The sequence below is a fragment of the Agelaius tricolor genome, unplaced genomic scaffold (genome assembly GCF_023055355.1).
Source record: "Agelaius tricolor isolate 1412-34295 unplaced genomic scaffold, bAgeTri1.0.p SCAF_1, whole genome shotgun sequence".
Lineage (NCBI taxonomy): Eukaryota > Metazoa > Chordata > Aves > Passeriformes > Icteridae > Agelaius > Agelaius tricolor.
In genome coordinates, this window is record NW_027269261.1 from 58,614,346 (window position 1) to 58,730,416 (window position 116,071).

A 116,071-nucleotide genomic window follows, 5' to 3' on the forward strand; every position below is an offset into this window, starting at 1 on the left:
GCTAAGCTAATAGAGATGAAAATTAGAGCCTGGATCCCTGCAGCTTTGCACTCTGGTCTTGCATGCCTCTGCATCCAAGATAGCCCCTCAGAGTTGCTGTAACTCATCTGTAAGGCCAAGAAACAGGTGCTCCCAGGATGTGACCTCGCTTAGCCCCAAGCAAAAGGCTGCAGTGGGACGAGAAGTTGACAGCAGCTGCTCAGTTATCCCTATCCCACCCTTGTAGAGGCCCTGGCAGGGCAGCAGGAGCACATGAGCTCAGCCCCTTGACAAATTCTAGCCACTAACTGTCCCTGTATTATAGTAGCAGCAGAGACCAGGTTTTTACGATGGGCACCAGTTCCCAAGCTGGTTCATGGGGCAGAACTCATTTGCCTCCCTGTTCTCTTCCCACCACCACCCATCACTGGCTGATCCCATGCTCCCCCCTGTCCCTGCCATGGGGATGCTGGGGTCACCAGAATGCCATCACCAAGGCAGCTGGCACTGGCACTGGAAGAGGCCAGACACCCAGCTGGGCTTCCTGCTATGTGCCCATGTGGAATGCAGCCCTATGGCCTTTCTGAGAGGCCAGCAGTTCCTCCCAGACCCCTTGGGAGGCAGGAAGCCCTGGCAGCCTCAAGCCACTGCTCATACCCCTCACCCAAACACTTCCTTTTGATAGCTGATGAAGTGGAATTCCAGCTAAAATCGGGGTGGCCAGAGGCAGGGATAAACTCAGGAGCAAGTGACTGAGACCAGCAAACACAGCCAGAGTGGCAGCACTCCAGGACCAGTCATCCTACAAGGAGCTCTTTGTACTCGGCCAGGCAGCACCATCAACAGCCCTGACATGTGCCACACTCTGAAAAACAAACCTCTGCCCAGGCATCACAGTTCAGGGTTTTATTGGAGCGTGCTGGTGCTGCCATGGGGGTTTCCCTTCCCTCCCCCCTCCCATTTCTCTGCGTCTGTCCCTCTCCTGCACTGCACACTCTGGATCAGCACAGCAGCCCCAGAAGCCCCACCAACCAGTCCAATTGACTTCCCAGGCTGTTTGCAGCTGATCAGCAGCATGGCTCCTCACTTTTGATAATTTCCAGCCATTCAGCATTGCAACATTACAAGCTGAGTCTGCCAGAGAGGCTGGTGATCAGTAAAAGGGACAGCTTTTATTGCATTTCTTTGTCCTTTACTCATAAAAACACTGCCTTTTCATCTTCTTGATGCACTGCTTGTCAAGTTGCTGGTCAGGGAGCAAAGGAAATGCCTACTTAGATGTCAGAGAAGGTGACATGGCTGTCAAATATGCAGTCAATTCAACATCACTGGGAATGCAGCCTGGCTGCAAAGACAGAGGGAAGTGTGGATTCATTGTGCCAAAGGTAACATTTCATCAGTTTGGAGGGAAATATTAAATTGATTTAAATTATAGTGAGCTGTGAAGGGGCTGTACTGCCACTTGTACCCATCTTTCCTCACACTTGGTCCCAATCCTTACTTCTTGCTGCAACACTGAGGATCTCTGGTGAGGTCAGTGACTTCCCAGACAGGAACACAGCTTTGCAAAGCATCTGTGCAGAGCCTGATCCATCTGCTGGGTTTGCTTACTTGCTCTGTGTAGAATCATAGAATGGTTTGGTTGGAAGGGAACTTAAAGATCACCTAGTCCTAAACCCCTTCCACTAGACCTGGTTGCTCTGAACTCCAGCTCTCCAGCCTGGTCTTCAAAATTTCCAGGAACGGGCCATCTGCAATTTTGCTGGGAAACCTGTTCTAGTGCCACATCACCTCAACTGTAAAGTATTATTTCCTAATATCTAATCTGAACCTACTCTCTTGTAGTTTGAATCCACTTCCCCTCATCCTGTAACTACGTGCTGCTCTTGTAAAAAGGTTCTTGTGTCCTTCCTTGTAGGCTCCCTTATATCCAAATCAGTAGGTTAAAATAATCACATAGCCCATGAAGTATGGAGGGATCCAGGGGAGGAAATATGAGAAAACTGTACGTGGTTTAAGGCTCCTTTTCTCTTCTTTGACAGTGTATAAAGTCATTAGTGTAAACACAAACCAGGCCAACAGAAATTTCCTCAGCACAAGTCTAATAGAACACTTCAATCAGACACAGAGCTACTCCTGAGCAGTGGCTTCATGCCTTAGCTGCCATGTGGCACTGAGCTAATGCAAGGCATGCAATTACCCTCCAAATGGTTGTCACTGAACTGAGGGATTGTACAGTGGTAGCTTTCATGGCTAATAACTGAAAATAGAATCAAACCTCACATGAGCTGTGTAAATGTGCACTGTTTAAAATTAACTTCTATTACATGGTAGGATGGGTTATATTTATACCACAGAAGCAGACACCAAACATAATTATTACGATAATTATTTAGATTGCATTGCCTGGAAAACAAAGTTTTAATTCTTTCTTCTTCTAAGTCTTTTTGAAATACATAAGGGCACAGAAAAAATGAATAAAACCAAGAAATGTGCCTTTTTAAATGACTGCACGTTGACCATCATGAATGCTCAATAAGATTGTCACCCTGTAATGTTGGACATGAAAGTTAGTTATCAATTTGCAGCCTCTTAAATGTGTCTGTAATATTCAGAACAGCCAGGATACAGTGATCTCTATGTATGATAGCACAGTGCAGATGATCCTCTCCCATGTCTTTCCACATGCTGATCAAATGATGTTCTCTGTCCTGGAACTGGATTTCACTGACATGTTCTGTCCATCCTTACCCACTCTTTCCAAGAAAAACAACAGAGAGCTCTGCATGGCTATGGTAACAGTGAGAAAGTGATGACTGGCTACATGAGTCTGGACTTGCTCTGGCTCACAGCTGGCCAAACAAACCTCCCTGCATGCTGTGGCCCGCTCTTCTATTGATGAATCACAAGCAGAAGTTGAAGCACTTAAAACCAATAAACCAGTTTCTACTAGCCTGCATTTCAACCTGCCATTTTAAGGGGAATAATTCAGAGTAGGTAAAGTAGCTTGAGCCCTCCTTCTCCTTTCATTAACTCTGGCTGGTATCAGGTGGTTTGTTCATGGCTTCAGGGCTGACAAGCTTTCCTATTTCTGCCTGAACTGCACCCTGAATATATTTTCCCCTTCAGTAGTCACAAAACTCGTTGGCTGATTTGAATGAAATTTGACAACCTTTGGATATATTGTACCTGCGAAGCTCCTGCAAGGGTCACAAGAACAGACAGCTAGTGGAGGGGCCTATGAGTGAGGCTCAGACCTTCAGAAACTCTGAGTATTAGCTGCAGAAAGAAAGAGAAAGTCAGAGAAGAGCAACGAGTACAGAACACCAAGTCAGTCTTCTTACAGAGATGAATCTCTTGGCTGATTTAACAGAACAAAATTAAGATTTTCTGTCCCCTCTCCTTGTACATTGTCACCTTTCAGTTCTCCTCCAGAATAATGTTTTACCAGTAAAAACCTTTGAGGGTTTCATCCATGTCTTGAATTCACTTCAAATCAAGGAGTAGGTTCAAAAGCTATGGAGAAACATATACATACAGCTCACTTAGATGCAGCCCATTAAAAAAAAAAGAAGGCTAAAAATATGACTGACAGAAACATGCCAGTAATTCTTGGATAACTCCTAAGGTTTTGGGTTGATTTTTTTTTTTTTTCTTCTCACTGAATAATTTAATTTGCAATTTTGACTAAACCCAGGTATTTCTCATGGGCAGCTTATAGAAGTGACCATATACATAATGGTTTGTGTATAATATAATTTTAGGTTTCTCCTTCTGGCATGGCCTTTCTCTGTTTCTTTCTTATCCAGCTGTAAATTTCTGAAAACTTTAATCTCCAAGTTCACAGAAGGGCTACCATGCACAAACTCATAGCTGTTTGCTAGTCCTGGGACAGGCTCCTCACAGGGTGCAATGGGGAGACCTGCAAGCAACAGTGGACAGCAGCAGAAGGGAAGACAAACCGATGGAGCGCTATCACAACCAAGCCAGAACTCCTGTATTCCAAATCTACTTACAGACAGGTATCTGAGTACTTTCACTTAGTATTCCCAGGTTTTAATTTACATTAGAAAGGCTGTGTTAGTGCTCTTCCTTCAAACGCACTGAGTGGACATTAAACTTTTCTTCAGTGCCATGACTGATGTTGGCATTTATGTGGTTGTAAAATGTTCTTTTAACTAGTACTCAGAGGACTGCCTGAAGCAAAGATTTTTCCTCTGAAGTTTAAATTCCCCCAGGCAAAGAAAGGACGGTTGAACCTGTGTCAACTGACCACAACTCAGTTGGACATTTTAACCCTTTACCAGAAACATAAAGATGTTTTTCTTGTCCAGATGTTTTAAATTACATTTTGAATGCAGTGTGGTCACATTGGGATATTCTTGGAATTCCAGGTGGATTAAGTTATTAAAGGGAGATGAGCAGAAAGAGTTCCATTTTCTTGATTCTGATAGGAAATAGATATGAGACGGGCTTCAAGTTGCTCATCTCTACCAGGGGGCTAGCATGAGGAGTTTGGGCATTGTCAGGTGGGCTAATGGCTGAGAATGACTTTGTGTGACCTTGTTTTAAAAGTTTACTTGGTTAGTGATGTTCTCTTCATGGCCAAGAGAATTGTTTGAATTCCTGCATGACCCAAAGACTACAGTTATACTAAGTGTTGGTTATAATAAGTGTTTCAGATTTTTGGAGAAAAAGCTCTGTACCAGGTATAAAAAAAACCCCACCAAGTAATGAACCTTGAAGACCCCTGACAATGAGGAATTCCAGCCTGCAAACTACAGTCCTTGATGAAGATAAAGGAGAAAAAAAACAAAAAAAACCAAAAAACCCTCAAGATCCTGTTTGACTATCTTTAGGAGAAAAACACTTTTCCCACCCCAAATCTGGTTATTGCTGTGACCCTGAGCACCAGGGGAAGATACACAGAGCAGATTGCTGAGAATATCTAGCACCTTCTGCCAGTGGTCTACCCTGTCATTGTCCTGCTTCTAACTGGTGACCAGGTTCTGAGACTTCAGAAAGTGGTAGGTGGCTAGGGAACTAATCAAAACATATCTTGGAGGCAGGGAGAAGGAATCCTTTCATAGCCTGAAGGCAGTCATGAGAGGTACTCACTACTGATTGCAGGCTGTGATTTAGTTTCTTCCACCAAAGGACATTTATCAGTGATTGGATCTTGTCACGTCTTTGTCAGTAAAAGCTTGAAAGCTCTCTACTCTCAGATATTCATCCTGTGTGCTAACACTTGTACAAAACACCCAAACCACTTCATGTTTCTTTTTTTGGAATAAATTGTGGTCTTCATGTCTCCCTTCCTACAGTCTGCTTGGCATCCCACAATCCAACTTTGTGGCTCCCCTTTGAAACCTCTGCAGCCTTTCCCCAGCCTCCCTTGACAGCAGGGACCAGAAGGGCCACCCAGCACACAGCAGTGGCTAACTAATGCCATACCCCTATGCTTCTGATTTCTAAATAGCTGTCAAACACTTCTGACAGAACACTTAAAGCACTCACTAAAGGCAGCAGTGATAGTGTTCCTGAAGGTAAAACTCCACTCCAAGTTACTCGCTCAGAATTCGGGAGGCACCGAGGTTCAAACACTGTGTTTGGCACAGGCCAATCTTAAGAAATTAATTCGACTTTCCTATGCTGCCGTCATTGTACTTCATTCCCATTTCTGTGGGACATGTGCAATTCTTGCACTGCGCCTTTCCCACCTGGTGTATCTGCAGGCACATCTGCCCAGGTAGCTCTGCCTTCCCTCTGAGTCAGACCAGTGAAAGCCTTCCCCAGGCTGGAAGCTGTTAGGACGTGTTACTGAGGGCTCTGCCCATGCTAGTTTTTCCTGCTTCCCCATGGAGAAAAGAGGCATGTCAAGGAGTTGAATTTCCTGTTGTGAATACGGAATCCTAGTGCTGAAGCAGTCTCAAGTCTCACATTTCTCCTGTCCAGTATCTGATTCTGTCCCAGCTACAGTGAGACACCAAACCTCTCATAACCATCCCTTGCCCTGCACTGCAAGCTTTTAGCTTGCAGTGAGTTTAGTCTGAAGTACTGTGTGCAGTGAGACTTTAAACTTACCATTAAATGTATGATCCACTGGTAGTGTTGTGGATTTTTTACAGCTGGGTAATAAAATTATTATCGCCAGATGGAAAATCCTAAAGCCTTTGTCTTTACTAAAAATAATAAATAATTATATAGTGAGCTACAAGTCTCCTTTCTCTCTATCCCCATTAATGGTGGAGCACTACTAAATTTATGTCTGCAACTTCACAAATGTTAAAATGATAGCCAGCCCTCTTGACACGTGATATAAATTAGCCATATGAGATTCACAATATTCTTTCAAAGCATGGGCATATCCAAGCACTTTTACTGCACAGAAGCAGGAATCATGTAATGCTTCCTATGGCTTGCTGTGACTTCTCTACACTCTTGCTGTGTGGGCTTCTGTGGTAACATTACTGCAGGGTTGCATCCCTACAGCAGAGGGGATGATAATTAAAATGGTAAACTGGTGAAGGAATGTGTAAACTAGTAAAATTCTAGGGTGAAGGTTTCGGTTTTGTTCCTGAAGCAGGACCTAAACTCGTTTATTCCTTTGTTTATCATTTTAACCATTTATTTTTTTAAGGTTTAAGCCAGGGATTTTCTTGTTTAATTCCTCTGAACAGTCAGCCACCAAACAGTCTCTGTGATGCTTGTTCTTGCAAATATATGTCTAGACATAATTTAGATTAATTCTCCATAATGAAGCTGTCAGTTTGAATATATTACAATGCAAGTGTATAATGTGCAGCTGAAATGAGAACTCCAAACAAGCTTTGCTCTGGCTTACCTGGTGTGTCTTAATATACTGCAATTATTCTAGTAGGACAAAAATCAGGGAACATGCCTCTTCCTCAGTTAAAAGGGGAAGTTTTACAATGCTGTGTGGAATTTAATGAATTCAGATTACATATATTCAGAGGCTGATCCTACAGTGTTCCTACAGGTTTCCTCTTTAATGGCTACCCATCCTGTTTGAGCCTTCTTTTTGAAAGGGTTATGGAAATTTTAATGGCTTTTTGATGCTTGTGTCAAACTTATTGTTACAGAACATGACAAGGTATTATAGTCTATTAAGTATGGGCAAATTCCCCTCTGAAGACAATTTCATTGCCATACAACTAGAGACTGTGTTCCTCCCTGCCACATGTGCAACACACATTTATGGAAGAGACAATGACAGCCCTGTGTAGGAAGACAAAATGGGACTTTCTAGAACTTGCTGCCCCAGGCAATTCATCACGTGGCAAACACTGTCCACAACAAAGGTTCATGGTCCTTCCACCTCTTGAAAGCTGTGAAAGAAGTAAACAGATAGTAAGAAGAGCATAGTCACCTTCAACTGGGATGGAAAGTCAGACCTTCTTATTGCAAGAGCTCTGGAAAAGCTGTCCTGGAAATGGAGGACAGGGAAATGGCTGGCTGGAAATGGAGGGCAAGGAAAGGGCTTGCTGCTCTTTACTTCTACTGTACTTAAGAGGATAAACTCCATATACCTTCTCTGACAGTGGCTGGAGTTGCAAAGGGAAATGTCTGATTTGCATAGCAATTTTAACCCATAGCTAAAACCATCCTGCCCTAATTTTATATTATAGAATCACAGAATGATTTAGGCTTATCAGGCTAATTGACTGATATCTATGCATAGATATGCATATATGTATGTGTGCATGTGCATCTACACCGACTCTGCTCTAATATATGATTTAATTCTCTGGGCTTTCATAGGAGATTTTCAGTTCTCTCTACTGGCACCCCAGCTACTGGAATATGTGGCTTGGCAGCTCCCAGAGCTGTGTCCATCTCAAGCTACACCTTAGGAACTGATAATTTGAAAGTGTGATAGAAGCAGAGATGAAGTGAAACTTCCAGCCACCTCTTATCCATACTATATGTCATGTCCTAGAGTAAAAATTAGTTTTAATATCAGCTACCTATTTGGGAGATGGACAAATTTCACAATTTCAGAGAAAATTAATTCAAGGCACATAAAAAATGGGATTACAAGCTCCAGGCCCCACAGATGTCTGTGCTGTTTACAAAGAATCTAGGACTTAGGAATCTGGTCTTACACTTTGACCAAAGTCCTTCAATGTCCTTATATCATCCTCCTCAGAAGCATACGGTGCAAAAGGTGTGAAGGTCAAAGAAAGAACAAGTATTACTTGCACCAGGAGGGCTTCTCAAAAATTATCTTTCTTGGAAAAAGCAATGAATTCTGTTCCAAATTCATTCTGATGGCATGAAATCACTACCGGCTTTGCAGGTATGAATCTAAATAAGCAGTGCATGCCAACCCTGCAGTACTGCAGACTTGTCACCTGCCTGACTGCCTAAAACCCTGCAGGTAAAAGAGCTACATTACCCAGAACATTTTGTAAACCATTAATCTAACTTATCCTTGCAAGAGAGGTTAGTCTTACAAATGCTCTTCCCCTCAGCTTCCAACAATGAAAAAATCACCCTGTTAAGTAGCTGCTCTCAGGTTTTCATAGACTCCTTAAACATTTTAATTGAACGTCTCAAAAATAATGCCTGGTGTTTGATCAGTAGTCTTCAACTTTTTGCTCCAAGTATTCCAGTAATTCTGGAACCACAGTAACATGAGTGTATTAGAAATTCTACAGGAAATTAAAGAGCTGTGTTATATTACGCATAAAGTGAAGGTCTAATCAGATTACCACAGAGACATTTAGTTATAAGTTTTTTGCTTTTTTTCTTTGAGACATAGAGCACTATCACTGTCTAAATCATTCAGAATACTTCAGAGCAGTCTAAATACTTCTGAGAAAGTGATCTTCAGGATTAGAAAGAAATTATTTTAGTTAAATATATTTTAACATGAAATGTCATAAAAGCCTTCTTTGGTTCAAAATGAGAAATAGGGAATTTTTTGGGGGTGCTAACTGACATGAGGAGGTACAGGGATCCAGGGGGTCCAGTGATGGATCTCTAATCAACTAATGCATTATGTAAATGTGCCACCCTGTCTTATTAAATTCAAGTTTGCAGAGAAAAAAAAAAGGGGGAATAAATGACATTAAAAGAATTTTGGGAATTTTTAGGCTATTCTTTTTAAGTTCTCAGATACCTGGCAAGCAGCATCAGAAGTAAAATTTTCTCATAATTTCTTTTCTAGACATTTCCTTCACCAGGCCAATTCTACACTCAAAATGAAATATGTCATATTAGCTCTGGTCCTTTCGACAGCTATGCAATTACTGAACAACAAGCTCAAAGATATTTGCAAGAACAACAGTCCTTGCCTGGCTTTCCACAGCTGTTTCTGCTCTCGCCTCCCATAGGACACTTGACAGAATAATTACCAAGCATGGCAGTATATCAGCTTCATATTCAGACCTGACTTTTACATCTCTTGGCATGCCAATCCGACACAAGATGCAGTGGCAGCCAGAATGGGAGCTCCCACTGACAGAGTTTGTCCCAGGACACTGAAAGAGTTAAAAACCACATGGCAATCTTTCCACGCTATCACAGGCAGTTAATCTCACTTGAAGGAACACATTTTGCCTGTAGACATCATAGCCCCGGGGTGTGAGCAGGAGAGGGGCGAGCGGGGCAGAACAGGAGTGGCCGAAGGGCACAGGGGAAATGGCTGGGAGAGAGCTGCCAGCTGCCTCCCCAGGGACCCAGCCCACGGGTCACCTCCTTAGCCAGGGACGCAAAGGAGCACCTGACTGTCCCCGCATACCCCACCCCTGCGCAATGCAAATGAAGCCATTCCCCGAGCTGCATTGCTGCGGGAGCAGCTGCCAAAATGCCCAGCGGCTTCGGTGAGACCAGTATTCACCAGTATTTCTCAAAGAGGAGAGATGTGTCTACTGCACGGAAACCGTGTTGATGCCTCCTGGCAACGCTTTAAAGCCCCCTCCCCCGGTTCTGCCCTGCAACCTTTCTTCTGCTGATACAAGAACCATGTATGCTTCGATGCCTTCAAAGCCCACACGAGTGTTACAGAGAGATTTAATTCTCTAGAAGGTGATTGTGAAGTACTCGCTAATTATAGGAACTGCATTAAAGTGTTCCCAAAGAATATATCAGCCTGAGGGCAGAAAGAACTATTCCCAAGAAATAACATATTAGGCTACTGGGCTTTTTTTTTTTCCTGCTTGGTGAGCATCCTCCAGCAATGTGCATTTACTTTAAAATTATTTATCTGAATGCATTTGAATTGATTATTGTCACTATCCCTCTATCGCAGGGAATTATGCTGCATAATTGTAACTGAAGCTGTGCTGTCTGGTTGGAAGCGATCACACAAGATGCAGATTTTATTCCCTGAGTGAAGAATGCAAGTATTTCCATAGCAAAGTATTCATGTTTAAAGTGAAGTCTCCTTGAGTGTAGGTGTTTATAATTCCAGATTCCTTTAGAGCAAATATTTGTGTCTATAAAATTCATTTGCAAAGGATTTGACAGGATGTGTGGATGTGTACAGAAAATAAAGGTCAAAACCATAAAAGTGTACTGAAAAGGATAAAAGTAAAGTCCTTGAAGTATGGTGTGTGAGTGTTGGCATGCATGTGCTACAGGTAAGAGCCATTTTAAACAAAATATCTGTACCTGTGTAGATGTAAATGTGCAGTTTTCTCTACCCCACAGAGAGAGATATTGTGTGTGTGTGTGTGTGGATGTGCACGTGTGCACGAAGGAGAGGGAGAAAGAAAATGAGGGGGAGAGTGGGAGGAAGATAGCTACAGAGCCAGAATTCCTTTTTTTATTTTTCCTCCCATCAAGATGATTATAGTGTCCTTAGAAATGAGAGGGCTCTACCAAAGATTTTCAATTTCAAAGAAAAGTTCTCGGTGAAAGCTCATCCTCTCCATCTCTCATTAGTAGTGAGAAAAGCCTTTAACATAATCTAGCATAGAAAAGCAGAAGAGTGTATTTCCCTCCCAAGTCAAGCAAAACATTTCACAGGCATATGATCGTATAAAGAAGAAAAAGAAGCAGCAAGACTTTTAGACGACTATGAATACAAATTTAAAAATATTAATGCAGCTTGGAGCTATTTAGGGGTAACCTTTGATATAAAACTCCTGTGGTAGCTTCATTTCTGGTGTCCGTGTCCTATTTTTTCTATAAATTTGGGTTGGATTTTTTTTAATATCTGCATTTTATGTCCCCAAATAGACTCTGTGTGTGTGCAGGAGGGAAAAATCTCTCTTGCTTGCCTGTGTCTAGATGTGGACAATGGCTCCATGTGTTCTGTCATGCCCTAGAAGCTCCCAGCCATCTGCTGAGCATGCCTGCAGCTTTGGCACAAAGTCTGCAGTTGCAGGTGTGCACTGAGGCAGATCTCATGGCTGCCCACTGTTATCTGTGCAATCTGGGTTGAATCCATCCTGTGCACCCAGTGTGCAGTGAGGAGGAGGATGAATGTCTGAGCAGATGAAAAGAAACACAAAAATCACTGAGCTCCAGCTTATCAAATCACATCCAGCAGCTCTCACTTCACAGCACTTATGAATGGGTCCTGTTTCAAATTAAATTAATCATGTTGAATAATATTATCATAGTTTAAAAATTCCTATGCATTTAGGGCCAAACCACAACTTAAGAAGTTTACTTTGTTCAGTACATCAGATCCTAGAGAATTTCCATGGCATCTTGAATCATAGAAGAGCTTTGGTTGGTAGAGACTTTTAAAGGTTACCTAGTTCCAACTCCCATGCAATGTGCAGGGACATCTTCAGCTGGATCAGGTTGTTCTATGCCCCATCCAGTCTGGCTTTGAACCAGGTGTGAGTCATCCACATCTTCTCTCCATATCACATGTTCCAGTGTGCCACCACCCTCTCCTAGTGAAGAATTTGTTCCTACTCTCTAACCTAAGCTTACCGTCTTGGAGTTTAAAGCCATTTCCCCTAGTTCTGTCACTTCATGTCCTTGTGAAAAGTCCCCATCCAGCCTTCTTGTAGGCCCTCTTTAGGTACACAATGAGAAGGCCATAATGAGGTCTTGTTGGAGGCTTTTCTTCTCCAGGCTGAACAAACCCACCTCTCTCCTTTCCTCAAAGGAGAGCTACTCCATCCCCCAATCATCTTCATGGCCCTCCTTTGGTCCTGCTTCAACAAATCCATGTTCTTGTTACATTGGTGGCTCCAGTTGGTGTGGGCTCCAATTGTGGGGTCTCACCAGAGTGTGCAGAATCCCCTCCCTCACCCTGCTGCCCACGCTGCTCTCAAAGCACCCCAGGACAGGGCTGCCTTGCTGGACTAAAAGTGCACATTACCAGCTCATGTGCAGCTTTTCAACCACCAGTACTTCTAATCCTTTTCATCAGGGCTGCTCTCAATCTCTTCACCCCCAACCTGAACCATTTCCAGGGCCCTTACTTGGCTTTGTTGAGCTTCATGAGGTCCATGTGGACCCACTTCTCAAGAGTCTTCTCTAAGAGATTCCACTGGTCAAGTTTTATTAATTTCTCCAGTTGTACTTTTTTTGTTTTCTTTCCATATGCTGTGCGAACGGATTTTGTGGCACCTTTCTTTTTGGCACTGAATATTTTACAATCCTTTGATTAAATTACCTGCATTTCCATGTTATTTTCTGGAGGTAGAAGCTACTATTTAGTGACAACAAAAATAAAGACTAAAGGAAGTAAGAAAAAAAAAACCCTTCCATTTTCTTCTCTTCCTTCAAGGAAGACTCATGTAGCACAAATGGAAGTTGCAGGTTCATTTGCTGCCAGAGCCAAAAGCACAAATCAGACACTGATGCTGACATAATGAGCAATTCTGTATGCCTGGGAAACTATCATCTAGCTAGTTTGCATTACAGAAGATTCAAAGATATTTAATGGACAAATATGTGTCTAGAGATGCTAGGTCTAAGGCACTACTAATCTGTGTCAAGTATCAAATCAACTGTCTAATATTAGATGGCAAGTCTCCTGGCTTAAAGCAGTGTGCATATGAAAAGGTTCTTTTCCCTGTTTTTTAGTATCATCCCTGTGATTGCCAAAATATATAGGAACTGTAGAAATTTTATGTGCCAGAAAAAAAAGAATGAGGAGTGGCAGGCTGATATACTGCTTGTAGTAAGTTAGCAGATCTATAGAATAAATTTTTATGAAATATAACCAGAAAATACATGACATAATCTTTACAAAGACATGTGCCTTGTAAACATGCTGGGACTCCCAGCCTATACTGCCCCAGCTTTTCCAGCACTTTTGCCTGTTACCTCACAAATATAAGCTGCATAATTTTAGTAGTTAGTATCTGAAACATTATGAGAGCAGAACAGTAGCAATTTACATATTTTTTAGCTCAAATACAAAGCCATAAGGACCCCAAAAAACCCAAAACAAGCCCTATGAACTGAACACCTTAAATACTATAGAAGACCTTTACTACACTTACAGTTTGTATAAAAATGCAACTTTATGTTGTAAGGCCATAAAGAAGCAGTATTTTCTTTGATTTCACTGTGGCGCATGAGAACTCCTCAGTGTCGGTGATACATACCCAGAGTGAGCTTGTCCATAGGCAAACTCCTGAGTATTCTGTCACTCACCATTAGCAATTATCTCAATATGTTTACAGTGTAGTAATACAGGAATTCTGCTGTAGGCTAGAAGAGATAAATGATACCTCTGCTCAGCCAACAGCTCCTTCTTGTAATAAATTACAGGCACTTATCAGTTCCCAAAATATTCCTTAAAGACTTATGAAATAAATTTAAAAAAAAATATAAGTAACCCTAATTCTTCAGAAGTCACTCCAGACTGATAGAACACTATACATCTATTTAATTTCAAGTCTACAAATTGAATAGTGGGGCTGGCAGAATGAAAAAGGATTTCTTTGAAAAACATTCCATCACAAAAGTATTCATTTGAAATGAATCAATTACTGCAGCACTGCGATGTCCTCTTTCATTTGTTACCATTAGGCAACTTTTCAAAAAACAGTGGAAAAATTTAAAGTTATGGTGTAGAAAGCCAAAAAGAAAATGCAATATAATACAAACAAGCCTTTTTTTTTTTTTAATCTGTACTTTTTTATTTCACTTGGTGTTAAATGATGATAACATAAAATAGAAGGAGGAGAGGCATTAAGTTCTCTCCTGCCAAAATAATTCAATATGACACAAGCATTGAAATTAGGATTTTTTAAAATTACAACCAAAGATCCCTCAAAAAAGGTAACCCTAGCCTAAACTTTTCAAAAGCTGGGCAGTGGTGAGGGGAGGGGATCCTGGAGGTAAGCTCCTTCATTCACTCTTGTGAGTGTGACCTTCTCAGGGTTCAGCTCACGATTGCTCGCATTGAATTTCCATAGAGATGGGCAATGATGAAGAACTTTATTTTTCATGTAGCTCCAGGGGGAGTGCCTAAAATTGACATTGAAGCTAAGTACACTAGATTAAAAGAAACAGCTGTATGTAATAAGTCCCGAGTCACATTGTTGTATCATCAGAAGAACATTCTGAAAACAAGAAATCTCTTCTGAACTCTGAAGAGGTTTATGGTTCAGTATTTATCATCATTAAGTGGAATTTCCATGCATAATGACAGGACGCAGTCAAACTTCTGCATATTTCACCCAGTCACAGATAGAATTTGGATTCTACTAAACATAATGCAGCATAACATAATTTCTGTTTTGAACGAAGCTTGAAGAGGTGCTGATATTTTCTGCTATTACTTTTGTGATCTTTATGGTTTCTGCTTGTCCTCACATCTAGATCTGTATCAGGTGGAAAACTCCTTTTTAATTTCAAAGTTGATCTGGCTTTAATTGATCCAAAATTTGCATGCATGGCCCTGAGGTTGATGTGATTAAGGTTTCACCTTTTAACAGTGAGCACCGTCTAATGCTAGAGGGTCATACAGCTTTGACCTCAAATACACCAAACCTTCTTACCTCTGTATCTCAGAGGAGGCAGTACTGAGAAAAGGTCAGACCAATCTGTGTCAAAATTGAGGGGTAAAAGGTGAATGACAACTTCCACTCAGAATTCACTGTCTCTGCTTTAACATGTTTCAAGTGGGCAGTCTTGGATAGTGATGCACAGGTGTGCATGCTGGGCCTCTAACACGCTATGCCTCCTGTCATGCTGCATGTTTGATACAATTTTCTCATATTTAATGTAACCTCAAGGGCATGGCAAAACCTGTGTAAGAGAGGCATCTGTGCTGAGAGCAACTTGAGTGTAAGGGTGCAAAATCTCATCTCCTGTAATAGCAGGGTGGCAGGCTGCAGGTGAGCCATGGTATATGCTAAGGCTACAAAGCTGAAGACATCTGCCTTTGGATTTGGCTGTTAATGTGTTGCTGCTGACTGAGCTGCTAAATTATTGTTGTCTTTAACTCTGTCATGAAGACGCCTCTGTGACTGTGTGTTCTTCTTTGCATGCAGTTCCATACCATTAAGATGTTTTAATAAGGTAAATATCAATGTATTTTGATTTTATTTTTTTGCCTGATTTCCCAGCTGGTCAGACAGGGTATATTAAAAGCAGCAATTGTGGAGATGAAGAAGGCATTAGAATGTTTTTGGCCACAGACTGGATGCTTGCAGTCTGAAGGAGGCTGTTGTGCTGCCCCTCTCTAGGAACAGTAGACTGAAAGCATGAGTCTTTTTAGATAGAGCCATTTCTTTTCTAAGAAATTGAGAATATTGTGCATTAGGAGTCCAGGTGGTATTCAGGACACTTCAGGGTCCCTCTACAGGCTATCAGGTAATGAAGTGGATAGTTGCTCTTTTAATGACAGGTTAAGCAGCTGTTCAATTTCCTTTTTGCATATGCTACACAATCTATGGGTTGCAGCTGACTTATTTCTAGTTTATTTCTCAGAAAAGTGAAGCAAGATAGGGACTGACTGGGCTTTGGTTTATCCTGTGTGCCAGCTGCCAGGGTCTGAGCACCTACATTAACTTGGACATGAACATCCCCCACAACTACAGCTCATCCTACGTCCTCCCTGCCCTTCACTTGTCCATCTGCACTCAGAAGAGATGAAGGTCACCAGTAACTGATTTTGCTAATAGTTCTCATCAGCTCTCACAGTGCCCAGAGAGCATTTCTCTCCCTCAGAAGAGCCTCACAGGGAGATTTGAAAGGTTATTTAGTATAGAGGAGTATTTTCTATGTAGCCCCAAGTCAAGCCTGCCCAGATCCTGCAGAAAACTGCATCAATATGCTTGCTTGGAGATCAAGTCCAAAGTTTCCTATATGGGCCATAGACATGGAGACCTTGGTCCATGTCAAAGTTAGGTTAATTCAGCCAAGTGCAGAATTTGTCAGCAACAGACAAGGTGACCCTAATTGGTTCCTTGATGATTTGAAGTTATTGTTCCTTTCCTTGCTAGATGCCTGAGAGGATCAGAGTCTGCCCTAAAAGCATTATTGTGTGGCATTGTGACCTCTTAGCTGTGCTGTTGAACATGCATAAGACAGTCAGTCTGTTAACTAGTGATAGATATGTATCAGTATGTAAATGATTCCTGGCTCCGAATGGCATCTGCTCTGAGCCTTGCCACTCACCAAAAGGAGTGACATGGTGCCTGCACAGATTCACTGACACTCCTGCCAGCAGTAATTAGCTGGTGAACAGATAAAGAATGAGTTACATTACAACAACTGTCAAGAGTTTCACTGTGCCACTGTCCCAGAGGCACCAGCCACTTGCATTTGGTTCTCTTGTACTTGTGAGGACCTTTCCATCTCTAGCTGGTGAAAGAGGTACAAGCCTTCCTTGCAGTCACTTTGGATAGGTCTGCATGGCATACAGGGAGACTGCTTTGTCAAACTTTGAGTGACACAAACGTGGAACAGCCATCACTCATGGAGCTCCAAGCCAAGATGCAGCACTGGATAGCAGTGCTGGCTCAGGGCCTCCAGACATCTGCCAGCCAGGAACCCTGGCCATGGCTGTGTCTTGCCTCAACACACAGCACAGGTGTTGCCTCACTCTTGATCAAAAGTCTTAGCCACTTTGGGAACAGGCAGCTCTCCTGCTCATGACAAAATCCTGCAAAATTGAAGCTGATACAGCAGAGGATTCAAGTCTCAGCTGTGCGTTGAACTCCTGCTTTTATGCTTAGGTTTGGTTCATGATAAGGATCTGTGTGAAGGTCAGAGTTTTGTTTTATCATGTAGTCCCTGCACTGACTTCAGAGCTGCTACTGAAGAGGCAGTTTCTTTTTGTCCATGACAACCCTGTAGTCTTAACTAAAAACATCCAGTTAAGCAGTGAGTAGAAGAGAAGCTGAGATTTGTTATTCTGCTAAACATGATATGAATTTTAATGTTCCTCTTAGCATGTGAGAGAGAAGAGGTCAAAAAGTAATATATTAAATGCTTTTTTTGTAGGAAAATCAGTCAATTACTTGTGGTTCCAAATTAATTTATTTAAGATCAAAGGAACGACATTTTAAAAAATCATGGAACCAGCAGCGGAATTGTGTAACAGAAAATCAAAGGATTTGCACATGAAATACACACTGATGGATCAACTGTCTACTGCTGGATGATAGAGAGAGGCCTAGCATCACATAATAACTGGTTTTGTAATGTAATAAGGTCTAGGGAGGAAAAAAAAGGGCGAAATGTTAACCATTTTAAACTCACATCTGTCTGAAAAGAAATGCTAAAAAAATATGCCCTCAAATAAACAATTTGTAAGTTTGGATAGGTTTGACAACACTGACATTGCCTCAGGACTCCTAACTAAAACCAATGGTACAGTATGCTGAGACAATCTAATGTTGACATCTGTGCAAGAGCTGAATGCAAAGCAGGTCTCTGATCTACAGGAATTTTTGAGATTTCTAAGCTCACTCAGGACAAAAAGAAAAGGAAAAGAAATTCTGTGTGATGTTATAACAATAAAAAAGACTGTTTTAGTCAAAACATTAATTTTTTTTCCTGATAACTGATTTTTATTTTTTAAACCTTTTCATGATACAGTAATGAAAATTGCTGCAGGAAAAAAATAATGTGTCAGAAAAGAAGACTTTTGCTTTAAAGAACCAAAAAGAGGTATTTTGACAATTTCAATTTAAATTACCATGGGACTTACTAAAACCAACCGCCTTCTGTGAATATCTTCTGTTTTGACATATGGAACTTTGTAATGAAAAGTGCTTTTTACTGGAAATGCTCTAATTAGTTTTACCTTTCTTTCTTTTCATGGCACTGCCTGACATATGACATTGTAATATAATAGGAATTCTCTTTAGGTTCCTAAAGTATTATCTGAATAATTTTCCATATGTTAATTTTGTTTATGATATATTAAAATAAAATTTGCTAATTATATTTTTCCAGCATCATCAGATGTCTCCATGTTTGATCAAGAATACAGTTGGACATAATCCATTATGGTAGGTATCTCAGCACTAATGTTATTTGTTAATGGATATTTTCAACATTATCTGAACCAAGACATTTATTGTAACTGATCAAAGGATTTCCTTAGCCTACCTGGTACTTGGAGACATACTGAAAGATGCAGATGTATTTACTATAAATTCAGCCTCTGCATATGCTGAATTACTGAAATTTCAATGAGGCAAATGTAAGACTAACAAAGAACCTTCAGAATAAAACACAAATCACAAGAAGAAATTTGAAGACAGATTTTTAATGGCATCAGACTTCCATCATTGAGATTTTCAGAAGATTGTAAATCCTATGTAGGGATGAACAGACTTTTAGAAGTACCAGTTTCTCTAGTTGAGAGCACTGAGATCTAAAACAGTGACATATTTTGTTCAGCACAGAACTCAAATATTTAGAAGTGTATGCCTGTGTCACATGGACAATTTATAACATGAGGAGTAGAACATGTCATTAGTATCTATCAAATGGAAGCATAGGAAAAGCCTCTACATAATCCAGGTTAAAATGGTTCCATTTTTCAATGGTTCATATAGTAGCTTTCTCACCCAGAGGTATGTCACACATAAAAATTCATTAGTAATGCCAGCTAAGTGCTAAAGGACATTACTGCTGAGGCCCACAACTGTTACTCAGAAGAATTCAAGTCTTATTGTGGAAGAGTGTTTAATATGAAAAGGCTGAAATCATCTGGCGAAACAGCTTTATCTAGGGTGTTAATTTTCTCATATCTTGAAAACCTGTTTCATTTTCAGAAAAGGATGCCCAGAAAGTGGCCTGACACATTTTCTTCACACTTTCAGGCTACAGAGAGTTTATCTTGAGGAAATTGAATACTTCTCACTCTAGTGATGTGAATATTCACTTCACAGTTCAGTCCTGGTATCAGTGACACAGAAATAACACCCTTGGTCTCAGCTGCGAGTCCCCCTGCTTTGGCCCACAATTGCACATTGTTGTCAGTCACTTTCATGCCCATGTCTATTGACATCAATTAGAAATACGTCTTCCTTCACTGTAAAATGTGTAATTGCCCTTGGGTTTCTAAGGAACTAAAAGGGGTTCCCCTCCTGTGCCACCTGATAGCTACAATATTCCTCTGAAATAGGAGAGGACATTGGAAAGGCTGTAAAGGAAGCAGAAGTGATAAACATCAGCTTATTACTATGTATTATTCTGTGAAGCTCTCAGACTTGTAGGCACTGGACAGAGAAATCCAAGAAAATTGGATCCCTTCTACAAACAGTTCAGAGTCCTAAACCGCTCTTTCACCAGTGCAAACATATAGGAGAAATACCAACAACTGTAACATTCAAAGTTATGCCAATAACCACCTGGAGGTGATCTTTATGGATGAGCGTGAAGCAGAACATATTACAGTGGGGAGAAGGTCACAAGGAACGTCATTCATGTATTTAGTTACCTTGGGAACAAGCTTGTGAAGGTCTTTTCAATGATGCCTTCTCATTCCAGATGTTCAGTGCAGGCACGCTCACATTTTGTAGGCAATTACTAAGTAAACTCTGGTAGGAAGTCAAGGAAGCACCTTCTGGAAGGGGAGAGTGGCTTTCTGTTACAGGAAAAGCACTAGAGGACATGTCAAGTGCAGAATACTTTCAAGTAAAGTAAAAAGCATGAGTTGGTATTTCCTCTGGGATTCTGCACAGAATGTTATGGACTTACCAGGCTATCCAAAACACTGCATTTCTGTTCGTTTTTCCCACTAAAGAGGAGTGTTTCCATTGAGTTTTTTCAGAATTTCAAAATCAGGCAATATGAACCACAGTTCTGGGGAAGCCTGAAGATGTGTGATTACACAATGCTAGTCAAGAAATATAAAAATTACTGCAGACACAGACAGAGTCTGAAAACACAGCAGAAAATTCAGAAAATAGAAATTTTTTTCTGCTAGAACAATTACAGTGTAATCAAAGTTTCATTATAAATGAAACTGCAATTCCCACATTGAACATATGAAACAATTAGTGACTTTAATTTGCCTTGCTATAAAGGGAGTTTTGCTATAGCAGAGTTTACTGTGAAAATAGAATTGAGTGATTCAGTCGTAAAGTTACCTGGATGTTTTCAAATGGCCTGTACAAAAATATTTTCTGATACAAGCCTCTTTTGTCTTCTAACCACCAAAAGCACAGTCTTCTGGACAGGCAACTTATCCCCCTTTCCTCCTGAGAATGTGTCACACGCTCTTTTTGACCCCACCACTGTCTAGCCCAGGTCTTACAAGCAGGCAGAGATTGTTTGGCAGCTCTGGAACTAAAATGCAAAAATCAGCTATCCTCAGTTGCCCTTTTGCAGGGATGGATGATGATGTGGCTTATCAGAATGTGTCAGTGTTACACTGCCTTGGAGAAATACCACTTGCAAACACTCCTACACAGACAGCTCATACCTTGGCTCTGACTGTGATGGGAAATGGTGGAGCTGCAAGTTTGGGAGAGAAGCAATGGAGACTGAGTGGATCTTGGCTCTGTCTCCCCTGCATGACAGCTACTGTAACTGTACCGCACGTGGGTTGTTGAAATTGTTAGGTATTATGAGCCAGCATTAATAAGCTATTTCTCTGAGTCCCTTTCCCCAGCCAGCTGAAGGAGAGAATGAGTAATTGTGACTCATCTGATACTTTTGAGAGATCAGGTTTCTTCAGAATATTTCTAAGTTGATGTTGGTAACATCAGAATCTTTTTCTCAGCCCTGTGCCAGAGAGTCATAAGCCAGACCATTTTAGATGGACTACATACCATTGTCTACAAAATGTTGATTTTGTACCATCGTGTCTTTCTTCTGCTTCTACATGGCAAGGCAGAGTGAAACAAAGGAATTTCAGGTGCCAAATTAAATGTAGTTATTTACTTGACTGAAGTAGCTGGAAAACTTCCATTCTACTGAATTGCTTTTTTAAAGAAACAGAGGGAAATTTCTATAGTTTAGGGAGTGTGGAGGCCCTGACCTAGAATAGGTGAAGAGGAATCAAAAAGGGGACATCTAGAGGTACTCCCACAAGGGCCATCTGGCTAGGGAGAGGGAGCTAAAGCTGAGGGTGGCAATCACTGGGTTTGGTTAGGAAATCCAGTACAATTTGTGTCTAATGGCTCTGTGATATGACTGAAAAAGGCAGCTGGGATAAAACAACACCCTGGAAAGTAAGTAGATAGTAATAGTAGCTGATCTGCAGACAAAAAGAATTCCTCCAAAAGTGAAGGACAATGAGAGCTCACACCTAACTGCTGTGACAACCAATAGATTTTTTTTTGCCTGGAGGGATGGTAGCTGTAATTCATTTCCCCACCTGCTAGTCAGAGTGAGCAGATTTCCACAGCATGAGAACTCAAGCATGCATGCTGAGCCTGCTGAGGAAAATGAACAGTATCTCCACCCTGACAGCAGTGGCAAATGTCCTAGAGAAGTGTGTGTCCTAGATGTGATTGTTTTTTCTTTTTTAAACAAAATGCATGTATTTGAATGAACCTGCAGTAGGAAGCTTAGACTACCAAATCCTTACAAAATGACAACATCCTCCACAAAGCATGTTTATTTGTAATGTCATCTAAATCCAGTAATGGTTCCACATTTCAGTTGTCAGTGGTGGAGGATTGAGTCGAAGTCTTCAGTGGGTAGCTAGGTATTACTAGTGATTTTCAGTCCTGGATTTCGATCCACAGCAGCTGCTAACTCACTCTCAAAACACCATGGATTTGTTTAAATCTGTCCCAGCTTGGACCTTTACCAATTTCTGCCCACTCGCCGTATGGTTCATAATCCCTATCCCTGTAAATGTTATGACACAGCCCTATCCTGGTGGACAGCAAGGGCCGTAAGTGAAATATTCTCATGGTGAGACCTTTATTTTAGTTTTAATGGGTTTCTTATTTGTCATTTGTGAAAGTATTTTGCAGGGGCTTTTCTTCACTGCAGGTTTCCTTCTACCTGACAAGCTCTATCTGTTGCCTGGGATAACACACCCAGAAGCAGCTTGCAGGCAGCTGGGAAAATCCCAGTGCTGCTGGGCTGTGGCAGGGCCAGCAGTGGCCTGGGTGCCGTGGGTGAAGCAGGGAGAGCTCAGGGACAGTGGCACAGAGAGCTCATTCAGCCCTGGCTCCAACTCTGGCATGTGCTGCTGTGAAGGCACTGCTGGGCTTGGAGGGAGGTTTTGCTTTGTGAATGGCTTCAAGGACTGAAAAAAGAAGCCAGGGAAAATTATTGACTCAGTAGGGTTTCCATAAAATTTGATTTCCCTCCCCCCCAATGCTTTTTGGCTCCCTATCTCTAAAAACCTTACAGATCAATCAAGATACAGTTAGGAAATCTAATTAAGGGCCTACAGTAATAATGATGACCTTCCTCTATCCTGTTTTCTTTTTTTTTTTTTCTATATTGGACTTCTCTGGGAAAAACAGAGTCCTGGCACAAACAAAGCATTACTGTCTATTCCAGTGAAATTTTGCTTGCTTTAGAACCAGATCTCCCCTCTCTCTCTTTTGTGAATGTCAGTTTTACTTCATTTCATGGTTTCATGTATCATTTTATTTTCATTCCTCCTCTAAGTAATACTCGAGGAAATGAGATGCCTGAAATAATCAAACAGTGAAAGTCAAGTATGCAAAAATTAAACTCACTTAGGCACTTTAGCTAAGCTGACTGATCTTGGACATGGAAATTTTTGCAGTTTGAATTCTGCTCAGGTCAGCAGCAAGCAAAGTTCATTATTTTCTGGTGATTGTTTTGTGGCGTATAGGATATAGATTGATGTTTTCTTCCTTTAGAATAGGTTTTATATCCCCTGCTCTCTGTAGGCTAGAAATGGGAACTACATACAGCTGGACAGAAGGGGATTTCAGCTCCCCTATGAAATATGGAACAATTGCTTCCAGGCCTGGAAGGATTTCAGACCATCAGACCTTCAAATTGCTTCTGATATTGTGTATGAATAGAAAGTGTTGTAAGCCATTTTTAAGAAGTTTGAAGTGCTAGGGGAGGAGCTAGATTTCCTTTTCTATTCAACCAGCACAAGCTGTGAAAGACTGGGTATAATCAAGTGGGTCAGGTGAAGGAAAGGCTGGAGTGCTCTGGCAGGGCCCAGCTCTAGCTGTGCCATATTTCTGGACAGCACTGTGCAGAAGGATCTTCATCCTTCCTTTCTCCCAGCTGAGGAAACACCTCTACCCACTTTCTTCTGTCTTCCTACAATACTGTGTTATCTTACTTCAGGAAAGTACCATAACTTCTCTAGGATCCTAATCCTAGTTTTCCCCTAAAAAACTAGTGCTAGTTCTGAGCAATCTTCCAAAGTGCTAAAATGCTTTTCTTTCTTCCCAACAATTTTATCAATGTCAGTCTTTTATTGCTAGGCATTGTATCTCCAGCTTTAACTCCTGATGTGTGAATGTGGTGGTCGTTTGTTGGGGTTGTTGCCGTGTAACTTAGTGCCCCCCATTCCTCACAGTGACTGGGAGAGAACAGAGCAAGCACAGAGGAAGAACTGTGGGGAAATTTGGCTGACAAGCTGCACCATGCAGTCCATGAGGTCTTGAGCTGCATATGATCAGGGCAGGGTTGGCAAATACAAGTAGAAACTGGGGAACAAGTGATGCTTGTGAGCAATACAAGATGAAGAACATGAGAGCTGGCCCAAGGGTAGTGTCCACACAACAGGATTCCAAGGAAGATGTTGACAAGGCCAAAGCTAGAGGAGCAACCACAGAAGTGTCAAGAACTGCTCTAAGGCAGTGCTGAGATGAAAGCCATACAGACACTCAACTAGACATTTCTGGACATAGAAAATGTTCAAACACCCATTCTGCTCTCTTCAGTTATTGTTCTTACTTTCTGAGCTGGTCCTGAGGTACTCTGGTAAACAAGCTGTGCCTTTCTTCATCACTGGATACCAAGGTGAAATACCAGTCATGGGTGTTGGACGCTATCCACCTTTCCCTGCCCACAAAGGAAGTGAGGGAAGCAGCACTCACAGACTGAGCAGCTGTGTAAGAACCCATAACATTCTAGAAGTGATTTGTCACATGTGGTTTTGGCCCCTGCCAGAGATGTAAGGAACTTTGAAAGCACAGCGGAGGGAACCACAAAAAAGGCTGTGATACTAAAAACTGTGACTGTGATACTAAAAACTGTGACTTCATACTGAGCATTCATCTTAGTCAGTGGGAGAAAAAGTTTTAGTCTGTTAAGGTCGCAGCTAATTAAACTCGTCAATGTAATCTACTTGTTCCATGATAAACCCTGGATTGATTTACCACCTGCCATCTGTGACATTACACTTGTAAGCATTTAAAAGCAAGGCAAATTATTGGTATGCTGTGTTCATAAGAGGCATAATAAGAGAATGAGAATTCTGGTCCAGGCTTAGTGTCCTTTGCATATTATGTCAGTCAAAGGTTATATTATTTATTCAAGAAGATCTTCAAGAAAACCACCTTCATGCTCTCCCTGTAGGGCTGCCTCACAGGGATTCAAATGCTACCATGTGTTTTGCAGTTCTCCAAAATTCTGTAGCTGGAATATATGTGTATTTCTCTCCTGACTGCCCTAATAAAAAACTCATTTTATCACTGGGGGAGTATATGCAATTTAATGGGAATGGTAAAGGCTGTTAAAGCATGAAGTACCTGCAGGACTTGTTTAAAGTGTTTGGTATATCTGGCAGTCCACCAAGCTGATGAAAGCCCTTGATGTTTCGTGACAATCACAATAAAACACAGCTGAGTGGGTTGTCTTGGCTGAAATCCTTATTTTCCTACTCAATTTTTATGCCTTTTTATTAAAGTTTAATGCAGTGAACATGGAGTTTTATGCTCATTTAAGGTTTAATTATGAAGCCATGCTTTTTGCATCATAAAAAAAGTAAAACACATTTTCTTGTAAAAATATCTCTGGCTTTAAATCTTTGGATTCTGGTGTAAAAACAAATATGTGGTATTCCCCTTTTCCTCCTCTTTTAGATTTTTGATCTCCTATGCTAGACACAAGCTCTGCAGACACTGCGTTGCACTCTGATACCTGTAGTAAAAAAAAAATGTTTGCAAATAAACTCCTTGGAGGCCACAGAGCCAACAGGATTTCCACTGAGAAGAATTCTAATCAAAATATAGATATCCTGAAGAGGCCAAGAAGGGCTCTCTGTGATTCAGGAATAGTGTCCTAGGTCATTCCCCTTGCAGCAATACACCTGCATTGAAAAATAACTCCTACAGTACTTTGAAACTTTCAGGCTACTTTAAAAGCAGCTGGAGGTTTTTCTCTCTAATGGAAATTAACATAAGTGCATAGTTTGTTCAGCTGAAAAGAGGCAAACACCCAACGAAAATAAACAGAAAAAAAGGTCTGGTGGTCAAGGCCCTGGCACCAGGACTCATGAGATATCCTCACAGGGGCAGTCCCCACCCCCAGCAGCCTGCAGGGTGCCGGGTTTGGGAGGCTGGAAGGAGAATGGCGTTTCAGTCAGCAGCCTGGAAATCTTATGGAGGAGGTAGAGACAACACAAATGCTTTTGTGAAAGAGAAGGCAGTGCCTGCAGGAGACATATCTGTGGCTGAGAGACAGATCAAAGCTGTGGCTGAATAGATCAAAGATCTCAAAAATAAATGTACGTGCATAGCAAGCTTCCTGGTTTGCCTGAATGAAAGTCATTCTTTTGACAATCATTTTCTTGCATTTCAGATTAGCCAACAAAGCACATGGTGCTCAGAATAGTGAGAGACACCACCAGTAGAAATTGGGCACTCGCCATTGTCTACATTTCTATGTGTAAGCACCAGAATATAGCTCTGGCAGCTCTAAAGCACAGCAGAGGATTAATGAGAGATCAGTGAGACTGAGGGATTGGCTGCAAGGTGGAGGAGGGTGGTGCTCACTTCAGGGAAGCCTGGCAGAGGCATATTGAGAATTCCATATTTTCTAAAAATCTCCTCAATGCCCCTCTAGCTGGGCACTCTGAATTGCTGATTGGTTTTCAAGGGCTGGGCTGAATTGCTTCTTGGCAAAATCCATTAGTCCCAGACAGAGGAGCAGAGTGGAAAATTCCCTCTGTCCTTGCTCCAGTGACAATTAGTTATATAAAGTGAAACAATTCTGATGAGATATTGCCTTTTCAGCCCCTTGCTTCAGACAGTCCTGTAAGAACATCCAAAATCAAGATTATGTCTTTTGTGCTGCTTGGACAAAAACTGTAGCTTCCCAATGAGTGTCTTCATTTGTGACCTGGGATCAGGCTGTACTTTCCCCTCATAATTTTAACCAGAATTTTTAACCCGAGCCCAAGAAATATTTCTCAGACTATTATGGGACTGCTGTGACTACTGCAATTAAAGACAAGGGGGAAAGACAGAAAAGGACAGGAAAGGACAGAAAAAGGATGGAAAAGGAAGGGGGGAAAAAAGGGAAAAATGCAGAAATAGGTATGAGGAAAAGAGGTTTTGAATGAATGCTGTGATACTATGTCCTTAAGAAATTCCAAGTCTAAGATGAGTGCAGCCAAATTGTTTATAAACAGTGATGGAGAGCTAAAGGTACAGAGTTGGGAAATACATGTGGTTGACTTGTAAAAAGGTTATAGCCTACAGTCTGCTCTGGCTGGGGTCTCCAGTGAGTTGCACAGGTCCAAAGACCTGTGAAATACTCTGGGGAACAGCCATGGTAGTAGATGTATGTTCATAGTTTCACCTCTCTACATGCAATAAGGGGAACCTTGCACTGGGATAGGATACACAGCTCTTATTGTTAAAGGATCTTCAAAAGAGGAGATAAAAGGGACAGGGAAGAGTGACACAATATCTTCAAAGACTACTGAAAATGGCTTCCACTGAAAAATGTGAAATGCTCAGTCTATTTACCTGAATATAGAGATGATTTACATTAGAGCAGTATCCTCTCATATATATATATACATATATATATATATATAAAATATTCTTTATATTACTGGGCTGACCAGTCTTGGAAGTTATGGCTTGAATGAGAAGCCAGATCAATATTAGAAATTAGGTGCTTTCTTGAAACTGATTTTCATTAACCTGGAACATAGGCTGATAGGAGGTCATGAAAACCCTATTTTATTTTCCAAACCTTTCTAGAAAATGTAGCTTAATTAAAATATACTTCACAGTTTAGTTAAACACATATTATTGGATTCACTGGACTTGGTGACATTTAACTCAATTGAATTTAATAAAAAGAAAGCTAAAAATGGTGCCTTTTCAAGATTCTTTCAGTCCTATTTCAAATGAAAAAACTCTTTGGGTTTTAAAAGCTATATATCCATGTTTCTACGGAAATATCTGGACAAATGTGTCTGTGTCTGCTTGGTTCACATTTATCTGCACCATATATAAAAAATGTACTTTATAGGAACTGTGGGTTTCCTTTAAGCTCATTGAACTCTCTACAGCATGTCCTGTCACATAACCCAGTATGGCATTGATCATTGGATGGGCTTTTTTCCAAAGTACCACTGTTTAAATCAGAACAACATAGGAAAAACATTTTTTTAAATTGACCTGTGTTTCTTTTTGTCTTACTCAAAGACTGTTCACATATAAAATGACAGCTACCCCTGTCACCCTCCCAGGGGAAAGATATTGCCTTTCAGCACTTCTTTCCCTGAGCGCCTTCCTACTATCCTTTGTATGGTTATTTGTGTTCGGCTGCTCTGCCTGTGCATCTCTCCCTCTCTCTCTCCCTCTCTCTCTCTCTCTCTCCTTCCCCCCCGCTTCCCCTCCCTCTCTCTCTCTCTCTCTCTCTCTCTCTCTCTGTGCTGTTGCTGAACTGCAGCTCCCACTGAAATTTGCACAATCAAAACCAGCTCTCATCTCAAGCAGCAGTGACTCGCACCACCTGAAGAAGGAGAATAGCAAATTGAGCACGGTGTCCTCTGTGCTTGTACAGCATGTGGCACCAGTAACTCTCACAGGATGGATGGACCCGGGTTTATGTGAGCCCCACTTAGCCTGAGCTCTGCTGCCTCTGATCTGAGAGCTGTCAAGCGATTTTACAGGAGTATATGTATTTAGGGGATGGTTTTAAGAAGCTAATAGAGAGCTGCATCTGAAAGCTGGGAAAGGCTGCTGCTGCTGCCACTGCTGCTGCTGCTGCTGCAGTAGCTGGTACAGGAGGATGAATGTGTAAAGGACAGCTGCCTGAGCCGTGCCGGTGAGCCTCCTGCCCTGCTCTCCTTCATCAGCTGAAAGAATACAGAGGAAAACAGATGCACTGAGCAAGTGCCACACTGGCACACTGGATCTATCACTGTGTACCCTTCACTGTGGAAAATGGTCAACAAAGACATGAATGGATTTCCAGTCAAGAAGTGCTCAGCCTTTCAGTTTTTTAAAAAGAGGGTAAGATTTTCCTTTAATCCTTTCTTTTCTTTTTTTTTTTTTTCTATTTCTTTTATTATTGCTGCAGTTCTTACTTAGAGCAGAGAGAAAGTCATTGAAGAAGGAAAGTGCTTTACATTGGTCTCCTACTTTACGGAGCCCATGGCATGGGCAGTTCTACTGAAGAGCAAGGGCAATAGCAGTGTAGGTGAAGAGGAGCAGGGCAGGGGGACGAGGCTGGGGGCTCCAAAGGCATTACATCAGCACTCTTTGCTGTGGAATGTGTGTCTCTGTCACAGCTGACCCCGGGGCTTGACGCAATACAGGCAGCTATTCAGGCTGGGATGATGCACTCCAAAGCAGAGTGCAGGGATGTTGCAGCTTGTCTCTGACTCGCTCCTCTACATCCACCTAGGGTTATGACTCCCTCCACACCTTCCATTTACTTTCCTGAAGTGTAGCATTACCCTCATCCATTCATCATCTCACAAAGTAGGGGGGAAAAGAGAACAAAGAAGCATTTGTGAGCTCAGGAAAATACTTCACAGCTTGTAATTTGCCTGTAATCAGAATTCATGCAGGAGGGAAGAGTAAGACTGAGCTACACCTGAATTTGATTTTCTTTTATAATCTTTAACTTAGATATATCAGGATTTAGAAAATATTTGCTATGCCTTTTATTTGATGATTTCCTCGAAGAAATGCAGGTGTAACTCTGTCTCATCACTTTAGCTAAGTCCTTTCTGTTTCTTTGACTCTTTTCTGGTGACAATACTGCACACTCTTTATTTAACTTGAGAAACAAAGTCATTTCCATGTGGCAGCAGGACAGGTATTCTGGATAAATCTGAGTAGACCCAGACAGCAGAAGCAAAGCATCAGAAAGAGATTGTTAGCAGGGACTGCACAGTGGAAAGGATTTCCTGAGTGATTAAAAGGACAACCCTCTCTTTAAACAGACTGGAGTAGGAGCAGATAAGCTGCTCCATTCACTCATTAGTTCATTCATTCATTCATCCCCATTCATTCTCTCTCTCTCTCCATTATGCCAAGAATATGGTCAGTCCTTTTAACCCTTCAGGTAAAAAAAAAAATGAAGCCTATGCCAGTATCTAAATGTAAGCTGGGGTCAAACCCTTTCAGGCACCAAGATGCCACATTTAAGGGCAGATGTAGAAAATACTAGCTGGGTCACTCAGAGGAAAAAAGGTGCAGTGTTAGCCAACAATTGTTGTTTCCAAGGTGGTTTGTAGAAGCCTCAGACTGATAACTCAAACAGCACATAAATTCAACCCATAAAAATGGTTCTCATCCCAACATGCTTCTCATTTAAGTACATTACTATTGGCACATGTATGTCTGATGTTCAGCTTACCAGCAAGGTTATCTGTTTGTTTTTTTTATAACTGCTTGAAGGTTTTACTATAATTGTATTATTAAAGAGGAAAGTAACTGGCTTACAATTCCTGTATAAGGTTCCTGTATTGGTAACTGTCTTCTATCTGTTTAGAGCCACTGAGAAGTTATCATTGGAAACCTCTACCTAATTTTGTTCTAGAAGAAGGGAATATTTTCATTTGTGGTTTTTTCCCAGACCTACACTGATAATCAGTGAATTTTCTGTTGAAAGAGATTGTTAATTGAAGAAACTGGCATACTGATACAGTCCTGGACAGTGGAACAGGACAAATAGCTGCCTTTAGTTTCTGAAGGTTTTCGTATTAACAGATGTTTCCTTTTTGCTGCTGTGATGAAGATAGCCAAAATCAGTAAAACCAATTTAGATAAATGAAGAAGGGAATTCTCTCCCTATACTTTTCTGATAAGAGATGTATGTGTTCATTGATGTTTCTCTTACCTCTCTTACCTTCCTCGCAGAAAATCTCCATTGTCCAATACCAGTGTTTGAAACACACACAAACAAAAAAAGCTACATGCTCATAACGTGTTGCTGGCTCCCAGAAATATTTCTTGTATTTTCTGTACTGGTGACATGTCACATGTTAACTGCTGGGAGAACAGGGAGAGATGGTTCAAGAGTTGATTTGGTCCTCTGCCAGTGATCTGGACGCTCTGGCTGAACAACCACCAGAATTTTGCATGTACAGAAGCACACTTGCAAGGTTTCTTGGTCTGAGTGTAGTGTGTGGTGGAGCTATTTGATGGTTTGCATCCCCACAGCACCAGTGCTCCCTAAGCAGCACCCCAGTGGATGCATCCTCCATCCATCCAGAGTGGGAGGCAGCCCTTGCACTGCAGAGCCCAGCAGCCCTGGCTGCTGGGTGAGGTGCTGCTATCCCTCCTTACTGACAGATGCCTGAAACCCAGAGAAGGAGATTTGTTATCTGGGTACTGCGAAGGCTTCTCCCAGATCACCAGATCACAGGGTCTGTGATGAAACAAGGAATGGGGCTCGGATCTCTCCAGTTTGAAATCACTGTGTCTGTCTCCTCAAAAGTACACACTCCTAGTAGAGGTGCTTTCCAAGTCTAATTCTAAAAAATCCAAATCAACCTAGAGTAAATTTTGGGAAATGCTGCTGTTTTTTCAACTCAGTTAGATTTTTTTTGGAAGAAAGTGCCAGATGTATCTTCATTGGTGTCATTTCCCATTGAGCCTTATGCTCTCATTAAATTGAAATCCTGTTTGTTGCTGTGTCCAAGAGTGCAGAAAGGACTGGCAGAACTGTGTGGATTTAGACTAGGCTGAAAGTGCATTCAAATGTTGATTTGAATTTGAGGAACAGATTTTTTTTTTAAGCCTGGCTTATTCTCTGATTACAAAGTACTGCCCCTCTGGGATGCTACCTGCTGTGTCAGATGATTGAGGGTATGGACTAATCATGTCCAGAGGTCAGAGAACAGGAAGGAAAGACTGAAATTAAAGAGCAGCACACTTAATTAAAATAAAAAGGGAAATAGAAACTATTTGTTTTGCAGAATGGCCTGTAGCACTCACTTCTGGTGGGGTTGGAACAACAAAATAGGGACTTCAACCACTTAAAATGGGTGCAGCTTGGAGAAAACCAATGGATTTACAATGCCTGTCTTTTATTCATTGCAAGAGGTGTAACAAGTAATTGTGCCAAGAATCAGAAGTTTTAATGGTTAAATATTGGGTTTTAATTAAAGATAGCACAAATTGAAAAAGAGAAGGGGAGAGAAGAAGATGGGCCATATATAAGTACAAGGGGGAAATCTGAAGTTAATCCAATGAAGATTAACTATAAACACCATTGTTCAAATAATATTGGGCCATGGCATAAAAGGATTACCTCCTGACAAGGTTGGGAGGTTAAAAGACATTGTCATCTGATGGCACACAATTACCTTCATTTTTACTACCATCCTTTTCCTTGTCCACTGACATTGCATTCTGGATAGCCATATTTATAACCCTTAAACATCTTTGACTATAAATGGCTGGAAAATCTCTTTTTTTTCCGTATACCAGCAGCAGCCTGACTTTCCGAAAGTTAAATAAAAATGGTTTGTTAATTGGCAGAAGTCACATCCTTCTGTTGTGAGGGGCTTGCAGGTCTCATCCTTCAGAGCTGTGCAGGATTGCCCACACAGCAGGATGCTCCCAGTTCAAAAGATCACTGAATGAGGTAAACCTACAAATATGCTAATTCCTCTTTGACCAAGGGATATCCCAGGGCAGAGGGGCCTTTCATTTTCACCTACTGCCATCCCTGCCAGATGTTTTTTGGCAAGTGGGTGTTTGTGGTATTTGCACTGCCTCTTCTGTTGCATTGGCCCCCTTATGAAGATCTTGGATAGTATTTTACAATACACAACCTCCTTCATATCAAAACAACATGCCGTGTCATATATCACAACCCAAAACAACATGGTTATACCAGGGTGGGTGATGAGGAACCGTCCCTGCCACTTAAATACTGTGCTCATGATATGGTAACCTCAGTGAATATGGAAATTCTTTATCCTCTTAGGTATGGACCAAGACCAAATACAAATTTATTCAGAATGTGAAGAAGATAAATGACTGATAAATGGGAAAAGAAATAGCTGTCTTCCATAAAAGGAAAAAAAAAAGAAACGGCATGTCTTAGAGAAGAAGTTTATTGCAGGGATTAAGGATTTGCTAGTCTGAAACCTGATAAGAAAAAGAATATCCATAAATCCTTTTTCACTGAGAAAATTTACATTAATTAGCAATTTAGGTCAAGCCAAAGTGAACACTCAAGAATGAAGAGAAAATAGCAACCTTTGTTTCTATGCAGTTTTTCCAAACAAGCAGTTTGTGGAAGCCATGTCCTGCTCCTCTCTCTGTTGATATTTTATGGCACTACATACCAGCAGCTTTCCCCATACACAAGCTGAAAAGACCAAGCTGTAAACATCATCGTGCATGAAGATGACAGCCCAGACTGCACTGGAGCCCAAGGCAACACATGGCTGAGGGGACTGCAGAATTACCTGAGTGCCATTTTTAGGGCGACAGTAATTTAGTGATACAGAAAGCCCTTGAATGAAGTGCTTCCAGCTGAGTTCCTACAGATTATGGTCCCTCTGGTAGATTGTGCTGTGGGGGGATTGCCTTCTGCAGTACTTGTTTTCAATTAAAAAAAATGTTTTGTTCTGTCTTCCCATTAAACCAAGGTGAGCTTTGGGTTGGGATCACATAGCTAATATTTTGGTTTTCAGCTAGCATACAGGAAAAGACTTATGAGACAAAACTAGCAACATCTGGAAAAGAAAGTATCTGTGAGTCCCTTGTTCAAAACTAAAATATGAAAGTGCTGTTAAAACTAAAGTATAATAGCTTGGAATAAAATTAATAAATTCAAAAGGTAAAGGGAAGGAAAAGGAAAAAGAAATAGGGAAGAATAGAGGAAGGACAGCAGAATGAGAGAAAAGGAAAGCAAGAAAACATATCAAGAGAGAGGAAAATGTTATTTCTTATTCATTTCTCCTTCCTTTAACCTCTTCCATTCTCTCTCATAAAAAATGTAATACTAGAAAGCACATCCATACTCCTTAAACTTAAGCTTGATCTTCTTTCCTAAACACATCTCCTGTAATTCCTATCACAGATTTGTCAAGCTAATGCTTGAAGCTGCCCAGTTCTCTTCCAGTTTTAAAAAAAACTGCTCTGCTTGAAAATTTAGAAATTCTCCTTTCATTTTCAGCCTAGTTTTACACATTACCAATTTATTCCCATTTGCTTTTTTACTAACACAAAGCAATAATTTATATAGATCGTGCCCTTCCCTCATCTATACAACCAGTGCTGTATTTATAGAGAGCAGTCATTTCTTCTTTCAGCTTTATTTGTCTAGGCTAAAGAAGACAACTTCCTTTAGACAACAACTTCCTTTCCCTTGCCCAGTAACACTAGCAGACAGAGGCAGCTGTCATATTTGCTGGCCAAGAGATCTCTTTGGGGTTACCAAAGCATCCAAACAGTCCTCTTTCAAAGTTCTTTCTCATGGGATCTCAACCTCCCTCCCACTCTTTTCCCCCCACTCTAGTCCTCTTTTGCTATGCAGATCTATGTGTCACTGGCAAATTTTCTGAGCACAAGCCTAGGTTCTGTATCAAATCCATCACCAGTAGTAATGTTCCTCTTGACAATACACTTTTTGCTTGCTCCTTTAGCCCATGATTATATTTGTAAGACTATTCTTATTCTCCATTTTAACTTATTTCCCCTGGGTTATCACTGTTACTGTGCTACCAAAGACCATATGGATTAAATTATCCACATTTGCCTCATCAAAGGAAGACATCAGGCAAGTTTGGCATACTGGTAAATTCATGTTGCATGTTATCTCATTTTCTACTGAACTTTTTAAAATTTGCTCTCCCTTCAGATGTGATAGTTTTGTTTCTGTTCACACAGTCCCATAAGTTTTTTTCTTCTATGCTGTACATCATTGTCCTCCTGGAAAACTCAGAGCACAGAATTCATTTAAAGATTTACTCTTTATCTTACCTCACTCTTTCTGAAAAATGGACTTCTTTTTTTTTTTTTTTTAATTTCAGATTCTGACTAGATTTTTCCAAACATGCTCTCAGCTCTTTTACTGCTTTCAGGTCCTCATTATCCACCATCACTAAAATCAAATAGCGATGGGGGTAGGTTCCTTTGAGAGCCTGCTCTGGCTCATTCCTTTCAAGATCAGATTAGATATTGCTTGAACCTGAAGAGTGCTTTGGTCTGCCTTCGTTACATGCCTTCAGAACTGATCATGGCTTCTTTTTGGGGAAGGGCCAGCTGTGAGATCTCCCAGTCTTCTGCCAAGTGCATATTGACAGTGTTTTAAATGCCACAGAGTGTGGAGTCAAATTCTTAGAGCAATTCTGCCCCAGACACAATGTTGTCACTGCTCTCATAACTCAGCTCAGCAGCCTCAGTATCATTTACCCTTAGTCTAAACATCCAAATTGTCTGAAAAACATTGTGATGCAAGAAAACGTCAGCAAGAAGAACAGCACAGAGGGTTTTGGACACCCTTAGCTGTGTGGTAACTGGTGATGCAAACTGAGATCCTAAGAAAGGAGACAGCTGTGTCTGATGAAAAATCAATGTGATTCCTCTGCCAAATGGGGAGATTGATAAATATGAGCTGCAGGGACTGGGAAGGACTATGAGTTTGGAGCAACTCTGTGTATATGTTACTCTATCTGCTAATTAAAGACATGGCTTTGATGAGGGTTACAAGCTCAGGGGAGGTCAAGGGTTGTGTCCATAGAGAAAGTAATCAGAGAATTGAAAGCAAGGGGAAAGCTTATATCTTTCTAACAAATTGGCTGATGTAAAGAAGAAGAAAACAGGAGGACAGGAACCATCTCTGCAGAAAAATATGTAAATGGAGATGCTAAGGCAGTGGAAAGCCAAGCAAAACCTAAAACAACAAAACTGTGTTGCAAAATCAAATCAATAACACAGAACGTTTTGTTTGGTTTTTTTTTTTTTAATAGCACGTTATCACAAAATAATTGCTAGTGGTTGTTATTTACAACAGTTGCTTTTATGGCAAGACTATTAAATATAGGGAGTAAGAAAACAATAGCTCCAAAAGCAATAAATCTTAATGTTTATTGAAGACTGTACTGAGAGATTTCCAGATCAGCTCACAAGCAATTAACCAAGACTCAAAATATCCTTACAAGGTAGAATAATCATACCCATTTCACAGATAGGTGCACAAAGAGAAAATAGGCAACTCAGTCAGTTAGACAAACTCATATACAAGACAGCAGTTATATATAAGACAACAGTTATTCTTTCTTTCCTGACCTTTACTCTAAGTTTTCACCACTAAAATAATAATTTCCTTTCCTTGAAAGAGCAGCAGCAAACATCTGTGTGGCTGAAATTTATGCAAGCATTTTAAGCAGCTTAACAGCAGCAGCACCAAAATATTTTTTTTTTCAAGTAGTCAGACGTGTTTAATACAGTCTTGCTGACATGGCAGTGGCATCAGAAGATGCTAGATACTGTGTTAAGTTGACAAGCTATTATTTCCAGTCTACTCAGCTCATTAAAAGATTGCAAAAGGAAAAAGCATCACAAATTGAGATTCTGCCTGCCCTGCAAAGTCAAGAGTGCCAAGGGGCACGTTTGTCTTATAAGTGTCTTGCAGCATGACCAAGCCTGTTCTCATACTGTGGCCCATCAGAAATGGCTGGAGAGGGGACAGCCTGAGACTGGAGCCTGCTGTGCTCCATAATCCAGCACTTATTTCACTGCTTTTTTGTCTCTCACAAGAAAACCCTAATAACCAAGTTTCTGCATAACATCAGTAGCATGGATGGTGAGCTGTGCAAGGCATGGGGACAGCCTCTTTTTGCTGTAGGTGTGCACTGATGTTGGTTTGGTGTCCACCACCAGCAGCAGCAAATTGTTTAATGTCCGAGCTCCAGTGAAGGAGGAGCTGTGTGTAAATGCTGCAGCTCAGTAGTCAAGGGGCTGCTTTTTCAGATGCCAACAACCTGTCTGCTTGTGCTCTTCAGGGCCACACATATATTTGTACACTGTGCAAACCATGCCATGGGCGTTCAGTTGTCTTCTGAAAAGATCCAGAGGACTACACAAGGTAAAAATCCCTGTCAGTCAGGCAGTGCACATTAGGACTTTTCTGAAAACACTCAATATTCAAAAGGAGGAATGGGAACCCTGCTTCCACTGCCCCACTGCCAGCTGACTACAGGTGTGATATGGGGATGGAACATGACCCTGGGGCTCCTACTCTGGAAAGGCTCAATTTGCACCTACCCAGATCAGCACTCTTTCAGCATCCCTGTGGGCTGGGACTTTTCCAGGAGGAATTTTAAAGGAGATTCCTCACACCAGTACTGGGTGCTAAAAGAGTACGCAGGAAAACAAACTCATTGCAACTCAGGCTCCTGTGTAACATATGACCCTGGGAATCTACCTCAACTAGATCAAGAAGCATCATTTCACCAGCTGTCTAGATTGCAAGCTCCTCAGGGTAGAGAAAAGGACACTGACAGCACCTAAATACTTCAAATCTCAATTGAGACTTCATGGACACAAATAAGATAGTCAAAATCACTGACTACTGTTGCCATCAAAATTATTTTTATATGACTGATTGGGGAATAGCTGGGGGCTTTTGTACTTCTAATGGGAAAGACATATTTTATTTTATTTTGTGCTGTTTTTATTAGATATTTGTCTTGCTTCAGTCAGTTCACATGTATGCTTTTAACTGGGACTGTTAAAAGTTTGCAAGTGTGTAGCACAAATAAGTGAAAAAGGTTATTAAGAAAAATGCTTGAACTGCAGGTCAACAATACAAATCTAGATGTATTGCAAAAATTTACCAAAGAATAGGTCCATAAAATGGCTTGAAATTCTTTCCAAGCTAATTCATTAAGATTAGTGAAAAAAATATACAGTTCTTTCAGTATCTTTTGTTTTCTGAAAAGATCCCTGCATTATTCTAATGAAAGACTGTTAAGCTTTAATGGCCTAAACTGTAGGTAGGTTGGAATTTGAATAATGATAATTTATTTCTAGCTTTAAAATTAATGACATTTTGAAGCACATTGACATTGTTTGACACACTCTGATTCATGCAAAACTTTCGATCCTGCAATCCTTAAGGGTCCCAAAGGAGGGCTCCTTGCAAGGACAACCATTGTAGTATCAACTTTTCTGGTTAGAGTGTTGGACTAAACCTCTATCCTGTAGGAACAAAGTGACTGTGGGAATCCTCTGTGTAAAACCTTTCTGACTGTTAGGCTGTGATATAAAGAAAACTCATGTGAAGAGAAGATAATGGAAGGTAATGTTGGAGGAGGACAGCCCGTGAAATACAAACCAAAGCAACCTTTAGCTCTGTAGTGTGACCTTTTCTTCTTATGCCAGCAGACTGGAGGTTTGATTAAAACCACAGCTGCTGTGCCTCCAGGTTTTGTGCTCAGTTTGCATTCTGGCTCCATGTCATCTTCTCTCCTGCTCCATGGACACCCTAACCCTTTATACAGTGATATCACTGACTTCACACTGATTTCTTGTTCATCTCAGACACTGGCATACAAAGTTAATTAATTACCAAGCCTTTTTATTTAGCACTACTAGTCAGGGGTCTTGAACTCCCAAAAAACAGATGAACATGAATGCTGCTCAATGCTTAGCAACTCTAGATGGGCATCCTAAAGATCCAGCTATCATCCAAAGACATCTTTAATACTACCAAGACCTTTAGAGAGGTGGAGAGACAAGAAGAAACACAGTCATCAGGATGGAATCTAGAGTCTCTATTCATTATCTTGGCCCTGAAACTTCTCTTTTAGCTTCTGCATTTCAGTTTGACAGCGTCTCCCCAATGCCTAACATCAGGAGTTACAATGCACGTGGTGGAGATGGGAGATGTGTTTTTTTGATAAGAAGATTGTGATATTTGATTCACCCTGTCAGAAAGAAGCATTCATTAGTGTCCATTCTCTCCTAAGCCTATGGTGTCCATGCATGCACCTTCCATCAGCTCCCTGTGAGAGAAAGAGGTCTCATTTCAGATTCAAAAGTTCCTTTATTTTTTTATGTCTCTTCTTCTGTACTGCATTTTTTTCTTTTGTACAGTGATAAGAGAGCAAAGGTCTGGGATATCTTGCTTGGACAAAATAAATTATTTCCTTCTCTATTTAAGATTAATTAAGAACTGTTGAAGGGAAAAAAGGTCAGAGCTACTCTGAGATTGTTCATTCCATTCCCCAATTACTCCATATATACTAAGCCTGAAAGAGCTGTAATTAGATATGAGACAAGCCTCATGAGGTTCTCTTTCTGTGCAGTTCCAAGCACACTGGCAGTGGTCCAGAAGTTAAATATGTAAATAAATCATCTTCTTTTCAACAAATTTCTTCTGTTCATCATACTTCTCCCTTTTTTCTCTCCAAGGGCAAACCAACCTGGACCTTTCCCACATAGTAGCCTGTGTACTGAATAGGCCCATACAGAGCTGAAAGGAGAGATTGCTGCTTCTCATTGCAAGCTGCTAGAGAGCCCAGCCTAGCAGTGTGCTTTGTGAAGCCCTTGGAGTAACTTGTGTGAGCCCTGGAAAACCCCAGCAGCTTCTGCACCTAAATATCTTTGCACATTTGTGTGTTTATATGGGATCCAGACAACCACACGGGGTTTCTCCATTGTAGGTATGCCACCTAAAAATTGGTTCACCTGCCCTACCAAGTGAATCAAAAGCAGGTGTGCCACATGCCCAGGTGCTCTGCCAATGAGAGAAATGATTTGCAAGGATGGAAAGGAGCTGAGATTGGTGCATTTGCTGCTTTTCCAAAAACTGTCTTTAGTGAAGAAGTAACCAGCCAAGTCCACAATGCTAGGCTGAAATCTGATTTCCTTTATTTCATGGTCACAATACTAGGAAAAGTATTCAGTCCATTTAAAAACCTGTCTCAGGTATTATCTCCTTCTATGTGTCTTCTTCAATTTCTATTTGCTTTCTCCATTTCACTTATTCTTTGACACAGTAATTTATATTGGTGACTAGCAGTCCTCTAAAAGGATTTGCACACCAAATTGAAACCATGTAAATTATCCTATTTGCAGGATATTTTTAATATTTTCTCTGATGTCATAATTATTGTTTAACCTGCTTGGCATTGAACCCTCAAAAAATGTTGGCATTCTCAGAGGAAAAATGTGCTAGCTTTCAGTAGCTTTTGCCCAAAATGACTTCAGAAAATTTATCTTTTATTTGCAAGAGTTAAGCAAAAGAAAATCTACACATAACAAAGCATATGGAATAAGAGACTTAAAACAATCTGCTTCAGTCACAATCTTCCCAAAACTAACAACCTACACATGTGGGAGACTCCAACCCACAAGCGGATAAGTCAGCATTGGTGACTTACACTTCAGCTTGTGTTTCTAAAACAAAGCTCTTTATTGCCTTCATCTTGTAAATAAAGTGAAGACCACAAGGAATAAATGCTGGATAATATGTTTCTTGCGTGTGTGAATGTGCCCTTGGAAAAATACTAAGCTAAGAAAGGAAATAATGTAAAGGGCAGAAAGAAGGCCTCCCTTGTTTCATACTTTTTGAGTGCGTCTGGTTTGCATCTGTTACTATGTTTTTCACTTAAGAACACTTATTTCTTTAATACATATGAATGACTGGTTTTGACTGGCAGTTTGAAAATGTGGTTTTACTCCGATTAACTGTACTTTTTGTCTGTACTTAGCCCTTCTTAAAACCATATTTCTCCAGCTATTTTAAAGCAGGAGCAAAAACAACACATGGAAAAATTTATTGAAATGCCAGGCAGGTTTGACAGGTGCAGGAGAAACTGCTTAGCTTCACAAATTGAAACAGCTGCAGTTTTATAGGTGATGAAATTGCATTGGGATGGGGTTTCAGATTTGTTAGTTCATCTTGTGTTTGCTGTTTTGTTTTTGAAGCACTGAGTCATTTCCCCCTCTCCAAGGAGGACTTGTAAGACCTATTTCTCAAATGGAGGAGGCATCTAGTCACCACAGAGTGATGGGAAACTTGGTGAAATTCAAGCAGATTTCAGAGTAGATTGAAATGTATCTAGAAAATAATAGTTTTCTCCTCATGGGATTATAAATAAATGTTGCTGGCAGCTTTTGGAGCAGGAAATGCTATAAACATTTGGTCCATCTTTCAGATAGCCTGAGCTAAGATTTTATTACATATATCTAAAGAATATCATGCACAGAAAATTTTGAATCATTAACCAACAGATTTTAACCTCAAAAGAGTCTCTTTTATCAAGGACGTTTACTTTCAGTCTGTGCAATTGCTAGACAACGATGTATGTTTTATTTTCAAATTATTCAGGACCATATGTTCTCCTACAGTGACAGAGTATGTATCAAGTGGTCTGCTTTCCATAAGTTCAATTTATCATCCTAGTGGAGAAAAAATCAGTGATGAAAATCAGTGAATGATCTTATAAGAATTGGTCACATTTGGCAATGAATTAATTTGTCAAAACACTTGAACTATAAATCCTCCTCCTAGCTTAAGTCCCTGCTGATGATGGTTTTTTAAGTCTTAAGTTCTTGTATGGTTTGGAATAAAACAATCTTTTAGATCCTGATAGAAATTTATTGGTGTTTTGCACACTGCATCTCAGCTGGGATGCCATTTAGAAATGGCTAATTTGAGTGGCATGGGACTTTAAGCAACCTAGTCAAGTGTAAGGTGTCCCTGCCCATGGCAGAGGGCTGAGAACTGCAGGATCTTTAAGGTTTGTTCCAACCCAAACCTATTCTGTGATTCTATTACTCAGTATCTCCTTTGACTTGGAAAAGAAGAGTAAGGACATTTGCCTGCCTGTGTTACCCAGTCTGATAGATGACAGGACCACCCCAGAGTGCTCAAGTGGGGCTTGACCAAGGCTGTGGCAAGTCCCCCATGGCACTGCCATGCCATTCTACACATGGGCTTGCACAGCAAAGGTCCCTGCTGCCAGATCCCAGGGACCTGTCAAAGGCTGATCTGTAAAAAATTACTGCCATCTTTCACTGGGAACCCCTCTGGGAATACTGCAGCTTTCTAAGGTGTATGGTCTGTCTCACAGCTCTGTGAATATTTTGGCATGTCTCTCTCACAGGGCCAGAAGGACCAGGCATCCTAAATCAGCTCATCTAGTGGTCCTGGTTGCTTTGAAGATTGACAAAAAATTAGGATGCTGTGCAAAGTTATATAATAAATTAGAAAGGTCACCTTCTGCCAGATCTAAAGGAGATTAGTGAAGTGTAGAGTTAGGCTCAAATTTGAAATAGGGAAGTTATTAATTTCAGGCCACACAAAATATGCTTCCCTGCTCTGACAGTATGAAGCTTTTGAATAGTTAAGGATGACTACTGAATGGGACTTGGTGCTGTAACCAGTCATCCATAATGTTCTGCCACTGCAGTCATTATTCTTGCACTACAGTTAAACTTTATAATGCTGGGCTATTTCAGCCCAGATTACTGAAGGATGCAAAATAACCATTGCATCAGGAAACTGAGATGGAGAAAATGTACACTGAGGTATCTTTGTTTTGCCTGGAATTTTTTCATTCACCTACCTTTGCTGCCATTCACATCCAAGCATGCATTCCTGTGCCCAGATCAGATTCTCACAGTACCCTGCAGACTGATTTGAGGCTTTGACTAATAGATGTGGGATGGGGTGTTTATCAAAGCAGGAGTTAAAATAAATGTTGCCTAGGCTTACTGACAATTGGCATTGCTCACATAAAACATAGACTAGAGAAGGGAAGGTACCAGCGAGCAGCCTCAGACTGGATAGGATTTCGGGTTGTATTGTTTGTGTTGTTTTTATTTGATCTAGATGAAAAGCACTTTTAACTTGGTAGCCTGGAAAGATTACACTTGCACATACACAATAAACCCCATTTTGTTTTGTTTTGCTCTTTGACATAATACGCAGAGGGTGTTTATACACCAGAAGGGACAATGAATCTATTGTCCCATCTCGTGTAGTAACAAGTGCCATCAGTGCTTGCAATTGATCCAAGAGCTCTTACCTGATTCCAACACATCAGTTATTTATTTATTCACAGAGAGAAGAATCCCATGACACTAACAATTGTTATAAGGACAACATGGGAGGAAGCAAAAGAGGAAAATCCTAAAAGTGGTGCCTATTCAGTTGTTTAGAATTTTTTGGTGCCACATTACCAAAAAATCAGTGTAAGGGCACAGCAAAAGTTAATTTAGGTATTAATGTGAGACGTGGGTTTTACAAACTTTCTCCTGCACTACTGGAGCTGGCAAGAGCTTTCCCATTTACTGGAACAGGAAAATCAACGAGGCAGTTTGCACTGTGCCCATTAACAGTAGTTATTTGCAATACTGGTGTGCCTAACTTTTCTGCTGCTCTTCATGCCTTGAACTACATGATTTACAACTTGCTCAGCAGAAATATTTGGACCCATATTTAGAGGATTCCAGATTTCTTGAGTCGTTTTGGTACCCATCAACTTTTGGGATTAGTGCCTGAATGCAGTCACATGTTGACATATATTTTTTTAAGAATCTTGCCTTTGCTGACTTTCTTCTGTGGCCCAGAGACATGTCATTCACACTTAAGATCATGAAAATCTGCCTTATTCACTTGATGTGTTAACATTGCAAGTGATGACAACAACAAGTACTTAAATATTTGCTGTGCCTTCCCTTGGATAGATCTGATTTCTGCCAGATGCTGTATATTCCCCTGCAATACTGAAGTGTGCTGGGGCTCCTGTGAAGAACATGGTGATTCCCTGCACTTCTCTACCCTGAGCTGTGGCAAATTTGTCCTTCCCCAGATCCCCCTCACATGCAGGTAACCTTTTTCCTGGCACAGCTGGAGGACTAAACTCTCCTTGAATCCAGGGCATGTACATCCAGCCTTGGACAGAAACAAAGTGCTCTGCTATTTGGCCTCTGTCTGCTTTTTAGCGAGCGACTTCTTGGCTTTGCAGGGAAAGCCGCAAATGATGACTGTGCAGCGAGTTGCCCTTCACTTTCCCTTTTAAAATAAAATGTGATTATTAATCAACAAAGTTGTGTGTTTCAGGGATCTGCAGGGAAAAAAAATAGCTCGAGGTGATTTGACAAACTGATTGTTTTGCTGTGCCGCATTTCCCATGGGACATGACAAATTAAATGTCAGAGTCAGCTAGAGAGTAGTGCTAGATCTCAGTCGGGGCATTAATCAGCCTGCCTCTCGTTTACCACTTTCCACTCAAGTAGATGACTGTATACAGTTTGAACAATGGAGCTTTTCATTCCCTTAATCTACCTAATTGTAATTTAAATAGGTTTCCTGACAGTCGCCTTCAAGACTTCGGGGGAGATGATTCCAAGAGCTCTGTGTCCACCTCGCGTTTACATAATGGATGAAAATTCAAATCCTTGTCCAGGGTGCAATTAGATAACGTCAGGAAAAGGAAAGAAGGGATCAGATGAACAGCAACTGGAGAAGGAGGAATGTACATTTGATATCAGAGGGAGGCAGAACTCAAACACAGGCACATACACTGACCTAGATCACACTCCAGGCGTTTGGTATTGTCGGGCAGGGAAAAGAATATCCAGAGGCTTTGAAATTCAACATGCAGAGTAAAGGAGCTGACCAAGAGCCAAAATAACCCATAACTGATGCAAACAAACTTTCATGAAGAATGGCATTTAAGTACAGAAAAATTCAAGGGCACAGAGTGGTTTATTCCAATTTCCCACAAAAATATGAAAAAAAGTCCATCCAAAGTTTCAGAGGGAGAAAATGCTGCTGCACAGAGCACAGGGTTGCACAGGCTGTCAGATTACATTTGATACTATTGTGTTGATGGGTGTGATGTTTCATTGAGAACTGCCTGATAGTAGTGGACCTCCAAGCAGTTTTTTCCACAGTTTTCCTCAAGCCATTCCATCATCCAGTTTATGCTCAGTCCTCAGCAAATATCTTCAATTTTAAACATCTAATGGCCTATCAAATTTGTCTACAATCTTATGCCATTTTTCTTTCACATAAATATTACTCCAGGATGTGTATCTTCCCACCCTATTGCCAAATCCTTCTAAAATCCACAGTCCCGTATCAGACACTGGGGCAGAGTGACTGCCCCATCCACAAAGGGCCCAATCTTGCAAGACATTATGTCCCTGCATAACCTGCCTTTTCTTTTCTTGTGTATTCATCAGTTCTGAAGGTCAAGTGTTCAGCTGTGAAGCCAGCAAAGGAGCTCATCTTGTCCTTTGAAGCACCAGGTTTTTCAGAGCCTCCAGTGATAGGGAGGATGCTCCAAGATGGTCACTGGTGCCACTGGCATCTTTTTCCTCTGAGCAAGAGCCACATCTGCATTGGTAGAGGCTCCAGGGAACAGGCTGGTGTTTCTCTCATGGAAAACATTCCTCATAATTGCAGTGATGGGGACTGGCTTATGGATAACCAATTAAAGTGTAGAATGTGCTGAGTCGACTGCTGCCATTGACAACTGAGCCATATGAAATTAAAAGCTTTATCTGTTTGCTATTACATAACAGCAAAAACCAGGAGTGAAAAAAACCCCTGGAACTTGGCAAATCTTATTTAATCACATCTGGCAATTTTCAAGTCTAAGATTATCACTGTTGGATATCATGTTTTTAGAAAGTAAAGCAAACAAAGAAACTTGAGAAAACAAGGCTCAGAAAATAAAGAACCTTTAAAAAAAACACTTATGCACCTTTCAGCAATGCTACAGGCCATGCTTGGGAAAAGGGTATTTAGAGCTGCTCTCTAGCAACAGTCACATTTCAATTTAGTTTGGGATTAGTGAAACATGGCTACAGATTAGAGGGGTGCAGAACACTCCCTTGAACTCACTTTTCTTGAAAATTTTCATCAGTTTTGTTTGTTGTCATTGCAAGAAATGCCAGAAATACCAAACAATTTTGACTACTTCCAGAGCTCCTTTGGAGGTCCAACAAAACCACCAATAGAAAAAAAAATTTAAATGTGGCAGGGTGGAGAAGTGTTTACTCCCAGTCATGAAAGTCTGTGAGTGTGAAGTTGACTGCATTTGTTCCAAATAATTTGTTCTGTATCAATAAAAAGAAAGAAAAATGTCATTTGAGTTGAAAATATGAAATTTTTGATTTTGGAAAAGTTAAAATTATTTGCTTTGACAACCTCAAAACTCTTCATTTTAAGAAATTATTCAAATAAGTAGTTATATTAAAGCTGATTATCTCAGACACATTTAGAGTCTGCTGCTTATACTCTATAATGGTGGATGAAATTGCTGGGTCTTGTCTTGGAGACGTAAGTACAGAAGCTGTCAGAGGAAGTTCAGAGGAGGATTGCTTCCTGCAGTTAGGAGCAGGCTCTAGTTTATTTAGTGGTAGTGGATATCTTGATAAGAATAAAAAAAATAATCTATTTGAATAATAAAATACTCCTTACAGTGCCACAAAGAATTATGCACCTAGCACGTTGCTATTGGAGCTCTGGGGAGACCTTGCAGCATCTTCAAGTAGCTGAAGGGGCCCTACAGGAAGTCTAAAGAAAGGCTTTTCACTAGGGCATGTAGTGACAGGAGAAGGACCGAATTCAAACAGAAAGACGTTTAAATTAGGTATTAGCAAGACAATTATCGTTATGACAGTGGTGAAGCTCTGGAAGAGATTGCCCAGAGAAGTTATGAATGCCCCATCCCTGGAAGTGTCCAAGGCCAGGCTGGATGGGGCCTGGAGCAACCTTGTCTTACAGAAGGTGTCCCTGCCCACAGCAGGGTGATTGGAACTAGATGATCTTTAAGGTCCCTTCCAACCCAAATCATTCCATGATTCTATGATCACATAATGCCCTAAATAGCAAACTATCATCTGTTACTTGTTAATCTTAATTTGTCAAATCAGGGAAGAAACTCTGAGAAATTTCTTTTAAATGCTTTTAAATTTGTGCAATCCAGTGTAGGACTTTTTTTAGCGGAAGTGAATTAAAAAGAAATGAAACTTTGCACTTTGAATCCCTTAGTGACATTTAAGATAGCCCAAGTCAAACAGAGCTATAGATCTAAGGCACTTGTCTAATGTAAATGTAAATATTAAAACCTCAAAAAATCTTTGAAGTCTATTAAGGTTAAAGCTAGACAAAAGCCTATAGGGTAGACTTACAATTCAGTGACTAATACATATACATAACATTTCAATAAATTTAACTGAGGCCCTCTGAAAAGTAATATATAATCTACAAGCATCAATAGAAACCCAAGACCTGCATAGCAATGGCCAGGGAAATTGGTTTTCTTCCAAAGTCTGATCTTGACCTTGCTGCTATGAAGTTGCTGCCAGTTCCTACTTTCAAATCAGTATTTTCAATGACTTTGGACATGGATATATGTTGAAAGTCAGGGGTGAATAATTGAATTTTCTACACTCTTCTGTGCATTTTACTCAATGTTATTTCAAAATCAAATGTAAGGTTTGTCTGCAAAGGGATACTGAGGGGCATTAGTCTGAATTAGTTGAAGAAGTGAAATTAGAGGAGTTGAATGTCATTAAAGTCCTCCTGAACCTCTCAATTCAGAATAAAACCTGAAATTTTAACTCCAATAAATGCAGTAAACAGCTGCAGAGCTAATTAACCCCACCATAACTCTGACCCAAGCTGCCCACACAAGGGCTGGATGTGCATTTGTGACTGGAGAGCAGACTTTTGCACATCCATGCAGGCAAGCCCTAGGAGCAGCCCAGCACGCCCGGCGCTGGCAGAGCTCCTTGGCACCGCCGCAGCCCAGCCCCGGCGCGGCTCCCTGCGGGTGCTGCCGGGCAGGTCTGGGCGCGTGGGCAGGCACCCAGGAGTGCCTCACTCAGGGGCAAAGGCTGCACGGGAAAGAAAAACAACTTCCCTGGGCTCAGCTGGGCAGGCCTTGGGTTTCTGTTGGTGTCTGTTGATTGTACATTGCTTTTCAGAGTGACTCAGTTAAGTTTATTGAAATGTTACGCGTGTCTTGCTGAGTCAGCATGGTGTCCTGGACTGGATGTACGTGAACCTGGACTTTGTCCGACCTAATGAAGATAAACTACTTTTAAAGCTCTCCTCTGACAGTGCATTTTTGGGTGTGCTAACCTATTGGAACTTTTTCCAACCATTAAAAAAAAAACCAAATCCAACAATCGTGCTGGTTCATTCAATCTCAAAGCTGGATTCTCATGAAATTTTTTCTCCTTACTTTCTCCAGAACTCTGCTTCATTCAACAGAACAACAATATGACCAGAGTTCATATTGTTGAGCAGTGTTCATGATCATGCTTATTTCTCATCTCTCAGTACAAGCTATAATGTATAAATAATATGGACCTATCATGGGGAAACTTTGGTTTAGCCCAACATTTTTAAACAGCAATAAGTAATCCATAAAAAAAAAAAAAAAGCATATCTGGCTTCAAATCAGGAGTCAGCTTGGAATACATACTAAAGAAAGAAAAATTCTTCAGAATTCAGAGTGAACTCAGGAACCACTTGCTGATGCTAGAGAGAGAAATGCCATCTACATTCTGGTGTGTGCAGCTTCATAAAATGCACTCTGTGTTACTTTCCCTCATCATTAAAGCACCAGTTGTTAATTTTTAATTTATGATCATTTTACTGCAGAATGTATATTTCATTGCCATTAAAAGGTACAGCTACAACATCATTCAATACCAACACATTTTGGTGTATCAGGAGCATCCCAGTCACATTTTGAATGCTTTTTCATACACAGGAAGGCTAAAGATATGTAAATGGAAACACGTGAGGGTGAAAAAACAGGTGACGTTACAATAGAAATTATTGTTTAACTGTATCACTGCAAATGTCATGAATCTGATACCACAAAACCAAACATCATAGGGTCTTAATGAAACCTTAGATCCACATTTACATGTGAATTCCATATGCAATTTAGAACTCTCAAGCAAAAGACTGGCCTATGTTTCCTGAATTTTTAAGGAAGACTGAACCTGCAGCTCATTGCAGCCCCGGTCCTTTTCTGCTGTCAGTTTGGTTCTTTATTCATGCACATTTCTGCACTCTGTGTGCACCAATTGTGAAATGACTGAAATTGCAGGATGTTGAGGAAAAAAGGCAGAACCAGGTCAGAAAATACTTAACTGACCACCAGATATATCTTGAAAAGAACAAATTCAACTCAGAATCAAATTAAATGTTTCCTGTAATAAAACTACACTAGGAAATCAAGCTTTTTTTTTTTTTTTTTTTTTTTTTTTTACCATGAATGTAATAATTATTTCCAACACACCAAAATCTGAAATTAGATCAAGACACATAACCGTGTATTTATTTGGGCAGAATAATATATTTAATGATGTGCTTAACAATCACAGAATCAATTATGCTTGGCAAAAATATATTAAAAAAACCCAAAAAACTGCCTGGGTTAAAAGATCAGTTTCTATATATTTGTTGAAATTAAATTTGAAAAAAATAATCCCTCCCCCTACAACTTCAACCCATCAATCTGAAGCTAAAGCAGTCTGGATATTTTTTGGGGATGCTCCAGAGCATGGAGGTAGAGGGTAATATTATCCACATGAACTGACACTAAAAAATGCAAATGGGGAATGCACAGGAAAGTGTCTCATTTGCCCACAGAAGGAAATCTATTTGCCTGGTTTCCATAGAGAGGAAAGAGAAATTTTCCTAATGTTGAGATTTCCGGCAGGTCAGCAGAGCAGGCGCTTTGCTCATGGAGGAGTCACCAGCAGAAGGCCAGTTAGAGATGTCTCATTCTGTTTGTTTATCATGCATGATCCTGGTTACCAGTTGCTGTGATATAGATTTCCACTGTTAATCAAGCACTTGCCATCCTGCTCATGACTAATGTAAGATAAAATGGGGTTTTTTTCCTGATGTAAAGCATCCCCTAATGGCAAATATCATCTCTTAATGAAGAATGGAGCTGCTGAGGCCAGGGATCCCAGAGGAAACAGATTGCATCCTTTCAATAGGAGGACAGTTGGGCTGTCAGCCCTGGCTGTCTCAGCCTTCCCCCTCCGGGCTGGGAGAGTGTGTCCTGAGACATCCCTATCCATCCTTTGCATTCTAACTACAGAGTTCTGATCAGATTCATTGCATATATACCACAGCTCACGTAGTGGTCTTTTTGCTTTGACAGTGCAAAATAACTTGTAAAAAGAGCTCAGAGAGGTCTCTCCTCACTTAATGCCTCAGAAAGCCCAATACTGTTAATTCACATCAAAGAGACAGTCACAGAAGTGAAAGGAAAAGCAAACAAAGTGCACAAGGCTGACACTGTGCCCTGCCAGCACAGTGCATTATGCTCGTAACCAGTGTCCTTCCTACTGCAGTGCACTGGGTCCTAGCTGGGAAGCTGCAGAGATGAGGAGAAGGCAGGGGACGCCAGGTTAGAGGAGTCAGGATCAAAATTTGGGGCAGGTCAGCAAGAGAAACTGACTCTTGAATGGAGTAATAGGAGGCACAGAAAAGGCTGAGGTAGTTTATGAAGTCAGAGATGATACAGGAGATATTGCTGTTGAAAGAAAGGACTGCAGAAAGCAAGTCTTACAATTCTATTCCTGCAAAACCAGTCTGCTTTTTCTCATGGGGAAACTGAGCTGTTTAGGCTGGAAGTACTTGCTTTGGGCAGTTATCACTCTCTTTTAGCAGTCTACTGCATACTTCAATATATTTATTTATAAAGCCTTTATTTTGTAGATAAACTTACGGCAGAGTTGCGCAAATCAGCAAAAAATTCTCAGCATTAAGAGCCTGGCTATGATGATGTGTGCTCACCCTGACTTCCCTTGGTACTTTTTCCTACAGAAAATTGATCCTGATCCTCATATCTGATTATTTACCCCAATCTGTGCTTCTGTCCTCATTGGAAACCCTGTTGTGCCATCCCAACAGCTGTAGAGCAAAGAGAGTCCATAATCTGCTTCTGTGTTGGCAGGTACGAAGGTGGATTAAGAGCCCGATGGTCAACGTTGAGAAGCATCCACACGCCAGCCTCAAATACCCGGGGCCCACTGTGATGAATTTACCTGCAGGGGATCCAGAGCTGGAGCCTCCCTTCTGCCAGACCTGCCTGAGTGACCACCCTTTCCAGCGAGGGATTGCTCCTCAGGAGGCCGAGTCCTGCTCCTGGGAGAGCCAGAGAAACAGCAAAGTAAGCCACTCTTTCCTCCCCTCAAACTCTGTTTACATGTTTTGTACTGATAACAGGTCTATACTTAAAATGGTCCTGTATTTAAGAGATTGTGTGCCCCTGGAAGAAAAGGGATGTTCCAAAACCTGAAACTCTACTGACCAAGGCTGTTGTGCACATCTGGGCTCTGCTTTCTACCTTGAAATTTGGTGCCCATGGAAAAGAAAAGACTCTTCACTAAAGTGCTATGATGTACTCTCATAGTATTTTAACAGATTAGCAATAATAATAAATATTATTTCCCTGTTTTACAGAAACTGGGGTGAGAATAGGTGATATTATCTTTCCAAGATAGTGAAAAGGACACAGACTTGCTAATTTTTTCCTTTCTGTCCAATAAGTACAAGACCACCCTTCATCCCCTCTACCCCCCAAACCATGTCTAGCTTTCTTTTTAGAAATCAGAATTTGGCTCAGGGAGTTTTCCCAAACAGAAGGTAAACTATTCAGGGGGTCTTCTAGCAGAAGGAAAACCCTGTTTTGCCTCAAGTCATGTTAGTATGTAATAGATGACAATATTCCTCATCTAGTGCTGGGCAGTTACACACAGACGTGAAGATGGCAAAATTGGGAGGGCTGAGATGGAAAGGTCAAGGAGGGGCTTTTCAGAGGCAGACTTTGGACCTTTTTTCATTGTTCAGCTCCACATAATCCCTGTGGAGAAAAGGCAAATGCAGAACAGAAAGTTTTCCGCAGAGTCTGTCATCCCTGACAGAATTATCCCTTGCCTGGAAATGGTGTGCAAAAAAGGAGAGAGTTGTAGAAACATAAAAGCAAACAAATAAGAATCTTTCCAAGTACAAAGCAGAGCAAATGTGACAAGGCATTTATCAGAGCCTTAGCATACAGCTCACAGCAGAAACATTTTTTTCAAACTACATTTGCTGCATTTTTAAACAGGGAATTCCAAGCAGCAGGTAAAAATGGAAGTCCTGTGCACTTCTGAAACCCTGCAAAGGCATTGTGGTTAAACATGTGCAAGTGAAGGAGCTAATTACTCCTCCATTTTACTTCATTAAGAAGATTAGTTTTGCTCAGGCTGAAGCATTAAAAAATGAAAGCACCAAAGACGCAGGATTCTGCAAATCCTTTGCCCTGCTATAAATCACATGTACTCCTGTAGAGCTGTAGGGCCTCACAACTGATTTCCATTAGGTTTCACATGCATGTGGGGCGGATTTGGCTGAATGCAGATTCCCCTGGACCTCTCTCGCTGTCTCCTTTCTGCAGGCAGTGCAGAGGCTGCTTACTCAGCAGCCAGAGTTTGCAGCAAGGGAGATATTTTGCACGCTGCTTTAAAAACATCATTATCTGGCAAAAGACTTCTTGGATAAAGCTTTCCTGCATAAGGAATCTTTTAAGTAAGTTAAAGCATGGAGTCCTTGATGTGATTAAATGTAAGGTCACTGCCTTTTTCTCTACAGTAGAACCAGGAGGAAGCTTTCAATAATAAAGGCTGAAGGAGTTCTGTGTGTGACCTTTTCAAAGTTTAAAGTGAGTTTCTGGGTGAGATTCTGTTCGAGGGTTACAAGTGGCACAAGCTGCATTAAGTGTGAAATAACTCCCCTCACTTTAAACCAATGAACTTGAACAGACAGTTCTGTATTTCAAGGAGAAGAGAACGTGATCTCTGTTAAATCAGCAGGGAGCTTGGATTGTGCCAGTCATCTCTCCTGGATAACTCTTGTTTCTTTTTCTCCACTGCTCTTCCTTCTCTGTTTTTCAGTACTGCAACCAGGTACTGGTATCATGATTATAGTTCCTTTGTGCTGTGCTCAACACCAACCCATACAAGGGTCCTCCTGACCCTGTTCTTTTGCTCAAGGGCAAATTAACTCAAAAACAAATCAGCTGTGAAATATTATTAAAGGCTTATTCTAGGCAACATGTTTTTTCTGACACGCTTCAGGCTAGTCTGATCAGTTTAAAAAAGGCCTTATAAAAACCAACCTGATTAAAACACATCACCCAAGGGGAGACGTGTCTGTATTGCTATTCTTATTTCCAGTACAGAACAAGGGAAAAAATCATTACTGCTTGTTTACTGTGATTGTAATTATGTAGTGGAGTCTTTAAAAATTGACATAGCATAAATAAGATTATTTTGAAACTAAAAGTATTTTAAATAATGATGTTTTTTTCTTAATATATGCTCTCATTTCCACTTCCCCAGGCTTTTCTATTAAGGCATGTGCCAGCTGGAATTTATAAAAATTATTACTGATGTAACATCTATTAAGTCTCCTCTGTTATTTGTACGATAGTGTACAATCTCTGCATTTTTATGAATTTTTTTCTGCTTTGCTTACAGTGGACTAGATAATTATCAAGCATTGCCAGATAATCATGCTAATTTTCACATGACTGGCTTACATAGGTATATTATTGTTTTTTGTAACCGATGTGGATTACTTATATAGGAGCTTATATCTGCTCTACTAGTGTAACAGCTGAAGCCCTAAGAGCTTGGACCACTGCCAGGGTAGTGATTTACAATAACCAAACCTCGCTTTTCCACGTCTATCTGCATAGTTCAGGTTGCACATAACTCACTGGCTTGATGAGGAGGGTAAATTTGCTTTCAAAATAAATTACCATGCTGTGTAATGAATACCTCGTGTTAGTAAGCTGGTTCTGAAAGAGCAGGCAACCCATGTCTTAGAGTTGCATTGCAGTCTGCTAAACAGGGAGAGGCAAACATGGTGAAAATTGGGTGTGATTTAAATCTCTCAGGTGAGGGTTTACCAAGCTGGGTTATAAGAAGCAAATCATACTCACATGCACACACACACACACATATAAAATTCTTTTATGCTCTGCATGACCTGTGTATTCCACTTACACTGTATTGTTATGCCCTTCTTTCAAACCTTTCTCTAAATAAGCAAAAGATAGGACCTTGTTAGTGAGCTCAAAATAGCTTTCTTTTTTTTTTTTTATTTTCTCTCAGCCAAGAGCTAGGTTCAAGGCTTTTTCTGTTCTTTCCTCTTTGTCTAAAAAAACTCCTGCTGCCCTATCCATCAGCTAGCATCTGTCCTGAAGCACCACAGACACATCTCTATCTAGGAGACCAAAGCCTTGAATGACTAGAGCTGTCTTTTCTTTCCATAGCCAAACAAAAGCCCTGAGCAGCCCCTAGCTAAGAGGTGGGAGGAGGGAAAGGGCGAGCTAAGTAAGCCTTTACTCCATTCAGGCAACGTGACTTCAGCTGGCCGGGAGCATGTCCAGCACGGCCATGGCTGTGTGACAGACGGGGCACTCAGGGCTGCTGAGCAGGGTGCTCGGCCCCAGCGACCCCAGGAGGGGCCATCCCCACATCAGGGACCACGTCTGGATCTCTTCACCCTCTCTTATCATGTCTGGGGGGCAGGCAATGGGAAAGAGATGGAGGATACTGAGGCAGTTCCTTGTCTTCTTTCGCCCAGGGCAGTCCATCCATGCCCACTGTCTTCTGTGAAAGAGCACCAGGAGAATCTTAATTAGGGCTGCAGGGAATTCAGTGCTGCCACCTTTTTGGAGAAGTCCTTTGCAGCTTAGTGGAAATTAATTACTCTCATGGACACCTTTGGATCATGTTATTAGATCCATAGCAAGAATTTATTTTTTGCTACTGGAAGTCTTTCAAGGCTCCTGTGTATAGAAGAGCTCTTGAATTCAGTCAGATTTCAGCACTTAACCATATTTCAAGTCTTGCTTCAGAGATGAGGAATGCTGAAAGAAATGTACCCAAGCCAAAGGCTGGACAATTATTCGAGACAGTTTTAATTACAAATCTCTCCCACAAATAACATACAGCTTCTAGAAACTTTCATTTGAGATGGGGTAAGAATATGTTTCAGATGAAACATTTTGCATAAAGGGGCATAATAAAAATTAATGCCTTTTAATGGACTAGGAAAATGTGGAGATGAAAAAAATCTGACTAGCTCTCCATAAAGAAAGAGTTTGGTGACAAATCTGAGTGGGATTTTTAGGGAAATATGGTTTTCTCACACATTTTAGATAAATAACCCTCCTACATTTAATGATCCGCCTTGGTAATGAGGCACCCTGTGATTTACACCCTGGTAAGTGCTAGTTAATACACTAACATATGCACAACAGAGGAAATGAAAATCCTGGAAACCCAGTACGGGACAAAAATACTCCTGGAACCAATACATGTGAGAAGTGCTGCAATAAAAGACAATTTGGAAAAGAAAAGTAGATTTAAAAAGGAAGTTTGGGTAACAGAATTACAGAATTGTTCAGTGAAATCAAGTCTGGAGAGGACTGTGAGAGGCTCCAATAAACCTAGGCAAATTAATAACCTAATGGCACATTACACTTGATAGAGGCAGAAACACAGTAATGCACTTTGATGGAATAATTATAACTACCCAGTACACCCTGTAGGGTCCTGAGTTAAGTGTGATTATTCTAGAAGGTAGCCCAGATGCCACAGAAAGTGGCTTGGCTCAGGTCAGTCCCACACTCAGCAAAGCAGATGCTCTATGCTCACATTTAGGAGTACAGCCTTCCATCCACTGAGTCTGCTTCTGTCCCTTATGGAGTGACATGGGGAAGGATGTGAAATAGATACATCTACTGTGAGTGAGAGCAGCAATACCAGGGCAACACATGCCTCTGAAAGGCCTTGCAGAGCAAGTTTTATCTTTTTTTTTTCTTCATTTATATAATGAAATCCAGTTTGGAGTGTCTGTCAGAGACCCTGGTAAGTAGGATCCTTTGGAAAGATGTTGTCAAGGAGCAAAGGACAGACAAAGAGTCAAATGGTCCCTGAGCCTATAGCACAGACTGACATTGGTGTGACCTTTGTTGTCTTGATGGGATGCCTCATGCAGTGACTTAGGAAAGACTTATGAAGATTATCTCGATGAGTTTAGGCTTCTCTTTTGTCCCTTCTTGTTCTTCTTCCAGGAGAAGGACCTGACAGAAAAAAAATGTTGTTAACATCATTCCAGAAAAATTATGGTGCTTTATTTGCTAGCTCCATGGTAATATTGAAAAGTAGAAATAAGTCTGAAAAGAGAAAATTAAAAACAACTGAAAAAATCCCATTTAAGCAGCGAAACAGTAAGAAAATCTTGTATAAAACATTTGTGGTATAAAAGACTTAACATTACAAGCAGACTTTAAATATAAGAGCTACAGGGATATGCAACTGTGTTCCAAAACAGAAGAGTCAAAGTTAGTGGCATCTGGCTGAAGTCTAATGTATTCATGCGTAGGATGTTCCTGCCCTACAGTGGGTTACTCCAGATTCCAGGGTATGTTTTGCTATGGCCCCTAAGACTGGAAGATGGTGGCTTATCTCACTGAGCTGGGAAACTGCCCCTTGTGTCCATAAAAGTGACGTACAGAGAGATAATCTATCAGATAACCCTTTTCAGTGCTCCCTGTTATAGTGAGAAGGACATTGCAACATAATCCTAAGGAAGAAAATGTTAAAACCAGTAAAGGAAATAGTTCTATACTACATGTGATTTAACTTCAGAATCCACAGCCACTGGAACTCCACAGTTTCTCTCACCATTTTTCATTTACAAGTAAATCCAGATATGATACATTGCTCCAGTAATGTATTGTAGCACTGTCAGAAGATTAAAGAGAGTTTTAGAGAATAAAGTGGTTCAAGATGAGCAATTAGAACAGTAAGGAAGGTATTTTGTACTCCTCTTCATTCTGCAGTTTCTGCTTGTAGAAAGTCTGTCTTTTCTGGATCATCACAACTCAAAGTTGTAGCTTAATCCTGTGAATTCACAGTCTCTAATGAAAAAGCCATTTTTCACCAGCAGAGCTTATAGCTATTTCCTAAATAGTTGTTTCTAACTGACTACACTAAAGCTCTTTCAGCTAATGATATAAATGTGTCACTAATGAGGTTTTGATGGAATTTGGAATCGAGTTCATTTGAATACTTACCTCCCCCCATAACTACGGGCTTATTTACCTGCCAATAGGTCTCTGTGCTTTTGGAATTTGATCATCTGTATATATGAAGACCAGGCACTCAAACATTATTTTATTGCAGATCCTATAGCTTTAGCAAAATGAAACAATCGCAGATTTCTCTGTAGCTCAGATTTCTCTGCAGCTGTGAGTATCAGCTGTGAAAGCATCACACGAGTGAGGTGGGAACAGGCTTTGTTTCAGGGATTCAATCTAAATGCAGTACGTAGTTACATGGGTTTGTAATGGATTGATATAGGGTTATTATGGATAATATTTATTTAGACAAGTCAAAAATGTTTAGCACAAAGGCATTTTCAAATGGAAATGGCAAAGCATAGTTTATAAATGCACAGGCTAAAATTATGTGTAATTTCAGTGAATGGGAAAGACTGAATAGCAGACAATTGCCTGTGGGGGGTTTTACAGTCCCAGCTGACAAAGAGAATGTCTATACAGCACAGAGCATATAAATCAGCTCCATGGCTCAAAGAAATTATGGGATACATCAATCATCTGCTTTACAAATACGCAGTGAGGCACTCAGTCATTTGTACATCCATCACAGGTCTGTTCAAGTGCCACAGACTTAGTAAATTAATTGGACAAGTCAATATCAAAATCTAAAAACATGTTCTCCTTCTTTTTGAATGCTGGTTCAACACGACTGAAGATAATTAAAGTATTTCTTATTTTAAAGAAACTGTCAAGTGTTTTCCCTGGGGATACCTACAGCTGGAAAATGATTTATTATTCTTTCCATGGGGTTTCCACAATACCTGAACTGGAAATGACATTCTTTTCTCTCTCTTTCTTAAGTTATTTTTTTCTTTTAATATGTTTTTTATCTAGCACCTTTTTGAGTCAGAGATTCAAATGACTTTGCTGACAGTCAACAAGATGAGAGAAAAGTATTCCTTCCTCCTCTGGTGGTAGTAACCCAAAAATACACAGCAGAGTGGGTAAGAGGAATCTGGACCAAACACAGTCGACCAAATTTCTGTTTAGTTTTGTTCTTTCATGCAAGATAGACAAAGCTCATTTCTGATTATCAACTGGTCAGCCACATGAGACCAAGAGATTTTTCTCACTAGAATTGAGGAATGTTCTGCATTTCTCCAGAATCCAGCTTCTGGTAATACTTAGTATCTGATATCAAAGAATACAGTGGACAAGACCAGTAAAAAAAGCAGTTAGTTTGAAAGAATTTTTTTCCCCCCCAGTCAGTCAAATGCTGTGCTAGGTTCCTTTGGTCTACAAAGGTTCTATTTAGCAGGAGCAACTGGAGTTGCTCTCCTCAACTAGAGCTTGATTTTAATCTGTTTATTGGCCATCTTGTAATCATTGCTTCAGCTCATTTTGAAGATAATTCCGTGCTTCACAGTAGATAAACAAAGGAGTCTGCTGCATTGTGTGACAAGGTCATAAAAACAATCTGACAGGCAATTGATACTTCTCTCCTAAAGAGTAACAGCACTACAGATAAAACAAACCCTTTCATATATGTGTTGTTAAGACCACGTACAGACAGCTAAAGATTAGATCTGCAAAGTAGCTGAGTGCATCCCCTGGGCAGTTTGTGTCCACCCCTCCCCACCAAAAGACATTGCATGGCCTGCCTAGACTGTGCTTTTGAGTATTGACAAGGGCTGGTCTTGTGTGCCCTTTCTCTCTAAAGAAATTAATCCCCAACCCTGAAATATGTTTCTTAAAGAAAACTTAGTTTCTTCCTCTGGCTCCTCTGTGTGCCCTGGTGTGTCTACCCCTGAAAGTCCCAGACCAGACAAGACACCCAAAATGCTATGGTCAGTGCTAGTAACACAGTGAACAATTTTTTTCTCATCTTAGCACTGGAGATGTTGCATGCCTTTGCAGTTTATAAATAGGCATCACTATTTTTCTGTCTAGAAGTTCCAGATAACCTCTTATGTACAATTTTCCTCTTCGCACAGAGAGGTTATAATTGGCAAAGAACTCCATTGTAAACTCATGTATTCTGTAAATCCTATTATATTAGTCAATACAGTGCCTACAATGCTGCTCATTTAAGGTAATTTAGTGGAATCCACACCCCAGGACTCCTCAGTGTCTCTTCTCTTAATACAGTGTGCTTGCTCTATGTCTAATTATAGAGTTTCCATTTTGTGAAATCTTTTCATCCTTCTGAATAGTTAGCTCAGGATGTTCTAAAAGAGTTTCTATAATGCACTCTCTAGATTTGACAGATGCATGATAAATCAACTTTTTTGACCATTTGCATTAAAGGAAATATAATTATTTCCAAAGCAGCAGTGCAGCTGCACAAAGACTTTGTTTGGCCTATACTGTATGACACAATATTAACATTTACCTTTAAAACAAATAGAAACTCTGCTCAGGCTCAAAACAGTCACACTCTCTCAAAATTATTTTGGAGCCTTCCTAGAAAAGACATTATTGTTTCTAAAATCCTGTGGCAGTTTTGCATAAGTTGGAGAATTAATTTCATAGGGCGAAAAAAAAATCAAATTTTCCTGAGACAGAGCTTAGGAGAATTGTGGGGGTGGGTGTCATCTCATCTGATGTCTATAAAAGTCATATGTGTCTGGAAGAAGAAGGAGTCAGGCCCATGGGAATTCCATAGATTGAAAATACCAATTTAAAGGAACTTGAAATGAATCTAACCCTTTTAATTAAGAAATTCTTAAGTGTGAGCTGTCATGTGAAACCATAAGGGTTTTGCTTTCCTGTGAAACTAAGAATTTTTTTGCGGATAAGTGGGCTTACAGACAGAAGTAAAACCAAAACAACATATAAATGTGTTATTCCAATAAACATTTGACATGTGGTGTGGTAGCACTTGATAACATCTTTGTTCTGGAGCAGAATCTATTGCCTCCGGTTACATGATTAAATTTTGCACACACCTAAGTGCTTCAGAATAGTGCTAAGCAAGCAATTAGAAAAGAAAAAAAGAGGCTGGATTTATTTCTCTAAGCCATGAAGAAGGATTAAGAATGGTCTTGAAGAGGATCTGGTAGGATCCACCCTTGCCCTTGAAAGATAAGACAAGCTGATGGGGCGGGGGTACCTCCCACATATTATTAGGAGAGTGTGAAGTGGAAATCTGAGGACTATGATTTAGATAACTCAAATCTGTTAGGTGGGGAAGACAAACACCTCTATACTCCCAAAGCATCTTTTAACTACTAGTCAGTAATAAGCTTGTCCAGGTGAAATGAAGGATGCTGTGAATGCTGCCTTTTGCAGCTGCATCACTGTTAGAGTACACGCAAAACCTTGTAGCTTGCTTGAACCCTGGGAATCCTGAAACCCCTTATTTGAGTATTAAGGGGTTGTGGGGTGAAGGTGGGAAAGAAAGCTACAGTTCCTGTCTGCTTCCTATAGGTCTCATTCTTGAGAGTGGCCAAGTTTTGCCATCAGTGATCCAGCTCTATTCCAAGCAGACTCATGGAAGGCAGGAGAAACAGATCTGATTTCTATAGGTTGGAAGGACCTGTCAAAACTGGAGCATTTGTTGACAGGCTTGGTCTATTAGATAGAAAGAGAGATTGATGCTCTTGAGAAGCTTTTCAAAAGCCACTCTTAAAAGGCAGGACTTAGATAGCTGATGCTAATATTACTCCCTTGATTGTCAAGATACTGGCTGTTGTTACTGTGAAGCACCTAGTGCTGCTGAAGAGGTAGCTGCAGAGGTTCCTATACACCTAGAGTTACAGATTATACTCTAGAAGGTTGATGTCTAAAAGCTAGCTTTCATTGAGATGATGATGTTTGGTTTTATAAGGATTTTTTTTTAATCTAGCCCGCAGAAATTGAAACTCTTTGAGAGATAAAGATATTTTGGCTTAAAAAGCTGTCCTTTCATCAAAACAATTCCCCAAGCCCCAAGATACATTTACTGAAAGAAAAATATAGCTACATGCAAAGCCAAATGCATACAGAAATGCAACACAATCCTTTTTTCTACATAATAAATGACAGCTACTGAGGGAATGGCTACAGATGAAAAGAACAAACTAGCTTTCTTTTCTAAGCACCAAAGGGAAACACATGGAACAATGAAACTGTTGAGTAAACTCTGTCAAGATAAATATCATATATCTGAAAAGAAAAGTACTTTTACAATCCGATTACTATAACTTGAAGAATTTCAGACATCTGTGTACTTCAATCACCAAGAGGTTTTTTTGGTCAAAATTGGAAGTCCAGAGTTTTTCTGTTTAGTTTTGCTTTCATATGCATCACTGAGATGTTATAAAGTTTTTAGTTCCAGCTGTCTCTGAGGGTGGCTTTTGTTTTTCAAATTCAGCATGTCAGCTAACTATGCTTATTATATTTCTAATGTGTCAAAACCACTATTTAATATCAATATTTGGATTGATTCTGAACATTGATACTGTCGAAGTTCCACCCTGATAAAGCACTGCTTAATACTTTCTACAGTCTATAGTTTTGGGGTGGACTCTGAAGATCAGGATCTGGGAATTCATCCCTAGAAGGCACAGATACCCCGTAAAAGATTTTTATGCACAGGTGGTGGTTCCTCCATCACAATGTGCCTCTTCCAGGGTCCTGTGCATTATAGGCACAACTGGAAGAAAAAACTCAACTGCAAATCTGTCATTTCCTGTGCTAGGTACAGCCACTGCCACTGTTTCAGTCCAAGGCTTTGTCTGCATTTGGTGGGGCATTTCACACCCAATTGAGAAGACAATCTACTCACAAATCTGGCTCCTCCTTGTCCTCTTAGGCTTGCCTGTGGTGGCAATGTTTGCAATATTCGGCCCCTTTGTCCTCTTACAGCTATGGAATTGCTGCAGTGGTCTGTGAATCTGTGTTTTTACTACATTAACACATGTTGAAATCTGTACTGAATCTAGGCTTGCCCCAGTCTATAACTGCAGGAGCTCAGGAAAAAGGCAATTTGGACACTCTCCAAGCTTGTTGCTGCAAAACTCAGATTGTATCACTGCCATGGATGCCATAAGCAGCCTGATTCTTCCTTACATTTCATTCCAGCAATACTGAGAAGAGTGGAAATAAGACCTGTAGGAATATTTACGGATATATAAGCCTATACAGCTTCCTTTATGAACTGTCAGCAGATCTTCAGAGGACGTTGTTCCTTTAAGTTTTGCAAAGAGTTTTCATGGGGGGAAAAAGGTCTGGTGCCTTCATAGAACATTTGTCAATATTATTTTTCTTTCGGTGAAACTGCTGTGTATGCTTAGTTTTGAATTTTCAGTGTCTTGGTAGCAGTCTTGTGGTGAGGCTGATAGTAACAGACTTGCTCAATTCTGTCACAACCTCAAAATCTGTTTGGCTCTAACATGATTGTTGCCAGTTTTGGGTGGGTTGGGATTATATGCTATCATTTCACTAAGAATGCTGCTTCAATTTCTTTGAGGGAGAACCAGAGGCTCTTCTTGGACCAAAGCCACAATTCATAAGTCAATTAATCCTGCTGACAGTCTTAGAGAAAAAGATCGACCACTGCTTATGTTACATCGGCTTTAAAGTTTTGTGGACAGCTGGAAAGGAAAAGACCTACATGCTGAATAAATCTTTTGGAGGAATGGAAAAACTGAATCTCTGACTCTAACCACAAGTGGGAACTTTCTTCAGAGAGATGTGTAGCTATGAACCAGCATTCCCACATCTGATTAGGTAACTGAGTGCAAGCAAATACTTGTACTTTGAAAGCAGGAGCAACTATTTTTCAGAGTTGTAGTGACTGTTGACACTTACAGGTGTGTTAAATATTTTCCTATTTAACAAATCCCATTTTTCTTGATGCTATGACTAGAGATAAAGTGAATTGGAAGAGAAAGTATTAACACATCCAGCAGTCCTGTTTTGGTGCTTTTATGATTTGAAATAAGCAGTGAAATATACCTTGTTTTATCCTTTCTCCTCAAAACACATGGCTAAAGACAGTTCACAGCAGCAGAGGCTAAGGACCAACAACATGCTCAGTGGACATGCAAGCAGTTGGATGTTTAACATTTAACTTTTGGACAGACCTTTTGTACAAGATCAAGTCTTGTTAACGATGACAATATCAAATATTAAACTGTCAAATGTTCAGAACTAACATTGTTTGCAATTGCAAAGCCAGACTGCAAGGACCATGCAGGCCCTATTAATTCCTTCCTTAGAACCTGCATTGTGGATTGCAAAATTTGGTTTAATCTGATTTAAACCAAGTTTCAGCCAAACTGGATATTGCTGAATGGCTGACCAGTGCAAAAAACAACCATCCAGATAAGAATGATGTTCATACAGAACTTTATGGCTTAAGTCCCTTGATTTATTTTCTGGGTAGAATGAAGTTTTAGAGTTTCATTTTACCTAATGAGCTGCATGAGTTATTCAGCCACTTTTGTCTCCTGTCAGGAGAGCCAGAAGAAACCCACTGATAAGAGCTAATCATACCCTTCACATAGCAGTAGCCTATTCATTTAAGTAATTTCAGTGTCTCTACCTGAAATGGTGAATAACAGTCACTGCCCTCATTATCAGGCCAGCATCACTCCACCTCCACCACCTCTTGCAAAATATGGGTGTAGAATAACATGGGCTTGTCATAGTTGCATATGATTCCATTTCAAGTTTTGCACTCACACAGTACACAACAGTGGCATTATTTAGACATCCATTTACATCTCCTATACAGCTTTGCTTCATTTCTTCCTCTGAGCATTTATTTAACAACCATTGCAACTATAAATGAACATAAGTAAAAAGGTACAGTTTTTGCTAATTTACTTTATTTCCCTGCAGATATTTGTAACAGAGGTCTCAGTCCTGAGGGTAGAGTGAGATTTTTCATTGTTTTAAACAGAGAACGAGACTATTTCTTCACTATGTCACTGACTTGTCAGAAATTAATGGAAATATGATTTCAAGTATAGAGCAGGTAGACAATGACTCTCCAAAACCATTTTGCTTTTAACCAGCCTCATTTCCTTTCCATTTTCAGGTCAAATGATTCCTTAGCAGGGAATAAGAAAGGGAGAATGATCAGATACTCTAAAAAGAAAGGGTCAAACCTAAGTACAGTAGACAATCTTTTCTGGTAGTATGTTCTTGACCTTGATATCACAGGACTGAACTGCAGTATTATGAAAATATCAACACTTTCCAGTCAGTAGGACATTGAAGCTGTCCCTAAGCAAGTGACATTTGGCTTCCTCAGGGTATGAACATCTCAGGCAATGGGAATGCAGCAGGGCAGTTGGTGAGTGCACCATGCACTTGCTGCTGGTGGGTCCAGGTACATTTCAGCTCCTCCTGCAGCCTCACCTTCTGTTCTTCAGTCAAGCATATCTGCCCTGTATGAAGAAGTTTGTGTTCCTGACAAGATTAAAGGATGTGCCAGACAGCATCCTTGTACACAGGGACAGAGATGACTGCAGGGAGCTCCCCACCACTGCCTGCATAGACACTGCACAGGGGTAGGGGAACATGAGAGGGATTAGGCTATGGTGGCATATGTGGTGGAAAAAGAAACTTGTGAATACCAGGAAGATTTATAGGTCTCACAGAATCCCTCAGGTAAATTGCTTCTGATTTTCTCAATGGCTGTAAATCTCAGCTGACTCAGTGTGGACCCTGCATACATCAGAACCATTATCCTTTACCTACTCTCACCAAGACCTGGAGCTGTGCTACAACAAAACTAATTATCCAGGAACAAATTTAGCCCTTTCCCTGAGTAATTCACCCCTGTTTCTGAGCAAATCCTATACACATGAAATTTTGAGGGCTTGCTAATCCTATTGGCAGGATTTCAGATCCACTGTCTTAACTGAGTTTCAGTCCCTTTGTATCTGAATACATGGCAGAACTACAAGCCTTGGAAAAAGGATCCCCAAGTGCTTGAAGAACATCAAGAAAATACACAGAAAAAAGGGCTTCTCAGCTGGTATAAACCATGTAAAATGTATGTGTAAACTGATTGTCATAGTTATGTAAGAATGTATTAGGGGATATCACTTCCTCATGAAAATGAATTGGAGGATTGGAAAATAAAGCCAACTCCAGATTCTTTGAACTGAGATTTAAGTTTGAACAAATCTTCAAACTCTTTGTTATTTAGATTTTTCATCTGTAAAATTGAGATAATTATCCAATTAATCCTCAGGCTCAGTATTTCAAGATGCAACATATTATCAATTTTCCCTGCCTCATGGAAGGCATACATCACTGCATGAGTGGTCACTGCTTTTCTTTCTTCCCATATACAGAAAAATATAGAACAAAGCAATATTGCAACCAGTTTTCTATACTAGTGTCTAGGACAGAGTGAGGATACAGTCTAGAAGGTCTGCAAACTGCCTACACAATAAGCACAATTAGTATCTGAAACAAAATCCAGTCATATCTTCTCCCTGGCAATAGGTGCTGTGTGACTGAACAGCCAGAGAACAATTATCACTGTGGGCAGATGTGATTGCTGCTGAGACATCTCACTTGCTCATCCATGGAAAAATGCTCCTTGCTCAGGCCAGAAGCAATTGAAAGCAAGCTGGGAGCATGCAAGGTTCATTGATTATTTCTGAGGGTTTACAACCCACAGCAGAGAATTAGTTCAGGCAGAGTGGGAAGTGTCTCCAACATTTGCCCAAATCTTTAACCAAACCTGCAGTGAATTCAGTTAACATTCGCTTTCCTGCATTAACTGTTTGTAAATGAGAGTGGGATAATGTGCAAGTGAATGACTTTGCTCTGGTTAGAGATGGCAAGGACCAGAAAATACAGTCATGACACTTTCAGTCTGATTCCTGGGAAATAAGGAAGTATAGCCTTGGAAGGTATCCACAGCTCTGAGGGACCCTGTGAACATGTGGGAGCTCTGCCCACTCAACATGCCTTGTTCATTGAGAGTGTTTTGTCAGCTCCACATACAGACACATTTTTATGCCACTGTTTACTTTAAAGTTAAATTCAACACTCAAAATTATTTCAGGCACATTTTATAATTTTTATTACAGCATACAAAGCATTAGTTTCTTTGTGATAGTTAAATTGTAGTCTTTAGTTTGACCTCCTTAAGTCTACATAAAAAGAGAAAAATGGCAATAAGTCCCATTTTTGGATAGTCTAGACATGATCTCTGTTTCTATTACACCTTGTCTTATTTTGGAAAGTACAGACAATGTTAATTAAATGGGAGTTCTTTTTCTGAACTTGATTTAGGATATAGGTACATATTATTGTAAGTCAACTGGAAGGGCTCAAATTTATAGCTCTGTTTGCTACTTTGTAGGAACTATGTGTATTTCTCCCTTGTGTCAAAAAAAAAAAAAGATTGTTTAACCCTGTATGAGAGGGCCACGATGACTTCATCAAAAACGAATTTGAGAGGCAACTTGATCATGGCCTACAAATATCTTCTGATGGAGCAGCTACTTGTAACACAAAGCTCTTCAAAGAAGAGATATAAAAGCACCCTGTGACTGGAAGATCAAGCAAAAGCAATCAATAAGAAAAAAGGTGAAAAAAAGGTTGAACAAATAACTCATATATAAGGAAAGGTGGATTTTACATCACTGGAAATCCTGAAGTTCAAACCAGGCATAAAATGCCAGAGGTGAGGGGGGTGAGGTAGCAGTAAACCTGACAAGATTCTGTAGCCACATTTTGCAGAATATTGGACAAGATCATTGTACCAGCTACTTCTGACTCTATCGTTAGGTACCTGAATTTCCACTCCATTCAGCATTGTCTGGTCTCAAGATTCCTATTCAGTCCCATGGAACAAAACACAGATACAAATCTGAACTCAAAGTCAAACTCTTTCAAAATCTGAGGCTAGAAAGCTTGGATCACATATGTTGGCTTTAGCGAATTTTTAAACTAAGAGAAACATGTAGCTTTTAAAAAATGCTCTATTCAATGCTTTTATTTCCACCATCTGACATAAATAAAGATGTTAGCTGTTTTATAATGATCAGTCTAAATAACACTTATATGCATTATTTGGACTAGTGTAGTTCTACTGTAGAAAAAGCACTGATGAAATTTCATGTAAGTATATGTAATAAAAGTGCTGATTTTCACTGCTGCTTGTCCCTTGACTTTGTTTTCTCAAGAGGAAGGATTCTTTCACTGACTGAACAGGTGACATAGCTACAGCATGCTGTACATTCATAATGAATTGCTGTCTGATGCAGCATTTACACTGCACTGCAGGTTTGCAGTTTCATTGTTCCCAGGCCCCTGTCCTGTGAACCACAATGCAGTCCTTCCTCCTGTTACATCAACCAGTCTCATTCACACTGATCTGGCTCCCAACATCATCAAATTCAGCTCTGGGTTGCACTGTTGAAGGCAATGAATCACAAAAGCTCTGATTCACAGAATGTTGTTCAGTTATGACCCTGAGCTTGGCTTTGGGCTGGGATAAGGTCCTTGGTTCAAAAACACAGTTAACCCAGTGCCAAATTCAGTTAGCTCAGTCTGCCCTTCTGCAGAAAAATGCATCTTCTGTCCCCCGGCAATGGTCAAGAAACCTCTGGAAGAGGATTATGTGGTTATGTTTTTGCAGGTTAGATGTGAGCTACTCCAAATAGCTTGGTACAGATTAGCTGCAAGTTTTACAATATCTTATGCATCTACTAATGCCATTAGATCTTTGTACTCTGCTTTAACTGAGCTTTTAGTCCACCAATAATATAATTTTCTTCCTTCCCTAATAATCTTAATTGAACAAAACATTGCCACAAATAATAGGGTTTCTCACAATTTGGCAACTGTCAAGGCAAAAGCGTGATATTTATTGAAAATAAAAGTTGGAGTCTGAATAAAATATTGCTTTAATGAAATAAGGATGCTTTCCCCAATAACTAACAGCAATGCTCAATGCTTTTTTGCTTTACACAGTAAAGATATGATAGGAATCATTTGAATAAATCAGTAACACAGATGAAGAACATTATTGTTTTCAGTCTTGGTGATTCTTCCTGGAAGACCATCCTTCAGATCCCAGTAGGGTATCTATATTGTAGGTGTCCCACAAAAAAAAAAAAAGTATTTTGCACAACTAGAAAACTTTCTTCCCCTTCTTCCTGCCTTTGCTGCTCTGTGCTGGGTGTTTATGGCAGCAATAGCCCAGGGAGCTGTGCTGGCAGCTATGGGCACCTTCAGCTTGCTGTTCCCAGGACTGGCACCCTTTGCAGAGATGCTGTGCAAGGATGCATCACTGTGTGGAGAAACACAGAGCTTGGAGAAACAGCACTGCAGCACATGAAATGCCTTTCTCTCAACTTTGCAGCTCACTTGATTATGGCCCTGTGATGCAGCACTATCAAACCCAGTCCAAGTCATGGCTGGGTTATGCAAATCTGCATCACTGCTTTTTTCCACCCAGGGGAAGAACTTAGACTTCTCACATTTTTTCAAACAGCTATGTAAACCTCTGAATATTCTTTCATAGGTAGGCTGGGAGAACCTGCCAGTAAGAAGTAGCACTGTAGCCATGGTCTGGTCCAGGCAACTTCAGATTCCAGACTCACCAGGGGTTCTTGCTTTGGACACCAGTATGGGGACATCTGGTCTATTCTCATTTCAGAAGCTTCAGATGACTGTGGCCACCAGCAGTGGTGACAGCCCTTCCTAGGCACTAGGCCCAGTGGTGGTGGTCTTGCCAGATGTCTTGGACTTTTACTCAGACAACACCCCTGAGACTTCAGGAGCACTGAAGCAGCCATGCCAAGAGAAGTGGGGATGGCTCCCATTAATTTCAATGGATAACTGGCTGTTATGACTGACTGCAGAAGTGTTAGCCACCACCTTTATGATTCTTTTAAGTTTAAGTGAGCATTTCACAAACACAATCCACAGAGCTAATGCACGCTTGGCCCTATTACATTCTGATGTTGTCCTCATTGGAAGAGATTGTCTACAGGAACAAAGATGTAAATCCAAACACATTAACTGTCATAATGAATTCAGTGACTTATTTGTATAATTGGGAACCTCAAGCAAAACCAGGATATTCATTGTCATCCAAGTGGCAAAAATATGCTGGATCCTGAGGCTGTGTCTTGCTGAATAAGGTAGATCCTCTACAGGACTCCAGAAAACAGCAATGAAAGCAGACAGTTTAATAAATGAGTATCATTTTGTATCAATGAGAAGCATCTTTTCTTTTTAATACCAAGTCGTTGTGGTATTTAGTCTAGATAATATATTCTGCTTCCACTGTTGGTATTGATGTCCTTTCAAGTGAACAGAATATGAAGCCAATAATGAGCTCTTGCTGTTAAGATGTTCAGCAATGAAATAATTAACAATGTTGATGTGTAAATTAGGTTTCAGAGTTTAAATTGCCTTTGCAAACCGTATTTCTCTGGCTCTTGGTTCAGCAGAGCAGGTGAGGACTGGCTGAAAGCTAAATGGCAGCAATCCTTCTACAAGCACATGCATTAGAGTCACAGGTCAGTTCTAGACCAGAAGTGCTACCTGCCAGCTAACCCAGCTAACATTGTTATTCAAAGAGTAAAATGTCTTCTTTAAACCGTCTTCTTTCTTCTTTTTCTGGTGCTCTCCACCCCTGGCACCTCGCTGTGTGCAGTGAAGAAATGTGAACCCCACATCACAGCAAAGGAGGAAGCAATTTCCCCAGGTCTCAGCTCCTTTGGAGCGCCCACAATCACAGAATCATAGGATGGTTTGGGCTTGAATGGACCTTAAAAGATCATTTAGTTCCAACTCCCCTGGGATGGGCAGGGACACTTTCCACTAGACCAGGTTGCTTGGAGGCCCAGCCAACCTGGCCTTGAACTCTTCCAGAACCTCTCCAGGCAACTTGTTCCCATGTCTCAACACCCCTACAGTAAAGAATTTCTTGATAATATCCAATTGAACCTATCCTCTTTAAGTATAAAGCCATTCCCTCTTGTCTTGCTATGACATGCCCTTGCAAAAAGTCCCTCTCCAGCCTTCTTCCTGGGCCCCTTTATGTACTGAAAGCTGATACAAGATTTGCTCAGAGCTTGCTCTTCTCCACACTGAACAACCCAACTGTGTCTACCCATAGTGATGCTTGTATGAATGTCTGGATGCCTTTAATCTTTCCCATACTAGCTGCCATGAAAAAGATGAGCTTTTTCAGAGTATCTCATGAAGTATTTGAATTTCAACAGCCATTCCTTTTCCTATATGAAGAATGGGTAGCCAGTCTGCCTACCCCGTCTCTTTCCCAGCCTTTATTTTAGGGGTGGTCTCCAGGCTGAGGACACACCAAGAGGCATCACAGCTGAAAAGAACTGTGTGCCTAGGTCAAAAGGAGCAGAGAAGGAAGTGATGCAGTTGCTATTTTATTAAGCATTTATAAAGACTGACATCTTTTTACTTTCTAAAACAAGATAAAGTAAGATCATGCAATTAATGGCATATTTGCCAAAAATATATAAAGCACTGAAATTAGCCAAAATCAGTACTCCAAGTTAAGTGTTGCTTGCACTGACATATGAACTTCTGACTTCTACTGCCCTTTATCTTCTTCCAATGACAGTGAGATTGGGGAAAACTCAAAACATAGTCTAGTGCTGTTAAACTCTGCTTCAGAGAAAGAGCTTCCAACATGGTTTACCTCTTGCAAACCAAAGGATGTAGTTTTCCACAGCTGATTCCTAGGACAAGGCTTAGTGGGAGCAGTCCCTCTCACCTGGGCTGTTGGTCTTTCAGGGTCTCATTGTTGGAGTACAAGAAATGAGGGAAGGGAGAAGTTGTGCTTTGTGGTAGGAAAAAACTTGCTGGTTTATACACTGTATTGTATGGATAATCTTTTATAGAATTGAACTACTGAATTGGGAGTATGTGAATATAATCCAGGAAAGCATACAAAAGAAACATTCTGCATACAATAACAAAGTGGCTCTTCTCAAGGCAGCCACAGGTTTTAAGAACCTCAACTGAAATGGAAGCATAGACATAAAAATGGAAGGTGTGAATAAAGTGTCACTGTACATACAGATAATTCTGGGGAAATTAAAGGAGAAAAAAGTAAATTAACAAAATTATTGAAATGGATGCATTTGTTAGCAATACCATACACAAGTAAAGTGGGCACACTTAGTGCTAAAGGAGTTCCACAAGCTATTCCAAAATAGGTTTCCTACCCATTCGTGTCACTTCTGTACCTGTTGTTCTCTGTGTTTCACAAGATGTAATGCTTTTACCTTCCATCCCTGCTGTGGAACACAGAAATGTTTCTGGCTCTGGCTCTGGCCCTGCAGACTGGCATGCTCTGGAGTGCAGTCAGGTTGTTGTCAGCTTTGTGACTTCCTGGCATTAGCCCATGATGACCACACAAGGGTGATGCTGCTGCAGTGTCAGTGTCTGCTGTGAACCCTCCTTCTGTCAGCAGGAACAGACTTCACTCCCACCCAGGGCTGCTCCTTGTTGATGGATACAACTTGATAAAAGCCCCAATTGCCTTTGCTTGCACATGCAGGACATTGTGTTGCATGAGGTGAGGGAGAGATGTGTGTGATGCTCCAGGGGGTCATTGCTTTGAGTGCACTGTTCCCCTTCTCCTCTTTAGTATCAGTTTAGCATGAGTTTGCTTGCATGGGAGTCTTTCCATGTGCCCATCTGTACAACTTTACAGACTTCTACTTTTGCAAACTTTGACAGTGATGCCTCTCATCTAATGGCAGGGTAGCCAAGTGTTTCCACTTTTACTGGACTCCACTAAGTAACAGAGTTCAGAATTTGCAGCTTTCAGCATCCAAAATCTGAATAGTATTGCTCATGGACATTGTGGACACACTTCTGTCTTTGATATGGTGACTATGCCCATATGTACTGGTTTGTACATACAAAAAGATGTGCTTTTCTGGGAGGGTAGATCCAGGTCTAGAGTTTGCTTTTTCTTAAATGCTTTTCCCTGTGTTTTCTGAGCTTTTTTTTTCTGGGAATTATCACAGTTCTGCCTGGAATGCAACAAACTTTCTCTCCTTCTCTCTCTTCATCTTGCACTTACTTTCTATTCCTTTTTTCCCACAGTCCCTCTGGCTCTTTAATCAAGGAGTTCTACAGTAGTCAGAACAGTGGCTGTCCTGGATGTCTATTTCTTCCATACTATTTGCCATGTGTTTATATGAATAAAGATAATGAGAAATATGCAATCCGAAGAACAAGTCACCTTTTCAATGTTTTGCAATCCTGTGCATCCTCCAGACAGCTTCATGCCTGTTTAGAGTGTGTGTAATGGGGGTGAAGTGCCATTTGAGTTGGGACTCTTTTGAATGAAAGCATTTCTAAAACTAACAACACAAACAGCACAACTGAAAACTCTACATAAGCAACCCACCAGAGCTCCAGACCCACGCTGACAAACTACTCAACCTGTAAGGACTGCAGACTTTGAGAAAAGTGCATTTGTATGAAGAAGTATTTAAGTTTTGATGCTAGCAAGAAAACTTCTGTCTTTGGACACCAGAGCTCTTTACCAAAAGCCAAAATTACAGTGGGAATTCTTTACCTTGTTCTTCTGCAGCACCTTATTTGGTGTTTGACTGCTGCTTCCCATGCTAATGCTGGTTTCAGTAGGATGGAGAGCCTGGGAAGTACTTTGGGGCAGATAGGGTTAGCAATGGTGTAATCCTGTTGTCTGGCTTCACCCTCACACTCCGGTTGTCACCCAGAAACAGCACCACTGAGGTATGAGTTTTTATCAAAGTGGTGACAGAGGATAGCCACACTCCTAGTTCTCAGAATTCTTCCACAGCTCTGATTGAAATCTCATGTGTGAGTAAGAGAGGTCTAGAGGGCAAGCACTTAGAGGCATTGCAATAGCAGGGATGAGGATGAAGTGTTAATCAGGAAGGGGAACAGGTGTCTGCAGATCCCACACTGCCGATATCCCAAGGATATGTGAAGGGATTGCACCTGCACATCCCCGACACCAAATCCCTCCCCTGTTAAGGTTGTCCCTGCTGTGAAAGAAAGTGGGCAAAGTAGCTCTCTGCAAACAGTTCCATGCCAGGAGACAGACCCTCTGGGGCCCTGCCCACCATTTCCTTTCCCTTCCTCTACCTCTGCAGGGCCAAGGCAGGAGAATGGGGCTGGACCATCTGGTCCACAGTGTAAAATCAACACGCACACTTTGAATGGAAAAATGCAATTCAAAATACAGTGACTCACAGGGCCCTTTTCTTTTCTGAAAGATCACAGTACCTCACACTTCATAACTTTTCCCCTGATTATAGAAACAGCTGGAGAGGGGCCTGAAAAACGCACTTTAGATGGAAAACAATTTTGGTCTTAAGTGTTGTAAAGCAAAACCCACCTCAAAAGAAAGCTCTCATGACCTGATGTATTTATTCCCTCTGTGTTTTTCAGATGAAGGAGGCCCAGAGCAAAGGAGATTCGCTGCCCAAGGCGGAGCCCAGCAGCCTCTGGGGTGGTGAGGACACAGGTACGGGTGGTGTGCTGCAGGGCGGGCAGTGGGGCTGTGCCTGATGCGCCGCAATTCTGGGCTGCAGTGCTTTGTCTCCAGGCCAAGCCTAATTGAAGGATGTTTTTCATGTCAAACTGAGACACAGGCTCTCACCCACTGAGTGTTTGCTGGGCAAAAACAACAACTGCCCCACTTGTGGGCATAGCCGTAGCACACAATGTGCAGCACGCAGGCTCCAGAGGAATTATGCCATGACACAGGGAGGAGAAACAACAGAATTCCAGCAGATCTGTTTAATGGGCTGTCAGACACATTTCAGCATTGACCCGTGGTGTGAGCAGAGCTCTTGTTAGCTACAGCAAGAGTCCTGTGAATGCATCTGAGGGCAAAAGTGGCCACTCAGTGACCCCTGGTCTGTATGCAGAAGAACTGAGCTGTGCACAAAGAGAAGCCTCAGTAGTTTTGGCAAATATAGAATAAATTATGTTGAGCTCACATGCATTCTTCTTACTCTATCTCCTTTATGTCTTGGTGTTCTGCTTTTTTGGAGGGATGGGAAATTCTTTTAGTGTACTTTGTTTGTCTTTATTTCCCTTTGCCTAATCATAAGCTTAGATATTATTTACAAATGGAAAGTATACCAGATTAACTTGGATTGTTGGTGCTGAGGTTAAATGACATGTCAGAACTGCATTTAAGCCAAGAAAAAAATTACCCTTAAAAATGCTGTGACTACACAGTGCAAATGTCCCAGTAAATATAAACTGCTCCTAACATGACAGTAGATGTCTGATCCTGAGGCAGATTTCACTTGGATTTTTAGGGATTTTCTTCCTGCTTCCTATGCCATTTTTGCAACTGTCCCCCCGGGAAAAATCGCAGAAGCCTCTGTCCCCATTAGGAGGAAATCTTTCACTTCCTTGCTTTGATTCTGAATGCTTAATGCTCTTGCTTAATTCCCCTGACCTATAACCAGTCTTGGCTTCTATGCATTAACATTAAATCCTGATCTAGATGATAAACTTTTATGAAACAAGTTTAGAAATTAATATAATTAGCTAAACACAATCAGTCAGTCATGAGATCTCACAGTAGTGTGTGAATGTTGCAAATTACACTGATTCCTAAGCAGTGGTAGCTATAGCTATAATAATTTTTTTTTCTAAAAATATAGGAATCCACACAGGAAAGCTGATTTAACTAATTTGAGTTGTGTTTTCTTCTGCCTGAAGTACACTAAACCAGTGATTACCCCACTTTGAGCTACATGTGCAGTGGGAGAGCTGTTAATGTCCTTTTGTTTGCTCCTGCTCTCTCTGCTACCATGTTATTGTCTTCTCAGTTAAGTCCACAGCTGGCTACACGTGAAACCACATCTGGGGAATGACCCAGTTAAAAATACAGTATTTAGGCACCACTTCTTGGCAGTGGTGATGAGATGGGGATGCTGGCTGCTCTTTTTCTTACCCATGTTAATTGGGTATCCAGGCTAATTTCAGTTAAAGCAGAAAAGTGCTCATGGCTCTGGGACCTTTTCCCAGAGTAGTTGAAGTTTAAGGGCTAGTAGTTGAAGTTTAAGGGCTCTTCTGCCAGGACAGAACTGCCAATTGTAAAGATTAGAATTTCATGCCCATGGCATTTCTCAGTTTAATGAAGCATCAGCTTTTTTTCTACTTTTCCCCTCATCTTTTCCAATAAAGCCCTATTTCCTGACACAAAAGCTAGCTCAATTAAATATGTAATGAAAGTGCTCTAAAGGCAGCTTGAAATTCAGCTTTGCATCTTAGAGAAGAGAATTATTTTACATTTGATTTTTCTTTTAATGCATTAATTTATACACTACAACATGGTAGCAGATCAAAGGTCTAATAAAGCCTAATTGCAGTTAATATACCTGGCTCTCTATGTGTCATACTGAACTTGCACTAAAAAAGAAATGTAACAGTCTGGATTGAAGACATGGGAAGCCCTTCCAGATTTACCTGCAGGACAACCTTGAGCTGATCCTTCAGCCACTGGTGTCAGGCAGGAAGCAGAACTCCATGGAGACTCAGATGCTGCAATATGATGACTTCACGTTCTAAATTTTTTGTGAAAAATTGTGCTTCCAGTACTTCTAGCTCTAAAGAATTTTTCTTAAATAAAAAACCAAAATCATAATTTCCCCTGACTTCAGATCCCTGCAAAGGGGGTGATGCTGTCACAGTTGTCACTGTTTCTTGTGACAAAGAACAGACAGCGTTCTTCTGACTTACAGGAGAACAGGCTGAGGAGGAGAAGAATCAGTGCCTATCTGCGTCCTTTTCTCTCTCTTGACTATGAAGGAAGACTGGATGAGCTGGGTTTAACTTATTCCTGGAGATATTCAGTAGTGGGGAATCCTCCCATGTCCATTTCCTTGGACAGCCCATGCAGATATAAAACAGAACTAAGTATTTGTGGGGTTTAACACTTTATTTGTTTTTAATTTGTATCTTTTCTCACTGATTTATAAATCTGACACCTGACCCACCACACCATATGGTAAAGGAGGTCAGCCCCAAATTGGCCAAACCAGAGCCCTGGATGATTTCTTCCAGAGTGTGGCATTAGGTGAAGTTTCCAGAGGATCTGCTACATTGCTGCAGTTGTGGGGGATTAAGGCAAGGGAAGGCAAGAGGATGAAAAAGACATCACTGGAGAAAATAACAGGGTGGTGAGGAGATACCATGTCCAGATCTGACCTTTTCTCTTGCCCTAACATTTCCTTCACAGTATCCCTTCCAGACAGTATGCAAACTGTCTTTATTATGTTTGAGGTGCTGCTATGGAACATGCAGATTCCAGCAGGAATCTACATTTTGGCAAGCCCTCCAGGCCTTATAGGAGAGTATCATATGTTTGAAAAGCAGTACAGGGATCATCATCTACAAGCTTTTTGTGTGTTATGGACACAGCTAAAGAATGAATCACACAAATGCATGGGTTGTTGCAAGATTAATAGGGTAAACATCTAGGAAAATGTGACACAGAACAGAAGCCGAGTGTCAGGGGCATCCTGGTTGTTCATTTCTAGTGATTGGCTCCTGCCCAAGGAGAACTATGGCTTTCAGTTTTACAGATATTGAAATAAGCTAATTAAAATGGTCATATTGAATGAAGATCCCACAGGAAAAGATTATATAATTTTTTGTATTTTCTTATGTTGCTTGTAGAAGTGACCTTGACAGTGGGCATATGCTTATGTTGCTTCTTTACAGGGAAAAAATACAAATTTTTTCTTCAGTAATGGTAGCCCAAAGTTTCTCTGTATTATATTTTTCTGCAATACATTTTGCAAGAAAAATCAGTGTGGCTGCACTTCTCAAAGGGTGAGTGAGGTTTGTCCAGGAAAGGTTTGTCCCTAACCAAGGCAGAACACAGTGTAGCAGCATGCTGGAATCCATCAGCCCTTAGCAGCACACAGCACAAACGGGTCAAGTAACAGAACAGCCTGACTGAGGGGACTTTTCATCCTTTTCACACCAATGCAAATGCTCTGAGGTAAATGTGTTTCAGAAGAGAGAAAGGTTAACTAAGGTTTGCTAAGCACTAGCCCCTGATTCCCTTTCAAGGCCCTAGGATAGAGCAGGCTGTCCCCACATTGCCTCAGGAAAGGGTTGAAAGCTTCTTCAAGGACACCTTCTGCTTCTTCAGCTCCTGCACAGGAGATGAGAGACTTCTGTTCATGTGGAGAAGAAACTATGTTTTAAACTTTTCCATGTAAACTGTGGCAATGACTGATGTCTAAGACTTTTGGAAAACCTCAGAAATCTTCCCACTTCTCAGAAATTTGTGGACTAAGGGGTGTGATCTCAGTCAGTGCCATATATTCATTTTAAATTGTTTTAACAATCACAGTGCTCTTTGATATCCTCTGTAATCTCAAGCAGATACTTTTATATGCATTGTCACTGTACATCTCAGAAGGTGATTTGTAAATCTGTTCACTGGTGAGGGAAATGAATTAAAAGCCTTTTATTATAATCAGAATTTAATATGGTCTAGCAAAATTGCTTAGTTTACCTGAGATATGCTATCATTTTTATTTAGTCTATCACATCGTTCCAACAGCGTTGTCTTGAAATAATTACTGAAGAATACAAGCTCTCATCAGGGTAAAACACAGCAGCATAAACTCATTTACTGCAAATTAAAACAGATGGGAAATTGCTGTTGCTTTTAATATGGCTGGACAAAAAATAAGATTGCAAATCTGTTAAAAGAAAATGCAAAACTGTGGCTTACAATCTGTCCTAAACAAAGTATTTACAGCACCCCAGTAAAAATAAGTGAATTTATTCATACCAAGGAATTAGAAACTTTAAAAGAAACACCTCTCCATAAAAAATCATTGGATGCCTGTAGACAGCCCCAGGGGGAAAAAATAATTGAACAAAGATTTCATTAGAATAACTCAGAGAAAAGACACAAATATTGAAACAGCAAATAAAGAATTCATTCTAGAAGCTTCATTCAGAAGCTTCTAGAATTCATTCAGAAGCTTCATGTAAAGCTTCATTCTAGAAGCTATACATCACTACATGGATGTGAATCATCCCACTAAAACTAAGAAGGCTGCTCGTCTACCTAAAAATAAAAACCAGTGTCTGCACCAGTTTGTAGAACGAGGAGTGTACATTCTAACACAGAGTGACCTGCCATGGCCTGGGCTCTATGGATACCCTTTAAGCTCAAGACCAGCCTGGCTGGGGGAACAGAGGTATCTTCATGCACACAAACTTTTTCCTTCTAGGTCTGTTAGTACATAACAGATGTATCAGAATCTCCAGAATCCCAACACAGTTTTAACAACAGAAAGTACAGGTTCTGCTCTGCTGGGCACATTTCCTGGGCTCTCAGCATTGTGCTCTGCCTGCACATCTTCCAGCACTTGAACAAATGTAGATTTGAAAGGGAGTAAAAATTGAAGGCACACTATCTGTATGAGATGTATTTCATTTAAAGCAAGAGTTAGAGGTGTTCTCCTTATTACCAGAATTACCGTAGCAGTTCTAGTTGGTTTATATGATCCTTCACTTAAAAAAAAGAAAAGTATATTCTTCTTCTTCCCATTCAGGAGGGATTGGCTAAATGAGGGACAACATGAAGAACTCTACATTAAGTGTTTTGAGGGAACAAATACATGGTTTTGGTGTCATAGCGTTGTTTAGAGGGCCCTTGTGGATCACCCATCCCACTCCAAGGCCAGACTATGATCAGTGCTGGAGCAGGTCAATGTGGATTTAGTCGGGTCAAGGCTTGGAAACCTCCAGGGATAGAGTTTCCTCCAGCTCTCAAAACAACCTGTATCCAGGCTGCTCTATGCTCTAGGTGGGCATTTTGTTTCCTAATGGCCAAGCTGAACACTCATCTTGCTGCCATTGCCCCCTCTTGCACCTTGTCACCACTGGGAAGAGTTTGGTTCTGATGTCATTGTAGCTCTTGATCATGAAATCATAGGCTGCTCTTCAAGTGCCTTTGACCTCCTCTTCATCAGATGCTCAGATGCATGCTCAGATGCTCCTCTTCACCAGATGCATCAAGCTCAGCTCTTCAGCCTCTCCTCAGTGCTCCTGTGCACTAGAACCTTAATAGCCTTTCACTCTGGCTCCCTCCATTTTCTTAACATCTTTCATGAGGTGGGTGGCCAAAATTGTCCCACTTTCCAAATCCTACTTGACTTCACCCTGTGAAATAATAACATGAGAAATGATCTCAAATGATTTTGAAGATGACTTTGTCTCATAATGTCACACTGAAAGTGACTGTAGCTGATGATGTTGCCTTCAGAGAGCTGCTTCAACTTGAAGCAGCCAGTAAGAAAGAAAGGCCTGAGAGAAAAGAAGGTGAAGTGAAGAAGCAGATTAAGCCAAAAATATCACTCCAGGGAGTAGTGGAAATGCTGGAAAGAAGACAGAGGACAAAAACAAAGCTGAAAAAGAAAACATGACAAAGACCAAGGGAGCAGTATAGGAAATTACACCATAACACTTTTGTTACACTGCGATCCAGACAAATGTACACTAATATCATCTACTTAGCAAATGGGGATGGGTCAAGTTTGAAATCATTTAAGCTAAGAAGTTTCATTCTCCAGAGAGGGGAAAGCCAATGGCAAAAAGAGTCCTCCAAATAATTGTCTTGCTCTATATCATTGAGCATGCTGCTTAGGAGCTTCATGATGACAGCCCTTGAAATATATCTTTCATTTATTTCAGTCCCTTTATAAGTCTGCAGGAGAATTACATTCCTGTTTTGGAGCGGAAGGTCCAAAATATCCTCTGTTAGGGATTTTGTCTCAGCTTTCTGTGCTGCACACTTGTATGAGCATACCCAAACTCACCTCTGCCAGCTGACTGAGGAATGACTTAATAAGGGGAATCAATCTGGAATTTGAACTGGCCCTCCTGGAAATGCTATTTGAAGTCTTCCAAAACAATGAACAAATTGTCCATACAAGGACTTCCTCTAAAAATTACTTCATTGCATTTAGGGCAGTACACTACCCTCCCCACAACTCTGCAAACATCTGACTAACAGCAACTTGCTCAAGAGAAAATGAATAAGCAGAACTTCACTTTACACAAGAAGAACTGTCACATTTTTGGACTTTTTCCTGGGTTCTGAAAAAAAAATATCACATGACAAAACCAAAGGAGTGAACAGCCCTGACATCACGAGGGTTGTCAGTGTACTCCAGACTAGATAATGTTTACAGAAAGATGATGAGGACTAAATTTCTATCCTGTCAAAGCTGTGCATGGTAAAGAAATGCCTTGGCAGGCAGGATCAGAAAGGGCTTTCATCGTGTTCGCACCTTGCTGCTGTGCATATTTCCCTGGAGTTTTTGTAGCACAGATGTATCCCAGAGTTTTTGGAGGTAAAAGAGAACAAATTCCTCTCAGAAAATACAGCCTGGAAATAGCTTTCTCTTTTTATAGAAGCCAGAGCATTGTTTATTGATTCTTGCAGCCCAGAATGGCTCTACAACACTGCTATTTCCGTGGGATGTTGTGTTTGTGCGACCTGCCTTCAGCTGTTGTGCCGTGTTGCTATGTGCAAAGGCTGACAGCTGGTGTGTTTCGCTCCAAATTAGTGCCTGCCTTTCACTCCAGAGTGAAGTAATACCTAAACACAGGGCCAGATTCCAGCTCTCTATGGAAATGCCCCCAAAACAAGTGAAAATACTACCAAAACACATGCTTTGTACCCATTTCCTGATCAGTCACACGATACTTCCTCTTTCTATATGGAGTTCCCCACACACTCCCACATTAGTTCCCTTTTTTTTTTTTTCCTTTCTTAGCAGTCTAAACATTTCACATTGTGAAAAGAATTCAGCATCTCAGCAGTTCCACATTTCTTGTAAGCTGGCCCCACAGAAGTGTCAGGATGCTGAGCCATGCTCTGGATGATGGCATATAGCCTGGAAGCCTGCATTTCTTCCTGTGGAGCAAATTCAGAGTAAAATGGGATTTTGAAATCTATTTCAAGATCTCCTGTGAAAAGGATGGTGTCTCACAAAGCAGGACTTTTTACAAGTTGATAGCTGTAATATATTGATAAAATAGTTTTTAATCAGTTTAGCATTCTTAAATTGCTTAAGGAGTGTTTGAATTGCCTCTTTGTTCCAAGCAAAGGTTCTCATGGTCCAGGACCTCATCTCCAGTAATGGTTCATGTTAGATACCATTCAGAGATGTCTCACAGTCTTTGACAGTGCTAGAACATCAGTTGGTGACCTAAAACAATAGCTGCAATTTTTTTTTCTAAGTAATCAGTAAAGCAAAAGAAACATGGAAATAAATGAAATAATATTCTCAAAACACTCTTGATAAAGGCAAGTGAGTGGATGCCCAAGGCTTAGCTTCATTATACGGTTTTTTGTGAATTTGAATCTTATAGCTGCGCTGCACAAGGTGATCCATTGATAGTTTTGTAAAAAACTAAATAATCTCTAAATTACAGGGATTAGGACTTCAGAGACACTGTTAAAGGCACAAGATACTGACAAATGCCCAGAGAAGTTTATGCCCTTTCCTGGCAGCCACAAATAGGCTTATACAACAAAGTGGGACCTGATGTATCTGTCTAATAATATTCTTCAATATTTAAAACCACCACATCTGAGAATAAAAATGCATATAAAGACAAAACACTCATTATATTAATGAAATAATGTTGGTTCTCACAGTTTCTAACCTTATAATAGACTTTCCTCTACTCCGAGAACAAAACACATTTTCTTGTTAAGCTGTTTTTAACAAATATGTTCACTAGTTCATTAGTCATTACTGTACATACAAGTATCTTTCAGTGAGCACAAATTCTTGAATAGGAGTCATTTTATATTATTCTATGATAGGAGTCATTTTATATTTTCTATGACTCACACAGCCAAAGTGGCTTGGAAATTCACTAGCTGTGGTTGCAGCACGTAAAGACAAACATACTTGAAATAATCAAGGCGAATGCTCTGGGGTTTCAGTACTTACAGACCTTTCATCAGTGTGACCTGAGACTACATGAAAGAGTTGAAAGTTCTGTGTATGCTGCTCAACAGAGTTAAACAATCTAGAATAAATATGTATTAAATTAAATGCACAATCACACCTATATATATGTATATGTGCATAATACTAAATATGAGAAAACTGTGGTCTGTAAAAAGTACTTCACAATGCTATCTCCAGACAAAGCTGAGCATACTTTACTACCCTGTACTATCTATTTTGAAACAGATATAGTGAAATCAAAATAGGATTAGGCAGATATAGAGTTACTACTCAGCTGAATCTGGCATAGGCAGATCAATGCATATTTCATAATTTCATATCTCAAACACCAGCACTAACACTTTTTCTTCCTTTCTGAGAAATGTCTTTCCTTTCTGTGGCCCGTGTCTGCCACTAAGCACTAAGGAACTCAAAACTGTGGATCAGGTAAAAAACAGAGTGCTACTTTCAAACCTCATCAAACTTGGGAGAAGACAGCATTTTACTTTGATCCCAAGTACAATAGTTGTGATTTAAACCTCTCTTTTGAGTCAGTCAGTCTGGGTCAGTCACCAAAGGAGCAAAACTGCTGTCTAGTTTTGCTTTGTAGGAGGTGGGCTATATGTCCAATGAGTTGAGCATGGGATTGAAAGTCACAAGCCTCACAAACTGTTTATTCTATTTCAAGCTCATCATATGACAGTGACCTAAGTCATCCAACTTCCCCATCTCCTCATTCTTTAAAATGTCGCTGCTAATATTTGCCGGTTTGAAGGTTTAAAGCTCTCAGGATAAAAGCATGCATAAGTAAAAATCTTTGCTGAGTGAAAGTCATGCATAACAGCACTGGTTCCCTATAACTACAGAGAAATCCACAATACTATGCTTTGCAAGTGACTAAATGCTGCCATTGGCAACTAAATTATGCTTAGCCTTTCTGCATTCAAGCTTTACATTTGCCCTCAGTGGTTCATCTGTCTATACTAGTGCTGAACACTAAAGGCAGAAATTCTTGTTTTCAACCTCCTATCTCATTGGACAGTACTTTGCTTAATCTCTTATGTTTTAATTTCTTCACCTGGCACTTTATCTAAAGTTTTTCTAAAGAATTCCACTGTCAACAAAATACAACCTGCTTAGTAATGTTTCCTATATTGCAGCAAGCTAAGGCATGTTCACAATGAGGCAGAGTTCCAGGACTTAATTTTTCTGATGCTCTAGTAAAAATATATAGAGATTGTTGAGTCTCTCATGTTCTTTCTTCCCTAAAATCCCTAAAATAAATTCTATAGTGTTATTAAGCTTGTCTTGTGTGAAAGATCGAAAGATCATTATATTCAGCTAGGCAGAGAGGTGGTGTGGTCATCTCACTGAAGGTATAGAGATTAGTGTCACACTGAGAATTATGTACCAGCCACACTGCATTCACCAGAAGTCCAATAAGATAAACCTGCTCTTCCCCTTTCCTGTATGCAAGCATTTTCTGAAAAAAAATTCATATTATAAGGTTCTGATGGGAGCATTACAGAAGTATCACAACTACTTGGAGCATGGCACACTTGCAAATCTGTATTCCTTTTTTTAAAAAAGTTTAAAATAACACTGCAGTGAAGGCATATAAGATCAATAACACTATGCCTTGCCCACTAAGTGGGCTGGGACATGTCTGCCTCCAGCTTCAGCTGTGCCAGCTGAAGAGGCTGTGCCCAGCTGCTCATCACCTGGCTGACTAATGCAAGTCAGTGGGAGCTCCCACATGGAGATCTGCCAGCTGATCCAAGGGTTGGTAACACCCACCATGTGGGTGCTGATGAACAGATGCACATGCATGGGGGTGCAGATGCCTTTGCTGAAGGCTGGAAAGGTCATATACTCACAGCCTGTGGTCCACTGCATGACTGTGCATGGGTGAGTGTCTGTGCTTGTCAAATCTCCTGATTCTTATCCTTGAACTAGATGAAAATTTGGAGATAGTTAAATATGAGTTAAGAGGAAGAGACAAGAAATGTCAGAGGAAAGGTTGTTGGACATGATATACATAGCAGCAAATGCAAGAGTTGTTACACAGACAGCCAGGTTGTATGTTCCAGCATCTTCTCTTGGTCTTGAAGCCTAGTAAATCTATGGACAAAACACCTGAGCTTTTCTTTGTAGAGTCACACAAAGCAATTACAAAAAACTAAAGGCAATTTCTAGCAAAGTAAATAAGGTTTCCAATTTACTTTGGTAAAAGTGTTAAAAAAATGGGCTAACTGGAACACTACAAAGAGATTCACAGTGCAGTGAATGACTGAACAGGTTTGAAAATGGCATCTAGAAATGAAAAGAGAAATTAATGCTGGGAATGTTTGTGGCTTTTTCCTTCTGTATCTGCCTATGAAACAGCTGTGGGATTTCTTTGTCTTACTGTACTATTCTTTGTGATGATCATATGCTGTGGGAAAAGCACTTTCCTGGCATTTCCAGCATGTTGGATGGCGGCAGGTGATGCTACCAGTTGCCAGTTCAATGGGAATATGGTTATACTTCCTTCCTTCCCCACAAATCTAGATTCAGGTCCTTCCTGCAACAACAGCCTTTTAGGTGCCAGTGCTCCAAAGTCCCCCATTTTTCACTGTGATGGGTAGCTCCTGCTGGGAAGGGAGCCAGGGCTATAGTAATATCAGATATCTCAGTGGCATTCCTCCAAGGTACAGCAAATGCCTCCACTGCCTGCTCTGGCTCTTGCCATCCAAAACTGTCTGTTTACAATGTATGTAAACCTTACAAATAAGGTTGGCACATAGGGAATATATATTGTTGTACAGTAATCATAATCCAGATACTAGCATGGGAGAAAGTTAGCTCTGCATTTAGTTTTTGGTGCTGCCCCAGATCTCCCTCAGATGAGACATATTGTCTACCCTGTGGTTCAATTCCCACCTTTGTAAAATAGAACTAATATTTTCACATCTCTCTGAGATTATATCAGGCACAGTGCAATGCAAGATAATGTCAATTAATTTCAAGAAAACTGGTATGTCTTGTATATCCACTCAACACACAACCACACAGGGCTGCTGGCTGGAAGACAACATGTATAATCCAACCTTGAGGAGCACTATGGAGAGTTATAACAATGTTACAAGTATTCTTTCAGGTCCATAACTAGACTGGACTAAGGTTGGGAATCTCTGGCTCTGGCTAACATATGTGGTGTTTACACTTGCCACAGGATTTTTTCTTTTATGTAAATATATATAGGTCAGAAATAAAATAACCAGCTCTCTCAGCATACATAGACAAAATTACTCTTTAAAGTGATTCCACATCTTTTACATGTAAAACTTCAGAAATAAGAAAAAAAAAATCCACAATTCAAATCAGCCTCTACTTATCTGTGGGTTTCAAGACCAAACTCCTTCAAATAAACAGTAGACGCTGCCTTATTCAGGCCACAGATGCAGAGTTGCCTTCAGGGTGCTTATCTGTCTCTTCTGACCAAGGAGGGTACATTTGGTGACCATGTGCCTAACTTGAGTACCAAGACCTAAGGAAAGTAAATATATTGTGAATGAATATATAAATATTTTTACTCCATTTTGGACCAGTTACCTAGGGCAAAATTAACACTTCTTCCCTTACTCCCTATCTTAGATGAATTAGTCTACACTCAGAAATGCTGTAACAACCCTACATTTATCTGGGTTCTGCAAGAGACCCAATATCTTCTAAAATTATAAATCACCAGTTACCTAGGGCAAAATTAACACTTCTTCCCTTACTCCCTATCTTAGATGAATTAGTCTACACTCAGAAATGCTGTAACAACCCTACATTTATCTGGGTTCTGCAAGAGACCCAATATCTTCTAAAATTATAAATCACTAAGCACAAATCACTATAGATAACCCCCTATTCATCATGCATATTTTGCATCCTTCTGCCCAGGACACCCTTTAACACTTCTTGAAAGAAAACGTCCTACAAATAATAAGGAATATCGAAACTCAGTGTGATGGCAAGAGACACAATGGTATCACCAAGAGGAAAATCATTGACACCTGGCAGTGAGTGTCTTCCTTTATCAGGCCTCTGTTTTCACATTGCCAAGAATCGAACTTGTTTTGAGTTAGGACCCAGCTGAACTTCTCTCTGGCAAAAATTCCTCTCTTTGACAAATTCCCTCACTATTTACATCATTTAGTACCTTATCTTCAATGTTGCTGGAAGACTTACAGACTTAAAGAGATCTTTTCTTTCAAGATAATGAACTGATGATGATGACAATCATGATGATGGGGGTTTTGTACACACATAAAGGACATTGAGATATCATGATAGCCAACACCTAGTGGAACACTAGATGAAGAGATAAGAGAAAAGGAGATGACCCCATAGCTAGGTTAGTTCAACTGACATTTGTATTTCAGGACATCTATTTCATGCAAGACTTTCAAGGAAACTTGTTCAGATTATGCCCTTGTCAGAAAATGCATAAATGCCCTTCTGCTATTATCCTTTAAAAACCAGTTTTGGAAGAAAAAGTCTGAGTGTGGGAGTCAGCTGACAGTGTAGACTTACACTGTTCATTCTGGAGCTCCTCACATAAGGCTGCCTTGTGACCAAAGGAAACCAGCAGACTGAACTCATAGCATCACTTAGAATGTTCATTTTTCTCATGACTTGTTTTTCATCACTTTTCCATCATATGTTTTCACCTCCTTTTCCATATTAGCACTATTCAGTTCTGCTAAGACCAGATCCTGTGCAGTCACAGCACATTAAATTTCATAATATCAATAATGAATTTAAGTATCTGTCATCCAGTGCAGTTTTATGAGGACTCTAAGCTAGACAGACTACACAATACTGCAAAGACTTTTACTAACCTTGGGGTGGCACACTCCCAGGAAGACACGCTCAGGGGAAGGCATACAAACACAGTTTTCCTGCAGTCATCCCTCTCTGATTGCTACAGGCTGAAATACCTGCAACATTTACTCATAAAGTCACAGCGACAACAACTGTGTTAGACTCAAATCCATGTGTTGGGACTAAAATGGAACTCAGGGCATTGTTTATCAGCTATTATAACTAGAGGTCAGTTCATCTAAAGAATGCTGTAATTTTCCACTGGTTTCTACAAGGATGGGAATTACTTTTTTTTTTTTCACAGCACAGCCCTGCATCACTCTGTGATCCTGTGAGCATAATCCCTTGGCACTAAAGCCTCTTACTGACAATGCAGTAAACCTGCTCTGTGGGCATCAGAAAAGGGAAATAAAAGATGTTCCAAATTTGTATTTCACAAAATATGACACTGAAATCAATTAGATGTTTCCAGATCAATAGGGGCTTCAGTCAATAAACCTCCTGTCAACACAATGTCTAGAAGACCTGTTGACAGCATTTGAAAGCTCCTGATTTAAAATCTCTGTTGGGGTTGTTATTAAAGCTGTTACTCAGTTACTTATCTGTTCGCAGACACCATTTGTGGGGGCAGCATGAAGGTCTTGACTGAAAGTTTTGGCTGTTGCACATAAAACTTAATTACAAGGTCAGAGACTTTTGTTCAGGATATACAGGAGGAAAATAAAAGCTTCTGAAATTTTGCTTCAGAGGACAGATGCTGTTAAAGAGTGCCATTGTCTTCTATAGTTGGGGGCTGTGTCATTCCTGCAGTTCAAACCCTGAACTTCATCTTCATTTAATTAACCCAAAGCCAAATACTGCTGAAAATATTTGCAGAATTTGAAGAAGTTTCCTTCCAGAGTCAGCCAAGTAATTCTAGGAACCTGCTGTATCCTAAGGTCTTGATTCAGCAAGATAAGTAAGCAGGAATTCATTTATTCAGCATTGAATTCATTGCCAAACTGAAGTTCAGAAGCTATCAGAGAATTGAATTCCTGAAGGATTGAGGCACTGAGTTCCAAATCAGACAATGAGGACCAGTACAGAATCAGAAGGGAGCTCACAGGTTCATGTGGGCTGCTGAAGCCTCCGATCTTCCTGAAGGGCAAGAGGGAGAAGTTTCTGTGTGCCCCGAAAGCAGTGTCAGGCAGGACTAATACCTGCCTGCCCACCACCGAGGAATAAGCCCTGCAAACAGCAAGGCTTTTTTAGGAAGACGAATTTACTCAGCTCAACTACTGCTGAATGTGCTTTGAAGTGCTTTGAGCAATACAGGCCCACGCTAGTGATGAGCTGCTGTTTGTTCTTTAAGATAAATCAATTCACATCCCTCCTGGCTTTACATCAGGTATGTCCCAATCTCTGAGTCAGCAGGACCCTGGGGTGACCCATACCAGTAAGCCAGCATGTTTGTGTCTGCTCTGCCCTCTGCCCAAGTGTTCCATGGTTCCAGCAGAGTCTGTGTCTTTCTGCATCTCTCACAGCCTGGATGCGGGGCTGTTTTGAACGCTGTCATGGTGAAGAGCTTGATGAGCAAGTGTTTACCTAGTGCTACTTTTGCATGGAATACATGTACTTGGCAGAGCCAAATGCTTCACATTAGGTTACAAATCAAATCAGTTCTCTTCCTTCTTGCCAGTGAGCAGCAGTTCCTGGAGTTTTCTGGTACAAATAAAACAGTATCATGCCACTCAGAAGTGCAGTATAAGATTGTCAGAAGGTGAGTATGTGCCCAAAGTCCATACTTTGGGTCAGTCTGGGTTACTGGGTTAGCTGGTCACTTATCATTATCTAATATTGCAATATGACATGAGAAGGAAAAAACAGGCAACTATTTAGGGATATGCTTCAACCCATCCCTGGCTTACAGGGATTTGTGGTACAGGAACATTTCAGGTCAGACATGCTGCCTGTGTAGTTAAATCTTGGGTGTTTTTTTCCTACTTGATTTGTCCATCCGTTCTTTAACTCACCCACTCTTTTGGAGTGTGCACATCCTGGGCCAAAGAGTTTTATAAACTTTTAGTATTTTGTTTGTGGAGTCTCCCTTTCCCTTTTATTTTCAGTATCTACCCTCTTCTTTATTATTATTCATTTTGCTTTGAAAAACTCTTAATTTAGAATTTCAGGACAGTTTGTCAATTTTTTAGGCTGAGTAACATGAGTGTGGAACATCACTGTGATTCTTTGATTCTTTTCCTGTATTTACTTTTTAGCTGTACAGCCCTAAGACATTGTCTATACAAATTTTTGATGCGATTTATTGAGATATTCTGATGCTCTCCTGCAAGACTTGGCATCTGAGAAATGGGATCTTTGATTACTTGTTGCTTTGTTGTGCTCTCTCCTGCCTTTTAACTCTTGAGGTTTGCTGCCGTCATTGTAAGGAAAAGTTTAAAAATGCAACTTAAGGACACCCCGGGCTTTGGAGAACCCAGTTATGAATTGCTTAAAACGCTGCATAACTTTAACTAAAAAAATAATAATAATTCGTCCCTTGGGCGACATTCCTGCCTTCCACGTTAAGAACATCGCTGCTACGAGGCACCTCGAACACGGGGAGGGGGCGAGGGCCGTGCCGGATGCGGGAGCCGGCAGGTGGGTGCCGCACGGAGGGACAGGACAGCGGCTTCCCGCGGCGGGGCGCGGCCGGGGTGCGCGGCGCCGGCCCGGGCGGTGGCGGGCGGCGGGGGAGCGGTGCCGCGCGGGCGGGCGGGGGGCGCCGCCGGGGCGCTGCCGGCGGAAGGCGCAGGGTGCCAGGTCGGAGCGGGGCGCCGGTCCCGCCCCGGCGCTATCCGGCCGCCGGGGAAGCCCGGCCGGGAGCCGCAGCCCCGCGCCCCCCGCGGGCAGCAGCAGCCCCCGCCCCGCCGCTGCCCGTGCCGGACGGGAGGGGAGGGGGCGCAGGACCCGCGCTGTGGGTGCGCGGCCGCTCGCACCGCGCCCTGGCCGGGGAGCGTGGGCAGCGCCAGCTTCCGTGGGGCAGGGCCGGCCGCGGCCGGCAGGTCAGGGAGGGCCGGAGCGGCCCCCCCGCCCCGCTCCGCCCGTGCGTGTGTTTGTGTGCGCGCTGATTACAGTAATTTTGAGGGTGATGTTGCAACGGGGCAGAGTGTGCGGGGCGGCCCGTGCTGAACTTTATAACGCTCCCGCATGTCAGCCGCCCTCGATAGCGCGTCCATAAAGGGGTCAGCGGGAGCGCCGGCCGGCCTCGCCGCCCTCGCCGCCTCCCTCCTGCCTGCGGGCCGCCCGGCCAGGAAGGGGAGTTATTCGGGATTGCAGCAGCGGCCGGGAGCGGGAGCCCAGGCACAGCCTCCGCGCCGCCGCGCCGCGCCCGGGGTCCCGGCAGGCAGCAAGATGAGGGGCAAAGAGGAGAAGTCGTCGCTGAAAGGTGGGTTCACCGCTCCGCCCTGGCAGGAGAACTGTTCTCCACGGGGAAAAGAACCCTCCCAGCAGCGGGGTCCCCGCGCGGCGATGCACCGGGGGATACAGGCGGGTGCGTGCGGGGGACAGCCGAGGCAGCGCTTGGCACGAACAGAAGCCAGGTGACTTGGCGAGAGCAGCGGAATCCTTGCAAAGAGACCGACGCAGAGCGGGGGCGAGGACGCTGGTGTAGCCGGCTGGAGCGGGGGCGCTTGCGGGCGGCGTGGGGGGCCGCGGCTGAGCCGGCAGGACGGCAGTGGGTGTCAGCCTCTGGCAAGCTGTGTAGAACTGCGGGTGGGTAGTGCCGGAGACTGGGAGCCGCTTGCCTCTGTGCACAGCCGGCAGAAACGTGCCGCTGGTCATCGTCTTGTAGCCTGGAGATGCCAGCAGGCAGGAGGGGCAGGGGACGGGGACTCTGGTGACTCTCCAAACTGTGGATCTCGAGTGTTTTTTAACAGCAATACTCTGAAAACAGTTCGAAGGGACAGAGACAACTGTCTGCGTCTCTTTCAATCTATCAAGCGGGGTTTTTTGAGGATAGTTTTAAATTCCAAACTTTATTGTGGAATTTTTTTTCTTTTTTTTTTAAATTTTTTGTTCTCCACTTACATTAATGACAGTGGCAATCTCTGTGTGCAACAGAGTGAGGAAAGCCACAAGTGAGAGAATTTAGAGCCCCGCCAGCTGCAGTCCACATTTCCTTGCTTCCTTCCCTGGCGCCGGCTCCCTTCCACTTCCCCGAACCGGGACGGCGGGGCCGGCCAAGGGCCCCTTGCTCCGGGAAGGCCACCGGAGGCTCGGAGCCGGCATTCCTCCCTCTTTGCTCTTTCCCTATAACGCCATTGTAGCGCTTTTGAAAGACCTGTGCCCAACTCGCAGGGGTCTGTCTGTCTCTCCTGCGGGTCATCCATGTTGCCGTTCAAGGTGCGCTGCTGCTTGTGACCCTGCCCTGCTGCGGTGCTTGCCCTCCCCCCCGAGGCGCAGGGTGCAGGCAGCTGCCAAGGGATGCCGCCCAGCGGCCGGCAGTGGTTGTGGGGGGAGGCAGCAGCAGCGGGTACAGAGGGAAAAAATAAAAGAGTAAAAAGACGGTCTCCGGGCGGGGGGAGGACGGGGGCAGGTTGCAGCTGGAGCCGCTGGCCGCAACCCAGCGCCCTTCGTTCAGACAGCGAGGCGAAACACGCGCATGAATAACACCCCGTCGGGTGGAAACTTCCAGCCGCCTGTAGGGCGCAGGAGCTCGGCACCCCCCTGACCCATGCCAGAGCTGCGGGCGGGGATGCGCCCCGGCGGGGCGGCCTGGCGGCAGGCCGTGGTCCTTCCCGCGTCCCCCGGGAGGAGGGCTCCGGCTGCATCCTTTCACCTTGGGCGTCGTGCATGCACCAGCGCTCCTGGTGTGCCCCCGGCGCGCCCGTAGGGAAGCGACTGAGCCATTAAATCCCGGGTACACGGTGTTCCCAAATGACCGTGTACAGTAAAAACAAAATCTCCAGAGCGGGGTTGTTTTCCTTTCTCCCCCCCTCCCCCGTTATTGCACTTGTCCAGCCCTCGGTCATCTCCCCGGCTTTTCTAGAAGCAGATTTCTGCTCTCTCCTCCAAGTTCAGGGAACGGATTTTTTTTCCTCGTTGTTTCCCTTTTTGGCATTAATTTTTTTTTCCTTTTCCTTTTAGTTATGTCCCAGCCAGGATCAGGGCAGTGCACAGAAGGGACATTTGTTTGTTTTATTGAAAACCGGGCAGGAAATTTTGTTCTTCTGAGTCACTGCGGCTCCTTCAGGGAGACGTCAGCGTCCCTTATCGCCGCTCAGCCGGTGCGGCGGCAGCGGACGCAGACTGCGGGCTGGTGGGGGGGACACCCATACTTTCGGGAAGAGGTGGTCGTCCTAAAAACACAGCTTTATATAACCGTAAAATAAGTAGGGCTGAATAAAAAAAAAGGGGGGGGAGGGGGAGAGAGAAAGTCGGGGTTACGGGAGTTTGCTGTCAAGGGAAAAAAAAAGGATTTGATTCGTTTGCCTGTGGATGCTCGGCATCCTGAGGCAAGGTCCTGCGGGGGTACTGTGTGGGGGCTCCCCTGAGGGTTGCGCCCAAGGTAGGGCGGTGGCACAGGCAGCGACGATTCCTTCCCCTCCCACCCTCGACATCCCCCGAGGCGGCCACTGGCCGCCCCTCACAGGACGTCGAGGGGGGCGCGATCGTCGCCGCCCCGCCCCGGACCCGCCCATCGCCGCCGCCACATAAACGCCGCCGGGTGCTTCGTCAAGTCAGTGCGGTGCTGGGAGCTGGTGGTACTGTGCTCTTGCTGCGTATCCCACTCTCGCTTCAAAATGACCGTGAAAGCAGCTGAGGCGTCTGGTCCTACCTTGACTTACTCGAAGATGAGAGGGATGGTGGCCATCCTCATCGGTGAGCGGCGTGCAGACTTCTTCGAAGATGCTCAAGGGGCTGTGATTTTTCTGTCACGGTGGCTTAACGATTTTGTTTCTCCTTTCCTTTTACTTTATAGCTTTCATGAAGCAGAGAAGAATGGGACTAAACGATTTCATTCAGAAGATAGCCACCAACTCCTATGCATGCAAGCAGTAAGTGTCAGAAATCTTGTGGGGAGGGGATTTCAGTCACAAATATCCCTAGATATTGCGAGATCTAGTTTAAAAATAATGTTTGCTTACTGCAATTCCTGCGGCATTACTGTTACGGAAGAATTTATTTGTCTTGTTGAGGTATTAGTCACTTCGCAACCATCTCTGTGAGCTGAGTTTGGAACAAATAAGTCAGAGATTTCTAGGGACCCGTCCCTATTTTGTGCCGTACTTAGTGTGTATATAAATGTCTTTGTATGATGGAACTTACTGTCACTAGAAAAATTTTACTCTTTAAATCGAATGGATTGTTTTGGTTGCCTTCTGTAGTAGACTCAACCAAAACTCTTCCGCGATACCTGCTTGCCCTCTGGTGGAAAGATCTGCCTGTGCTGCTCCTGGTAACTCCTAATCATGTGTGCTCTTATCCTTGCAGCCCTGAAGTTCAGTCTATCTTGAAAATCTCTCAGCCTCAAGAGCCTGAACTTATGAATGCTAATCCTTCTCCTCCGGTAAGTAGATTTTACTCAGTGTGACATTTTTAGAACATCAATTCGGCCACTAATAGAAGTGTAGCGAAATTAGCATCATGAGTATTGCATTAGTGCAATCTCATAGCACACTAATGTAAACAAGGAGTAGTTGGGTTAGACTGAAACTTTCTGTTTCAAACATAAAGAAGAAATGTTTAAGAAGAGTTATGAGTTATTTCATCATGGAATGTGTCAAAGACTTCAACAAGCACTTTTAAGTAAGCTATGGTTGTTAGACTCTTCTTAGGCAGTACCTCTTAGTTTAAGGTATCTGTTAGAGATCAAGTTTTAGTGGCAATAAGAGCGTTAGTCTTTATTTTCAAGGTCCCTTTATTTATATTTCTAGAAATGATAAATTGTTGGGACTCTCACTGCTGAGCTGTTTTAATGAACATGGTTTCTGTTTATTTTTTTAGCCCAGTCCTTCACAGCAGATCAATCTTGGCCCATCATCCAACCCACATGCCAAACCATCAGACTTTCATTTCTTAAAAGTGATTGGAAAAGGCAGTTTTGGGAAGGTAAGCATAACTTTTATTTTCATTCTAATTTATTTATTTATTCTTGAGCTCTTCTGTGAAATACCAGCGAGTGGGGTTTGTACTGCCATTGGTGAATGGTGATTGCTTAAACCAAACCTGAGCACATCCAGTGCAGGAGCAGGGACTCTTCATTTGAATGAGTCAGAAGAGCCAGGGAACTCAGTCCTCTAGTGCTATGAATAATAGATGTACTTGGCTTTTGGAAGAGAAAGAAGCTAGATGTAGTATCTTTGGGCTAGATAATTCTGCCAGAATGGTAACAGTGTCAGGCATTTCCAGCAAAGGGCTTGCACATTGAACCAGAGGGATGTGGCAGTGCTCAGAAGCTAAAGTAAAAGCTTGTTGCTGGCTGTGTTTACAAGTTGTTCCATATTTCAGTATTACTCAGTTCTGCAATTTTATGCACTTTCAGGTCCTCCTTGCACGGCATAAGGCAGAAGAGCAGTTCTATGCTGTCAAAGTCCTGCAGAAAAAGGCAATCCTGAAGAAGAAGGAGGTAAGCTGCCCTTCTCAATGCCATTGTAATGTCCATCAAAAACATTTTTACTGCTACCACTAAGCAAGTGTGCTAAATGTTAATGGATTTCTGATGTTTTCAGGAGAAGCACATTATGTCAGAACGCAATGTCTTGCTGAAAAATGTGAAACACCCCTTCCTGGTCGGGCTTCACTTTTCCTTCCAGACTGCAGACAAATTGTATTTTGTCCTGGATTACATCAATGGTGGAGAGGTAAGCAGTAAGAAAATTATTAGTATTTCCTATCATGTGCATGGTGGTAGGGTAGACATTTTCACACTTCCTTTTAAATACAAAAAAAGTTGCAAGGGGAAAAGTCATGGGGGAGAAGTTACTAGATTCAATGTTTCTGCCTGCCAACTTTTGAACTACCGAAGGATCCTTAGGCCATTTCCTACTATTGTTCTCCCGTGCTATATATGTTGAGTCTAATTAAGTGCATTGTTAACAGGCTTTGGCGCCGTTTACACAACTTTGTTCTCTCTGTCTCCTGTAGTTGTTCTACCATCTCCAGAGGGAGCGTTGCTTCCTGGAGCCGAGAGCCCGATTTTATGCTGCTGAAATTGCCAGTGCACTGGGCTATCTGCACTCCCTGAACATCGTTTATCGGTGAGCAGCCTTGTTCAAATTTGTTGTACAGAAAAAAAACCCATGTGCTTTGTTAAATAAGCATTGAAAAGTTCAGCTCTGTAGGAGCTTGGAATTGCTTTTAATATTTTGTGGTGGCTTAATGAACTTCTCTAAACAGCTGCACCTAAAATACTCTCGCTGCACCTCCTCTAACATTTATCTCTTTCATCTCTTCCTGCAGAGATTTGAAGCCAGAGAACATCCTGCTTGATTCACAGGGGCACATTGTCTTGACTGACTTTGGACTCTGCAAAGAAAACATAGAGCACAATGGCACGACCTCCACCTTCTGTGGCACACCAGAGGTACGGCCAAGTCCTCAGCCCCCCACACTCAGCGCGACAGCAAGAGCTGTTCTTAGCAGTGAAAACTGACTTGTCCCAGGTGTATGTAAGGCTGGTTACGTGAGCAGGGGGCATTATGGGCCTTCTAATAATAGGGCTGCCAGTGAAGACATGTAGGATGCATGGAGCTTGCTGAGCAGGAGAGAGCAGCTCTCAAGCCATCTGCCTGTCTGTAAAAATACTGTAGCTTTCCTTTAGCTTAGATGATGCTGGGATTCAGTAAGCTGCTTTCATTCATGAATGGGGAGGCTTTCTTGGTTGTAAAGATCCCTATGGCTCACATGGCTCTTTCCCTTCTCTTAAACAGTATCTTGCTCCTGAAGTTCTCCATAAGCAGCCCTATGACCGGACTGTGGACTGGTGGTGCCTTGGAGCAGTCTTGTACGAGATGCTTTATGGCTTGGTAAGCAACAAATCCTTCATGACAGATCAAACTAGCTTACTCGACCTTTTCCCACAAGAAACCTCATGCCTGCCTGTCAGCCTCATTAATTCCTCCTTTTCTGCTTCCCACAGCCACCCTTCTACAGCCGGAACACCGCAGAAATGTACGACAATATCTTGAACAAACCCTTGCAGCTGAAGCCAAATATCACTAACTCAGCTAGACATCTCCTGGAAGGCCTCTTGCAGAAGGACAGGACAAAGAGACTCGGTGCCAAGGAGGACTTTGTAAGTGAGAACTGGCCGGCGCCCACACGCAGTGTTGGGAGGATGACTGGGACGTACTTGTTTACATTATCTTGGTTCTGAATGAATCTATTTTTCTCTCTCTTAACAGATGGAGATTAAGAATCACATCTTCTTCTCCCCAATTAACTGGGATGATCTCATTAATAAGAAGATTACACCCCCTTTTAACCCAAATGTGGTATGTATCACTTCTAATTATAGAGTGCATGGAGAGTGTGTTTTTACCCCTTGTCTTTGTGGGGTGCCCAGGAGCCAGGGGCAAGTGGCCAGATGGGTGTGTTTGGGGAAGGGAACTTTCCTTCCCCTGTATCTGTCCAAACAAAGTGAAAAACAGGTGGTAACTGACTTTTTAGTGATGATCCATCTAAATTTGGCTGGTTTTTTTGTTGTCTCACATGCTTCATTTGCATGGCAATTTTAAAATAATGCCCAGCCTCCCCATTTTACCAAAGGGGAAGTTAAGGTATAGGGAGCAAGTAGCTTCCTTATGGCAGAATTACAATTGGCTTGTCAGATACTAACATATAAAGTGAGAGATCAGGTTGTGGAGGTTGTTCTCCATCGTTTTCTGAGCATTTTATAAACTTCATTCAATATCGAGGAGATCAAAGTCCTGCACTGCAAACTGCTGTGCGGCAGAGTGGCATGTTTGCATTTAGCTTCTCTTGCATGAGCTTAGTGGGAGTGCATACTAAATTGAATAATCTTGTTTTTAGTGAGTCAGTGTGCTACAGTATACAAAAAAGGTCAAAGTAAACTGTTAAAGGCTGCTGAACATTGGGCCTGAGGTGATAACACTGTGAGTCTCTGTACAAGGGTGCTTGTCTCCATAGTGAATTGAATTGCGCACTCACAAAATCTTAAGGTCTAAATTCCTTTTCTGTCCTTTCCACAGAGTGGCCCCAGTGACCTGCGACACTTTGATCCGGAGTTTACAGATGAGCCAGTCCCTAACTCCATTGGCCAGTCCCCAGACAGCATCCTCATCACTGCCAGCGTCAAAGAAGCCGCTGAGGCTTTTTTGGGCTTCTCATATGCCCCACCTGTGGACTCTTTCTTGTGAACGTTTTTATTTTATTCATTTTTAATAATAATAACAACTATTATTTTTATTTTTTGTTTGGCCTTCTGGTAGAACTGCCAGTTGACCAGTCACCTTGAAAGAGAATTTGCACATTTCCACCATGGCAGCTTTGCAGCCTTAATTTCAACTACACTGTTTGCTGGAAGCTTTTTTGAAGAGCACATCACTCTCTAAATGAGCTTTACAGGCTTTTCATTTCCATTTGTTCTTCCCCCAAAGTGGTGCTGTCTCCTTGGGAAAGAAAAAATAAAATGACTGCTGCCATAGACTGCTACGGCAGATCGTAGGAGTAAGAACAAGCTGTTTTGTAATCGTGCTCGAAAAGCCTTGCCTGGAGATCTATCTGAACGTGATAAGGATTTTATGAAATGTGCCTTTTTTCTGATGAGATCTTGTGAGCTCCAAAGCTTTCCCTGTTGCAGAGTGTGTTTCTCAGTTCATTTATGTGGGTTTACTATGTGAACAAATGGTATGCGTGTGGTCTGCGTACTACAGATGGACTTAGTTTAAAGCATCAGTGTGACACTTGCAGGATACCACAATGTGGGGCATTGTTTGTTTCTTCCATATTTGGAAGATAAATTAAGTGTAATTTTGAAATTTCTTTTGTAAATCTATACTGTCAACTAAAATTATTGAAATGGGCTCACAATTACTTGTATCCAAATGCTTGAAGAAAGCATTGCTGCTATGAAAAAAGATTTCTATTTTTAGAAAGGGTTTTTATGGACCAAAATGCCCCAGCTGTGCAGTCGGTCAAAGCTGTTGGTTTCTTTTTTTTTATTTTTTTTTCTCCTTTAGTTTAAAAGATATCATCTGTAAAATGGGCATTATTTATGGTCTTGGGGTTTGAGGGATTTTCATTCCTGATTGTATGTATTGTACAAAAGATGTGTACATTCAGTTGTAACTCTAGATGTATATTTAAACTTACAGACTTACTTGTAATGTATACCATCATTGTAATGTAATATAATTAACATGGTTATATGTATCATATTTTTTTGTGACCAGACCCATAGGTTTGCAGTAAAATCCTGAAAAATACTTCCATGAACTTTGTCTTATTTTAAAACAAAGGTTTTAGCAAGATTTAAAATCCCAGCTGCCAATCAGCTAAGATAATTTTGTTTAGATGTGTGATGGTTATTCCATCAGACTGCACCCATAGAAGTCTTGCCACGGATACAACTTGGCAAAGTACGTGGATACAACTTGGTCTTCCAACTAACTATGGGTGTTGGGAGTGGTTGTGTAGTGTGGGTGTTCTTTCGTGGTACAAATGCTCCCATTCCCCCAAAATTAGTTTCTCTGCCTCAAGCAAAGTGAAGGTGCTGCTCTCTGGTGTGGACAAGGCACAGCTACACTTGAATGATGTCCTTAGGTAACCAAGACAGGAGATGTTTTAGCACAGCATTGCAGACATACACTACAAACAGACTATCATGGTACTTTGGAGACAGCTCCTGTTGAGGTGTCCATCCTGGAACTTCTAACCTTGCTGCTGTGATGTGGGGCAGTGCACTGTATCCTGAGTTTACCAGTGTTCCAAAATCTATTCAGGAGTTGGATTTCACTCACTGATCGTAGGCTTGCAGCTGGGGTAAAACTGACTGTTTACCTGAAACTGTTAGTTTTTTATTACTGAGTACTGCTACCAGATGGCCTGCAAGAGGGACTTGTGGCCAAGAAGCAAGATCACCTACTTGCTTCTTGGGTGATCCTATTCAGTTTCCTTTGTGTGGTGATGGATGGCTTTTTTTCTCTTATGCAGCCTCTGCACCTTCTTTACAGTTCCCATTATCCATTGGGTATTTCAATTGTTGATCTTAGCAATTCTGAGAATCCAGCAGAGCAGTTGCTGAGAAAAGTTGGACAGTCGAATGTTGCTCAGGCTGCTGTGTTAACAGCAGTGTAAGCAATTCGCTAAAAGGGGTGGTATTTCTATTCATTACATTTCTGAGATAAAAGCCTGCAGTAATTTTCCAGCTTTTATTATCTGTTCGATGTAGGAACAGAAAAATGTGTATGGCTTTAGCTATAAACTGTTTCTGGGAGACCACACTCAGAGCTGAGAATGCTAATTTATAGCAGCCAAGAAACCTTTGAGATCCCGTTATTATCTGAAAGAAATGCAGTCACCTCCCCCTCAAACTCCCAACAAACTCAAATTCATGCATTCAAAAACTCTTTGAATAGTGCACTGACAGGCTCTGCAAAGTCTTCCACTGCCATAATGTTCCTGAAACACTTTTGTGCCCGTGACTTTGTAGGCTAGAGATGTTAAAATATATAGTGCTAATTTGTCTCTACAGAAAATGAAACTGTACTTGCCAAGCAACGAAGCTGTGCATACACATTATCTTTGCCTCACATTTCCCAGCCATGAGCAAGGTGCTGCGTGCAGATACGCGAGCAGAGAGCTGCAGCTCCAGGGTAACAGAACCTTAAATGCTGCCTATCATTTTAAAGGAAAAAAACCTGCTGGAGCAATTAATAATAAAGAAGTATAAAACTTCAGTGACTCAAAGGTGTACATCATGTGCTTTTCATCTCTGCCAAGATGTAGGGTATTATTTTAATGGGTTCCTTTTAAAAAACAATGTCTGATTGTAATTCTAAATGTTCTACCATGCGTAGGCTTATTATGTTGCTGCTGTTTTCTGCAAAAGTCTGCAACAGCTAGCAATGAATATTCAACACATGCCGCCTCAATTGTTTGGTGTTGCAAAGGGGAAAAAGTTGTCCATGATTTTAATCTTGCTGATCTTGATGTATTACAGTCATGCCTGTAGGAAGAATGTGGAAGTCACCTGGGTTTTGGGTTTGTTGTTTTGTTTGTTTTATGGAATTCTGTGTCTATAAGATCTGTATTTTCTTTAGAGAAAAGTATGCACTGAGAGGCAAAGTGCTAGCATTCCTGAAATCAGAGGTGACATAGGTGTTATGAGCTGTTTTGACTAAGACCTGAATCTGGACTTTAATTTCACTCCTTTGTAAAATGGAAGTAGTCATCCATACTTTCTGCTGGTGGCAGTGTGGTAACCACCACCAGCTTGGATAGCTTTATTTAGCAGAATGGTCAATGCAACTAAACTTCAAACACTTATTATATTGTACTCTGCATAGCAAGCATAGCATGCTTGGGCTTTCATATGCTCTTTTGGTGGAGTGTATTGATAATACATGCAAAAAAATTTAAATACGTAAATGCAGACATCTCACGTGGTTTAGTATGTGCTACTTATCTCCGTGTACCAAAAGCCATGAACCGTTTCATGAGCCTTAGGGAGATAAGAGAAACTTCTTAGTGACTATTTTTCTTCTGCTCCTTATACTCAGCAGGCTGGAGGACAGACTGGATAATAAGCAAATTAAGCAGGAGGTTTCTGTCTCTCCCCAAAAAAATTCTTAAAAAGTAGTTTATGCCTACCCTCTGTAGACTTATAATGAGCCTGGAGAAATTAATGAAAAAACCCAAGACTCTAGTACAGCCTTGCATCTCTAGTGAAACATTTCTACAGATAGATGCTAGAAATGAGGGATGCTGCTCAGAAAAAAGCTTTGGCTAGTAGCCCTAATTCAGCATCTCACCTGGGGTACCTGAGGGTAGGTGAGACGAATCTGGGCCCATCTGAACTCTTGTAAGAAGGGAAATGAAATATTGCACAAAATGATGTTCCTATTTAACTGCAGTACCAGATCTACAGATGTTTATGTGATACCACAACTACATGTTATGTGGCTGTACTTACCCTGGTAGGGCTGCTATGACAGTTTACAGTAAAGATGCTTTCTGATGCTCCCCACAGTTTGTAGTTCCTGCTACGAAGGCCTACATTTCAAGGTCAGGATAAAATTTTCCATGCTGGCTAGGCCTGGTTATGGAAAATTTCTGCAAAAATGCTTACAAAACATTCCAAAAAATTTGGGGGGGGAGGGGGGGGGGGGGCGGGAACCTCTATCTGAAATAGCAATCTTCAAACAATTAATACAGATATGTACAATTTGTTCAGCAATCGCTGAGAGTCAAGCCAGGCTCTGAAAGGTCGGTCTCTTCTGTGAGACACTGAAATGTGGTAGCTGCTGGCTCTCCTGCACAGGTCCGGGGGGCACCGCAGGGCCAGGGTATGGTCCCCACGCGTGTCCCTGTGGTCACCTGCGGCTGTGCGCAGTCAGTTCTGCAGCTCTGGGCGTCCCGGAGCCCGGGCAGAGCGGGGCCGCGCTGTGGGCCTGGGCCGAGGCTGACACCCTGTGGTGCCGCCGGGCAGCGCTCGGCTCCCGCCGGGAGAGAGAGAGGCGCGGGCGGGGGTGGGAGCCTGTCGGAGCTCAGGGGCAGGAGGGGAGGGAGACGGCGCCTCTGGGAAATGGTGCCCTCCTCCTGCCCCTGCGTGAGCCATTGGTTCAAGCTGGTGCTGAGAGAGGGGCAGGAGCCATGGCACAGCTCCGGTTCCTCTTGCAGACAGGCATCCACCCGCCATGATAGAGGGGCTGCGTTCCTGGAGCTGTGAAGGCCTTACTAAGCCCATATTTCCTTGTCAGATTCAGTCTTCCCTGTAACATCCCCATCGGGACTCATCTGCCTCTGAGAAGCACCAGGCTAGCACAAGAGTTCCCTCCTATTTTTTGGTGCCCAGATTGCCAGCTGCTACAATGGATGCTGCCCCTCTCCTCCTCCAGCAGGAGGGATAAGCAGCACCAGGCAAGAACAGCATTGCAATGTGTCCATGACTCCTTCAGCAGCTCCCCTTATCTGGAAAGGTTGGACTATTTAGGAAGGGATCTACAGCCTTGGCCTGTTTATTTGGTAGGGATCTGCTCACTGAATTGTCTCTCCCCATGAGTGAGGATGTGAAGAACTTGGTTCTCTGTGGAGGGTCTCTCACATGTTGATGAGGAGAGATCCCACAGTTCAGGCCATCTCATATGAATGTAGTATGTGAAGCACACAAATAAGTGGTTTATAGGATAAGGCCTAAGCCTTCTTAGACTTTATCCTGCTTTCTCAGTTCTCGTAAACATCCTTCCCTCTGCACTTTAGAGTCTATAGTTATGATTGGTCTCTAGTGGTTTGGTATTAAGATTTTCTACACTGGTGTAGAAAATCCATATATGTACTTTTGAAATCTATAGAAATATATCTTTACTTTTGTAAAGAAGTAATATTTTTTTGTGTCCTATATATATATTTTTCAAAAATGTAAGTCAGTCAGTTACCATTTTTGCTTTTCTTAGGGAAATAAATTTATTAGTTCAGGTAAATGCACATACTGCTCTGAAGACAGCTGGACAGCTAATGTCTCCCCAAGTACAAAGTATATGCCATACAGAGTAGTTTCCTGCTGAGAACTGCTCTGTATCAATTCAATTATAGATGCAAAAAATAGCCTGTGTATGGATTTGAACATAAGTTATATATACCATACAACCACAGTTAATGACTGATTATGCTGAAGTGAGCACTGAAATTAAAGTTAAGAATGATGTGTGGGTATACAGGGACCTAGCTTTTCTGAAGGAACAAAATAATCCATATACTTTTTTTTCGTAATGACCATGAGACTATGGGACATGCTTAATTGGCTACTGTAAAAGAGGGTTGCAAATGTGACTTATGTTTCCAGATTTGGGTCCAAAGTTTCCCTGCATTCCAGGATCACTTTGGCTTCCAGACATCAGGTTGGTACTAAGGTTATATTTTACTGATGTTCTGTGAATGATAAATTTGCAGACTTGTAAGAACCATTCGTGATTAATAAGAGATTATCCAGTTATTAATTTTTCAACTCTGAATATAGAATATAATCTCGCTGAGAAACACTGGGCCCCATGCCAGTTAACAGTCTATGGCTAAGTTAATTAAATCATACCTCTTGATCAGTATGGGTCAGACCTGAGCATGCAACATAGTCTCTCCTTACAGCGACTTTCCAGGTACCCAGAGAGAGAAAGTGATCTCACTTGTCTTAAACAGACGTGTTGGGTGCTCTGATGGGGATGGTTTCTTTCCCTTGCCTATAAATGGAATTTTCACTGACTTGTAAATGCACTTGCTTAAAACAGATTCCTCCTCCCTCTCAGATGATCATTCAGCATGTGCATATTTTGCTTACCATCTATGTGTGTTTAGCAGATCACATCCTAGGCACATGGGATTGATATCAAAAGACATGGAACTAACTGGAAATGATGCAGCTCACTAGGGAGTTGAAGAATTTTACCTCTGCAGATGCTGATAAGCCCTGCAAGCAATTAAGAACATTTAGCAGAGAAAAACGGTATTTGTTTAAAACATGACTGCAAGCCAGAAGAAGGCTTAACAGATTTGATAATCAGCTTCCAAAGCATGGATTTTTAAGTTAAGGTTTACAGATGACTACAGATAAACTGCTCCTTATTTTGTGGCCACTAAAAAGAAGTATTTCAGATACTGACAAGAAGGACATGAGAATTAGAACAAGCAGTCTTTAAAATGGAAAGTGCTGGAGAACAAATATGAAAAGCAAAAAAAAAAAAAAAGTTTTATTATTTCTAAAATACTTATCACTTTGGATATCTGCCCTGTTATATATTAACAATTATTAATGTGACATTGCATCCCTTGGCATGTTTCCATCATGCACAGTATTATGACAGGTAATGGTGAAGAGCTGAAAATAGATAAGACACTGAGACACTCCATTAAAATATATAAAAGGAGAGTAGTTCTTGTGTGAAATGCTGCCCAGATCTACAGGGAGTTATACTAAATCATGTAAACCTGTAAACCATTTTTTCATGTAACATGAGAGCATCATAAGCAGAGCCATTCAGCTGGCATGAATCAAACAAAACATTTGATGGGAGCCTGTTACCATCTGGGTCAAAAATAATTCACCAACTGTTCATGCTCCAATACTGCAGTTAGTCACTCTGAGCTAGATTTCAGAGCCTTACAACAAGCAAAGCCCACAGCATATTCACTCCACTGGAGTGAATTTTATTTATTTACATAAATAAAAGTTAATGTTAGTAACTACCTGCTCTACTGCTGTGTGTACTATAGCTCTTGCTGATACATTCTGATGTGTATTTTTTTGTATAATCATAGAATCACAGAATGCTTTGGGTTGGAAGGGAACTTAAAGGTCATCTAGTTCCAATCCTCCTGACATGGGCAGGGGCACCTTCCACTAGACCAGGTTGCTCTGGGCCCTATCCAACACGGCTATGAATGCTTTTAGGGAAGGGGCATCCACAGCTTCTCTGGGCAACTTCCTCCAGTGCCTCATCACCCTCAGTAAAGAGTTATGTATTTACTTTTTTCCTTCACTCCAAGTGTGCAGCTTCTGTTCTGCAGCAGACAGGCCAGATGTACAATGTTTATTGGTTTCCATGTCACCTTGACTGGAACAGCCTGGTAAGAAAAACTGCTAACAGTGCTCAGGAATTCCCTCCCTTGCCTTATGGAGCCATTGCTGAGGTGGCTTTTGTCCCTGCTGGAGGCTGTAAATGAAAACAGAGTCAAGCTGCTCACGTGCTATTTTATTTCACATCTGGCTTAGACTGACAGCTCTGATGTGTTTCCACAGACCACTGGGCCAAAATAGCAGTTTATTTAAACAAAAGAGAAGGGTCCCATAACACCCCTCATTTTCCTTATTACGGCACAGAATAATGGTCCAGCACAGGGCTGGAGTTGTAAAGGGGAGTAGAACAGCAATATTCTGGTAAAAGTGAGACTTGTCTCAGCACTTTCACATATGCGTTAAGGCCACTGGTGGTTACCCAGCTGGGCTTGGAAAATCAATCCCTTTGAAACATGTGATTGCAACTAGAGGTTAGAGATGCTGACCTGAGGCTGCAGGCTTTTGGCTGTTGGCAGCAGGAGCTTTGTTGTTGTTTTGTCTCTGTACAGCCCTATGTGTCAGGGCCTGAGGCTATGGACCACCACAGCCATGCTCCAACATGCACTCGGAATTTCCATGGATTGTGCAACCTTTTGAATAGTTCCTATGTTTCAACTATAATGTCCACATGAAGGCTCTGAGAGGAACAGTGTCATCTTCCACATAAACATAGATTGAAGATAATCATCTCCTAAAGATGTTCATGCATCCAAGCTTTTCTTCTTCCCATTATGTAGTCAGGTCTCCAGTCATTTCAGGAATCCAAGAATGCTCATCTTGATTGTCTGAATGCCCCTCACATCTTTTAACTTGATACGTTTGATAAGTATAAATTGCTAAAATTATTTTGTGAATATCACTGATTGTGAAGTAAGAAAAAACAGAGCAAGTTTGATTTTCACCTCTCCTTCTGTCAGTTTGGTTCTGGCACAAGATTGACTTTATGGAAATTAGTCCGAGCTTCCTGTGCAATTAAAAAAAATTGATCCCACAACCACTTGAAAATTACAAGCAGGTTTTTATAATGAAAATATTTTTTGATGATATGTACTTACCATTTTCTGTTAGGGACAGTTTTATGAGACAGTTCTAAATTAGACAAACCACAAATATCTACCAAGTGTGAGAAATTGCAAACAGATTACTTGCATCTATCCTCTAGCACTTTATGGATGCACGTGAACCAAGCAGTGATTATTTTTCCCACGTGTAGCCAAGTATATGGTCTCTATTCAGTGTTTTCATTTCAGCTAAGCTCTTACATCTGTTTGCAGCAAATATACCTTAATGTTATCATATCATCCTGAGAGTCCTCTTCAAGTAAAGAAAAAAATAAAAGTGCTGCTTCAGTTCCAGAATTGCCTTTTTGAATAGACTATTTAAAAAAAGATATTGATACCCTTCCCTGGATGAGAATTCAAGAACTCAGTCTTCAGTGCTCTTGTTCTCCTGTCTCAGTGTTCACTGCTGATGGATGACACTTGGGTATGCTGTATTAGTCACACAGGCACGTGCAGTACCCAAACCCATGACACGAGGAGATAAGATACACATTGCTTACAGTTTAGAATCCAGAAGCTACTCGTGTAACCTCATATTAAAAGAAGGATCTATTATATCTCTCTATTTATCCAACACTGAGTAGCAAATTATAATTAGAATTTGGTTTCACAAAGATGACACCTGAAAACCCATCACCCCAGTTGCCTGTGACTCCCTCTATTTGTCTGCCCTTTGTCACACCCTCATCTCTGAGTCCTTGTCAGATTCAGACACATTTTCTCTGCAACAGAGAAATCTCATACCTTCTCTTTTCCCTATGTAGATAGTAGCTTAATGTTCTGTAGTCCACATTTGACAGCTTTCTTTCTGATTCTTTTGATTCAGGCTCTGCCCTGATCATGGCATAGCAAGCCTCTGCAATCTGACCCAAATTTTTAAAAGTTATAAACATCTCTAACAATATCCCGTTGGATCTAAAAAGTAAGGCCTTGCACATCTCAGCTTTTCCTGACTTTATTGCCCATTTTTTATTACCAGGAAAACTTTTATTCTAACTGAGATTTTTTACTTCATTGACTCACAAACAACTTGTTGCAGAATAATTAGGTTCCAAATTAGTCCTGGAGGCTCTAAATTCAAATAGAAATTTATTTCTATCTGAAAGACTGAAAATGTTGTTTAAATCTTTTTTGAACAGGCCAGTTTTCAAAGAAGGTAAAATTTAAAATAATAGAGAGATATAAAGAGAAAAAACTGCTGTTATTTATGTCAACATAAGTTACAGTAAGGCTGAAGAGTCCTATGGGTTTTCACAGTTAAAACTGAAAGCAGAATTTGGCCACCATGGTTGTTATCATCACAAAATAGGGGAGTTCTGCTTAAGAACTGAAACACCTGACAGTACCCTGTTCCCTCAGTGCTATTAGCTCTGAGTACAATGCCTTCTGTTACCTTTCCTAAATTTAGGCTGTCAGTCTTTACAATTTTGGATTCTCCCCATATGTTCACCATAAATCAGGAGTCTTTTTCAACCGACCTAAATAAGGTGAAGTGCTAATGCCAAATTACTTGCTGTCTAAAGACAAAAATACACTGATTAAATCTTCAGGATATAAAAAGGATGTTAAGAAGCTTGTGAATTCAATTGTGGTATTTTCAGGAAGCTTAGTCCTCTATAAATATGGCTTTTTTTTTTTTTATTATTGAAATCTGCACTTTGAAAAGGCAGCTGGAAAAGCACCGTTTCTAAAATGAAGAATTAATTCAGAACCTAGTTGATCACATCAAGTGCAAAATCTAATCCCCTTCCCTCTTTGAATATAATGTCAGTTTGCCAGTATGTCTTTCAGAGCTAGGATTATAGAACTTTTCTAAACTCTTCATCAAAGAACATTTTAATTGCATTTATTTTAAATATTCTGTACTGATTTTCCACAAATAAACTTATCAATGACATATCCTTAAGGACTTGTATGGCAAGTTAATTTTCATCCAAATATAACAAAGGAGAAGGTATAAAAGCACAAGCACAAACACTGATAGCAGCTGCATCTTGAAATCAGCAGAGGTATACTCTGATATTTTCTCACTCCATGTACACTACTTCTATCTTAATCCTTTTTACCTCAATAGCATGAAGAGCACAATAGGTCAGGTTTTCTACCCTCCAGGTATATAAGAAGCTTTTCCCATTTGGGTTAATCCAAAACCACATGACAAAAGCACAATTTTGCCATGCTGAGGAGGAGGCATGGTATTGCATGTCAGCAGTAGGAAATCCTCTTTCCCAAACTGTAGGTGGAACCCTCCCCTGGGAGGGTGTACACCCTGTAACCAGAGCATGCCTGCATGAACGCACAGGCAGCCTTGAACTAAATTTAAGGTACCTGTAAGCTGCTCTGCCGAAGGAGATGAGGTGAACATCCCCAACCCTAGGCAGGGGGCTGCTAGCAGGGAGCTTGACAGGTACTTGCTGTGCTTCTTAGCTGGTTTTGACAGCCTGCACTCAATTCTGCTGCAGGGACATCATTAGCTTGATGGATGTTTACCCTGGTCAGCTCTGACAGCAACAGTGAGCAAGGTGAGACAGCCAGGCTTTCAGTCTCAGCTCTGCAGGCCCACGGGGGACATACGGTGCTCACTTCAGCAGTGAGCTTGTGCAGAAACCACAGAAAGCGTTCTTCACTACCACCTGTATTCCAGCTCAACAGATTAAGTTTCAACAAAGTGCATTTCCCTGTCCTGTCCTGTCATCACACTTTCTCGTGGGAACAGATTCCCCACATTTCCTAATATGAGGGAAAAGTGTCCAGTTGAACACCACAGGTCATGTCTTGCCTGTCAGTTTCTACTGTGGGAGGACAGCTGTGGTGCTTGACTGTGGCTGTGAACTATATCTTCTCCCAGATCTCTCTTCTACCTGTCTTTTCCCTGATGAGCTAGAATTACTGTGTTAAGACAACAGGGAAATGATCAATCCCTGTTCACCCTGTCCATGCCACTTGTGGTTTATAAATGAGCTCAAGGAGAGCAAAAGTAAGGGAGGTGAATATCCATGATTTAGTGAAAGGCTAATTTTATTCCTTCCAGGAGCCTTACTTAAGCTGCACACATTGGTTCTTTGACCCTGAAGAAGAAAGGGCAAAATTGATGCTAGCAATGACAAAGAGGAGAACTAGAGAAACACCATGTTCTTCCTAAACCACACAGACTTCATTGCAGTGGCAATGCTATGAGAGACACTAGCTGCCATGAAATAAAGACAACTGATATTTGTTTAAGTGTGGAATAAAAATGGTCACATATACAGTGGTCTAGCGGTTCCTTTGAAAAATCATAGTTCACAGTGGAGCACTGTAAAGGACCTGCTTCAGTTCCTGCTCCAGCCATCCCAAACATGAGTGGCTGAGCTAAGCAGGTGAGGGTTTTGCTGTCTCTGATACCTCTAAACCACTCCTTGCTTCCAGAAGCACTAGGAGGTTGCAGCTACCTTCTCTATCTCTCTGCCGTGTTCCTCCCTCAGCTGGGTGTTGCAAGGAGTAGCATTTTGGTAAGCACTCAAAATGCCCAGAAACAGTACAGCCAACACATTTAGTGCTCTGTCATGAATTGCTCTCTGCCTGACACCTGCTGCTCTCTCACAAGCAGAATTTGAACTGCTCTGTTGCTGATGGGGATTGTGGAGGGTCTGAGTTTCATGTAGGAGGATGATCCTTTGTCTCCTGGCCTCCTTTGGTGGAGTGCAGACAAGGTGATGTCCATGGAGGAGTGAGCTTAGGAATGTGGGTAGACCCAAAAGTGGACAAGAGAACCAGGAGGTAACCGGGGTAAGGCTTTGAAAAATGGGGGCAGAACACAGAAGGGGAAGATTTCTGCAAAGGTACATATGAGCTCCTTAAATGATTTATATGTAAGCCATTGCTCATGGAGCTGTGCAGTGTTTGGCAGCTGTATTTGCCGTTGATATCTGTTGATTCATGAGCAAGACATAACTTTCTGGGAAGAGACTCTTTCAGTTTCCCGTTGCCTGGCCCCTGACCTGCTCTGTGAGCAAAGGTGAAGTTCTTTTGGTGTGCTATGGGCTGTGCACCATGAACTGGGCTATTGTGCACCCTTATCTCCTGGAGCAGCAGGATGTGTGATGGCCCTGCTCCCCTCTGGAAAAGCATGCTGAGGCCTGTGATTGCATTATCCATGGAAAAATACAACCTGGACCAATACAGATAGGCTGTGGCTCTGCTGTAGGACCTGATCCTTTCCAAAGGATGAGGTGTCAAGGCAAGGCCTTAGGTTAAGCAGGGCTTCAACTTGACACTGCTGCAGTGACATGGAGAGAGAAAACTGCACAGAGCAGCTCAGGGGGAATAAAAGTGGATGCAACATTGTTGCAGGGAAACAAGAGGGGAGCTGTGAGAACCCTCAGATTGCTGCAGTTGAAGGCCAGTTTTGGTGCTCCCTTTGGGATACTCCTATCTCCAGATATGTTTACAACCAGTTTAATAACTGTTGGTGCCACCCTTGGCTCTGATGAAGGTGTTGTATAACTTATCACAACAAATTTGATATGAGTCAGCTGTGATTTCACTCACAATGGAGATGTGACAATCTCTTGCTGAGCTCAGCTCCGAATCCCCAGCAAGGGGCGAGGTAGCTGAGAGCACAGCACTGAAGCAAAATCAGTGCCCGACCTGAGTGTGTCCCTCAGGAGTTAAATTGTTGCTGTGACCCCAGACCAGGGCCCCAAATGGCTGCAGTGAGGAGGCAGCAGAAGTGCCACAGGTAGGGGTATCAGCCAGCCTACTGCAAAGTGTTACAGACTCTGGATACCACAGGGCTAGTCTCAAGTCTGGGTTAATGTATCTTGACATAAAGTATCCTCTCTGGTCTTTATTTACTGAGCTGGCTAAGGAGGAGCACAGAATCTAATTTTAAATCCTTATTTTAATTTACACTGCTGTTAGTGAGTGTTGCCCTTTTTAGCTGGGGTCTCAACACTTTGAAATAACTGCTTAGTGCACTTATTTTGGTATGATCTAACTTTTCTAAGCTATCCTTTATGGTGTGAACAAACTAGTACAAAATTAAAGTGAGTGCTGAGGGGTGGTGTTGTTTTTTTTTTTGGTTTTTGTTGTTGTTGGTTTTGTTTTGTTTGGGGTTTTTTTTGGTTGTTGTTGTTGTTGTTGTGGGTGTTGTGGGTTTTTTTGTGAATTGATTTCACTTGGTTTGGTTTTTTTCCCTAGAAAAATTATCAGCCACCAAAGCAGAAATTTTTGTGAGATGGTTCTCAAAAGTAGTTTGGTACAGCTATTCTGGAATGATTAGCTGGTCAAATACATCACTTTAAGTCCCAAGTGAAGTTCTTGAAGTGAAATTAGCTTGTTCTTTGAAAAATACAGTGCTGGTGACCTCTAGTGGAGTAAAAATAGACCTTTTTTTTTTTTTTAAGATTGCTCAAAAAAATCCCCATTAAAAGCAAAGGATTTTTCTCCCCTCCAAACTTTATTAAACAGCTGTTTACCATAAATCAGAAAAACAGAAAACCCATAAAACAGAAGCTTATTTTGCTTGTCTATATTCAAGAAGCTGAAATCAACCATACAAAATCTGTTTCTGTGAGCTCACAGTTCTGATGGATTTATGTAATGCAAAGATTATGATATGATATGATTATGATTCTGATAAAGAAGGCACATGACATTGGTGTAATGCATTTAGCTGTGGATTTTGAGAAAAGGTGAAGAACCTGTAATGGATAATTCCATCCAAACCTCTTATTAATTCTATTTCAGCTCTCCTGTTCTTCCTGTCACCAGAGGGTGAAGAATATAAAAGGCAATTGGTTTCTTAAAAGTAGACCCTCAGTGGACACTCAATGAGCTTGACAGTTAGTCTTTGTACCAAGAATGCTTTCCTCTTCCTGAAGAAAACCCTAGATGTGGTTAAATCAGGACTTAGGGCATGTACTAAGCTGTTTTAAGCTTGCTAGAGCTTAAAAGCTAAAGTCTCTGAAGGTGATGTCTTCAAGGACTGTGTCATGTCCTTGCTTCCCAGCTCTTGATGCCCAAGAAGCTGCACCTTGCCCTTCACTCTCCTCAGGAAGAGAGTCAGTTGCCCCCAACCAGTCACCCCAGGGAGTTTTGAACTGAACAGCATGAAGAAAATTGCCCCATGGTGGAGGTAGATGAAAGTAGAGCTCCAACCTCTGCCTGTTTGGCACCTGATTCTAGGGAAGTTGCTTACAACAGACTTTCCAGGTCAGTTTGTTCATTGGTAGATGCCTTGCTTCTTAAATGCATGGAAAATAATTGCACTAGGGGCATTACAATTATTTATTAGTAATTCTTAATAAATACGAAGAATTATTAACAAATAATTGTCAAGTTGAAGAAAAATTTGTGGTCGCTTCCACAGTGGTCTCTCTTGGGTTTACTTCTTTTCTCTTGGCTACCCTTCCACCACTCATGTCATCAGCAGATGTGTGCATTAACTTTGTGTGGGAGACCACAAACAACACCCAGCTGGGAGGGGAGCTCCACTGACAAATTAGTATAGAGAGTTGTAAAAGTGTGAGTAATAAGTCAGTTAGACCACAAAATTATACATTTAAGTAAGAGTAATTTACTACAGAATTATGAAAGGCGATGTGGCAGGCTGGCTAATAGTTCTTCAGAAAGGGAATTGAGGTTGTAGCATACCCCATCTTATTAATGAGCAATAATGTTGACACTGTTGGGCAGAAGTGTGAGGATCGTGTCTGTGTTATAGAAGCAGAAAAAGTAACATGTAAGAGTCATGAAGAAATTTTTCTGCCTTACTCAGCAGCCCTGAGGCATCCACTGGTGCTTCATGTCCCATTCTGAGCAACATTCCCCAAAGAGGGTGTGATTCAGTGAGGAGTCTTGTCAAAGTCAGCAGCAGATATCCAGTGTCTTCAAACAGCACAGAAATATACAGTTCTTCATGTCCCCTGGGAACAAAGCAAGGAAAGATGGACTAGCACTTGTACATAGGGTCTAAGATAAACATGAGTCTAACAACGAGCATAATTAAGTGCTGGAAGAGACCCGCCTCAGAAGACAGTGAAATCTCTGTTTTTAGGCATTTTTAAAGAGCAGGTTAGACAGGAATAATTTTGCACTAAAGATAACCAGCAAAGACTGAGATAGCTGACCTTTTGTTAGGGCAGGAAGATGGACTACATGGCCTACAGGGGACGCTGTCAGACTTATTTTTCCCCTTGGCATGCTCTGAAATGCTTAAGCTTTATTTTCATCTGTGTTCCAGACTCCCAAGTGTGAACAAAGTGAACGGTAACTGCCTTTATATGTTTTAAGGCTTGGTTAATACTAAATCACAAGGACAGAGTCTAGGTTTCCCAGACTGGGTGTTCAAATATAAAGGATGTTTTGGGCTTTAAAATGACACATCTTGGTTCCTGAACTCCATTGCAGAGTTAATGCTATCCATTCATCTTTTTGTCATGTTGTGAAGGTGGATTAATTCAGTCTTATGAAATTTTTATCTATTACTGTACCATATAGCATTTTATGGGGAAACTGTTAACTATATTTCCATGACAGATTATCTCCATTTCCAAGGTTAATACCACAGGCTGGAAAAAACAAACATCATAATGCTCACTATCACTGTAGGTTATAAAGGAAGCAGCAATGGCTGTGGTTTTGCAGATTCAGTTCTGATGTAACACAGACCTCCACGATATTATTAGCTAATAATTATCTTCTTTGTGTACTGAACAAGGTGAGGGTGTGTGAAAAAACCCATATGCAGTAGAGATTTTAAACAACCTGTTGTGCATGTGCACAAAAGTGCAGAGTACCAGAGGCACAAATACCCTGCTTCTGGGATTTACCGGCTTGCACACAGCTGCCTTTTGTAATAGTGTTTCCAGGTGCCCCATGCATGAAATCAACCTATGCAGTACTCAAACATGAAGAACAAATTTATAGGATCCTGAGATTGGCTCAGCTGTTCAGAGTATGGTGTTGATGACACCAAAGTGATGGGTTGGATCCCCATACCGGCCATTTACTTTAGAGTTGGATGTGATGATCCTTGTGGGTTCCTTTTAACTCAGAATATCTGTAATTATCTGTGATATGACTCGTTGAGACAAACCTGTATTGTCTTCAAGAAGAAGCTGTTTGGTTCCTCTCCCTGCTCAGTTAAGCAGGGAGGCACAACACAAGCTGTTGCTGAGATAGTTGTGAGTTGCTCCCTAGCTTCCTCTCTCCCAGAGTGGCACAGTCCAGGCAGGAGCCCCATCTACAGGGAGCCAAGCGGCCCCTGGCCTGTTGGGCTGCCCAGAAATCTCTCCTGTCTAAACTCACAGCAACCTACAGAGATCAAACCTCAATTTGATCTGGCAGTCACTTGCAACGAAGCTGGAGAATGGAATGACGTGGGAAGTCTCTGAAAGCTGTCTGAAAGCAGACTTGCCAAATCTGAGAGCAGCCTGTGCAGCTCCAGCAGGCTGCAGGGTCCATGCAGTAGATGCAAACCCATCTATTGGCTGCAAGCACCTGGCCAGCTGCAGTTACCATGCAGAGCAGTAACACTTCTGCTTTTTCTCCAAAATGTTCCTTCCAAATCCCACTTGCTCCATGACACTCATTATCTCTGAGGAACCAGGATCCAATAAAGAGGTGAAGACTTTGATAAGTTCCTCTGCTCCTGCCCTGACCTCCCAATACCTGCAAAAAGACATAGGCAAATAGTTAAGGGGAATTCCACTGCACAGCTGTGTTGCCCAGCCCTCACTGCTCTAGCTTGCCACTGGCACAGGTGTTTCCCTTGGGAGGGAGGATTTCAGGTGAATGAAGCATTTGTAGGGTGTGCTCAGGCCCTCCCTTTTAAGTGGCAAATTGAAAACTTGCCTTTTAGGGGTGTTGTGGTTTAACCCCAGACAGCAATTCTGTACCATGCAGCCTCCCATTCACTCCCCTAGCTTGTCCCATTGTGATGAAGACAAGAATAAGGGAAAAAAGTAAAACTGGTGGGTTGAGATATGAGTAGTCTAATGACTAAACAAAGTAAATAATAATCATCATCATCAGATGAGAGAGGAAGAGGTAAAACCTAAAAAGCCCCACGTGATGCACAATACTACTGCTCTCTTCCCACTGACTGATGCCCAGCCTATTCCTAAGAGCGATCAGTGCCTCCCAGCCAGCTCTATCCCAGCCAAAACTGGGACCAGGAGTGTGTTGCTGCACATCTGAGCACTGTCCCAAGGGTACCCGCCCACTACTGCCCCATCCATATCAAGGATTCTCATAAATGGTGCAAGTGCTGAACTGTTCCAACTATCCTGCAGTCATAAACCTGAAGGATTAAATGTCTTCTACCCATAAAACTGATTCTTCTCCTCAATTTTAATGTCATGTATGTTCAAGCTGAAGATAAAATTTAAAACACATAAATGTTAAATCTTTCAGAACATAATCAAAATACTGGCTTAGAAAACATGGCTTTTAGAAATAAAAAGTGCTGAATTATTTCATTCATGTTCTCACTCTTGAGTTTCTATGAATGAAGCTTAATTAACTCAGGCTTTTAAGTTTTTACAGCTAAGAGGGTGGGTTGTGTAGGTGTGATAATCATAAGACTCCAAGAATTAAGCACTTTAATATGTTGCCTCTGATTTCCATGGCATGTGTCCAAGAGATTGAGAGCTGGCACAAGAGTATTAGCTTCTAGAATTGGCAAGGGATCCAAACCCCACAGCGGTAAACATGGATATATATGTCTGAACATGTTAGCCAGGGGAAAAAATCTTTAAATCACACAGAAAGCCATTTTGAAGTCAGATGTCTTGCAGTGAACTGGGACTTTTCTCAAAAGGCTACTGAAGGCCTGATTTTCTTTTCTTACTCCTTTGCCCCTTTGGGTGGGCTCAGGTAGAGGAGAGGACATGGTCAAAGAGCTTGGAGTAAGAAACAATGAGTGTGTATGTAGTAGGCAGTGTGATATTCACTGAGTACAACTGAAATTTCAGAGCTGCTATCAGGAAGGAGCAGATACCCACTGCAAAAAGCCAAGGTGCAGCTCAGGCAAGCCACAGACCAGGAAGGAGAGAGTTTTCTTTGAGAAGTGGAGTGCATATTGATAACTGCCTAGGAAAGGGTAAGATTTGGAGAAGAAGGTGAAGTGTGAGAGATGTGTTCAAAGCTCCCAGTCTGAAGGGGAGAAGTTGAAGGCAGTACCAAAACTCACCAGTTTTCCCAAGCATCAGTGGAGAAGGAAAAAGGGTCTTTCACTTTCTCAGAGGAGCCAGGAAGAAACTTGCAAGTTTCCTTGCTCTCATAAGAGTAACTGCAAGTAAGCAACAACTCCAGTGCTGCTCTGGAGTTTCTGGTTACTTTTTGTGGTGTGAAATTAGCCTTCAGCCAAGTCAGTAACTTTCTGCCTATTGACTCCATGTACCCAAAAATCTTCCTCATGCACTATGTCCATGGTAGGAAAGTCCTTTCCAAGAGCTAAACTTTATCAGAGCTAACTAAAAAACTATGCTGTGTTCTCTCTTGTTTGACAAGACCTGCTGAAGTTAGAAGCTGTATTGGAAGGCTAAAGCATTGTGTGCACCCTGTTTGC

At 41.5% G+C, this 116,071-nt stretch overlaps 1 protein-coding gene across 3 annotated transcripts; it reads left to right on the forward strand.

Moving 5' to 3' along the window:
- Positions 1-28,233: 28,233 nt before the first annotated feature.
- On the forward strand, positions 28,234-98,114 carry SGK1 (serum/glucocorticoid regulated kinase 1). Of its 3 annotated transcripts, XM_071436229.1 has the most exons (14): positions 28,234-28,772; positions 50,696-50,911; positions 73,262-73,337; positions 92,648-92,723; positions 93,160-93,235; positions 93,673-93,777; positions 94,211-94,294; positions 94,398-94,529; positions 94,813-94,925; positions 95,128-95,251; positions 95,598-95,693; positions 95,807-95,962; positions 96,072-96,161; positions 96,879-98,114. In XM_071436229.1, exons 1-14 carry the CDS (start codon positions 28,704-28,706, stop codon positions 97,044-97,046), a joined length of 1,581 nt encoding a protein of 526 aa, XP_071292330.1. In that variant the 5' UTR covers positions 28,234-28,703; the 3' UTR covers positions 97,047-98,114. The 3 variants fall into 3 exon arrangements, with proteins under 3 accessions (XP_071292330.1, XP_071292337.1, XP_071292348.1); XM_071436236.1 differs by lacking the exons at positions 28,234-28,772; positions 50,696-50,911; positions 73,262-73,337 and adding an exon at positions 89,803-90,112; XM_071436247.1 differs by lacking the exons at positions 28,234-28,772; positions 50,696-50,911; positions 73,262-73,337 and adding an exon at positions 90,137-92,547.
- Positions 98,115-116,071: the final 17,957 nt, after the last annotated feature.

Coding starts and splice junctions, on each gene's coding strand:
- SGK1 (XM_071436229.1), top strand. CDS start 28,704: ATGGTCAACAAAGACATGAATGGATTTCCAGTCAAGAAGTGCTCAGCC. Junction 95,252..95,597: donor CCTTCTGTGGCACACCAGAG/GTACGGCCAAGT, acceptor TCTCTTAAACAG/TATCTTGCTCCTGAAGTTCT. Junction 95,963..96,071: donor TCGGTGCCAAGGAGGACTTT/GTAAGTGAGAAC, acceptor CTCTCTTAACAG/ATGGAGATTAAGAATCACAT.